Source organism: Lithobates pipiens, unplaced genomic scaffold (genome assembly GCF_037356315.1).
Source record: "Lithobates pipiens isolate NorthernLeopardFrog02 unplaced genomic scaffold, aLitPip1_a1.2 Scaffold_23, whole genome shotgun sequence".
NCBI classification, from domain to species: domain Eukaryota; kingdom Metazoa; phylum Chordata; class Amphibia; order Anura; family Ranidae; genus Lithobates; species Lithobates pipiens.
The window spans coordinates 59,184,618-59,328,796 of NW_027507785.1; the positions used below are offsets into that span (position 1 = coordinate 59,184,618).

Below are 144,179 nucleotides of genomic sequence, written 5' to 3' on the forward strand. Positions count from 1 at the left end.
GAGACGAGCGGGAGGCCCCGCCATACATCGAAAAGTGGGAAAAGGACTTGGGGTCACAATGTAGCACTCAAATTCGTAAGCAGATATTCAAATTAACTCACACCGGGGTAGTAGATAATAAGCTGATAGAGACAAATTACAAATGTTTATCAAGGTGGTACGCTACTCCTGACAAAACGGCCAAATTTGTGGCAGCGCAATCTGCGGATTGCTGGCGTGGGTGTAAAAAAACTGGGACTATGGCCCATATTTGGTGGGACTGTCCCATTATTAAAAAATATTGGAGGAAGATCATAGAGATAATAAAGATTGTAACTAAAAAGGAAATAAGAGAAGATCCTTGGACGATCCTATTTCATGGGACAGATGAACCCATAAAGCTATACAAAACCTCGTTGATCCCCATTCTTCTAGATACCGCCAAGAATTTAATCCCAAAAAAATGGAGAGAGACCGAAAGTCCTAAAATATCGGAATGGATTTTTCATGTAAATGAAATACAAAAAATTGAATACTATAAGGAAGGGGACGAAGATCTAACAGCAGAAGTGGGAGGCCTAGATAAATGGACTCCATGGGAAGAATTTAAAAACTCTTGGAGATATGTAGAGGAAATTACACAATAAATATAAGGGAAAGAAAGGGCGAAGGGGAGAAGGAAAAAGGGGGAGAAGGGGAAGAAAAAGGGGGGAAAAAGAAAAAAAAAGAGAAAAATAGGATGATGGGAAAAACTAATACCCGGCCAGAAATAATAGATACAACTATGGTACCCATAAGTAATCTGCAAGGCAGGGGGGGGGGGGGGGGGCGGGTGAAGGCAGAGGGGTATTTAACGTTTGGATGGTATAGTTATAAGTTATAAAGAAATTAAGAAATGTTTGTATTTAGGTGTAATAAGGTTTTTCTTTTTCTCTTTTTTGTAAAATGTTTTATACACTCTTTGTTGGGAAAATAGTATATATAAAAAATTTGAGATAAATAAAGAATAATAAAAAAGAAAAAGAACATGTTTTAAATTTTTCCACCGGAACTGCGCCGGACCGAGAAATCAGTTCGTGTGTATGCTTGTCCGACGGACAAAAACTAATGCTAGGGCAGCTATTGGCTACTGGCTATGAACTTCCTTATTCTAGTCCAGTCGTACGTCATCACGTTCGAATCCGTCGGACTTTGGTGTGATTGTGTGTGGCCAAGTCCGTTCATTCGGAAAGTCCGTCGGAACTCCGCCAAAACTCCGCCGGAAAGACCGCCGGACCTAGTCCCTCGAAAAGTCCGATCGTGTGTACGCGGCATTAGAAGGAGTTATGCAAATATTTAAAAAAGGGGAGAGGCTCCCCCAAATTGGGGTTTTTAGGCAGCAAAATTTTTAAAAAATGAATAAACGATGTATAGAAAATTCAGTATTTATTAATGTGAAAAAACATAACATGATAATTAAAACATGAGCTCCAGTGGGAAATTAATTATAAGAAAAAACGGATACATATATGCAGACAAAAAATTCATATCAACATTATACAATAAATGTCCAAATTATGAAAAAATAGCCCTGACTTTTTACTTTTGGATTTCTGCTGCAGGTGTTGCCTGTCCATACCCGGACCGCTGGTTGGTTGCGCCCCCTCCCTTTCCTCTGCGGAAAGAGGGGTGGGGTTCTGCAAGTGTGACCTCTCGTAAGCCATACTTTGGTTTTGGCCCGTCCCCGACTGTGGCGGCTGTGGAGCATCCCAGGACCCCGGGTGGGGAGTCAAAAGGTTCTTTTAAAAGGTTTTCCATGTGGGAATAAGCTTCTTCTTTCTTTGGATACATTTTTGGGGGTAATTATACTAATTGCTCACACCTTATACTATTATGAAATGTTTATAATAAATAATCGATTCGTTATATATACTCTTCTGATATATCTCTCCCAGCAGACCGTCCCTCTGAAGAAGATCCCAGCTGTGTGGGTTGAAACACGTCAGAGCTTTTTTTTTTTTTTTTTTTCATAATTTTGACATTTATTGTATAATGTTGATATGCAATTCGGGGGAGCCATTCCCATTTTTCTATATCTCGGGGATGAGCAGCACTCTCTAACCTATGTGTCTTTCCTTTGTTGCAAATATTAAAATGCCTTTCATGGATCGAGGAGTGGGCATTCCTAGGCAGACTGCATTTACATGTGAAACACCCACATCTGATGCTGAGCCTCCATGACTACAATGAATAAAAGGGGTAGACTAGAGACAGGTTGTGGGGGAAAGTGCTAAGATGCTGGATGTCCTCCAGTCAGTTGAGATGGGCTCTATCTGACTTGCTGCAGCTTCTAATGCACACTGTGCGAAGCTCGCAGTATGCAGTGAAATTAGAGTAAGTGATTTCAGCACAGGAGAAGAGCCTGCACAACTGTGCAAGACTGAATAGAATGCTGGAGGTCCGCTTTAATAATTGGGCATACCGGTAGTAGTGGGTAGTAAGTAAGCATTGTTCTCCACTAGATGGTGCTGTATGACCACGTTGTTGCCCACGTTAATCTCAGAAGAGTCACCATCAAGCTTTTTAGTGCTAAGTACAGTGCCTTGCAAAAGTATTCGGCCCCCTTGAACTTTTCAACCTTTTGCCACATTTCAGGCTTCAAACATAAAGATATAAAATTTTTACTTTTTGTGAAGAATCACCAACAAGTGGGACACAATTGTGAAGTGGAACAAAATCTATTGGATATTTTAAACTTTTTTAACTAATAAAAAAATGAAAAGTGGGGCGTGCAAAATTATTCGGCCCCCTTGCGTTAATACTTTGTAGAGCCACCTTTTGCTGTGATTACAGCTGCAAGTCGCTTGGGGTATGTCTCTATCAGTTTTGCACATCGAGAGACTGAAATTCTTGCCCATTCTTCCTTGCAAAACAGCTCGAGCTCAGTGAGGTTGGATGGAGATTGTTTGTGAACAGCAGTTTTCAGCTCTTTCCACAGATTCTCGATTGGATTCAGGTCTGGACTTTGACTTGGCCATTCTAACACCTGGATACGTTTATTTGTGAACCATTCCTTTGTAGATTTTGCTGTATGTTTGGGATCATTGTCTTGTTGGAAGATAAATCTCCGTCCCAGTTTCAGGTCTTTTGCAGACTCCAACAGGTTTTCATCCAGAATGGTCCTGTATTTGGCTGCAATCATCTTCCCCTCAATTTTAACCATCTTCCCTGTCCCTGCTGAAGAAAAGCAGGCCCAAACCATGATGCTGCCACCACCATGTTTGACAGTGGGGATGGTGTGTTGAGGGTGATGAGCTGTGTTGCTTTTACGCCAAACATATCGTTTTGCATTGTTGGCAAAAAGTTTGATTTTGGTTTCATCTGACCAGAGCACCTTCTTCCACATGTTTGGTGTGTCTCCCAGGTGACTTGTGGCAAACTTTAGACAAGACTTTTTATGGATATCTTTGAGAAATGGCTTTCTTCTTGCCACTCTTCCATAAAGGCCAGATTTGTGCAGTGTACGACTGATTGTTGTCCTATGGACAGACTCTCCCACCTCAGCTGTAGTTCTCTGCAGTTCATCCAGAGTGATCATGGGCCTCTTGGCTGCATCTCTGATCAGTCTTCTCCTTGTCTGAGCTGAAAGTTTAGAGGGACGGCCAGGTCTTGGTAGATTTGCAGTGGTCTGATACTCCTTCCATTTCAAAATGATCGCTTGCACAGTGCTCCTTGGGATGTTTAAAGCTTGGGAAATCTTTTTGTATCCAAATCCGGCTTTAAACTTCTCCACAACAGTATTACGGACCTGCCTGGTGTGTTCCTTGGTCTTCATGATGCTCTCTGCGCTTTCAACAGAACCCTGAGACTATCACAGAGCAGGTGCATTTATACAGAGACTTGATTACACACAGGTGGATTCTATTTATCACCATCAGTCATTTAGGACAACATTGGATCATTCAGAGATCCTCGCTGAACTTCTGGAGTGAGTTTGCTGCACTGAAAGTAAAGGGGCCGAATAATTTTGCACGCACCACTTTTCAGTTTTTTATTTGCTAAAAAAGTTTAAAATATCCAATAGATTTCGTTCCACTTTACAATTGTGTCCCACTTGTTGGTGATTCTTCACAAAAAATGTAAATTTTATATCTTTATGTTTGAAGCCTGAAACGTGGCAAAAGGTTGAAAAGTTCAAGGGGGCCGAATACTTTCGCAAGGCACTGTACATTCCTAGCACTGCAAACCAAGCAGTTTGGATTGAGGACACTGAAATCTGAACCAAAAAACTGCTAGACAAGTGAAAAAGTATATTTATATGAAGCCATTTTATTGAAATTCACATGCAATCATGAGCACACACGCTCTTAAAGCAAAAAAATAGTAATATTGACCAAATTAATGTCAAATTGGTATGTATAATTGTTAGTAAACCGCTCTAGCAACCCTAAACCCTCTACTATGGGACTATGTCTCGCCTTCAAGGCAAGAACCAGGTTTTAAATTACGCCGATCAGCCATAACTTTGTTGATCACCTGCCATAACCCAGACATGGACACTAGACCTCTGAAGGTATACTGTGGTATCTGGTGCCATCAGTAGCAGGTCCTCTAAGTTGCGACTTGGGTCCTCCATGTATTGGTTTTTACAGCACATACCACAGATTCTCGATTGGACTGATATTTGGAGGCCAAGTCAATGCCTCGAACTTTTGTTCCTCAAACATTCTTGAATGCAGCAGACCAGGCCACCTCCTTCCAATGGTCCATGGTTTCGTTCTGATGCTCACATGTCCATTTTAGACACTTTTGGCTGTGGATAGGGGTCAGCATGGGCACCCTGACCAGTCTGTGGCTGCACAGCCCCCATACACAGCAAACTGCGATGCTCTGTGTGTTCTGACACCTCTATGAGATCCAGCATTACCCCTTTTCAGCAATCTGAGCTACAGTAGCTTTACTATTGGATCGGACTACACAGGCCAGCCTTTGCTCCCCACGTGAATCAGCAAACCTTGACCACCACTGTATTGTCCCGGAATGAAGGTGGCTGGGACAGAGCTGCCAATTGCGGGACTGTCCCGGGCAATCCGGGACTGTTGGGAGGTATGATCATGACACTGTCACTGGTTTGCCGGTTTTCCATCCTTGGACCACTTATGGTAGATCCTGACCACTGCAGACAGGGAACATCTCACAAGGGCCATATACTGTAGGCTCTAAAGCTGGCCACAGACGGTTTGAATCTCGGCCGGTTCAGCAGGGACTGGCAGAGATTCAAACAATGTATGGGCAGGGTGAATATACCCAACTTGATTGACTGATCAACGGGTACATGCAGCGTGTCGAATTTTACAGTATTATTTATAGCCCCTAACACTGAAGAGAGTACACAATAGCTCCCCCCCCCGTTAACACTGACTGTGTTAATGGGGGAATCAAGGGATTTTCTTTCCTGCAACCCATAGTTGCAGAAAAGAAAATCACGCTATGGCCAGCTTTAGCATGGCAGGGTTCTGGGCCATTTACTCAGCAAGGGGGAGATGCTGGTGAGTGTTACCCTAGGACAGTTCTTTGGCAGTAAGAAGGCCTGGAAAGAAAAAAAAAATGAATGCAGCCACCATATATAAGGGCCAGTAAGCTGCAATATATACATTTTTGTTCTTGGGTTTAGAAACACTTTTAAAGCGTGACTAATCCCGTTATTACACACCTTCCCTCCAGTGATGTGATGTCTGAAAGCTAAACAAAACCAAAGAAATTCCCGGCTCAACTTACCAACCAGCCTGCAACCAACCAAACTATCCTGTCCAACAGTATGCGTTAAAAACAGAGGTTTGGTCTGCACACATTTGCAAATACGTGCGTAAGCTGCATAGCCCTGCCAAGGCACCCCAGCATTTTCTGTAGTCCTAACTCAAAATTTTCAGGCCTCCACAGTGGAAGCACATGCATTATAATGGATAGGCAAAGGGTAGGTGAGCCTGGAGGGAGCTCACCCTTCCTTAAAGGTACAGGGGGCACACAGGACACCCAGCATATAGCAAAATGGCGGCAAAGGTGTCAAGTGTGCTCCCTCAGCAATATTGTAATGGTACAAACAAATGACCTCACCTATAACTGGCCTTTGCAGCAAGGAGCATATGGAAGGACAAGGCATGCAAAACGATGATAATCAGGGCAGCTCCATCAGTGCTGCATATCAGTGCACATCAGAGAAGGAGAAAAATGTTTTATTTGCAAAATTTTATAGCAGAAGCTAAGAAAAAGGTATTTTTTTTTATTTTAACCAGATGCTGACCGCCTCACATACATTTAGGGTGGCCGCTCTTGGCAAAATCATGTACCTGTACGTGAATCTGCACTTTCTGGACCTGGGGCACGCACGCCACCGGCAACCCACTTCCACTGTGATTGGACACAGCGGGAGCCAATCAGCAGGTCCGGCGGACATGGTGTCCGCTGGCACCCGCTGATCGTTCGGGAGACAGGCAGAACGGCGATCTGCCTAAGTAAGCAAGGCAGATCGCCATTCTGTGACAAGGGCAGGCTGTGATCCTGTGTTTCTGCTAAGCAGTACAAGCACCTCCCACACATTTAGCAAACACTCCCTAGGAGCACATTTAACCGTCTGATCGCCCCAAATGTTAACCCCTTCCCAGCCAGTGTCATTAGTACAGTGACGGTGTATATATTTTTTTAGCACTAATCACTGTATTAGTGTCACTGATCCCCAAAAAATGTCAGGTGTCCGATTTGTCCGCCGCAATATCGCATTCGCTGATCGCTGCCATTACTAGTAAAAAAACGAAAATAAACAAAAATTCCAAAAATATATCCCTCAAAAAATTATAAAAAATGTCATATGGATACAGTGTTGCAATTTTTTTTTGCATTGCTCATGGTTGTTAGTATGCACTATATGAGTATAGCACACTTAACCGTTTCTTAGTATTAGTATATTAATATAATATTGCTTCACAATCACCTGTTTTATTTTATTTTTTATCTTCTTTGCATTATAAAATACAGTGTTGTATGACCACACAGTTTGTTATTCAAGGTGTGACAGCGCTGAAAGCTGAAAATTGGCCTGGGTAGGAGGAGGGGTAAAAGTGTCCAGTATTGATGTGGATAAATGGAAGGTTTTTTTTATTTTTTATTTTTTTTTTGCTTGGAGTTCAGCTTTAGTGACTCAGTCGTGTGATGGAAGTTGGAGAATGCGGTTGGGAAGCTCCGCTCTCCATACATTCCTTGCAGGATTTGAACAGCTTGTCCAGGTAGTGAGAAGTCGCATACCTTTCTGTGTACACATGTGACGGCCTCTGTGACAAGTGCACAGCAAACAACCTGTGTCCACCCTCAGTGTTTGTTCAGGTCCCACCAGGGAGAAGCTCAGACAATGGCCACCACAAAGGCGGCTGATAAGGCCCTCCAGGTCACATTCAGGTTTCCCAGAACTCTGCTCCAAGTCAATAGAATCTTTATGGTTTGTATGTTCAGTGCAGAGCGGAATCCTCCGTTCCAGGTTTATGGTTGTGTAATCTGTGGATCTCCTTCCATTGTCTGTAAAGTTGTCCTAAGGCCGGGCTGAGGCTAATAGGTGTCACATGGAAAAAATAGTCACCCGCCTTAAAATCCCCCGCGGGCCCATTATCACATCTATTCATGCATGCTTTGTAATGTGCCCGTGTAACATTAAGACCAACCGTAGCGTAGGTGATGCGATTTTCTTTCCTGCAACCTGTGTAACGCAATGCAGCATGCAAACTCGTATTAACCCACGTCCTTTTACTGCACACACACACTGCAAATGTCCAGTGCCCCCTGGGAATGCCGCTTCTCATGGGGGGCACTTGTGTGTGTCCCCACTGCGCGTCCATTGACACACCTACCTCCCAACTTTTTGAGATGGGAACGAGGGACACCTATTAGCAAAAGTGCATAGGTATAGGACACACCCCTTGTCACGCCCCCTTAAAGGAGAATCATGCAGAAAAAATGATTGGTTAAACCCACAGGTGCTTTTTTTTTTTTTTTACCCCTAATACTCCTTTATATTGGCTTTTGAAATTTTCAAAAGCAGCAATTTAGAAATCAGATGAAAGGTTTAGCACTGGGAAACACTTTTTGAAAGATAAAAAGTGCATTTTATATTCAACTATATATAGATCAGACCAAAATGAGGGACGAATGAGGAGGAATGAGGGACAGAGGGACTTTATTCCTAATCAGGGACAGTCCCTTGAAATCGGGGACAGTTGGGAGCTATGGACACAGCGGGACTCAGCCCTACTCCCCGCTCCCTTGTCATTAACTTTGGTTGACAGCCCTGGGCGCAGGGGCACCGCCCCCTAATACATGCGCTCGGGCCTTAATCTACATGCAGGGCGCCAGACTCATGGATTCCAATGTTTTTTTTTCTTTTTCGGAAGCACATGATTATAGCCTGAGGCTCTAATTGGCTTCAAAAAGGGCAGGCTCAGGGCGGAGAGGACTGCGCCTGGAGCCCATCCAGTTGTGTGACATTAGCGAATTGATATTTGCTGATGTCTTCCTGTTTCTCCAAAGACCCAAGTCCAGGAGTCCTAAGTCCTGATTGGCCGGGAAGAGATGTGACTGCCGGGACTCGGGAGGAGATGCGGGGGGGCAAGCCACAACCTGGATGGGGAAAGTGCGGGGGGCCTGGCGGGCGATAGGTGAGGAATCAAGTGAGTGCTGGGGGGGGGGGGGGGTTGTTTGCCGGCTGGCTGGGGGGGGGGGGGCACAGGATGTTTTTACAGCTGCTTTTAGGGGCATCTGCCATTTTTTTTTTTTTTACTGCCTCTGAACTCTCCTCCATGTTAGCCTATGTGTCCATGCACACATAAACCTTCAGATGAGTTTGGAGCCATAAGTGTTTAGAGGCAGTGTCACCCGGGGTGTCATTTGGAGACCACTGGTCTATGGGATTTGCAGTGTGCATAGAACAGTGCAGAAGTGAAATGGAAAATGTGAGGTTCCGGAGCACACGAGGAGGCAGAAAAACACAGTAAGAAATAATTTCATGAAAAACAGATTACAGGACCATTAAGTAGTGGATGTGTATGGATTATTTTTGAGGATATTGTTTAGTGTCGGGGTAATATATACTGTATATTGTCCCTGTGCTGTGATGGGAAGCTGACAGACGGCTTATCAGAGGCCACACTGGAGATGAAGGCCATCGGCGGCTCTCTGAACATTTGGCAGGAGAACAGGAACAGCAGTTGGTAAAACACACACAAACACGTCTCAGTGCCGCCCCGGCTGGACCTGTCAGCGCCCCGCAGCGCCCCATTCATCCCCCTGCTCTTGTTAATAACCCGCATTGTCAGGAAAGCCATCCCCCCTCCCCTCCCGGTCGCTCTAGAATAGCTTGCTAATTCTCCTGCCCACCGAGAGGCCGTCGCTCGCCACCAAGGTTGAGCCCCCTCGACTCCGGCAGCAAACAATGCAGGGACATGCCGCTGGGAGCATTCGCTTCATAGACGCAGCACGCCGTCTGGCTGGGGATGCGTTTACAAGACATGTCTAAACATCGCTCACCCCCGGCTGGGGTCCCGCTACGATACACTTACATGCAGCTAATTTGTGCCCCCCCCCCCGACACACACACACACACACACACACACACACACACACACACACACACACACACACACACACACACACACACACACACACACCTTTCCTTTCCTAAAATAATATCTAGCAGAGTTGGGAGGGAAGCCAAAAAAAACTTTTTTTTTTTCTTAATTTAGAGATCATTGTTAGAATCAACTTGTCGCCAGCTCATAAATAGATCCTCTATTTAAAAAAAACATCAGCTGGGATTTGTGTAATTGACTGAGAGTGTAATAACAGGTGGAGACGGCTGGAACTAACGTTCCGAGCTCTGCCCTGATCTTTGCTGAGAACCTTCTAGATTGCTGCGGTGTCACACGCTTCATCTGGACATCAACTTATATATATATATATATATATATATATATATATATATACTGTGAGGAAAATAAATATTTGATCCCCTGCAGATTTTGGAAGTTTGCCCACTTACAAAAAAATGATGGGGCCATCATTTTTATCATAGGTGTATTTTAAATGATAGAGACAGAATATCAACCACAAATCCAGAAAAAAAAACACATGATACAAATGTTGTAAATTGAGTTGCAGTTGAGTGAGTAAAATAAGTATTTGATCCCCTACCAACCAACAATAATTCTGGCTCCCACAGACTGGCTACAGTAGGTGCTCATGTGGTACACAGATTAGTCCTGTCAATTTGTGCCAGCAAAATATTTTGGGTTCATGTTGGACTTTTTCAAGCACTTCACCAATCTCCATGTGGCACATAAATACTTCCAGTATATCTGCCCAAGCTGGACTAATGTTACTCTGTAAAACCTGCCATACCTACATTTCCATTTTAAAACATCCAATTGCCATCGGGGACCTTTGGATAATAGTATTCATGTTCTGAGTAGTTAAACATATAATTTTACAATCTCAAGTTTCACCTTTATAACTGCAAGCTAAATTTTCTGAAATTGAGAAGATCCCCAACCGTTGTTCAACCAGCCTGGAATGGAGCATCTCATCAGCAGAAACTGTAGTGTGGCACTGGAAATCAGAGTCAGCCTATCTACCGTATTTGCCGGCGTATAAGGCGGCTGGGCAGATAAGACGACCATCTAATCTTCCATTTTAAATGTTGGATTGTGGTATACTTGCCGTATAAGACGACCCCCTTCCGACCAGTCTGTCAGCCTGCTGGATGTGCGGTAATGCTGTATGTTCAGTAGCGCTAAGCCAATCACAGCGAGCGATGTATTCTATTAAAGAATACAAAGCCTGCTCGGATTGGCAGGGGCTGTAACATCATCAGCCCGCGCCTCTGACTCTCAAAGCCAATCAGAGCAGGCTACCGTATGTAGCCTGCTCGGATTGGCAGAGGTGGTTACTCCAATCCGAGCAGGCTTTGTATTCTCTAATAGAATACATCGCTTGCCAGGATTGGCTCAGCGGTGTATACAGTATTACCGCACATTCAGTAAGCATCCAGAGGGATGCTATGCAGCGGGCGGCTTGCATACAAGACGGCTTTGCTTTATACCCGGCGTATAAGACGACCCCCACTTTTTGGCTGTTTGCTTTTAGTGTAAAAAGTCGTCTTATACGCCGGAAAATACGGTACTCTGTTTCTTAGTCCCTAGTAGCTTCTATTCTGTCATTCAACAAGACCTCTGACTATCATAAGTGGCCATCTGATGCCTACCCTGGCTCTAGCCCATGCTGGTTATGGTGCCTTGAGACAAAACTAGAATCCCAGACCCAGAATGGGAAGAGTTAACTAAAATAACAAGAGCTGAATATTAATTATATCACCACTAAGTTGATCTAGATGGACTTGTTTCTTTTGTTCAACCCGACTATGTACAGTGATCTGCAGCTTCAATGGGATTTCCACAGGTATGGCACATACATGCTTACAGTATATCAGCCCAAGCTGGACCAGTGTAACTATGTAAAAATGGCCATACCTAAATTTCCACTTTAAAACATCCAATTGCCATTGGAGACCTTTGGACGGTATTATTCATGATCTGACTAGTTAAACATATAATTTTACAATCTCAAGTTTCACCTTTATAACTGCAAGCAGAATTTTCTGAAATTGACCCCCAACCATTGTTCAACCAGCCTGGAACGGAGCTTCTCATCAGCAGAAACTTTAGTGTGGCACTGGAAATCAGAGTCAGCCTATTTACTCTGTGTCTTAGCCCCTAGTAGCTTTTAATCTGTCATGCAACAACACCTGAGACTATCTAAAGTGGCCATCTGATGCCTACCCTGGCTCTAGCCTATGCTGATTATGGAGCCCTGAACTAAAACGAGCTAAAAAATCTCAGACCAGAATGGGAAGAGTTAGTCAATAACAGGAACTGCATATAAACTCTATTGCTGACAATTAATCTATATTGGCTTGTGTCCTTTTTCACCCCGACAAACTATGTACAGTGATTTCCAGCTTCCATAGGGATCCCACAGGTATGGCAGATACATACTTACTGCCATACCTAAATTTCATCTTTAAACATCCAACTGCCATTGAAGACCTATTATTCATGTTCTGACTAGTTAAATACATTATTTTACTATTTCAATTTTCACCTTTATGACTGCAAGCTAAATTTTGTAAAATTGGAAAGATCCTCCAACCGTAGTCCAACCAGCCTGGAACGGAGCTTCTCTGGAAATCAGAATCAGCCTATCTACTCTGCATCTTAGTCTCTAGTTGTTTCTAATCTGTCAAGCAACCAGGCTTCTAACTACCATAAGTGGCCATTGGATGACCACCCTGTCTCTAACCTATGCTGGTTATCAAGCCCTGAACTAAAAGCTAGCTAAAGAATCCCAAAGCAGAATGGGAAGGGTCAACTAAATAACAAGAGCTACATATAAGCTCTATTGCAAACAAGTTGATCTAGGCTGACTTGTGTCTTTTCTCAGCCTATGTACAGTAATTTCAAGCTTCCAATGGATCCCACAGGTAAGGCACATGTATACAGTATATTGATTCAAGCTGGACCAATGTAAAAACGGCCATACCTAAAATTCAGCTTTAAAGAGGAAGTAAAGGCAATAAAAAAAACAAAAAAAAACAAACACACCCTGTAAGGCAAAGGCACAATAAGCTAGTATGCATAGCATACTAGCTCATTATGAATAACTTACCTGAGAACGAAGCCCCTGAAGCGGTCCTCCGTCTTCCTCTTCGCCGCTGCCATGTATCCTGGAGCAACTTCCGGGTCTCGCTGCTCCGGCGCTGTGATTCGCCGGAGCCGCAATGATGTTACTCCCGCGCATGCGCACAGGAGCCGACACGAGCGGCATATTGCCGCGATCTGCGGCCTGCCCAGTGCGCCTGTGCGCCGCTGTCTACGCCGCATGTGCCGTAGACATCGGTGCCTGTCTTTTTGTAAATATCTCCTAAACCATATAGGTTTAGGAGATATTTCTTGGACCTACAAGTAAGCCTTAATCTAGGCTTACCTGTAGGTCAAAGTGTTTTTTAAGGGTTTACAACCACTTTAAGCATCCAGCTGCCATTGGAGATCTATGGACAGTATTATTCATGTTCTAACTAGTTAAACATACAGTATCCTTTTACAATCCCAAGTTTCATCTTTATGACTGCATGCTAAATTTCCAGAAATCGTTACCGAGCAAGGGGTAAAGGAGGACACAACCTCGTATTCCTATGAGTGGGGTGGATTTGGCATACGACTTTCCATATCATGCAGAAACACTTTTAATTGGCTGCCATGCCGCCCTGCGGAGTATGTGTTTCATATGTGTCTGTTTATAAACGCCTTTCTTGGCGTCCATATTGCTGTGCTAATCTGGCATCTCCAAATTCCTACGAGCCTAAAATCAAGTCCATAGCTGGAAGTCTAAACTCGCTTGGACTTTGTTCTGCTGATCTTTACAGGGGAGTTCTCCCGGGTGCCAAACAAAACTCCCAGAGATGCCTTTAAAATTGTTTTCTTATTATTGTTTGGGCGTTAATGAGTAAAATCCGCTTTGGTTTCCTCCACATCCCAACTGTGACCGGCCCGGCCAAAGCCTCTAATTGCTCATCTTTCAATTGACTTGTCTGCGTCCGTCCTGAGTCTGAGAAGGCTGTAATTTGTCGTCCAGAGGCCTCCAACGCAATGTGCTAATTATTCTATCCCTCTTCAAAGAGCTCGGTGCCGCAGGGCTGAAATCACAGGCTGGGGTAATTTGGACCCGGCGTAGGGAGCAGTTCAAAGTCCCCCCCCCCCCCCCATCACACCTTTGCTGAAGTTTCAGGTGACACAACAGCATTTTTTTTTTTTTTCCGTGAAAATGATCACAAAAAACGCTCCACAATTTTCTGTCGGTCGGGAACTGGCTTTGAAGTTCATGATTATCTTCCCTCCTATAATTAGATGCAGCCTGTCTGCTGGTTTGGGTGCCTAGATCAGGCTGCTGCTAGTTCACTGCGAATAAATTAACCCTTTCGTGTGTCATTTGTCAACGCAAAAATATACCTAAAGCGTCAATAAATTCTATGACACTTCACAGCCTATACAGCAGTGGCTCATCAACCCTGTCCTCAGGGCCCACTAAGACCCCTTTCACACCAGGGCGTTTTGCAGGCGCTATGGCGTTAGAAATAGCGCCTGCAATCCGCCCTAAAGAAGCTGCACCATTGTCTGTAGTGTGAAAGCCCCGAGGGCTTTCACACCACAGCGGTGCGCTGGCAGGACTTTAGGGAAAAGTCCTGCCAGCAGCTTCTTTGGAGCGGTGAAGGAGCGGTGTGCTTACCGCTCCTCCACCGTTGCTCCCCATTGAAATCAATGGGGCAGCGCTGTAATACCGCCGGCAAAACGCCGCTATTGCGGCGTATTGCCAGTTTTAACCTTTTTGCGTTTTACCGCCGATGCAATGGGCGGTGTGGTGTGAAAGGGGTGTAACAGGCCAGGTTTGCAAGATAACTGAAATACATCACAGGTGATATCAATTGCTGCTCAGTGATTGCCGTATTCTAGTCTGCATCTCCCCCAAGGTAATACTTAAAACCTGGCCTGTTAGTGGGCCCTGTGGACAGGGTTGATGACCACTACTATACAGAACCATTTCTATCCACCCCTGTCCCCGAGGGAGGTAAATGTCTCATGTTCCTACCATTGCCACATAAGTACACGGTCAGTCTAACCTTTAGGTGGGTCAGCATATTTTCAGGGCTCATTCACATTGCAGTTATACTGCCCCCCCCCCCCCCCCCCCCTCTGAAAAATCATCTATGGTGGATTCGTAGGCATCTGACTGCTGATTGACTGCTTGCCTACTGGGCACTTTCACCCCCTTCCTGCCCAGGCCAATTTTTAGCTTTCAGCGCTGTCACACTTTGAGTGACAATTGCCCGGTCATGAAACCCTGTACCCATATGACATTTTTATCATTCTTTTGAGACAGATAGAGCTTTCTTTGTGTGGTATTTAATCACCACTGGGTTTTTATTTTTATTTTTTGCTAAACAAATGAAAAAGGCTGATGAGGCTGCACTGGTGGGCACTGATGAGGCTGCACTGATGGGCACTGATAAGGATGTATTAATAAGGCTGCACTGATGGCCACTGATGAGACGGCACTGATAAGGCTACACTGATGCACTGGTGGGCAATGATGGGCACTGATGAGGCTGCACTGATAATGCTGCACTGATGGATATTGATGAGGCTGCACTTATAGGCACTGATGAGGCTGCACTTATAGGCACTGATGAGGCTGAACTTATAGGCAGTGATGAGGCTGCACTGATGGGCACTGATGAGGCTGCACTGATGGGCACTGATAAGGATGCATTGATGAGGCTGCACTGATGGCCACTGATGAGACGGCACTGATGGACACTGATAAGGCTGCTTTGATGGGCACCGATGAGGCTGCACTGGTGGGCACCGATGAGGCTGCACTGATGGGCACTGATGAGGCTGCACTGATGAGGCAGCACTGATAAGCGGCACAGATGAAGAGGCACTGAAGCAGCATCTGTGCTTGTTTTCGACTTGGTATCCAGTATCAGCCTCTGGCAGGCCCTGTACAGCAGACCTTAGACTGGGGGAGGGAGAAGCACCATAGGGAGCCAATCAGTTGTACTGCAGTGCTCATGTGCTAACAAGGAACAGGCTGATAGGAGGAGAGAGCAGAGAGATAAGCTCATCTGTTTCTCCTTTCCCCATCCAGTTATTGGCTAGGGGAAGGACAAGACCTGTAAGCCCTTGCACACACGGTCGGAGATTCCGACAACCAAATCCGTCGGATTTTGTCCGACTGATTTTGTCTGAAACTGTTGCATACACACGGTCGGACAAAGTTGTCGGAAAATCCGATCATTCAGAACGTGATGACGTTATTTCGTTATGACGGGACTACAATCAGGCTAGTAGCCAATAGCTTTGATGTAGGAATTTGATCTGAGCATGCGTGGCACTTTGTCCGATCGGAATTCTCTACACATGATCGGAGTATGTCCGTTCGGAGCATTTTGTCGGAAAATATTTCCGGCAAGTTGGAAAATTTGGTCCGACGGATATTCCGACGGAAATAGTCAGATGCAGACCACACACAGTCGGAATATCTGACAAAACGCTCCGATCGGACACATTCCGTCGGAATCTCCGACCGTGTGTACAAGGGCTTAGTGTTACTTAACTGCAGCGGAGAAAAATCAGGCAGAGCTGTTCTATATGGTAGAGCTGTGTAAATCTTAGGACTGGATTGACATAAATACAGGAAAACCAGCTCTCATATATGTATTCCATCTGTGCATTTAGCTCTTTGTCCGGAGTTCAGCTTTAAAAGCACATTCTTGACACCTTCATTGACAAAAAGTCCTTTCCGCACCGGTGTCCTCTTTCGGCACACCACAGCGTCCTCGCCACACAGCCCCGCCATTGTGTCTATGCATGCCGCATCCCGCCGCCCCTCCAGCTATGAAACCAAATCTTGCTTTGAATGCTTTTAAGAGTTTAAGTACCATATCTGTAAATTACGTGAATCAACCTGAAGAGATAACAATCCCCCCCGTTTCTTCCTTCGTCTATTTCTGGCGTGAGACCAAACAGGCGAACATCACAGATAGGCATCGAGTTCCGCGAACCAATCTGAGAATCGGCGATTAGAGAAGGATGTTCCATTTTTATCACATTAAAGTCTTGTCTATCCAGCTGCTTTACGGCCTTGATCTCAGGGCGGCCAATCAGGAGGTAATGCCCCTCTTATCACCTAAATATAGCTCGTCGGAGGGCGGGGGGCTGGGGGGGGATGGGGGTCCCTTTATGTGATAATAATCTGCTCTTTGATCTGGATGAATCTAAATTTAAACACTGTATTCCCCGGGTGGCAAATGCCGGATTGCGTTGTGCCCTGAAAGTATGCGATACGAATCGAGCTTTGATTTTCAGGCTGGGATGTTTTCACAGCTGAAATACAGATATGTGAGTCGTCTTGCCTGCCGAAGGAGCTACAATTCTGGTGAGCCGGGCTTGTGATCCAGGCACCTCTGCCAGACAGCATAGCCAGATCTGTGACCTTAGTTTTCCCAGTGCGGCTAAGCAAAACAGTTTGGTCAAGGACACCCCCCCAGATTTTTGATTGGACAATGAGGTCACAGCAGCGCACTACTTAAACTGACACGAAAGAAAATCCTTATTCTCAAAAAATATTACTCAGTGTAATCTATTTTTCATGAAACCATTTCTTATGCCTCTTTTACACTTGCGATGGGGGGCAGTAAAAACATGCAGCTGAGCCTTGTTTTTTGTCACCCCCCCCCATCTCTTACCCTTAAGTGGCAAAAGCAGTGGACAGGGGTGTTTATATGCTGTGGCTGTGATGTCTTGCTCTGGGGGGCAGTAAAATTCATCCCAATTGTTGTGCTTGGCGGGCATTACCTACTGCCGAACGCGGGCCAATAAACTGAATGGGTCATCATAGCTGCACTCATTCTGGCACAATGGTGTAGAATTTTAGGGGTTAAAACGGTTGTTAGGAGCCAACATTGATGTCTCCTCCTCTCCGCTGGAGAGTGAGGGCGATTGGCAGGAGACATAATTAGAACCTTCAGGCTGCCCCACCATACCCTCCAATCCAGGTCCTACTGCCCCCGGGCCCCTGTGTACTCTCCTGTCCCCCCATTGCAGCAATGCTGGATTCGCCCTTCCTTTTTCCTTCCCAGCTGCTGCAGGGGGAATTGGGGGGAGGGGGGCAGGCGAGCACACAGGGGGGCAGAGGAGTACACAGGGGCCCAAGGGCAGCAGAATCTGGATGAGAGAGGCGGCATGTCGAGATTTCGATCCCCTCCATTTTACTCCTGCAGCTGCTGAATACCTGCGGGAGGGAGAAGAGGAGGAGAGGCAGGGAGGAGGAAAAAGGAGGGGATTGGTTTCTCTACATCCCCCTGCTGCCCCTCCTATCCAGATGTACAGGGGGGAGCTGCGCAGGCCCCCTGGAGATTGGGGTCGGATCGCAATTTCGACCCCTGCGACCCCTGTAGGTACGCCCCTGATCCACCGTGAATTGCTCTCCGAGAAATTTGGAGGAGGCTGAGGGCAATAGAAGACCCCATAGACAATAAGGTTCACACTTGTGCATCTGCATTTTCATGCATTTTTCGCTCCCATTGAAGTCTATAGGATTAAAAATGTGAATTATATAGATGGGAACAGGCCCCATGCACAGTAATGTGATTCCTTTTGTGTATTGTCACACAGCAGTTAACGTGAGACAAATTGCACAGGTGTGAATGGGGAATGATTGGATTACTCTTGTTGTGCATTGCTTTGCAACAGCCAAAGTGTCCAAAGCCAAAGTCTGCCAACAGCCACAAAATAATGTTATATATCAGTTGTGGGTCTAATGACCCTTTCAGCTGTCTCAGTTTGGAGCACTAAGTGCACTAAGTGTCAATTCTGTCTGCTGCTTCATTCCTCTTCTGACAAGTTCTACTGACACAAAAAGAAAAATGGTGCAGTGTGTCACTTCAGCTCTCTACCCCCTTTTTTTCTGAACTCTCAGATAAGCTAATACATTTAGCACTTTAAACAGCTGTAGAGAAGAGAAGACTGCAGATAAACAGATACAACTTATGTAGGGGGATTTGTTTAACCTCTGTTTATAACTGAGTATATGGAAGGGTTTACAACTACTTTAAAGCGGTTGTATAGTCAAAATGTTAACTTTTACCTACAGGTAAGCCTATAATAAGGCTTACCTGTAGGTAAAAATAATATCTCCTAAACCTGTATGGTTTAGAAGACATTCCCCTCGCAAGGAGCCGCTGACTTCAGCAGCGCATGCGCACAGGGGATTCACGGCTGAAAGCCCAGCAGACTCCAGACTTTGCCGGAAAGAAGTCTCCCGCGTGCATGCGCGGGATTGACGACATGGCGGCTCCATCCACTCACAGCGCTGGAGCCGCGATACCCGGGAGAAATGCTGAGGCAACATGTCAGCTCCCTCGGCGTGGACCAGGTGAGTTACCGACGCCTCGTTCTAAGGTAAGTATTTCATAATGAGCTCATTATGCCTTTTGTCTTGCATGTGTAGAAAAAAATAAAAAAAATTTGGGGTATTCAACCGCTTTAAAGTATAACTAAAAGTAAACTTTTTTTTTTTTTACATAAACCTATACCCACCCACAGTGCCAGTGAAAGGAGAAGAAGCAGACTGATGAGCTCATCTCTCTGCTCTCTCTTCCTATCTGCTCCTTGCACTGAAACACACCTCATTGGCTCTTTGTGCTGCTTCTTCTCCTCCTGTCAGAGCTCTGCCAGAGATTGCACAGTAAACAGCAAGAAGCTGATACCATATCAAATAAATGTACTTAGGCTCCATTCACATCACTCAGGTGCCATGGAGTGCACTTATTTTCTGCGGGATTCTATGCTTTTCCACACGTTTCGTATAGGGGAGCCCATTAAAGCAGAGGTCCACCCTAAAAAAAAAAAGAATATTGTATTCATGCCGCAGAGTGTTTCTAGTTTGGGGCCTCTTTAAACCTTTGGTTCTCTATACTTAGGTCTATCTAATTGTGCATGTGCACTATGTACAGAATGCAGAGTTTAGGGGTGCACTACACACAGAGTTCAGGGGTACGCTATGTACAGAATGCAGGTTTAGGGGTGTGTTCAAAGTTCAGGGGTGCGCTATATTCAGAATGCAGGTGTCATGATCACTTAGTGCCCCTATTCCTCATTTCAGCACCTGGGTGTTGGCTATTGCTTTTCACCTGTCTGTGTTCACCTGCAAGGTGATTGCACTGATCAGTCACCTGATATAAGCAAACCGAACACTCTATCCCTTGCTTGTGATAGAGACAGTTACCTGCATTTTTCCTGATCAAGCTTCCCATTTGTCTGCCTTGCTTTGCTGCTGGATTTCCCTGTGCATGACCCAGATCAGATATTGTACTATTCCCCAAACTATTGCCTTTCACCTAGACTGTCATTGGATCGGATATTGGACTATTCCCTGAACTCAGCTTGCCTTATTACCTGGACCATCTTAAAATCATGCTATCTGTCTGCTAAACTGCAAATAGTCTTTTGTTTGCTCTGTTTGGGTCTGCCCTGGTGTGGTGGTCAGGCACTATGGGCAACCAAGTATCAGTATGCCTGCTTGTCTTAAGGGAAAAAGCGTCTACTATAGGTGAAACACACAGTAGCTAGCTATAGTGTCTGACAACCTGCATTGAGGTAGACGTGACATTCGTGACAGTAGGTTTAGTGATGCTCTATGTACAAAGTGCAGAGTTCAGGGGCGTGCTGTGTAAAGAGTACAGAGTTCAGGGGTGTGATATGTACAGAATGCAGGGTTTAGGAGTGGGCTACGTACAGAGTGCAGAGTTCAGGGGTGTGCAACCCTAACCCCCCATCCCCAAAGCTTCCTCACATCTCTCTTTCCTACCTGGCCCAGTTCCCTCTCTCTCGCAATGTACAGAATGCAAGTTTAGGAATGTGCTATGTACAGAGTGTGGAGTTCAGGGGTGTGATGTGTACAGAGTTCAGGGGGGCACTATGTACAGAGTGCAGAGTTCAGGGGTGTGCTGTGTACAGAGTGCAGAGTTCAGGGCTGTGCTGTGTACAGAGTGCAGAGTTCAGGGCTGTGCTGTGTACAGAGTGCAGAGTTCAGGGCTGTGCTGTGTACAAAGTGCAGAGTTCAGGGGGGGTGCTAAGTACAGAGTTCTGGGGGGGTGCTGTGTACAGAGTGCAGAGTTCAGGGGTGCTGTGTACAGAGTGCAGAGTTCAGGGGTGTGCTGTGTAGGGATGAGCCGAACATCCCCCGGTTTGGTTCGCACCAGAACCTTCGAACAGACAGAAAATTCGTACGAACTTTAGAACCCCATTAAAGTCTATGGGACTCGAAAGTTCGAAATCAAAAGTGCTAATTTTAAAGGCTAATATGCAAGATATTGTCCTAAAAAGGGTTTGGGGACCCGGCTCCTGGATCAATGAAATTTTTTTTTTTTAAATGGCCGTTTTTTCGGGAGCACTGATTTTAATGACGATTAAAGTGAAAAAAAAGTGAAATATTCCTTTCAATATCGTGCCTGGGGGTGTCTATAGTATGCCTGCGAAGTGGCACGTGTTTCCTGTGCTCAGAACAGTCCCTGCACAAAATTACATTTAACAGAAAAAAAGTCATTTAAAACTGCTTGCGGTTTTAATGTAATGTCTGGTTCCTGCAATATGGATGAAAATCATTGAGAAAAATGGCCTGGGTAGCCCCCCCCCTGCCCATTACCAGCCCCTTTGGGTCTTGTACGGATATTAAGGAGAACCCCGTACCTAAATTTAAAAAAGTAAAGGCGTGGGGCCCCCAGACCCTATATACTCGGAACAGCAGTATACAGGCGGTGCAAACAAGACAGGGACTGTGTAGGTTTGTTGTGTTAAGTAGAATCTGTCTGTAATTTTGAACTGGTACATTTTTAAAGTGTAGCTCCAGTCAAAAAATCTATTTTTAAGCTTTTTGGAAAACATAGGGAAGGATTATCACCCCTGTATAATTTTTTTGTCCGTCCGTCTTTTTTCATCTCACTTCAGAACACCCACTGTAAATGCTGCAGATGCTTGTGTTACAGAAACAGAACAACACCAGCAATTAGGGGTATCTTCTCCTCCTCCTCTCTCCTACCAGGCACCCATGTGGAGTCAGTGACCTCATCATCCCCTCCCTCTTCATCACTGGAGCAAACCTGGCAGTATGCTGCAGCTAGATTGCTGTCCTTCTTGTGCATCCCCTCTCTCTGCGCTCACGCTACTGCCTTCCTCTAGCTGGGTATCATCATCAGAGCCTTCAAAACGCTGGGCATCCTCCTGGAGCATGTACCCAACACTGTGCTCAAACAGTTCGGGGGACTCCTCAGGAGGACATGGTGGGTATAGGGAAGGAGTGACTGATGACATTGAGACGAGGGAAGAGGACGCGTTGGCAGCTGCTTTGCTAGTACCCTGAGCCTGGGTGAGAGAGGATGAGGAGGGCTTGGTCATCCACTCTACCAAGTCTTCGGCATGATGCAGCTCAACACGTCCAGCTGCCAAAAATAAGGACAAGCGTGTCCCATGGCCACGTGCTGATGATGATGCGCCGCGTCCACGACCAGCACTGTTGTCTCTAGACACAGAGCCTGCTTGCCCTCTTTTATTGGCTTGTGACTGTCTGCCTCTCCTTGTTGGCCTTCCAGACATAGTAATGTCCTGCAGGGAGATGGGAAACCAGCAATTGGGGTAGCTTTAGGTGCACACTGAGTAGATGACATAGTACACCGACTGTAATTACTGCAGCTGCCTGCCTGTGTTACAGAAACAGAACAACACCAGCAATAAGGGGTAGCTTCGGGTGTATACTGTGTAGGAGGCACACTACACCCACTGTAAATGCTGCAGATGACTGTGTTACAGAACAAAACAACACCAGCAATAAGGGGTATCTTCAGGTGTATACTGTGCAGGAGGCACACAACACCCACTTTAACTGCTGCAGATGCCTATATTACAGAAACAGAACAACACCAGTAATAAGGCGTAGCTTCAGGTGTATACTGTGCAGGAGGCACACAACACCCACTCTAACTGCTGCAGATGCCTGTGTTACAGAAACAGAACAACACCAGCAATAAGGGATAGCTTCAGGTGTATACTGTGCAGGAGGCACACAACACCCACCGTAAAATGCTGCAGATGCCTGTGTTACAGAAACAGAACAACACCAGCAATAAGGGGTAGCTTCAGGTGTATACTGTGCAGGGGGCACACAACACCCACTGTAACAGTGCTAGGTTCCCCAGCAAAAAGACACTGTCCCTGTCTATCCTGCTCTCTCCCTGCATGCCAACACACTACACAAGGCTGCCGCGCTGGCGGCCTTATATAGTGTGGGGGGTGTACTAAACCCCCCTGAGCTATAATTGGCCACAGGCATCCTGCCTGTGGCCAATTATGGCTCTCCTCGCTGCCGGCACTGTGATTGGCCAAGCATGCGGGGTCACAGTGCATGCTTGGCCAATCATGAGCCAGCAATGCACTACAATGGTGCAGTGCATTGTGGGCCATTTGCGCCACATGAATATGGTGCGAATGGCCCACAAAGTTCTGGATTCGCCGAACAGGCGAACGGCCCGTGTTCGAGTCGAACATGCATTCGAGTCGAACACCAAGCTCATCCCCAGTGCTGTGTACAGAGTGCAGAGTTCAGGGGTGAGCTGCATACGGAGTGCAGAGTTCAGGGGTGTGCTGTGTACAGAGTGCAGAGTTCAGGGGTGTGCTGTGTACAGAGTGCAGAGTTCAGGGGTGTGCTGTGTACGGAGTGCAGAGTTCAGGGGTGTGCTGCGTACGGAGTGCAGAGTTCAGGGATGTGCTGCGTACGGAGTGCAGAGTTCAGGGGTGTGCTGCGTACGGAGTGCAGAGTTCAGGGGTGTGCTGCGTACGGAGTGCAGAGTTCAGGGGTGTGCTGCGTACGGAGTGCAGAGTTCAGGGGTGTGCTGCGTACAGAGTGCAGAGTTCAGGGGTGTGCTGCGTACAGAGTTCAGGGGTGTGCTGCGTACAGAGTTCAGGGGTGTGCTGCGTACAGAGTGCAGAGTTCAGGGGTGTGCTGCGTACAGAGTGCAGAGTTCAGGGGTGTGCTGTGTACAGAGTGCAGAGTTCAGGGGTGTGCTGCGTACAGAGTTCAGGGGTGTGCTGCGTACAGAGTTCAGGGGTGTGCTGTGTACAGAGTGCAGAGTTCAGGGGTGTGCTGCGTACAGAGAGCAGAGTTCAGGGGTGTGCTGCGTACAGAGTGCAGAGTTCAGGGGTGTGCTGCGTACAGAGTGCAGAGTTCAGGGGTGTGTTATGTGCAAAGTTCAGGGGTGTGCTGTGTACAGAGTGCAGAGTTCAGGGGTGTGCTGTGTACAGAGTGCAGAGTTCAGGGGTGTGCTGTGTACAGAGTGCAGAGTTCAGGGGTGTGCTGTGTACAGAGTGCAGAGTTCAGGGTGTGCTGTGTACAGAGTTCAGGGGTGTGCTATGTACAGAGTGCAGAGGTGTGCTGTGTACAGAGTGCAGGGCTGTGCTGTGTACAGAGTGCAGAGTTCAGGGCTGTGCTGTGTACAGAGTGCAGGGCATGCAACCCTAACCCCCCCCATCCCCAAAGCTTCCTCCTATCTCTCTATTCTACCTGGCCCAATTCCCTGCTGTGAGCGCGCGTAGGGCAATCTGTTAGATCCGGGAACCACTGAGCAAAGTTGTCCCCTTGTTAACACAGAAGGCTTCTGTGCTTACAAGTGACAGCAGAAAGTGGAAGTGAAGTGTGAGAACCGGAGGTGGCAGAATGGAGTTCCACTACGTTCCGCCACATGACAAGGCCTAGCGGGCTGGATTCAAATATGTGTGTTAGATGGTGCAAGGTAAATGATCCGAAGACTTAAGGTCCTATTTAGACCTCAATGTTGCAGTAAGGCACGTAACATTGTAATGTTTGGCAATGCACCATAGTACGTTACAAATTTTTTGATATGCCGGATTTTCAGGACATTGCATCATGAGCTGCCTTAGCACAATGCATGTTAACACGTGACATAACGCTTGTTAACACACCACAAAAATGTAAACGGTCCCGTAAGCTAACCTGTAAATGTCCACTTAGGACAAAGCAACAGGTGTGCTTTAATCCCCATCCTCAGGCTTATTTTCTTACCTTCTTCTCTCCCCCCGCCATACTGTTTAGTGCTGGGAGCCAAAAAGTGTTTCCTGCTATTGAGGAGCATGGGACGTACCCATGTGCTAGGGCAATCAGGAATCTGTAGTTCTGTATGAGCTGTGACTTTAGCAATTCATAACTTATACAAGGCTTTGCTTTCACTTCATTTGACTGAATGGAGCATGCTGGGCACCTATTCATTTCAACCCCATTTAGCCCAGCCCGGTGTGTTTTTAAATGGGTCTTTATGGCCTGCCTGATCACGTGACCACTGTGACAATGGGTCACTTGATTGGGGGGGTGGGAGCTCATCCCGCTGGCTCCCGATCATTACTAGATTACATCCATGGATGCATATGTACAACATGTGAGGGTAAAGCCCACTCTGTTTTATTGCTGAACATACAATATGTTTTTATATAGACGGCAAGAGGTTAAAGGGAACAGATAACAGTTGGGATTTATCGTCTTTGTTCATTATTGTCAGGACTAAAAATGTTAAAAACCTTTTGAAATATTGCTTATGAATACTTTGCATTCTCATCTTTTGGGCAGCAGAGTGAGTTTTGCACAGAAATCTCATCCCCTTTGTTGTAAAAAAAATAAAAAAATAAATGCTGTTTACAGAGCTCAATAACAGAAGCTGAAATGTACACATACAAATGAATGGAGTCATATAGTGACTCTGCTCCTCTCTCCATAGGGCTCTTTCTGACACTTGGATATTTCTTCTAACTTCTCCCCAACACTTGGATATTTCTTCTAACTTCAGGTCCCAGCAAGAGCCCTGCGGTACATCTGGGGCTGGGGAAGCCAAAGCCAAACCTAAGAAAACCTAAAAGGGATTGAAGTTCCTTTTTAATGAGAAACAAGAGTGTTTGAATATGTAATGCTTTGTGAAACCTTTGTCATTGGATAATCCTGTATTAAATATTTATTTGTAAAGTGAATATTATATTTATACAGAAAGCATATTTAACACATATAAGCTTACAAACCCCCAAAAGTTTACCCAAAACCTTGTAAAATACCCCCCAAAACTGTTGCTGCAATGAAGTATTAGGAACAAATAATAAAATAGTTTAAAAACCCTAAAATCTTTGCAATGGACTTAAAAATTGCAACAATTCTTCTGTGTTCCATATTAATTTGTCCTTCTCTTCTTGATGTAGTGCCCCCCTAATTAGGCTTCTAGGAACATTTCATTTTTGGCTCCACTGTAGTGAGTGGAGTGGTTGTTGATTGTTTTGGTCTAATCAGGATTCTTGAGCTAAGAATTTGATTGCTTCCCCTGCCCCTGGAAAAGGCTTCCAGAACATATGGAGAGAGATTTAAGTGACCAGCCTGAACATTTATCACGCCCTGGCCAGTCTCTGGAAGGAGGTGTCCAGAAGGTGGCTGGGGAGGTGATAAATGCACAGGAGACCTGAACAGATCTTTGATCTCCAAGGAGGCTTCCACTCTCCTGAGGGGATGCTGCCCCTGGGAGAGAGAGCTACTGAGACAAGATATTGCAGTCTGGACCTCAGCAGAAACTGGGCTATGGGCCTAGAGAAGAGAAGACTGCCTGAGGATAACATTTGCTGCAGGTCACTGCACAGAAGGCCAGGGAGAGTCAAGCTTGGGGGGCTGGGAAGGGCTATATCAGGGGGGTGGTAAGGGGTATGGGGGAGGGGCTATGGGCAAAGTCTGTTCTCAGTTCCCCTTCGCATCATTGCCCCTTTTACATTGCAGTGCCCTTTACAGTGCAGTCCCTTTTACATCACAATGCCCCTTTACATTCATATAAAGGGTACTGCTCTGTAAAGGGGACACTGTAATGTAAAGGGGGGGGTGTGATGTAAAGGGGACACTGTTTTGTAAAGGGGGGTGATGCAAAGGGGACACTGTTATGTAAGGGGGCACTGTAGTGTAAAGGGGGGCTGTGATGTAAAGGAGGCTGCACTCTAAAGGGGGTACTGTGATATAAAGGGGACTGCACTGTACAGGGGCACAGTAATGATTAAAGTGCCCCTGTACAGTGCATCCCATTTATGTTACAGTGCCCCTAGAAATCACAGCCACCCCCCATCACAGTGACCCTGCAGTCTGCCCCCCCCCCCCCCCTGTGGTCTGTGATAGCCCTGTGCGGACAGTGGTGGCCGCTTATCCCCTGCTGTGTGGCCCAGTCATCGACAGGCCGCAGACCGGCACCACTCCATGGCCCAGGGGTTGGGGACCCCTGGGCTAGATGATGCAAGAAGAGTAAGCAATTTCAGGACAGAAAAGGAGTCCGTACAACTGTGCAAGCCTGGCGGGAAGGCTTTAAGAAGATTATGTGACAATTGTATTTTGGATTATTTATTTAAAAATCTGTATAAACCTTTACAGTGTTTTTAAAGTCCTATGTCTTAAAAGTGATGTAAATGTTTTGTGTCGTTGCCTTTTAATTCTTTTAGAGTGTTTTTTGTCCATTAAAAATACATATTATCACTACAATTCCATAAATGAAAGTGAAGTCCTCAAAAAAAAAAAGTCCAGTCTTTTAGGAGTTCAGTATCCTTGTTTTCATTTCCGCTCTCTTGAACGAGTATTTCTGATTCGTCCTCTTATCTGTCAGAATGTACCAAGTCCCCCAGTAGATTCCGCTGGTCACACCAACGTACCGCCCCTTGTGATACTTCCCGTTTAGATTGGCCGCCAGGCAGGTGTCAAACCACCAACCGGCTCCGTAATACATCCCACAGTTTCCAGACGTATAATTATCATTATCGCTGTCGTGCGTTGTGAAATACTTGTGATCGTGGTTGTAGTTTCGGCTGTAGCTAAGAGCGTTTCCGGCATTCCCCTGGTACTCCCTGGCGGTTAGCCGATACTTGTTTTGCTCACTGGCGATTTTGAATTTTCGATAGATGGCGTGCCGTTTCACGCCATACCAATCCTCCAGTTCAATGCGAAGGGTGTGCTGGCCGGACCTGGTTAGGCTGTGCAGGTGTTCGTTGCCGAGCCAATGTTCTCCTTGAAGGCTGCCGAAACCTTGCTTGTACTCCTGCCATGTGCGGTTGAAGTCGACCGTGCCATCCTGCCTTCGCTGAAACACCGTCCAGCCTCCTCCGTCCGTCACCATGTCACAGTAAACCTAAAACCAACCAGAAGCACACATGGTAAGCCAAAAATTTTAACATAGGCATAAAGAAGCATACAGTAACAAGAAGAGGTGTGTGAACGTCTTGGAATTAACTGGTTTTCTGAAGTAAAAGACTTATGAACATGGATGTTTGACAGTTCCAGTGATGTTTTCAAGACTTTTGCTGTTACTCGTTTGTTCTTCTTTACCTCATTGAGGATTCTGCGCTGTGCTTTGGGAGTCATCTTCTAAGAAGAGTAGCCACAGTACTAACTGTCTCCATTTATAGACAATGGTCTAACTGTCAACCGATGCATGCCTAAACAGTTCAAGATTGCTTTGTATCCCTTTTCAGCCATGCTCCTGATCATATGTCTTCAGAGAGCTCAGTTTTGCAAGGCATAGTTCACATCAGCTGATGCTTCTTATGAACAGCAATCTTAAAATGTTTGAACGTCTTTTATCAATCAAAGTAGCTCAAAACTAATTTAATTAATTGGACTCCAGGTGTGCAATCTACTGACTCCAATTAGCTTTCGTTGTAGTAATTAGTCTATGGGTTCACATACTTTTTTCCCCCCAGCACTGTGACTGTTTAATGGGTGTGTTCAATAAAGACACAATAAAGACACAATAAAAGTAGAATTGTTTTTGTGCTATCAGCTTAAGCACCTTGTGTTGTAACTTAAGCCTGCGATAGACAGTTCAAAGTGCAGCCAGTTTAGCAGGGACCGGCCAAGATTCGAACCATGTATGGACAGGCTGATTTTGTACCCAGGTTGATCGATCGATCAACCAGCCTGTCAGATTCTTAATGCAATTTTTGCCAGCGGCTATAGTCACTGTATGTTCTCTATGGCTGCCTTCCCCCTCAACCACCCCCCCCCCCCCCCCAGGAGAACGCAATAGCTCTGCGAGAGGAATTCCCCCATCACCAGTGATTGTATTGATGAGGGAATCAACCCGTGGTTGCAGGAAAGAAAACCACTCCATCTATGGCTGGTTTTAGCTGGGGATCACATCACTCATCATTCTCATTGATATACCAACCCATCCAACATTCAAATGGAAAAACGTCCACCAAGTTCCCCCTGAAAAAAAGCCCTGCTGTTTACACTTTTTATTCCCCATCCTTTAGAAAACACTACTAAAATATAAAAAATTAGACATGGAGGTATTTATTCCTGCACTGCCGTGGCCAATCAGGGACTTTCAAAATAATTTTCAGAATTGGATGGCAGTCAGGCTGCCAATGTTGTGAACCTACAGCCATCCATCAGTCCAATGTGATGCTCTTCACTTTCAGGTACAGCCATTGACTTGGAGTGATGTTGGAGCTCGGGCAGTTATACCCCGTACACACGATCAGAAATTCCGCCAGCAAAAGTCAGATGTGAGCCTTTGGTCAGAAATTCCGACCATGTGTATGCTCAATCAGACTTTTGCTGGCGGAATTTCCGCCAGCAAAAGATTGAGAGCAGGTTCTCTATTTTTTCCAATGGAAAAAGTTCAGATCAGAAACTCCGATCGCCTGTAGCAATTCCAACGCGCAAAATTCCTACACATGCTCGGAAACAATTCGACGCATGCTTAGAAGCATTGAACTTCATTTTCTTGGCTCGTTGTAGTGTTGTACGTCATTGCGTTCTTGACGGTCGAAAGTTTAGAGAACATTTGTGTGACCGTGTCTATGCAAGCCATGCTTAAGCGGAATTCCTTCGGAAAAACCATCCAAGATTTTTCCAACAGAAATTCCGCTCTTGTGTACGGGGCAATAGGCACTATTGGGTTGCTTTTATTTGGCACGGCTTCAGAGGATGAAGACGGTTGCCCTTACACCAATTATTTTATTAGCTGCCACAATGTTATTCCAATGGTCCACCAGTGTAAGAAATACTCTTTATACTAGTGGACAGTGGGAGTAAAAAGCACCATTATGTACAGTAGATGGTTTGTAGAAAGAATGCAGCATACTTCTGACCACCAATGTAAGAGGCTTTATTTCTCTCATTGACCACCAATGAAAAGATACTTTTTTGTCTTGAATTGGTGGTCAGTAGGAGATGTCCATACATTGGTGGTATTAAGAGATGCCCTTTCACTGTTGGTTACTGGGAGGTAGTATGCCTTTACATTGGTGGTCAGCGGGGAGAATGCAAAAGTCTTCTCAATGAAACTAGTGTAAGCCCTTGTACACACGGTCGGATAATCTGTCGGAATGCGTCTTATCGGACCGTGTCGTCAGATAATCCGACTGTGTGTGGTATGCATCGGACTGATTTCGTCCGAATCTCCGTCCGACCCAATTTTCCAACATGTTGAAAAGATTTCCCGACCAACTGGGCCGGACGGACCTAATCCGATCATGTGTAGAGCATTTTCATCGGACCAAGTGCCACGCATGCTCAGATCAAATTCCTACATCAAAGCTATTGGCTACTAGCCTGAATGTAGTCCCATCGTAACAAAATTACGTCATCGCGTTCTGAAAGATCGGATTTTTCGCCAACTTGGCCCGACCGTGTGTATGCAACAGTTTCGGACACAATCCGTCGGACTAAATCCGACGGGCAAAATCCGACGGATTTGGTTGCCAAAATCTCCGACCGTGTGTACAGGGGCCAAGGAGCATTCTTCCCACAGTTCAACAGTGTTAGGGTCATTTCCACTGGCCACAAACGTAAGGGGCATTCTTCCTTCTAGTGAGTACCAGTGTAAAGGGCATGCATCCTCTTACTAATCACTCACCACTGTGCGGTATCTGGGTATCATGATTGTTCCATTGATGGTCAATGGGAGAAAGAATGTCCCATATATTGATGGTCCTTGAGACAAAAAATGTATTTTATATTGGTGGCTAGTGGGAAGACTGACAAACTCTTTTTACTGGCCATCAATGTAAGGGGCCATCTTTCTCCCACTAATCAAAAATATAAAGTGCATTTGTCCCACTGACATCTTTTTTGGCCATTATTATTATTTATTTTTATTATTAATCTTCATTATTACTGAAAATAATTTTGATGTATAGAGGGCTGTTAAATACAATCCAACCCAGTTGTCCAATATGTTGGCTACACCATTGTCAGGGGAGTAAATCTGGGTTTCGATTTCTCTTCTTGGGACTCCAGTAGAAAGAACAACTCTGCACATGGATTCTCGGGTCTGCATAACTGCTTGGGTTTGAATGGCGCAAAAGAAGAGAGACTATGTGGTAGAGGAAATAGAGAGCAAGAGAATTTTGGAAGAAGATTTTACTGTTTTGGTCTTTGAGAAATATACAATAAGAATTATTTGATGTAACTCTTCTGCTCTACTTCAAAATTCAAAAAACAAAACGAGTATGGGACTTTAAATTCCTACGGGATGTAAGTTCTGTGGATTTGACCATTTCTTTTTTATACAAAATGTATTTATTTACAATATTTCTTATTTTTTAGGCTTTTTAATGTAGAATTTCTGTTATTATTTATTATTTACAGACATTGTATATTCGCTCCTGATGAGTCGGTCAACCGACGAAACGCGTCAAGCTTTTGAGGATGCAACCCCTCACATTTCCATCATTTTTTACAATATTTTTATGAATTCTATTGTATATTATTACTGTATTACTTTTTTGGAAATTTCTTCTTTTTCCCTGTTATGATTATCAACGCTCCATATCATGTTTACTTGGATGTTATGCCTGTACATGTATTGAATACTTTTTGGTCATATAGCAACTTTCCTTGATACTTGTGTATAATTGATAATAAAACTTCTACTCTTATATTGGTTTTTGGAGCCTGCCTCATTTAAAGTCCCATACTCGTTTTGTTTTTTGAATTTTGAATAGGGATGGAGACGCACTGCCCCCCCTTTCCTTGTGCGTTTCATTTAAAGTCCCAGTATATGGAGATATACATTCCCCCCCCCCCTTTCTGCATTCTGCTCTACTTCAGGGATGAAAAAATGGCTTCGGAAACTAATGGAAGGAGAATGACTCGGAAACAGTTCTTTTTTTTGAACAGTTTTTAGGGTTTTTCAACACTTGGGATTCAATATAACAGTCAGCCAACAAGTCCCAATTTATAGTGATGAAACCATGAACACCTCCAGATCCTTAATGTTAATAAAGAAGATTTTTCTGTGAAGAAATATTAACCCGCATTCCACCATATCACCAAAGGCAGGCAACACAAGCTCCTTACCAGATTCTTTTGATCCCCATATATTGAGAGGTCAAATAATACTTTTACATAGACAGTCCACAGAAACATAGAAATGAACAGCCTCATAGTGTAGTATTAAAAGGTTGAAAATGTATCATACATAAAGTAGCTCACTCATATGATATACAAACAGATTGCATATCAGGAATCACTAAGACCAAATTCAGAAACCTTGCTGTGATTGCTTGCATGATGACGTCACATCAGCACCACCCTACACGTTTCGTCGTGAGTGAGCTATTTTATGTTTTAATACATTTCCATACTACACTATGAGACTGTTCATTTCTATGTTTACTATGAGCTGAACATTTATTTGAGAACGGTGCCTATGGATTGTCTATGAAAAAGAATTATTTGCCTGCTTGATACATGGTGGTCAGAATAATCTGGTATGGGGCTTTTGTTGCTCTGGGTGAATCTGGGAGAATATTTCTGCACAGAAGGTTCTTCTTTATGCACATCTGGAGGTGTTCATCATTTCATCACTATAAGTTGGGACAAGAGGTAACAAACCTCTGGACTTTTAAGGTGTAAATAGAACGTCACTAATACAACATATAAAATAAAGAAAATATTTTTATTATAAAGATAAAAAACATGAGAACAGTTTTACATTCATAACAAAAATCACTTGTTCTAATGAAGCATATTGAGCAGACGCTACCTCTCTCAACGCTGTTTCGCTCAGCAGAGCTTCCTCATACTATAAGTTGGCAATTTTTGACTGACTTTTATATCTGTTTTCATAATTGCCCCCCGTAATTATGGAAGAGCCCTGGGGCCATCAAAAAAAAAAAAAAATTCTGAGTTTGAAAGCCAGAATTCTAAGTTTGAATCTCAGAATTCTGACTTTCAAACTCAGAATTCTGACTTTGAAAGTCAGAATTCTGACTTTCAAACTCAGAATTCTGACTTTCAAACTCAGAATTCTGTAAAAAAAAAAAAAAAAAATTACATTTACAATTCTGACTTTGAAAGTCAGAATTCTGAGATTAAAAGTCAGAATTCTGAGTTTTAAAGTCAGAATTCTGAGATTCAAAGTCAGAATTCTGACTTTCAAACTCAGAATTTTGAATTATTTTTTTTTTGATGGCCCCAGGGCTCTTCCATACTCTTCCATACGTAATAATGTGATCACAGTTATTTTTTTAGCACTTTATTTTCTGTTGGTTTTCCAATTCATGTTATATTTTTAAGTTGCTTAGCGCTGCACCTCTGTATATCTATACATTTAGTTGTAAGTTACTCACTATACCTCAAATGGCTGTCGCAGTGCAATGGGCTGGATAGTGTAAATTCCATTTTCTCGGATCCCCTGTTTGTAGATATCCGCACAGTCTCTTGGAAACATTCTCTCTAATTTTTCTGAAGATTCAACCACTGGAGGCAACCAGAGACAAACAATAAACTTGAGTTAGTACATTGATTTAGGAGAAAAACCTAAACCTGGTTTATGGATCACATTGGTAATAATCCTTACGGGCTAACAAAATAACATCCGGTATACAGGTTTGTGAACGTGATGTATGGGTAGAGATATAGTGTGATTTCTATATTAAATTAGTTGACACCTGGTCTGATTCTCCGAGGTGGTGATCAGTTGGCGCGCTTGGTTATGGTGTCTTCCTTACACCCAAGCATAACATAGAGAAAGGAGAAGGCCGGCAACTCGACCTTCCGCAAATAATACATTTATTGTAGCAGGTGAAGTACAAAATATAAGGCCTTACTCATTTTGGCTTGTAGCCAGATTCAAAGCCATGGCTACAAATCAGACTACACGCCAAAACGCGTAAAGCCCTTGTATTATTTTGTACTTCACCTGCTACAATACATTTATTAATTGCAGAAGATGGAGTTTCTGACATTTCTCATACTGTTCATAATGTGATATCTTCTAGAGCAGCCTTTCTCAACCTTTTCAACACAGAGGAACCCTTGAAATAGTTCTGCAGTTTCGGGGGAACCCCTGCTAAAAAATAGAGATATACAACTAGTATGATGGTCAGTGGGAAGAGGGTCCTTACACTTGTGGTCATTGGGAAGAATTACCTCCTTACAGATAGCTAAAAAGATCAATAGTGTCAGTGGGAACTTATCTAAGAGGCAGAAATTGCCCAATGCTAAAGGAACCCCTAGCAACCTCTGGAGGAACCCTAGAGTTCCACGGAACCCTGGTTGAGAATCACTGTTCTAGAGCAGTGTTTCTCAACTCCAGTCCTCAAGGCGCCCCAACAGGTCAAGTTTTCAGGATTTCCCTCAGATGAAATGGCTGTGATAATTACTAAGGCAGGGAAACTGATCAAAGCACCTGTGCAAAATAACGGAAAGCCTGAAAACATGGCCTGTTGGGGCGCCTTGAGGACTAGAGTTGAGAAACACTGTTCTAGAGTCTCCTGACCCTGTGAACTGGATGTTTACGAAGCAATGGGAACATATGACTACCCTAGTAGGTCTATAGGTGACTTAAAGAGAAATTCTCACTGCCTTTCTGCTTGGGGGATATCAAAACTGTATTATAAATTTACACTTTTGTACTAGGGGCTTTCATCACTGTACCCGAAACTGACACTTTTCTAGTAGAGGCTAACAGCTCTACACTACTGTCCATTTTATTTCTGCTATGGGCCATCACAACCCTACTAGAGGTCATAACCATTTAACAAAGTACAATCACCATTCTGCTAGGAGCTCTCACAGTTGTCTTAGCCCTTGTACACACGGTCGGACATTCTGACAACCAAATCCATTGGATTTTGCCCGATGGATTTTGTCCGAAACTGTTGCATACACACGGTCGGACAAAGTTGTCGGACAGTCCGATCGTTCAGAACGTGATGACGTTATTTCATTACGATGGGACTACGTTCAGGCTAGTAGCCAATGGCTTTGGTCTAGGAATTTGATCTGAGCATGCGTGGCACTTTGTCCGATCGGAATTCTCTACACACAATCGGACAAAGTCCGATCGGATCATGTTGTCGGAAAATTTTATAGCCCTGCTCTAAAACTTTGTTGGTCGGATATTCCGACGGAAACAGTCCGATGGAGCCCACACACGGTCGGATTATCCGACAACATGGTCCGATCGGACATTTTCCGTCGGAATGTCTGACCGTGTGTACAAGGGCTTAGACAATTATCACCAATGGTAATGGTAATCACCACTCTGTTAGAAATTGCCACATATCTACTAGAACCGTCACTACTGCCATCACAACCATCACTACTAAACTAGGGCACGCCTCCTTTTTACAAGGGAATATAAATACTGTACTAATGCCTATCACCACTCTAATGATGTCAATCTCCATACAATGGATGACCACCTTTCCACTGAAGACCATTACAGCCCCGCTACGGATCCACTAAGCAGCACCAATGTTGGAGTAGGGCTCACCATCTTTGTGCCTAGGTATACTCTCTTTGTACTGAGGCCCATCATAATTGTACTAGGGGCTGTGACATCTATACTACCGGTAGGTCCCACCACTTCTCTACTGACGGTAATTGCCATTAAGGTAGGGAAACACTACAACTCTACCAGCAATCATTACCACTTTCATAAGGTACAGCGATAATACATGAGTAGATTACACCATTCTGTAACAACTTGCCTTTTTGGCTCACCTTGAGATACCACGTTTCCTACGCTCTTCAGAGTCAGTGGCGGTTCTTCTTTTGTTTCAAGGGCCTTCAGTCTTCGACCTTCTACAATAAAGACTAGTTGAGTAAAAGCGAAAAAAGAAGGACACAATATAATTGGGTAAATGAGACACAGAAGAAAAGAAATGGTTATTTCTACATGACGTTGGCGTTGGATCGCACAATGCAGTGGAATAGAAATGGTTGTCCACTATGGTATTCTCCTGCTAAGGTGTTATCCTTCCTCCAAACAGAAAGGAAAGCAACATGGTGACGTGATACTGACTACATGATAAAGTAGGTTGGCAAGGAGCATCTTTATTGGAAGTCTGCTAAAGCTGAGAAAAGGGAACACCCTGCTACCCCCCCCCCCCCCGATATACGGAATAGCCCAAAACCTTCCGGTCAAAAAACACAGAGGCATTTAAAGAGACCGTTCAAGAGAAATTAAAAGGGAGGTGCAATAACTCTCATCAACAAATCGCATTGCATTTGACATTTCTTTTTTGCCCCTTTCTTTTTGTTATTGTTTTTTTGTGTCTTATTAACCAGTAGAGACCCGCGCTATAGCCAAATGAAGGCTACAGCGCGGACCTCCTTTGCCGGGACTACGTCTATTGACATCGTCCCATGCACGAGCGCCCTCTGTGATCGGCGAGTCTACGAGACTCGCCTAAACACGGATCCGAGCAAGGGGTCGATCCCGACCCCTTACCACGTGATCAGCTGTCAGCCAATGACAGCTGATCATGTGATACAACGGAGCCGGTCATCGGTTATTTTTCCTCCTCGCGCTAACAGCGCGAGGAGAAAAAAAAAGAGCCGATCACCGGCGGCCGTGATCGGGACATCAGGCCAGCTTACCAGTGCCCACCTGCCCCCTGCCAGTGCCACCTCTTTAATAAAAAAGTGCCCCCCATCAGTGCCACCCAGCAGTGCCCATAGTGCCACCCAGCAGTGCCCACAGTGCCACACATCAGTGCCACACATCAGTGCCCACAGTGCCACCCATCAGTGCCCAAAATCTGCCTCAACAACGGTGCTGCACCCGAGTGCCACATATCCGTGCCCATCAGTGTCATCTACCAGTGCCCATCAGTGCCGCCCATCAGTGCCCAGCAGTGCCACCTATCAGAGCCACCTATCAGTGCCACTTATCAGTGCCCATCAGTCCCATCTATCAGTGGTACCTATTAGTGCCACCCATCCGTGCCACCCATCCATGCCATCTTATCTGTGCCCATCTTTGCCCATCAGTGCCACCTTATCTGTGCCCATCAGTACTGCCTTATCTGTGCCTATCGGTGCCACTTTATCTGTGCCTATCGGTGCCACTTTATTTGTGCCTATTAGTACCGCCTTAACTATGCCTATCAGTGCCCACCAGTGCAGCCTATCAGTTCCCACCAGTGCAGCCTATCAGTGCCCACCAGTGCCACCTCATCAGTGCACTTCAATGAAGGAGAAAAATGACCTGTTTGCAAAATTTTATAACAAACTATTAAACATGATTTTTTTTTCTTTGTTTAGCAAAAAATAAAACTCCCAGCTGTAATTAAATACCACCAAAAGAAAGCTCTATTTGTGGGAAAAAAATGATAAAAATTTCATTTGGGTACAGTGTTGTATGCCCGCGCAATTGTCATTCAAAGTGCATCAGCGCTGAAAGCTGAAAATTGGTCTAGGCAGGAGGGGGGTTTAAGTGCCCAGTAAGCAAGTGGTTAAATAAGTGTTATGCCCCATACACACGGCCGGACATTCCGACCACAAAATCCGTCTGATTTTTTCCGATGGATTTTGGCCAAAATTTGTCTTGAATACAAACAGTCGAACAAAGTTGTCGGAAAAAACCCTTTCGTTTCGGAACGAGGTTACGTCCAAAACGTACGACGGGACTACTTAGGAGGCCAGTAGCCAATAGCTTTCGTCTCCAAATTTTTTCTGAGCATGCGTGGCACTTTGTGCGTCGGAATTCTCTACACGCGATCGGAAAAAAGTTTTGTTGTCAGAAAATTTTTGATCCAGCTCTCAAACTTTTTCCCGTTGGAAATTCCAAGGGGAAAAAGTCAGATTAGAACCCGCACACGAAGTAGAAAAGATGTAGCTGGATAGCCGCACTCTGAATTATTCAACTTTATTTCAAAAATGTAATTAAAAACATAGCATCTAGGCTGATAAACAGACTAACTGCACAGCCGCTGACATGTTTCACACCGAACACGATGCTTATGTTCGGTGTGAAACATGTCAGCGGCTGTGCAGTTAGTCTGTTTATCAGCCTAGATGCTATGATTTTAATTACATTTTTTAAATACAGTTGAATAATTCAGAGTGCGGCTATCCAGCTACATCTTTTCTACTTCGTGTGCGGGCTCTAATCAGACTTTTTCCCTTTGCAATTTCCAACGGGAAAAAGTTTGAGAGCTAGATCTAAAATTTTCTGACAACAAAACCATAGATGCTATGATTTTAATTACATTTTTGAAATAAAGTTGAATAATTCTGAGTGCGGCTATCCAGCTACATCTTTTCTACTTCGTGTGCGGGCTCTAATCAGACTTTTTCACTTTGGAATTTCCAACGGGAAAAAGTTTGAGAGCTGGATCTAAAATTTTCTGACAACAAAACCATAGATGCTATGATTTTAATTACATTTTTTAAATAAAGTTGAATAATTCTGAGTGCGGCTATCCAGCTACATCTTTTCTACTTCGTGTGCGGGCTCTAATCAGACTTTTTCCCTTTGGAATTTCCAACGGGAAAAAGTTTGAGAGCTAGATCTAAAATTTTCTGACAACAAAACCATAGATGCTATGATTTTAATTACATTTTTGAAATAAAGTTGAATAATTCTGAGTGCGGCTATCCAGCTACATCTTTTCTACTTCGTGTGCGGGCTCTAATCAGACTTTTTCCCTTTGGAATTTCCAACGGGAAAAAGTTTGAGAGCTAGATCTAAAATTTTCTGACAACAAAACCATAGATGCTATGATTTTAATTACATTTTTGAAATAAAGTTGAATAATTCTGAGTGCGGCTATCCAGCTACATCTTTTCTACTTCGTGTGCGGGCTCTAATCAGACTTTTTCCCTTTGGAATTTCCAACGGGAAAAAGTTTGAGAGCTGGATCTAAAATTTTCTGACAACAAAACCATAGATGCTATGATTTTAATTACCGTATATACTCGAGTATAGGCCGACCCGAATATAAGCCGAGGCCCCCAATTTACCCCCAAAAAAACTGGCAAACTTATTGACTCGTGTATAAGCCGAGGGTGAGACATGCCTGTCCATCCCTGTGTGTGTGTCCGTCCATCCCTGTGTGTCCGTCCATCCCTGTGTGTCCGTCCATCCCTGTGTGTCCGTCCATCCATCCCTGTGTGTGTGTGTGTCCATCCATCCATCCATCCCTGTGTGTGTGTGTCTCCATCCATCCATCCATCCATCCCTGTGTGTGTGTGTCTCCATCCATCCATCCATCCATCCCTGTGTGTGTGTGTGTCTCCATCCATCCATCCATCCATCCGTGTGTGTGTGTGTGTGTGTGTGTGTGTGTGTGTGTGTGTGTGTGTGTGTGTGTGTGTGTGTGTGTGTGTGTCCAGCCTACCTTTGTCCCGAGCCTCCGTCCCGTGCCTTGCCTCCTTGCCTCCGTCCCGTGCCGTGACTTGCCTCCTTGCATCCGTCCCGTGTCGTGCCGTGCCTTGCCGCCGCCGTCCCGTCCCGTCCCCTGCCGTGCCTTCCCTTGCCTCCGTCCCGTGCCCTCTTCGTCGGCGGCCATTGTAAAGTTCAAAAGCTGCGCCGCCGCCTTCGCCTGTGATAGGCGGAACACTGAATTTCCCAGCAGCCTGTGTTCCGCCTATCACAGACGTCGTATCATCCTCGTCCGTAGTACGAGGATGATACGATGTCCGTGATAGGCGGAACACAGGCTGCTGGGAAATTCAGTGTTCCGCCTATCACAGGCGAAGGCGGAGCCGGAGGCGCGGCTTTTGAATAGAATGGCCGCTGTCTGTCTGCTCGACACGCTGATCGAGCGGGCAGACAGCGATGACTCGAGTATAAGCCGAGGGGGGCACTTTCAGCCTCAAAAAAGAGGCTGAAAATCTCGGCTTATACTCGAGTATATACGGTACATTTTTGAAATAAAGTTGAATAATTCAGAGTGCGGCTATCCAGCTACATCTTTTCTACTTCAGTTCCTGTTGCAAACAGAGCCAGCATCCTGTGGGATTGTGGAGACAGCTGTTTTGGGAGAAGTCATTACCTTAGAGCGGTAATTCTTTGTATTTTTATTAGAGCCCGCACACAATCGGATTTTCCAAAAAACATAATCCGATCGTACCTTTTCCGTAAGTGAGTATGCATAGAGCTGGGTTATAGCAAAATTACTGCTAAATGTGTGTATTTTAGAGTCATAAAAATCAATCAGCGTGTTCTATATCATTTTGGTATTCATTGTCAGTGGAATAGCACATGGCATTTTATCAGCAATAAATATCTTTAAACTGTATCTAAACAGGGATAAAAATGTAATACTTTTCAGTTTAGCAGTCTTTAGGAGTGATGAATGTATAAATGTTGCTTTTTTTGTGATTTAATTTAATCTGGTAATTCTGCCAGGAATACATTTCCTGTACTAGGGTGACGATGCTTACTCAGCGTACTGATTCTATGGAGTGACAGCGATGTCATCCTAGGACAGGACATGTGTTAAGACTACAACACCCCCCCCCCTCCATAACATAGGGCTGGGGGTGTTTTGTCATCTCAACACAATGCTGGAGATTTCAGTTTGCTGGGTTTACAGGAAGTTGGGAATTTGCTGGATTTCTGTCAGTTCAACAGGTATTTTCCTTTATGTGAAACACTATTGTAAAGAGACTAAACATGGAGAAATGTGTATCTATCTTACCAAAAGTATTGGGACACCTGCCTTTACACACACATGATCTTTAATAGCAATAATTCAATCCTTCAACAATGTCATGTTATCTGTGTTTGAAGAGGTCGACTTTTTCTGACAAAACTGTAGTATCGGAAAAAATGGTCTCAGCCATATAACAAAACGAATAGCCTGCGTAAACACTATATTACCAAAAGTATTGGGACACCTGCTTTTACACGCACATGAACTTTAATGGCATCCCAGTCTCAGTCTGTAGGGTTCAATACTGAGTTGGCCCACCCTTTGCAGCTATAACAGCTTCAACTCTTCTGGGAAGGCTGTCCACAAGGTTTAGGAGTGTGTCTATGGGAATGTTTGACTGTTCTTCCAGAAGCGCATTTGTGAGGTCAGGCACTGATGTTGGATGAGAAGGCCTGGCTTGCAGTCTCCGGTGTAATTCATCCCAAAGGTGTTCTATCGGGTCAAGGTCAGGACTCTGTGCAGGCCAGTCAAGTTCCTCCACCCCGAACTCGCTCATCCATGTCTTTATGGACCTTGTTTTGTGCAGTGGTGCGCAGTCATGTTGGAACAGGAAGGGCCCGTCCCCAAACTGTTCCCACAAAGTTGGGAGCATGAAATTGTCCAAAATGTCTTGGTATGCTGACACCTTAAGACCCCTTTCACACCACACCGCCCATAGCGTGGGCGGTAAAATGCCGCTATTTTAGCTGTGTTTTACCGCCGGATTTGCGGTGCTAGCGGGGTGCTTTTACCCCCCCCGTTAACGGCCGAGAAAGGGTTAAAACTGCCGGCAATACGCCGTAATAGCGGCATTTTGCCGGCGGTATTACAGCGCTGCCCCGTTGATTTCGATGGGGAGCAGCGGTGGAGGAGCGGTAAACACACCGCTCCTTCACCGCTCCAAAGAAGCTGCTGGCAGGACTTTTCCCTGACGTCCTGCCAGCGCACCGCTGTAGTGTGAAAGCCCTCGGGGCTTTCACACTACAGACAATGATGCAGCTTTTTTAGGGCAGATTGCAGGCGCTATTTCTAACGCTATAGCGCCTGCAAAACGCCCTGGTGTGAAAGGGGTCTAAGAGTTCCCTTCACTGGAACTAAGGGGCCAAGCACAACCGCTGAAAAACAACCCCCACACCATAATCTCCCCTCCCCCTACACTATAATTCCCCCCCCTCCACCTAATGATTTGGACAAGTAGACAAAGCAAGTTCCATAAAGACATGGATGAGCGAGTTTGGGATGGAGGAACTTGACCGGCCTGATCTGACCTGCACCTGATAGAACACCTTTGGTATGAATAATGCCCCGTACACACGAGAGGACTTATGTCCGACAGACTTCCAAAGGAGTTCCGTCGGAGTTCTGCTGGAATTCCGACGGAGTTCTGACAGACTTTTCGGCCAAACGGACTTGGCCACACACAATCACACTAAACTCCGACGGATTCGAACGTGATGACGTACGACCCGACTCGAATAAGGAAGTTCATAGCCAGTAGCCAATAGCTGCCCTAGCGTCGGTTTTAGTCCGTCGGAGTAGCATACACACGAGCGGAGTTTTCGAAGGGGACCGGGTCCGGCGGAGTTCCTTCGGGAAAATTTGAAGCATGTTCCATATTCTAAAGTCCGTCAGACTTTGGTGAATCAAAAGTCCGTTGCAGCCCACACACGATCGGATAGTCTGACGGACTCGGTCCTTCGGACTTTGGATGTTGAAAAGTCCGCTCGTGTGTACGCGGCATTAGACTGCGAGCCAGGCCTTCTTGTCCAACATCAGTGCCTGACCTCAAAAATGCATTTCTGGAAGAATGGTCAAACATTCCCATAGACACACTCCTAAACCTTGTGGACGGCCTTCCCAGAAGAGTGGAAGCTGTTATAGCTGCAAAGGGCGGGGCCAACTCAATATTGAACCCTACGGACTATTATTATTATTATACACAATTTATATAGCGCCAACAGTTTACGTAGTGCTTTACAATGTATAGGGGGACATAGACTGGGATATAACTGGGACTAAGGGGACTAAGACTGGGATGCCAACACAATATAGTGTTCATTCAGTTGGCCATGATAAAATATTTTTTTTTCACAACAGCAAGTTGATCTTATACAATTTTTACTTTATAAGTATAAAAAATAAAGTACCACAAATTGTTTTTATTTAGCTCTTCCCCCCCCCCCCCAACGACCCCCCCCCCCCCCATGAACTAATAGCTGCTCTACTAGAAATTCTTTGTATTTTTCTAGTTATTCGTGCGAACGACTAATAGCCTCCTTATGGTCCTTTGTAAAGTCTGCAATTAGCTGAATATTCTTTCTGTATTTCCTTTAAAATGCTAAAGAGCCAGGCCTGTATATGGACGACCATCCCATAATGGCTCTTTAGCTTTCTATACATCTGCCCCTGTTAATAATACAGAACTGGCAAATGGACAACCGCAGGCTCAATACAGACTGGGAATTGTCTGCGGGGAGTAGAGGGAAATTGTCCCGTCTTTGTTCAGGAGAGGCGCTGGGAAAACGTGGCGGTCACATCAGAAAGCCAGTGTCAAAACTCGTCCAACTTTGGAGCACGTCACCGAACACAGGGGCTTGTCAGAGCATCAAAGATGAGAAAACTTTAAACGCGCCGCACAATGCCGGATTCTCCTTTTGTTTCATTTTTTTTTCTACTTTCCACCTCGATGGCTTGCTGAAAATTTTAGCCGTTTTTTTTTTTTCTGCCCTTCTCCTTTTGTAGGTGTCATGATTAAAGAAAGAGAAAGATTGATGTCCTTATTTCCTACATTATTAATTGATGTAGTAATTTTGGAAAGATAAAATAGACTAAATGAAGTAATTAAACATTTTTATTCAAGTAACAGTTTGAACATGTAAAAAAATAATAAAAATAAGATAATTATAATAAGTATTATTATTATTATATACTTTTTTTTATTTAATTAATAGTAAAATAAAATACAAAAAGATAATTCTAATAAGTATTATTAATATACTTTTTTTATTTAATTAATAGTAAAATAAAATAAAAAAAGATAATCATACTAAGTATTATTATTATTATTATTATTATAATATACATTTTTTTATTTAATTAATAGTAAAATTAAATAAAAAAAGATAATTATAATAAGTATTATTATTATTATTATTGATAATAATATAATATAGATTTTTTATTTAATTAATAGTAAAATAAAATAAAAAAGTTAATTAAAATAAGTATTATTATTATTATTATTATTATAATATAAATTTCTTTATTTAATTAATAGTAAAATAAAATAAAAAAAGATAATTATAATAAGTATTATTATATATATATATATAAAAAAGATAATTATAATAAGTATTATTATTATTATATACATTTTTTTTATCTAATTAATAGTAAAATAAAAAAAAAGATAATTATAATAAGTATTATTATTATTATTATTATAATATAATTTTTTTATTTAATTAATAGTAAAATAAAAAAAAAGATAATTATAATAAGTATTATTATTATTATTATTATATAATTTTTTTTATTTAATTAATAGTAAAATAAAAAAAAAGATAATTATAATAAGTATTATTATTATTATTATTATTATATAATTTTTTTTATTTAATTAATAGTAAAACAAAATAAAAAAAGATAATTATAATAAGTATTATTATTATTATTATTATTATAATAATATACATTTTATTATTTAATTAATAGTAAAATAAAAAAGATAATTATGATAATTATTATTATTATAATTATTATTATTATTATTATATACATTTTTTATTCAATTATAATATACATGTTTTATTTAATTAATAGTAAAATAAAATAAAAAAAGATAATTATAATAAGTATTATTATTATTATTATTATTATTATTATATAATTTTTTGGAAATTTAATTAATATTAAAATAAAATAAAAAAAGATAATTATAATAAGTATTATTATTATTATTATTATTATATACTTTTTATATCTAATTAATAGTAAAATAAAATTTAAAAAAAAGATAATTATAATAAGTATTATATTATTATATACATCTTTTTATTTAATTAATAGTAAAATAAAATAAAAAAAAGATAATTATAATAAGTATTGTTATTATTATTATAATAATATACATTTTTTTATTTAATAGTAAAATAAAAAAAGATAATTATAATAAGTATTATTATTATTATTATAATATACATTTTTTTATTTAATTAATAGTAAAAAAAAAAAAAAAAAAAGATTGTATTAAGTATTATTATTATTAATATTATTATTATTATTATTATTATTATTATTATAATAATATACATTTTATTATTTAATTAATAGTAAAATAAAATAAAAAAGATAATTATGATAATTATTATTATTATTATTATTCTCATTATTATTATTATTATATACATTTTTTTATTCAATTATAATATACATTTTTTATTTAATTAATAGTAAAATAAAATAAAAATAAAAAGATAATTATAATAAGTATTATTATATATATATTTTTAAATTTAATTAATAGTAAAATAAAATAAAAAAAAGATAATTATAATAAGTATTATTATTATTATTATTATTATTTTTATTATTATATGCATTTTTATTTAATTAATAATAAATGCACTTATTATGTAAATTATAAATAGCCTAAATGAAGTAATGAAATGTTTTATTCAAATAATAGTTTAAACATGTAACAAAAGTAAAAACTATAAATAAATAAATAAATGATTAACAATTCTACTGCTACTAATAATATGAATAACAATCATACTAATAATTATTAATAATTAAAATGTTATTTAATTAATAATTGATATTTTATTTTTTAAAGTTAAAATAAGGTAATTATACATTTTATTCAAGTAATAGTTTAAACATGTAAAAAAAAAAAAATATATATATATATATAAAAAAAAAAATATATATATATATATATATATATATATATATATATATATATATATATATATATACATTAATAAAAGATTATGAATAATTCTACTACTACTACGATTACTACTACTAATAATAAAAATAATAAATTATATTTTATTTAATTAATAATTGATATATTATGTTGTAAAGTTAAAATAGTTGAGTAGTTAAACATTTTATTCAAGTGATAATTTGAACATGTAAAAAAATACAATATAATAATATTAATAATTATTATTAGTAGTAGTACTAGTAGTAGTAATATGAATAAATATTTTCAACTGTTGTAAAGTATTATACTGTAGCTTGCTAATTTTAGTATAATATCTATGTTGACGGAATACAAAAAAATATATATATTTTTTCTTTAAATAACTATATTTCTGCCTTCAATAAGAGACAAATCTAAGCATAAATCTTTTAATATTATTTTTAGGTAGATTTATTAAAACTTTATCTTTATCTTGATATAGTCTATATTATACATGCTTATTAATCATATGATAACAAGGGGAAAATACCCTTCTCAATGAAAGTTTAATTATGGGAAAAATAAAAAATGACCTCTTATAATGTAGTTTTGTTTTTCGGAGTTCCTCCCCCGTAACATAATTCTATTACTTGTTGATCCTGCAGGAGGATCGGATATTATTCCACTTCCTGTTACAATGTGACAACACCATTCATTCTCAATGAAATCTCACTGCAGTGTTGTCACACTGTGGATGAGTTAGTCTTAGATGGACATATAATTTCAAATAGACTTTAAAAGCAGACCTATACTTACAGTGGATAGAAAAAGTCTACACACCCCTGTTAAGATTTCAGGTTTCTGTGATGTAAAAAAAATGAGACAAAGATAAATAATTTGAGAACTTTTTCCACCTTTAATGTGATCTATAAACTCAATTGAACAACAAACTGAAATCTTTTAGGTGCAGGGTAATAAAAATAAAAATAAAAAATAATATGGCTGCATAAGTGTGCACACCCTTATACTAATACTTTGTTGAAGCACCTTTTGATTTTATTCCAGCCCTCAGTCTTTGTTGGGTATGAGTCTATTAGCATGGCACACCTTGACTTGGCAATATTTGCCCGCTCTTCTTTGCAAAAACACTACAAATCTGTCAGATTGTGAGGGCATCTCCTGTGCACAGCCCTCTTCAGATCACCCCACAGATTTTCAATGGGATTCAGGTCTGGGCTCTGGCTGGGTCATTCCAAAACGTTAATCTTCTGGTGAAGCCATTCCTTTGTTGATTTAGATATATGCTTCGGGTCGTTGTCATTCTGAAAAGATGAAGTTCCTCTTCGTGTTCAGCTTTCTATCAGAAGCCTGGTTTTGTGCCAATATTAACTGGTATTTGGAACTGTTCATAATTCCCTCTACCTTGACTAAGGCCCCTGTTCCAGCTGAAGAAAAAAAGCCCCAAAGCATCATGCAGTCACCGCCATGCTTCACAGTGGGTATGGTGTTCTTTTGGTGATGTGCAGTGTTGTTTTTGCACCAAACCTATCTTTTGGAATTATGGCCAAAAGTCCAACCTTGGTTTCATCAGATCATAACACATTGTCCCACATGCTTTTCGGAGATTTTACAAGTGTTTTTGCAAAATTTAATGGGGTTTGGATTTTTTCTTTGTAAGAAAAGGCTTCCATCTTCCATTCTACCCCATAGCCCAGACATATGAAGAATACGGGAGATTGTTGTCACATGTACCACACAGCCAGTACTTGCCAGATATTCCTGCAGCTCCTTCAATGTTGCTGTAGGCCTCTTGGCAGCTTTCCTGACCAGTTTTCTTCTCGTCTTTTCATAAATTTTGGAGGGACGTCCAGTTCTTGGTAATGTCACTGTTGGGCCATATTTTCTACACTTGATGAGGACTGTCTTCCCCGTGTTCCATGGTATATCTAACGCCTTGGAAATTCTTTTGTACCCTTCTCCTGACTGATACCTTTTAACAATGAGATCCCTCTGATGCTTTGGAAGCTCTCTGCGGACCAGGACATTTGTTGTAGGATGCGACTAAGAAAATGTCAGGAAAGACCTACTAGAACAGCTGAACTTTATTTGGGGTTAATCAGAGGCACTTTAACCACTTTCAGACCGGACCAATTTGCTGGTCAAAGACCAGACCACTTTTTGCGATTCGGCACTGCGTCGCTTTAACTGACAATTGCGCGGTCGTGCGACGTGGCTCCCAAACAAAATTGACGTCCTTTTTTTTCCCACAAATAGAGCTTTCTTTTGGTGGTATTTGATCACCCCTGCGGTTTTTATTTTTTGCGCTATAAACAAAAATAGAGCGACAATTTTGAAAAAAACACATTATTTTTTACTTTTTGTTATAATAAATATCCCCCAAAAATATATAAAAAAACATTTTTTTCCTCAGTTTAGGCCGATACGTATTCTTATACATATTTTTGGTAAAAAAAATCGCAATAAGCGATTATTGGTTTGCGCAAAAGTTATAGCGTTTACAAAATAGGGATAGTTTTATAGCATTTTTATTAATAATTTTTTATTATTTTTTTTTTTTACTAGTAATGGCGGCGATCTGCGATTTTTATTGTGACTGCGACATTGTCGGGGACCCATCGGACATTTTTGACACATTTTTGGGACCATTGTCATTTATACAGTAATCACTGCTATATAAATGCAGTGATTCCTGTGTAAATGACACTGGCAGTGAAAGGGTTAACCAGTGGGTGGCAGTGTAGGGGTTAAGTGTTCCTAGGGGTGTGTTACTAACTGTGGGGGGGTTGGGCTTTCATTTAGTGTACACTGATCTCTGCTCCAATCACATGGAGCAGAGATCAGCGTCACTAGTTGCTAGGCAGAATGGAAAAATGTTGTTTACACAGCATTTCCTCCATTCGGCCGCTCCGTGAGACGATCGTGGGGATGCCCGCGGCGATCGAGTCCGCGGGTCCCGCGACCGGACTCACGGGGGTTTCGACCAGCGCGGGAGCGCGCTGCCGGCGGCGCGCTCCCGATGGCAGGGCGGCATCGAATATTGGATGTACCTGTACGCCAATATGCCTGCCCGTGCCATTCTGTCGACGTACATCGTCGTGCGCTGGTCGGGAAGTGGTTAAATGATGGCGGGTGTGTACTGATTCCTATTTAACACAAGGCTTGGATCTTAGAGGTGGGTAAGGAGTGGAACCAAGGGCTGGGGCTCAGAGGTGGGTAGGGGGTGGAGCCAAGGGCTGGTGCTCAGAGGTGGGTAGGGGGTGGAGCCAAGGGCTGGTGCTCAGAGGTGGGTAAGGAGTGGAACCAAGGGCTGGTGCTCAGAGGTGGGTAGGTAGTGGAACCAAGGGCTGGTGTTCAGAGGTGGGAAGGAGCTGGAACCAAGGGCTCATGCTCAGAGGTGGCTAGGGGGTGGAACCAAGGGCTAGTGCTCAGAGGTGATTAGGGGGTGGAACCAAGGTCTGGTGCTCAGAGGTGAGTAGGGGGTGGAACCAAGGGCTGGTGCTCAGAGGTGGATAGGGGGTGGAACCAAGGGCTAGTGCTCAGAGGTGGATAGGGGGTGGAACCAAGGGCTGGTGCTCAGAGGTGGGTAGGGGATATAACCAAGGGCTGGTGCTCAGAGGTGGGAAGGAGCTGGAACCAAGGGTTCATGCTCAGAGGTGGATAGGGGGTGGAACCAAGGACTGGTGCTCCGAGGTGGGTAGGGGGTGGAACCAAGGGCTGGTGCTCAGAGGTGGATAGGGGGTGGAACCAAGGGCTGGTGCTCAGAGGTGGATAGGGGATGGAACCAAGGGCTGGTGCTCAGAGGTGGGTAGGTAGTGGAACCAAGGGCTGGTGTTCAGAGGTGGGAAGGAGCTGGAACCAAGGGCTCATGCTCAGAGGTGGCTAGGGGGTGGAACCAAGGGCTAGTGCTCAGAGGTGATTAGGGGGTGGAACCAAGGGCTAGTGCTCAGAGTTGAGTAGGGGGTGGAACCAAGGGCTGGTGCTCAGAGGTGGATAGGGGGTGGAACCAAGGGCTGGTGCTCAGAGGTGGATAGGGGGTGGAACCAAGGGCTGGTGCTCAGAGGTGGATAGGGGATGGAACCAAGGGCTGGTGCTCAGAGGTGGGTAGGTAGTGGAACCAAGGGCTGGTGTTCAGAGGTGGGAAGGAGCTGGAACCAAGGGCTCATGCTCAGAGGTGGCTAGGGGGTGGAACCAAGGGCTAGTGCTCAGAGGTGATTAGGGGGTGGAACCAAGGGCTAGTGCTCAGAGTTGAGTAGGGGGTGGAACCAAGGGCTGGTGCTCAGAGGTGGATAGGGGGTGGAACCAAGGGCTAGTGCTCAGAGGTGGATAGGGGGTGGAACCAAGGGCTGGTGCTCAGAGGTGGGTAGGGGATGTAACCAAGGGCTGGTGCTCAGAGGTGGGAAGGAGCTGGAACCAAGGGTTCATGCTCAGAGGTGGATAGGGGGTGGAACCAAGGACTGGTGCTCAGAGGTGGGTAGGGGGTGGAACCAAGGGCTGGTGCTCAGAGGTGGGAAGGAGCTGGAACCAAGGGTTCGTGCTCAGAGGTGGATAGGGGGTGGAACCAAGGACTGGTGCTCAGAGGTGCGTAGGGTGTGGAACCAAGGGCTGGTGCTCAGAGGTGGATAGGGGTGGAGCCAAGGGCTGGTGCTCAGAGGTGAGTAGGGGGTGTAACCAAGGGCTAGTGCTCAGAGGTGGATAGGGGTGGAACCAAGGGCTGGTGCTCAGAGGTGGATAGGGGGTGGAACCAAGGGCTGGTGCTCAGAGGTGAGTAGGGGGTGTAACCAAGGTCTGGTGCTCAGAGGTGGATAGGGGTGGAGCCAAGGGCTGGTGCTCAGAGGTGGGTAGGGGGTGGAACCAAGGGCTCGTGCTCAGAGGTAGGTATGGGGCGGAGACAAAGGGGAAGTATAAGCACCTATTCTATGAGAAAAAATGCCCTGATCATACGTGAACACAATTATAGAAAGAGCTAATTCTGATCCTCATGAAATAAATAGGATTAAAAGATTTTTTTTTAAAATATAGGTTTATATTTAGCTAAATCCAATTATAAAAACTGTAAAAAAAAAAAAAAATAGGAATAATAATGTAAAAAAACATAAACCATTCATCATTTTATCTGGTTTATCATTTTAAAACCATTTGAATGTCTTATTTTCGAGGAGCATGCAGTTTATGACCAAATTTGGGAAGTGATTATGTCTTTCCTTGAATTTCAATATCAACCATTCCTCGAAAAGAAGAACAAACTATATAGAAACAACTGGATTTTGTTAAGTATAAAAGGACCCCATACCAGCAGGATATATATTTTTTTACGACAAGAAAAAAAGCCTAAAATGACATGAAGGTCATATAGATGTATACAAACAAGATAAATCTACATGGCTAAAAAAAATATATGCCTGCCACTGGAATCCGGGCAGTCTGTAATCAATAGTGACAAAGGAAGTCCAGATACCTGCAGAGTTTAATGGAATACTCCAAGTCAAAAAATGTTCTCAACCAGTTAGCTGTAACATTCCGATAATTTTTGTTATCTTCACTATATTACCAAAAGTATTGGGACACCTGCCTTTACACGCACATGAACTTTAATGGCATCCCGATCTTAGTCCATAGGGTTCAATATTGAGTTGGCCCACCCTTTGCAGCTATAACAGCTTCAACTCTTCTGGGAAGGCTGTCCACAAGGTTTAGGAGTGTGTCTATGGGAATGTTTGACCATTCTTCCAGAAGTGCATAGTGCCCACACTATATTTCAATCACGGATCTACCTTATGAAGGAAAAATCACTTTACAATAAGTTAATCAAAATCCAGAGAGTTCCTGGATCCAGTCCTCTTAGAGGAGACCATTGTGCAGGGGCTTTGCCCCTAGGGCTGGAATAGTGGAGGTGGCATCTAAAAGACATTGAGGTTCTAGCTGAAGCTTTAAACCCAAACACATATTAATTACATAGGTTTTGAGGCTAACTGAATGCAGGTAAGGCACTTACTGAGTTTAATTACCACCAGGCACATCTCTCCAGGAATTGGCTAGAATCTCCTTAAATATTCACCTCTTGGGACTCTCCACTGTGAACTCCAGGACTAGACTTTGCAAATAGACCCCCCAGCTAAAGTTTCAGCTAGAACCTCAATGTCTTTTAGATGCCACCTCCACTATTCCTGCCCTAGGGGCAAAGCCCCTGCACAAAGTGGTCTCCTCCAAGAGGACTGGACCCAGGAACTCTCTCTCCTGGCCTCAGCTAATTTATGGGCTCAGCCACCTACTGGGTACACCTCCCCAGGGATTGGCTAGAATCTCCTTAAATATTCACCTCTTGGGACTCTCCACTGTGAACTCCAGACCCACATTCCAAGACTAGACTTTGCAAATAGGCCCCCCCAGCTAAAGCTTCAGCTAGAACCTCAATGTCTTTTAGATGCCACCTTCACTAATTTGCCCTAGGGGCAAAGCCCCTGCACAGTAGTCTCCTCCAGGAGGATAGGACCCAGGGACCCTCTCTTCTTGCCTCAGCCTATTTATGGGCTCAGCCACCTACCGGGCACACCTCCTCAGGGATCGGCTAGAATCTCCATAAATATTCAGGCTGCTCACTCTGTTCTTCCACCACTATAACTCTAGAATCCTCTAGAATACAGAGGAAAGCAATCAGTGCATCAGCCTGTGAGATACTGAGCAGGCCTGAATAATCAACCCCTGCTCCACCAATTACAGAGCAGCCAACTAAATTCTCCTTAAATATTCACCTCTTGGCACTCTCCACTGTGAACTCCAGACCCAAAGTCCAGGACTAGACTTTGCAAATAGAACCCCCATCTAAAGCTTCAGCTAGAACCTCAATGTCTTTTAGTTGCCACCTTCACTAATCAAGCCCTAGGGGCAAAGCCCCTGCACGGTGATCTCCTCCAGGAGGATTGGACCCAGGGACTCTCTCCTTGCCTCAGCCTATTTATGGGCTCAGCCACCTACCAGACACACCTCTCCAGGGATTGGCCAGAATCTCCATAAATATTCAGGCTGCTCCCTCTGTCCTTCCACCACTATAACGCTAGAATGCTCTAGAATACAGGGGAAAGCAATCAGTGCATCAGCTTGTGAGATACTGAGCAGGCCTGAATAATCAACCCCTGCTCCACCAATTACAGAGCAGCCAACTAAATTTACCCAACAACCTACCCTAATCAATGAGGGTGCTACAGGTGGTTTATGTTTCCAACAACTAACAAACACTGAAATGACAAATCCCAACGTATCTACGAGCGCCGCAGAAAATTACATTGAATCGAATACACTGTTTATTCCTATTGGCTATTGGCCTGTTTCTTCCTATTGGTTATTGGCAATCTTGCCTTTTCGATAAAGGCTCCGAGAGTGGTCAGAACATTGAGCGAAAGCTGCTTCCCTTCCCTCCAAAATCTCGAAAACATAACGCTTATCTTTCCATTTACCCCTGCTTCACCTTTATCCAGGACAATGAAGGATGAGGATGGTACAGCTGTGCAGGAAGAAGCATTAGGAGAATGGCCCATGCATTGCGCAGGCTCTTGTAACACCCTGGAGTGCATCCATCTTGTGTGCGTTTATGACATTCCAACACTTGATTTATCTACGATCACCTTTAAGGGGGACCAAAGGCAAAGATCTCCCCCGCGGCATCATACTTCATTGTTGTAGCGGAAAAAAGGCATTATGATCCATCACCGGGCTGGTGTGCAGGAGGATTTGGGTTTGTAAGGAAGAGTCGGGCTTTAGATGAGAGATTAAGAAGAACGCATAAATCAGATTTAAAGGGAATCGTCTGACTTGGAAATGCTCTGTGTAGTTGAAGGCAGGCACTGCGAACAGAATGGAGATGATTACAGGGTGACCCTTTAACCCGCCTCTGTTCACCATAGGGACTGACCCCAGGGTGAGGGATAACGCTGTCATATACATAACGGGAAAAAAAAAATGAAGGTTCTGGAAGAAGGAAGCCAAAGGTCTATTTTGCAGAACAAGGAAAGAAAAGCTAAACGCCACGTAAATACACTCACCGGCCACTTTATTAGGTACACCTGTAAAATTGCTCGGTAACACAAATTGCTAATCAGCCAATCACATGGCAGCAACTCAATGGGGGTTATTTACGAAAGGTAAATCCACTTTGCACTACAAGTGCAAACTACAAGTGTAACGTGCAGTCGCTGTAAATCTGAGGGGTAGATCTGAAATGAGGGGAAGCTCTGCTGATTTTATCATCCAATCATGTGCATGCTAAAAATGCTGTTTTTTATTTTTCTTGCATGTCCCCCTCGGATCTACAGGGACTTTACTTCCATAGTGCACGTTCAGTGCAATTTCAAGTGCACTTGTAGTTTGCACTTGTAGTGCAAAAATGAATTTGCCTTTCGTAAATAACCACAAATGTATTTAGGCATCTAGACGTGGTGAAGGCGACTTTCTGAAGTTCAAACCGAGCATCACAATGGGGAAGAAAGGGGATTTAAGAGACTTCGAACGTGGCATGGTTGTTGGTCTTTCAAAAACTGGGATTTCCACACACAACCATCTCTCGGGTTTACAGAGAAAGGTGCCAAAAAGAGAAAATATCCAGTGAGCGGCAGTTGTGTGAAGGAAAATGACTTTTTGATGTCAGAGGTCAAAGGAGAATAGGTTCCAGATGACAGAAAGGCAACAGTAACTCAAATAGCCACTTGTTACAACCAAGGTATGCAGCATTCCATCTCTCAATGCATAACGCATCGAAACTTGAAGCAGATGGGCTACAGCAGCAGAAGACCACACCGGGTACCACTCCGGTCAGCTAAGAACAGGAAACTGAGGCTACAATTCGGCCAGGCTCCCCAAAATTGGACAATAGAAGACTGGAAAAAGGTTGCCTGATCTCAGGAGTCTCCATTTCAGCTTGGACAGTCAGATGGTGGGGTAAGAATTTGTCATAAACAACATGAAAGCATGGATCCATCCTGCCTTGTATCAATGGTTCAGCCTGGTGGTGGTGTAATGGTGTGGGGGGGATATTTTCTTGGCACACTTTGGGCCCCTTAGTACCAATTTGGGGTGCAACGGATCGTCACCAATCCGTGATCCGAGCGGGTCACCCCATTCGGATCGGTACACGATCTCGGCCTTAGGAAAGGCCACGGCTTCGGCCTAGCTCTGGAGCAATAGCCATCTTGGTGCACCCGTCGGCTTTTACAATGTGATCGCTCCATCAAATGACGGATCGATCACCTGTAAACAAACCGGCATCATGATGACGCTGGTTCCTCTCTCCCCTCTGTGTACAGATCTGTACAGTGAAGGGGGAGAGATCGGATGGCAGCAGCGCTGTGGGCTGGATCTGTAGTGCCCACAGCGCTGCTCTGTGACAAGTGTAGTCAAAGCCAAACCCTCCATACTCTGCAATACCATGCCAATACTCTGCCATACCCTGCCAATACTCTGCAATACTCTGCCAATACTCTGCAATACTCTGCCAATACTCTGCCATACCCAGCCATACTCTGCCATACCCAGCCATACTCTGCCATACTCTGCAATACTCGATAATACCCAGCCATACTCTGCCATACTCTGCAATACTCGATAATACCCAGCCATACTCGGCGATACCCAGCCGTACCCAGCTATGCTCAAGCAATATTACAGTGGGGGAGATGACGTGGATATTGCAGTGGGGGAGATGTATGTTACAGTGGGGACTATATGGTGGTGGAATTTTCACAGGTTTTTACAAATTCAACTATTATTTGCTGATCCGAAAAATGATCCAATCCGTGACTCTGATCCGTGTAACGTTCCGATCCGTGAGTTTTTTGCACCCCTAGTCGGTATATAGGAGCAGAGTAACAATGTAAGGTGGCGCTTCTCTACTGGTCACTAATTCAAGGGTGCGCTACAATGATCATCGATGTAAGGGGGCGCTACAATGATCATCGATGTAAGGGGGCGCTACAATGATCATCAATGTAAGGGGGCGCTACAATGATCATCAATGTAAGGGGGCGCTACAATGATCATCAATGTAAGGGGGCACTACAATGATCATCAATGTAAAGGGGCACTACAATGACAATCAATGTAGGGGGGCACTACAATGATCATCAATTTAAGGGGGCACTACAATGACAATCAATGTAAGAGGCACTTCTCTGCTGACTATCAGTATAAGGGGGTACTACACGGCTGGCCAATAATGTAAGTGGACACTACACCACTGACCACTGATGTAAGGGGCCCCACACTACTGACCACCAATTCAAGGCTGGCCTTCTCCAGTGACCAGACCACCAATGTAGTGGGCACTACAATGATCATCAATGTAAGAGGGCACTACAATGATCATCAATGTAAGAGGGCACTACAATGGTCATCAATGTAAGAGGGCACTACAATGATCATCAATGTAAGGGGGCACTACAATGATCATCAATGTAAGGGGGCACTACAATGATCATCAATGTAAGAGGGCACTACAATGATCATCAATGTAAGGGGGCACCACACCACTGACCACCAATATAAGAGGACAATTCTGCTAGGGAATACTTCTCCACTAACTACCAATGTAAGGGATCACTACAATGACCACCAGTGTAAAGGGGCACTACAATGACAACCAATATAAGGGGGCACTACTAATTTTTAGCCTTGATGAAGGTGGAGTGCTGAGTCCCTGAAATACGTTGGCTGTTAGAAACTAGCGTGGCACTTAGGGGTTTTACACTACCGACCACCAATGCAAGCAAGTCCTACTTTGAGTACCAACGTAAGGGAGCACTACAATGATCACTAATGCATGGAGGAACCCGACTGACCTCCATTATAAGAAGGCGGTGCACCATTATTCACCAATATAAGGGGAACTTCTCCACTCTACATCAATTTTAGGGGTCACTTCTTTTCTGACCACCAATGTAAGGAGGTCCTTCTCTACTGACCCGGTGATAGAGAGATCAACTCATCACTGCTTCTGCTTTTACAGTCCAAAGATGGAGGGGGCGGGTCTAGGACAGTCTGGTCTCAAAGGTAATTGGTTGAATAAAGCTGGCCACAGAGACTGAGGGCATCTTGTGGTGGAAAAGAAGTACTACACTGGGGAGAGAACTGGACTGAAAGCAAATATAGCAACAAAAGCTGCTGTTTTTATTTTATCTTTTAACTGGCTATTTATTTTTATCTTGTTATTTTTGTATTTTCCCTTCGGGAAAGGGGGGCCGTCCCCTGAATGGCAGTTTGGAAATGTGGTCACCCTAGGCTGTGCAATGTAAGAATGTATGTATGCAATGTAAGAAGCACTTCTCTACTGACCCCCAATGTAAGAGGCACTTCTCTACTGACCACCAATCCAAGAGACACTTCTCTACTGACCACCAATGCAAGAGGCACTTCTCTACTGACCACCAATGTAAGAGACACTTCTCTACTGACCACCAATGTAAGAGACACTTCTCTACTGACCACCAATGTAAGAGGCACTTCTCTACTGACCATCAATCAAGAGACACTTCTCTGCTGACCACCAATGCAAGAGGCTTCTCTACTGACCACCAATGTAAGAGACACTTCTCTACTGACCACCAATGTAAGAGACACTTCGCTACTGACCACCAATCCAAGAGACACTTCTCTACTGACCACCAATGTAAGAGGCACTTCTCTACAGACCACCAATGTAAGAGACACTTCTCTACTGACCACCAATGTATGAGACACTTCTCTACTAACCACCAATTTAAGAGATAGTTCTCTACTGACCACCAATCTAAGAGACACTTCTCTTCTGACCACCAATGTAAGAGGCACTTCTCTACTGACCACCAATGTAAGAGACACTTCTCTACTCACCACCAATGTTAAGGCCCGTACACACGGTCGGACTTTTTGACAACAAACATGCAAATTAGCTGTTTTGGAGCAACATCCGACTGTGTGTACGCTCCATCGGACAAACTTTTTCTGTTTTCATCGGACTTTTGTTGGCTCTGCGAACGGACAAACTTTTTGACAACAGAAGTCCGATGGAGCAAAGTCCGACCGTGTGTATGCAAAAGCATCGGACTTTTGTACAAGGTACAAACACGCATGCTCAGAACCATTGCAAACGATCAGACTACAATACAGAAGTTGACCAAAGGTGGCGCTGGAGTCATTGAACGTCCTCTTTTGAAGTGGCGTCCGTACGTTGTGACGTCACCACGTTCGTGTTTGTTGTCAAAAAGTCCGACCGTGTGTATGCAATACAAACTTGTGGACAACACACTTTGTACAAAAGTCCACGGAAAAGTTTGTACAAGTCCGACCGTGTGTATGGGGCTTAAGAGGCACTTCTCTACTGACCACCAATGTAAGAGACACTTCTCTACTGACCACCAATGTAAGAGGCACTTCTCTACTGACCACCAATGTATGAGACACTTCTCTACTAACCAATTTAAGAGATAGTTCTCTACTGACCACCAATCTAAGAGACACTTCTCTTCTGACCACCAATGTAAGAGACACTTTTCTACTGACCACCAATGTAAGAGGCACTTCTCTACTGACTACCAATGTAAGAGACACTTCTCTACTGACCACCAATGTAAGAGGCACTTCTCTACTGACCCCCAATGTAAGAGGCACTTCTCTACTGACCACCAATGTAAGAGACACTTCTCTACTGACCACCAATGTAAAGGACACTTCTCTACTGACCACCAATGTAAGAGACACTTCTCTACTGACCACCAATGTATGAGACACTTCTCTACTAACCACCAATTTAAGAGATAGTTCTCTACTGACCACCAATCTAAGAGACACTTCTCTTCTGACCACCAATGTAAGAGACACTTTTCTACTGACCACCAATGTAAGAGGCACTTCTCTACTGACTACCAATGTAAGCGACACTTCTCTACTGACCACCAATGTAAGAGGCACTTCTCTACTGACCACCAATGTAAGAGACACTTCTCTACTGACCACCAATGTAAGAGGCACTTCTCTACTGACCACCAATGTAAGAGACACTTCTCTACTGATCACCAATGTAAAGGACACTTCTCTGCTGACCACCAATGTAAGAGACACTTTTCTACTGACCACCAATGTAAGAGGCACTTCTCTACTGACCACCAATGTAAGAGACACTCCTCCACTGACCACTAATATAAGTGGACCCTACACTACTGACCACTGATGTAAGAGGGCTCTACACTACCGACAACCGATGCAAGGAGGCTCTTCTTCGATGCCCACCATTATAAGAGGGCACTACACTGAACACCAAGGTAAGCGGGCACCACTCTACTGACCACCAATATAAGGAAGCCATACACCATTAACCACCAAAATAAATGCGGAGCTTCTCTTTATATATATATATATATTTGTTTAATTACGTGACTTTTACTGAAAATAATTTAGTTGTCTGGTGGGGGGGTGTTACAAAAATGATGATTCCTGGGTATTATAGCCGTGGTGAAACACTGAACTGTTCTACACCAGACACAAAAAAGGAAAATAATATCCGTGGCTTATTAATATCTGTGAGGTCTCAGTAGAATGGTCGTCTTGTACATCTGACTTCCTCTTTGGGCCCTTTGCAGTCCCAGACCTCTCAACACAAAATCCCGCCATTCAGAGGGCTACAAAACCCAAAGTTCACAGTGGATGATGTCACCGACACTCCGAGGGGAATCTAGGTAACCGCCGCCACTGGTATCCCCAACAATAAGGCAATTCACTTCACCAGATGCACATAATGAGGACCCAGACAGCCCAAACTATACGGTTAGCTGACCAATCAGAGCCATGGCTCTTCACTGTCACTCTATTTCCTATCACAAAAAAAAAAAAAAAATTGCAAAAGTGTAAAAATATACATTTTGATATTTTGTTGTAACCCCAATTCGTGTTCATAATGTAATTTCTGTAACGTAGACAATATTCTAATTGGGAATTTTAATACATGTTTATTCAAGACGGTCCCTATGAAGAAGAAGAGCATATACCATATAGGATTGTGTATATGGAGGTTCTCTATTTGTATGTGGGGTTTGTTTTTTGTTGGTTGAACTGGATAGGATTGTGTCTTTTTTTTAACCAGATTAACTGTGTAACTATACAACCGGGCATTCTCAGCATGCTCTGGGAATAAATTGTGACCACAATTTGAGTCTGAATGTGTTTGACCACTTTCTTACTGGGCACTTAAACCCCCCTCCTACCCAGACCAATTTTCAGCTTTCAGCGCTGATGCACTTTGAATGACAATTGCGCAGTCATACAACACTCTACACAAATTCATTTTTATCATTTTTTTTTTAACAAATGGAACTTTCTTTTGGTGGTACTTAATCACCACTGGGGTTTTTATTTTTTGCTAAACAAAAAAAAAAAATGGAAATAAAAATAAATAAAAATAAATCATGTTTTATAGTTTGTTATAAAATTTTGCAAACAGGTAATTTTTCTCCTTCATTGATATGCGCTGATGAGACGGCACTGGTGGGCACAGATAAGGCGGCACTAATAGGCACAGATAAGGCGGCACTGGTGGCCAATGATAAGATGGCACTGTTAGGCCCTGATTGGTGGCACTGATAGGCACTGATATGTGTTACTGATAGTTACCACTGATGGGCACTGATAGGTGGCACTGATGGGCACTGGTAGGTGGCATTGATGGGTAGCACTGTTTATGAGGAACTGACTGGTGACACTGATGTGTGGCACTATGGGCACTGATGGGTGGGACTGTGGGCACTGGTAGGTGGGGCTGGTGGGCACTGGTAGGCGGCACTGGTGTGCACTGGTAAGTGGCACTGGCAGGTGGCACAGGTGGACACAGATGAGTTGGCGGGGGCTCTCCTTGATCGGGACATATGACCCTCTGAGAGCCACCGGTGATCAGCTTTTTTTTCCTCCTCACGCTGTCAGCGCGAGGAGAAAAAGTAGCCGATTGCCGACACTGTTTACATCACATGATCAGCTGTCATTGGCTGACAGCTGATCACGTGGTAGGGGGTCAGGATTGACCCCTTACTCCTATCTGTGATCAGCCAAGTCTCATAGACTCGCTGATTACAGAGCCCGCTGCGTGCACCCTGCAGGGGGCACAGGAGGACATCTATTGACGTCCTCCCGGCAAAGTAGGTCCATGCTGTAGCCATCATTTGACTATAGCACGGATCTGAAGCAATTAAAATTTTACTAATGTCTCATTTTTGTTTTTTGTTATACTTACCTGCTCTGTGTAGTGGTTTTGCACAGAGCACCCCCGATCCTCCTCTTTTCTGGTGCCTCTTCTGTGCTCCTGGCCCCTCCCTCCTGGTGAGTGCCCCCACAAGAAGTAGCTGGCTATGGGGGCACCCGAGCCATGCCACTGCTCTGTGTGTCCATTCAGACATGGAGCCCCGAACCAGCCCGCCCCTTCTCTCTTCTCATTGGCTCATTGACTTTGATTGACAGCAGCGGGAGCTAACTGCACATCACTGCTGTCTCAGCTAATGAAGAATGAGAGTCCCGAGCAGCCTAGTCTCTTGTGCAACATCACTGGATTGAGATGGGGCTCAGGTAAGTATTAGGGGGGCTGCTTCTTTTAGTCATCTTGTCAAAAAAGTGGAAAATTCATGAATCTACTGGCAGACACAACAGGTAATAAACTGGGGGGGGGGGGGGGGGAACAAAAAAAATGCTGTGTTAAAAATCAAATGTATATTATATTGCAGCTTACCAGTTCTTAGATGTGATGGCTGCATTTGTTTTCTTTTTTTTTACCTTTCTTTCTTTTATTTTCACCTGATGATCCTGCCAGTAAGTCTGTTCCTTTTTTGTAACCAGAACAAGCTGTCCTGCAGATGTAGCAGTTTAAGGGTTGAGACAAACCATTTACCGTTGACAGGGGTGCTTACAATGATCAGCTTCTATTCATTTATGTGAGAACTTTATCCCAAAAGAAAAAAAAACAATGTAACTGCTTTAAAACTGTTATCTGGAGTTCAGCTTTAGTTGTTAGTTTATCTAAATGTGCTAGTACATCTAACACTCCCCTCCCCGGACTGACAATGCTGCTGTCCAAAGGTGTCTCTGTTATCACTTCATCCAGAGTGTAGGCACTCTAAAGCTGGATACACACTGTACAATTTTCTGTAGATTTTTTCCTTCAGATTTACCAAAACCATATAATATGAGGTCAAACCTTAATGTCGCGTACACACGATCGGAAATTCCGGCCAGCAAAAGACCGATGAGAGCTTTTCGTCGGAAAATGCGACCGTGTGTATGCTCTATTGGAATTTTGCTGGCAATTCCGACGCGCGAAAACTCACGCATGCTCAGATTCAACTACGAGACGGAAGCTATTGGCCACTGGCTATTGAACTTCCCTTTTCTAGTCCCATTGTACGTGTTGTACGTCACCGCGTTCTTGGCGGTCGGAACTTGGTGTGACCATGTGTATGCAAGAAAGCTTGAGCGGAATCCTGTCGGAATTTCGTCGGGAAAACCATCAGAGCTTTTTCTGAACAAAATTCCGATCGTGTGTAGGAGTTTAAATTTGTATGCAATCAGGCAGGCCCTTGCACTACATGGTTTTGGTAAATCTATAGGAAATCAGACAACAAAAGTTGTATAGTGTGTATGGGGTCTAATACAAGAGGTGTGTTACTGACCAGATCACCAGGTGAAAACAGAGGGAAAAAAGACAAAAAAAACGAAAAAAAGAAAACGAATGCAGCCACCACATCTAATTATTGGCAAACTGCAATTTATTAAATTTTTGCTTGTGGGTTTAATACCCCTTAAATGCTATTGACAGACTGCATCATATATGAATGTTTTTAATTTTGTCCTTAGTTCTAATATAAGGTCCTACATTGGGCGGCACCTCCATGTACATTTTTCTGCAGCTCCCTTTGCTTGAGTATCTGTAATAAGCTGGCCAAACCCTGCTAGAATTTTGGCCAATTTAGAGGAATCAGACAACAGTTTAACAGTGAATGGCTCTGTTGACTCGATAAAAGTCAACTACTCAACCAACTTTTGTCGATCGAGCTGGGCTGAAAATGTTCGGCTGAGCAGTGCCTGCTGCCGGTCAGCAAGCCCCGGTTGTCAGAATACAATAGCCCAGAAGGGGGAATTTGTCCATCCAACCTGTTTGTGGGGATAGAGAAATCTGTTATGCCCCGTACACACGATCCGAAATTGGGCCAGCAAAAGTCCGATGTGAGCTTTTGGTTGGAAGATCCGATCGTGTGTATACTCCATCGGACTTTTGCTGGCAGAATTCCATCCAGCAAAAAATTGAGAGCAGGTTCTCTATTTTTCGGTCGGAAAAAGTTCAGATCGGAAATTCCGATCGTCTGTACGAATTCCGACGTGCAAAATTCCTACGCATGCTCAGAAACAATTCGACGCATGCTCGGAAGCATTGAACTTCCTTTTCTTGGCTCGTCGTAGTGTTGTACGTCACCGCGTTCTTGACGGTCGAAAGTTCCGAGAACTTTTGTGTGACCGTGTGTATGCAAGCCAAGCTTGAGCTGAATTCCGTCGGAAAAACCATCCAAGATTTTTCTGTCGGAAAATTTGCTTGTGTATACGGGGCATGCATTTCTTAAGCTGGCCATAGATTTTTTTTGTATGCTCTGACAGGGGAGGGGGGGGGAGACTCCCCTGAGGTCAAAATACAATGATCTGTGCCACTGGGAAAAACACGACAGGCTGGTTGTACAGAAGTCATGCTGAACCGGTCAAATTTTGATCCATGTATGACCGCCTTTACATTCTATCTGCAGGCTGAACTAAGGAAATCTATTAGCCCTTGTACACACGGTCGGACATTCCGACGGAAAATGTCCGATCGGACTGTATTGTCGGATAATCCGACTGTGTGTGGGCTCCATCGGACGGTTTCCGTCTGAATATCCGACAGACAAAGTTTTAGAGCTGGGCTATAAAATTTTCCAACAACATGATCCGATCGGACTTTGTCCGATTGTGTGTAGAGAATTCCGATTGGACAAAGTGCCACGCATGCTCAGATCAAATTCCTACATCAAAGCTATTGGCTACTAGCCTGAACGTAGTCCCGTCGTAACGGAATAACGTCATCACGTTACGTACGATCTGATTTTCCGACAACTTTGTCCGACCGTGTGTATGCAACACAAGCTTCGGACAAAATCCGACGTATTTTGTTGTCGGAATGTCCGACCGTGTGTACAAGGGCTTAGTGTATGGCCAGCTGTAGAGTACTAAGACGGTAAGGCAAGACGTAAATTCTTCAATTTTCTTTCCTGCAACTACGGGTTGCAGGAAAGGAAATTTGCTCGATACCCCTGTCCAACACAGTCAGTGTTGATGGGGGAATCCCTTCCACAGTACTATTGTGATCTCCCGGCGGGAGGAGGCACGGGGAGCTGTCCCTGCCAGGAGAACACAGTGATTATGGCTAGCCACTGGCAATAATTGCATGTAAATTTGGACATGCTGGTTGTACCCAAGTCGGTTGATGGATTGACTTGGGTACAATCAGCCTGCCCATAGATGGATCTGGCCTCTGCTGAACCGACCGAGATTTGAACCGGCTTTAGACTACTAAGAAGCTAACAGCCCAGGTAAAAAAAGACTGGAAGACAGTAAAACAAAGATAAATCATAACTGCCCTCATCAGTACTCTGCTTAGTGGAGTTACACTTTAAAGTGGTGTTGCCACCAAAAATATAACCTAACTCGTATGTGCATCAAATGGTCTTCTTAAAATTAATTGGATAATAAAAAATTTTTTACTTACCTATTTCTTGCGGTTGCTAGGTGGTCCCACGAAATCTGCCTCTTCCATTGCCCGGGCTAAGAACGTCACTTCCCTCGGCAGCCCGGCTCGCTGAGGCTCCTGGGAGAAGTATGACACCATTTCCCAGGATGCCTTGGGCATCACCGAGGGCTACAATCGCGTTATTTCGAGACCGGAAGTGACGCGATTGCATGTGTAATTTGGCGCGGGACTTCCGTCGACAACAACCGTTGTCATGGCAACCAGAGCAGAAGACGGCGCTCGATATAGCGCTTACTGCGCATGCGCGAGATTTAATCGAACGGGCGGTGCATGCTGGTCTTTTATCAGCGCACTCTCCCGGAAGAGGATGCCTGTGGGCTTCACATGCCTACAGGCAAAATGACAACCGTCAGGAGACGGTTTTATAAAATCGTTTTGAATAACAAAACAACATGCTGCTGGATGTACAAAAGGAAAAAGTAAGTGTTAGATTTCATTTTAATAAGGATTGCCGGTATGCCAAAAAAAAAAAAAGGATCAAGACAGTGGAATCCCACTTTAAGTGCTTGCAATGCTCTCCAGTATCCAGGGGCGGACTGACAACTAATGGGGCCCCCGGGCAATAGGATATTATGGGGCCCCCAGGCAATAGGAGAAGATTATGAGGCCCCTGGGCAATAGGAGATTATGGGAGACCCCAGGCAATAGGATATTATGGGGGGGCCTGGGCAATAGATTATGGGGCCACACAGTATACACACATAGAGTATACACACACAGACACACAGTATACACACACAGAATACACAAAGGTGCAGCTATAATCTTGGGATTTTTAAAAATACACAGATTTTTACATACTGTCCCTGGTTTTATTGAGGCTGGCACCCCTTAGTGGCAAGCTGGGGCTCCTTAGTGGCATGGGGCCCTCGGGCAGTGCCCGAGTACCCACATGGTCAGTCCGCCCCTGCCAATATCTCAGCTATCGTCATTCCATTGGGTGTTACTGTCACCTGAGGACTCACCTAACGCGGACAGCTTCTGGACGGATTCGTTGCAGGGAAGTTCGCACCCAGACAATATCCCCAAGAGAAGAACCACCAGTGAGTTCAGCCTGTCCTCTATCTTGCTCAGGTTGACTTTGCTCTCCTCCTGCAGCTTCTGGAACATTGAAGTCACCGACTGGAGGTTTGACTCCAGCAGGTTCAGCCTCTCCCCAACGCTCTTGGACTTTGGGTTCTGGGGCTTGCTGCTCCCTTCAGTCCCAGACTGCTTTAGGGTCTGCTTGAACTCCTGGTTGGGTTCTTGGTGGACTTCCTTCAGTTGCTCAGGTGTGGGCTGCTCATCAGGTAGAAGAAAGTGGAGCTTGCAACCCTGAGGTCCATCACAGTTGGTGTCTACCTGGGGCATGGCCACGAGATGCTCTAAGCAAGCCGGGTCCTCCCTTCTATGGACGCAGTCAGAGCTGTCACCCATGGACACCTCAACTTCTTGCAGAAGCAACAGCAGGGCAATCCACTGCATCTCTTCTCCAAGCTGGTAACCCCCGGAGTCGCAAGACTACAACCTATTGCCCGCGCCGCAGCATCCAGCATGAGCTAAATGAAGCAAACAACCTGTGCAAACTCTTCTTGACTTTTACAGGTTTCTCTGTATACAATTCATCACAGGCTGGGAAATCCTGAGAGAGCTTCAAAGCAAATGAAGACAGTGGATGTGTGTGAGGCATGCACCAGACAGGAGGGGGCTGGGGAGAGGGGGGGGGGGGGGGTGCAAGAGGGAAGAGGAGGGCCTGAAAAAAAAAAAAAGTTTCCTATAAAGAACACTTGAAACTCAGATTAGCATCTCGCATCCCTTGAAGAACAGCCTTGGTTATGTCTAGGTGAACGGCCGCCGTGTCATCGTTATTGCGCCAAGCTTGCAAAGACTTGAATGGAAGGGCTGGGCGCTGGGATATAAAATGAATTAACAAGGGGATAGCCCGCATCTATATATTTTTTATGGTACACAAGTGAGAGGAAGGGATGTAAAGTGTCTTGTAAAATAAAGCCTTGGATCTGTAGAGGTGTCATTCCTGGAAAACAGAACTTGCGTTTACAGTGCTGATTATGTCACTTTTGCTAAATGGAATTTAAAGTTTAACTCTGGGGTGGGGGGGGGGGGGGATTTTTTTTTTTTGTATAGTTTTGGATAGAGTGGGTATAAGTATAACCTTATGTTCTCCAAAACAAGCAAAAAAATGTTTGGCTTCAAAGAGCCCCTGTTGTCAGACCATTTATTTCAACAACAATCTTCCCATATGATTACATGTAAATTTCACATATTTTTTGCATATTAATTACATAGTTAGTAAGGTTGAATAAAGACATCAGTCCAGGCTGAGTGAGTGTCTACAACTGTCCCTATCCCTGTACATTGCACAATCACATCAGTCCCTACCCTCAAGGAGCCCATAATACCAAAGTCCCCATTCATATACTAGGGCCAATTTTGGACAGAAGCCAATTAACCTACCTGCATGTCTTTGGAGTGTGTGAGGAAACTGGAGTACCCGGAGGAAACCCACGCAGGTACAGGGAGAACATGCAAACTCCAGGCAGGTAGTGTCATGGTTGGGATTAAAACCAGTGACCCTTTTTACTGCTAGGTGAGAGTGCTAACCACTATACCACTGTGCCGCCCTAATTACTTGTATAGAATCCCTTGTGTAGCGCTCAACCCCCAAAAGGACCTGCTGATCTTGTCCCGGGTTCCTTTTCCTTGGGACAAGCCAAGGGCACAGCAACATTCACACTTCTGGCTCAAGAAACAGTCTAGGGCAAGGATATTCAATTAGCGGACCTCCAGCTGTTGCAGAACTACAAGTCCCATGAGGCATAGCAAGACTCTGACAGCCACAAGCATGACACTCAGAGGCAGAGGCATGATGGGAGTTGTAGTTTTGCACCAGCGGGAGGTCCGCTAATTGCATATCCCTGGTCTAGGGGCAGGGGTGTCAAACTCAATTTCCTTGCCACATCAGCATTATGGTTGCCCTCAAAGGGCCTTTTGTAACTGTAATGCCCCATACAAACGGTCGGAAATTCCGATGGAAAAAGTCAGAACAGATTATGTTGTCAGAAAATCCGATCGTATGTGGGCTCTATCGGACTTTTTCTGTCGGAATTTCCATCGCGGAAAAAGTGTGAGAGCAGGATCTAAAATTTTCCCACAGCAAAATCCGATCAGACTTTTTCCGATCGTGTGTAGAGAATTCCGATGCACAAAGTGCCACAAAGCTATTGGCTACTGGCTTCTACATAGTCCCGTTGTACGTTTTGTATGTCACCTCGTTCCGAATGATCGGATTTTCCGACAACTTTGTCCGACCGTGTGTATGCAAGACAAGTTTCGGCCAAAATCTGTTGGAAAAAATATGACGGGTTTTGTGGTCGGAATGTCCGACCGTGTGTATGGGGCATAAGACTAGATGTCCAGAGTACCCTGTCCACCCCTAGGGTTGCCACCTGTTTGGGATTCACCCAGACAGTTTGGATTTGGAATCATGCGTCCGGGTTTCAGACTGCCTGAAACCTGGACACATTATTCAGACTGGACTATGGCTTCCCAGCAGGGTTGCTGGCTGCAGTTGTCTAAGCTAAAGCCCCATACACACGATCAGAAATTCCGCAAGCAAAAGTCGGATCTTTTGGTCAGAAATTCCCACCATGTGTAGGCTCCATCAGACTTTTGCTGGCAGAATTCCAGCCAGCAAAAGATTGAGAGCAGGTTCTCTATTTTTCGGTCGGAAAAAGTCCAGACAAATTCCGACTCGCAAAATTCCTACACATGCCCGGAAACAATTCGACGCATGCTCGGAAACACTGAATTAAATTTTCTCGGCTCATCGTAGTGTTCTATGTCACCGCATTCCTGATGGTCGAAAGCTCAGACAACTTTTGTGTGACCGTGTGTATGCAAGCCAAGCTTGAGCGGAATTCTGTCAGAAAAACCATCCAAGTTTTTTCCAATGGAAAATCCACTTGTGTGTACGGGGCATTAGAGTATCTGTTTACACTCTCTTTCATGCTGCCCAAAGTCAGCACTAACAATTTCCCCCAAAACACACACACAGACAGGAGAGGAGAGAGGGATCGATCTGCACCTCTTCCCCCCACCCCTACCCTTCTGTGTCTGCCCACACTCCTTAGAAAAGGAAAGTGCGGGCTGGAAATTTTAAGTCCAGTAGCCTCAGATACATCTGGATGAGAGGTGCTGACTGCCAAAGGGTGAGTGAGCTCACCATCCATCCCTATCTGTGACTGAAGTCCCCCCCCCTTCTCTCTCCTGCCTCTGAGTGAGTATGCTAAGGTAAAATAGGGTTCTCAGAGCACCCCTTACATCAGAGTTCCCCTTTACACCAGAGGCCACAGTGTTCCCCCCTCAATCAGAGTCCTCTCCGTACATCAGAGTTCTCAGTGTTCCCCCTTATATCAGGGTTCCCAGAGCATCCCTTATGTAAGAGTCCACAGAATTCTCCTTTACATCAGAGTCTGCAGAGTCACCTCTTAGCCCTTGTACACACGGTCGGACATTCCGACAACAAAATCCATCGGATTTTGTCCGAAACTGGTGTTGCATACACACGACGGGACTACTTTCAGGCTAGTAGCCAATAGCTTTGGTCTCATAATTTAATCTGAGCATGCGTGGCACTTTGTCCGATCGGAATTCTCTACACACGATCGGACAAAGTCCGATCGGATTATATTGTCGGAGAATTTTATAGCCCAGCTCTAAAACTTTGTCGGTCGGAAATTCCGACGGAAACAGTCCGATGGAGCCCACACACGGTCGGATTATCTGACAACGCGGTCCGATCTGACATTTTCCGTCGGAATGTCCGACCGTGTGTACAAGGGCTTACAGTGAAAGGGAACTCTGTGAGTACAGATGTAAAAGGGGAACTCTGTGGACTCTGATGTAAAGGGGGACTCTTATTATTAACTTAATTTGATTAGAAATGTTATTTAATAGCAAAATATATGTATAGTTTATACTAGAAAAAAAATAGCTGTGTGCCGCTAAAGTGTTTGGGTTTAACTTTAAGAAAAGGTGGCACCCTAGTCACCCCCCCCCCGCCCCCCCTTACATCAGAAGTCAAAGGATATACTAGCAGAGGAGTTCTGTGCTCCTCTCAGCTGCCGACTTCTGTGACAAGGTAGATGCGGATCCGAGGGGGGTGTGGTGCCGCAGCTGCAGGAGAGGCGCAAGGGCCACATTAAATGGCCTGGTGGTCCGGATTTGGCCTGCTGGCCTTGTATCCAATGCATGTAGTGTAGGGATTGCCTTTTTTTAACATTTATTGCTGGACAAACTTAGATAGGGCGTGGGGCAGCTGTAAGATACTCCAGCGAATGCTGAGCAGTAATAAAAGGGCACTCTTTACTCTGCGGCTACGTCTAAGGCCGCGTACACACGGGCGGATTGTCTGCCCAACTTAGTCCGCTGAACCGTGTTTCAGCGGACAATCCGCTCGTGTGTGGGCTTCAGCGGACTTTTTCAGCGGACAGTCTGACGGACTAAGTCTTTCGGAATTTCCGTAATTTTGTCCGTCCAAACTTGGTTTTGTCCGTCCAAACTTGGTTTCAGCGGACAGTCCGCTCGTGTGTAGGCAAGTTGGACGGACTAAGTATGGCGCATGCTCAGAAAGGATTTACATGGCCGAAGGTTGCATTGCAGTGTATTGGACGTCGTTTTTCTAGTCCCGTCGTACGTGCTGTACACGTCATCGTGCAAGCTTTCAGCGGACTGTCTGTTCATCGTGTGTGGTCAAGTCCGTTCATTCAAATGTTGGACGGACTGTCTGTCGGATTGTCTGACGAACTTAGTTGGGCAGATAATCCGCCCGTGTGTACGCGGCCTTAGAGTAGTCCATTCAATATTAGCCCAGCAAGATGACTGTTAAGCTCTGAGGAAGAAGGGATGTCCCTTCGAAACACGTCAGCTGGCAGTGACCTTTTGTGAGTTCCTCTGGAGAACTTCATCGGTGACTAGATGCTGCTATTTTGATGACTATTCATTTCGCAAGATTTTGCTGTTCGGTTTGTGGGTAGTTTTCTTTTGTACCCTTTTTAATAAGTATCATCCAAAGGATAATGCACAAGGCTGGTGCGCCCTCTCTCTTTTTTATTTCAGCAAGAGGAAATCCCTGGGACCTAATTTTAGTGGACCAGGGGCCAACAGCAGCAACAGTTACCCAGATCTCAGGTTTGTACTCACAAGTCCTTAGATGACTCCCTGCAGTGTCAGGCAGACATTTATTTAATAGACTCTTCGGACCGCATCCTAGGTGAGATGGCCCTGGTTTAGCTTCAGAGGTTCTGAGCAAGTAGGTCCCACAGCATTAGCATAGTCCCCAACTGTCCCTGATTTTGAGGGACTGTCTGTCCCTGGGATTGTTTTGATTGGTCAAAGGACAAGCCAGACTATCTCAAAGTCGGAGAAAAATCTTATCTTGTTCATTCAAGTCAGGTGGAAGTGGGACCGATGTAGGACCCATGTTGCAGGGCAGACAGAAATCTGTGTCACTCCATCACCAGATTCAGCAGCGAGAAGTTGCCCCCTTGCTGGCTTGCTTTCAAAATCTCTTCAAAATGTAAGTTGCCAAAGAAAGAGTGACATCTTGCTCATTCAGTTGGCTGCCTGCAGTTGTCCTCCAAACTTATTGTGCCATTGTCGAATTCCTGAAACAGGATCCCTAATCTATCGCAAGTGTGACAATAGCCTCATGGGTAGAAAACTGGGGCAAATGTATATCTACTGGCTAATGTCCACCAAGCTCCTTTCTGCACTTTCCCCGGAAGCGAACGATGAGAGCTGATTGGTCTCTATGGCCAACGGCTCCACTTTTGCTCCAGTTTTCAACCATTTAAAATTAAAAAAAAAGTCTCCTCGGGAGCACAGGTGGTGTTCTCTCCCTTGTGAGGTCTCTTCAATCAGCAGCTTTGGAGAAGAAGAGTTTGATCTGTCGCTGGTACCTTTAATCACTTCACTTCCTCTACACATGAGAGACAAACACAGCCTAGTGTCTTCACCGTGTCTTCCCATTGTGGCCTCCGCTTTCATCTCCACTGACATCTGTCCAGGCTGATATCAAGGCGGAGCAGTACAGAACACTGAGCGTTTAACTCTTCCTTTACCTACCTAGCTGAGGATTAAAGTATATCTATAGACAAAACTTTGTTTTTCAGCTTTCGAAAGGGAAGAGGTTGTTAGGATAGACCCCAATCTCAGGTAATGCAGCATCCCCGAGAGTCTGAGCGTCAGCTTGTTCTTCACCAGAGCACCCTACCCTCATGACCACCGTGCTAATTTGCTGTGAGCTTGCACCAGGTTGTAGCCCTCAGGATCGCCCTACTAAGGGGTGGCAGGAACAGGGTGACCACAATGTGAAGATCCAAGATGAAATATCAGAAGGTCTGGGAAAGAGCAAAAATTGGGGACGACAGCAGGCAAGAGCATAGACAGTGTCCAGGCAAAGGCCAAGGCAGGTAGCAACCAAATGAGTAGGCAATATTCAAGCTGAGGTTAAGGCAGGGAGCAGATAAGAGAGTGGTCAGTATTCAAGCTGAGGTTAGGACAAGCTGCAGGTAAGAGAGTGGTCAGTATTTAGGCTGAGTCTAGGTCAGGCAGCAGATAAGAGAGTGGGCGGTATTTAGGCTGAGTCTAGGGCAAGCAACAGATAAGAGTGTGGTCAGTATTCAGGCTGAGTCCAGGTCAAGCAGCAGATAAGAGAGTAGTCAGTATTCAGGCTGAGTCTAGGTCAGGCAACAGAAAAGAGAGTGGTCAGTATTCAGTTTGAGTCTAGGTCAGGCAGCAGATAAGAGAGTGGACGATATTCAGGCTGAGTCTAGGTCAGGCAGCTTATAAGAGAGTGGGCGATATTCAGGCTGAGTCTAGGTCAGGCCGCAGATAAGAGAGTGGTCAGTATTCAGGCTGGGTCTAGGTCAGGCAGTACATGAGAGAGTGGGCGGTATTCAGGCTGAGTCTAGGTCAGGCCGCAGATATGAGAGTGGTCAGTATTCAGGCTGGGTCTAGGTCAGGCAGTAGATGAGAGAGTGGGCGGTATTCAGGCTGGGTCTAGGTCAGGCAGCAGATAAGAGAGTGGGCAGTATTCAGGCTGAATCTAGGTCTGGCAGTAGATAAGAGAGTGGTCAGTATTCAGGCTGAGTCTAGGTCTGGCAGTAGATAAGAGAGTGGTCAGTATTCAGGCTGAGTCTAGGTCAGGCAGCTGATAAGAGAGTGGTCAGTATTCAGACTGAGTCCAGGTCAGGCAGTAGATAAGAGAGTGGTGAGTATTCAGGCTGAGTCTAGGTCAGGCAGCAGATGAGAGAGTGGTCAGTATTCAGGCTGAGTCTAGGTCAGGCAGCAGATGAGAGAGTGGGTGATATTCAGGCTGAGTCTAGGTCAGGCAGCTGATAAGAGAGTGGTCAGTATTCAGGCTGAGTCTAGGTCAGGAAGCAGATGAGAGAGTGGTCAGTATTCAGGCTGAGTCTAGGTCAGGAAGCAGATGAGAGAGTGGTCAGTATTCAGGCTGAGTCTAGGTCAGGCAGCAAATAAGAGAGTGGTCAGTATTCAGGCTGAGTCTATGTCAGGCAGCAGATAAGAGAGTGGTCAGTATTCAGGCTGAGTCTAGGGCAAGCAGCAGATAAGAGAGTGGTTGGTAATCAAGCTGAAGTTTAAGCCATGTACACACTATTCATTTTCTTTCATTCACCCCCACTGGTTGAATGAAAAAATAACTGTCAGCTCCGGTCGGAGCGATGTACTAACCATGCAAGGTTAGTTCAGCGTTCTCCCCCACTAAACTGTTGTGTTCCGCAAGAATACTCCAACCAGCGCTCTCTGCCATTGGCTGACAGCGCTGATTGGGAGTTGGTTGGCTGCTGGTTTTCCATCCGACATAAACATGGGTAGAACGTTGCCCATTTTTTTATTTTTTTTTTGAATCGGCAAATGTCTCCCAACAATCTGTACAGGGCTTAAGGCAGGCAGCAGATAAGAGAAGGTCCATATTCAGGCTGAGGTTAAAGTGATTGTAAAGGATCCCTTTTTTTTTTAACCACTTCAGCCCAGGAAGATTTGGTTGCTCTATGACCAGGACATTTTTTGCGATTCTGCACTGCGTAGTTTTAACTGACAATTGCACGGTCGTGTGGCGCTGCACCCTAACAAAGGTGACGTCCCTTCTTTCCCACAAATACAGCTTTCTTCTGGTGGTATTTGATCATCTCTGTGGTTTTTATTTTTTGAGCTATAAACAAAAAAAGAGCGTCAATTTTTTAAAAAACACAATATTTTGTACTTTTTGCTATAATAAATATCCTAAATTTTTTTTTTAAAAGCTATTTTTTCTCAATTTAGGCCGATACGTATTCTTCTACTTATTTTTGGTAATAAAAATCGCAATAAGCATATATTGATTGGTTTGTGCAAATGTTATAGCGTCTACAAAATAGGGGATAGTTTTACAGCATTTTTATTATTATCTTTTTTTTAATAGTAATGGCGGCGATCTGCGATTTTTATCGGGACTGCGTCATTATGGTGCACACATCGGACACATTTTTAGTACCATAGGTATTTATACAGCGATCAGTGCTATAAAAATGCACTGTTTACTGTAAAAATTTCACTGTCAGGGAATGGGTTAACACTAGTAGGCGATCAAGGGGTTAATTGTGTTCCCTAGGTGTGCGCTAACTGTGGGGGACGGGGCCTGATCTAGAGGAAATTAAAGATCGTGGTTCCTAGCTTTTAGGAACTCACAATCTGTCTCTCCTTACAGAACAGGAATTTGTGTGTTCACACACACCTACGTCCCTGTTCTGCCTCTCGTGCCCGCGATCGATTGTGGCCGGCGGTCATCACGACTGTTGGCCACGAGCATCTGCACCCCCACAGAGCAGCGGGCGCGTGCACGCGTCTGCTATCCCGCTTAAAGGAGCCGATGTACAGCTACGACGGCTCGCGGTATCAAGCCGACCTGCCGCAGTATAATGATGGCAGCTGGTCAGCAAGCGGTTAATAACAAACATGTCATACTTACCTGTTCTGTGCAATGGTTTTGCCTTCCAAGTGCCCTCCTAGCAAGCTGTTTACTAGGGGTGCACTCGTGCAGGCTCGATCCAGAGCCGCACAGTGCGCGTCTATTGACATACACAGTGTGGCTCAGGCCCGCCCCCTCATCTCTGGATTTCCTGTTTCAAAAGGAGTTGAATAATCGACTTCTCTTGAAGAGGACTGCAGCTAAATTTTCATTCGGTCAGTGCCTGCAGCCTATTGGCTGCAGTGCTGAACACTGAATGAAGACAGCGGAGGATTCCTCCATCCACCTGGCTTGTGTGGAGGATAGGGGTGGATAGGGGAATCCATTCAGTCTTTTTGATTAGCTGCTGGCTGATCGATTAAAACGGAAGCATCGATAGCCAGCTTAGGCTGGGTTCACACGACACGACAGGACATATCACTATCATCCTACTTTACTCTTTGGATCAGTCCTACATTGGTCCCACATCCATCCAAATTCAATGAACAGGGAACCGAATTTGATCCCCGACAGTACCAGGCACTGCCTGGTATGAATCTTTAGGGGGAACTCCACGCAAAATGTAAAAAAAAAAAAAAAAAAACAACAACATGGTTTCCCCCTCCAAGAGCATACCAGGCCCTTCGGTCTACTATGGATTTCAAGGGGAACCAAAATGGCGTGGGAGTCCCCCCACAAATCCGGACCGTACCAAACCCTTATCCGAGCACACAGCCCGGCAAGGTCAGGAAAGGGGGTGGGGCAAGCGAGCACAACCCATGGCCGCAGGAAATAAATTTGCATTGTCAATGGCCGGCCTTAGACCTGCTTTGCAAAGTGGAAGCTAATTAGTGATACAGCAAGCAGCGAGAGAAGGTTGCACAACACATGTTTTAGGAAAAAGACCACCCAGTACAAATGTGGGGGCTCATTCACATGCATATAAACACTGATAGAATGCACAGTTTTTACTTTGTTGCAGGATTGAAGAGATATTCTGGCTGCCGCATGCCATTCCCAGTCATAGAATTAACAAGTTAAAGCAGTCTCAGCTAGCTCCATCCAAGCCACATTTCCAATGCATTTCGCCTTGCCCCGGGGCTTAATCATTTCTCTGCATTGAACTGCTTTTTTTGTAGGGTTTTTTTGCACAATTTCCTCCCACATCACTTCCAAATGCACTGACGCATGTAGCATCTGCTGTGTTATTGCTTTGAGACAACAACATACTAGAAGTGAAAGAGCCCAAAGGAGCTCGCTGCTGTAAAGCTCACTGGAATTGTCCTGTACAGAACATCTTATTTTGGTTCTAGATCCACCAGTAGAAGATCACATCCTTTTAACAACGTCAAATATACTGTAGAAAATTTCAAGCAGTTGGTTGACTTCTTACATTCCATATGATCTAATCTACTCATAGACATAACAAGGAATTTCAGTCCCTGTAATGCTGGCCCTGCCCACCCTCACCAGTGCCACCAAGTTTTCCTGTATGCAGATGTCCTTGCAGGGACATGGGGCACATCCGTGCTCACGATTCATTTTCCCTCGCTTGCACAGACAACCAGCTGTTGGGGATGATTGGCGCCTTTGCGCATGCGTGTTGGAAACTTGTGCATGCACAGATTTGGCAAAAGTTTACGAGGATCCTGAAGGTCAACGTCATTGTTGCCTAGGTAAGAAACTGGGAAGTGCTGAACTGGAACAATAAAAAGCAGTTAATAATAAAATAAAAAAGTTATTTAAGGGAGAGGACAGGAGCCAGGTGCAAATAATTTGATTCTTGGGGTGAAAAAAATCCCCTATAAGCCAGAAGCTCTAACAAGCGTGTGACTTTAAGTAAATCACTTGTACCGTGTCTCTGCACTTGCGTTACAGTCAGTGCCTCTTTTTGCTTCCCCTATAGAAAACCTGTTCATATAGAAATTTAGGCTGCCATTGCTTTCCTTTCCATGGAGTTTTACTATGGAACAAAAATGGAGAAGTTCACACTTTATTGTCTGCATGCATTTTCTGGGTCCATGACTCCAATATCCAGCCAGGTGAATGCCCAACCTGGGCCCATGACTCCAATGTCCAGCCAGGTGAATGTCCAGCCTGAATGTCCAGCCTGGGTCTATGACCCCAATGTCCAGCCAGGTGAATGCCCAGCCTGAATGTCCAGTCTGGGTCCATGACTCCAATGCCCAGCCAGGTGAATCTCCTGCCTGGGCCTATGAATCCAATGTCCATCCAGGTGAATGTCCAGCCTGAATGTCTAACCTGGGTCCATGACCCCAATGTCCAGCCAGGTGAATGTCCAGCCAAGGTCTATGACTCCAATGTCCAGCCAGGTGAATGTCCAGCCAGGTGAATGTCCAGCCTGAATGTCTAGCCTGGGTCAATGACTCCAATGTCCAGCCAGGTGAATCTCCAGCCTGGGCCTATGACTCCAATGTACAGCCAGAATGTCCAGCCTGGGTCTATGACTTCAATGTCCAGCCAGGTGAATGCCCAGCCTGAATGTCTAACCAGGGTCCATGATCCCAATGTCCAGCCAGGTGAATGTCCAGCCAGGGTCAATGACTTCAATGTCTAGCCAGGTGAATGCCCAGCCTGAATGTCCAGTCTGGGTCCATGACTCCAATGTCCAGCCTGGTGAATCTCCATCCTGAATGTCCAGCCTAGGTCTATGACTCCAATGTCCAGCCAGGTGAATCTCCAGCCTGGGTCCATGATCCCAATGTCCAGCCAGGGGAATGTCCAGCCTGGGCAATGACTCCAGTGTCCAGGTAGGTGAATGTCCAGCCTGGGTCCATGACTCCAATGTCCAGGCAGGTGAATGTCCATCCTGGGTCCATGACTCCAATGTCAAGCCAGGTGAATGTCCAGCCTGAATGTCCAGCCTGGGTCTATGACCCCAATGTCCAGCCAGGTGAATGCAGAGCCTGAATGTCCAGTCTGGGTCCATGACTCCAATGTCCAGCCAGGTGAATCTCCAGCCTGGGCCTATGAATCCAATGTCCATCCAGGTGAATGTCCAGCCTGAATGTCTAACCTGGGTCCATGACCCCAATGTCCAGCCAGGTGAATGTCCAGCCAAGGTCTATGACTCCAATGTCCAGCCAGGTGAATGTCCAGCCTGAATGTCTAGCCTGGGTCAATGACTCCAATGTCCAGCCAGGTGAATCTCCAGCCTGGGCCTATGACTCCAATGTACAGCCAGAATGTCCAGCCTGGGTCTATGACTTCAATGTCCAGCCAGGTGAATGCCCAGCCTGAAAGTCTAACCAGGGTCCATGACCCCAATGTCCAGCCAGGTGAATGTCCAGCCAGGGTCAATGACTTCAATGTCCAGCCAGGTGAATGCCCAGCCTGAATGTCCAGTCTGGGTCCATGACTCCAATGTCCAGCCAGGTGAATCTCCAGCCTGGGTCCATGATCCCAATGTCCAGCCAGGGGAATGTCCAGCCTGGGCAATGACTCCAGTGTCCAGGTAGGTGAATGTCCAGCCTGGGTCCATGACTCCAATGTCCAGGCAGGTGAATGTCCATCCTGGGTCCATGACTCCAATGTCCAGCCAGGTGGCTATGCTCATTCTGGTCCTATGGAATGAGCCATGGATAGTCACCCAGCCTGGGCTCCAAAATATGCCTGCTGTTGCTCATCTCTATTACATGGTGGCTGTAAAACAGGTATTTTCTGTACTTGTTAAAAATGTTTTTAGCTTGGCAATACATTACATTTTTGTTCTTGGGTTCATCCTTTAATGTTACCCTTCCCCATTCCCAGCAGCATATGATCACCTTTACTTGCTCCCCCACCAAAAACATGCTTCATACTGACATGTTGGAGCTTACACAGGGCCAATACCCGAGCTGGCCCAATAACAATGCACCAGTTGCTGGCACATGGGAGAGGGGGAATGGGTCACATTTACTGGCACATTCATACCCATGCTCAATAGTACTGGGTATATTGTTTTCTAGCAAGAAAAGGTGGCTAACGTCCCTCTTCCCCCCTCCCCATTCCTCGCAAATGTAGGCTATAATGCTTGTTTTATCTAGGGCAGTTGGTTGTCCACAAATTGTGGCCTGCGGGCCAGATGCGTCCCTTTACTTGCCTTTATCTAGTCCCTGGGAAATAATTCCTAACACTGACACCAACAATGAGGCACCATTCCTTCCACTGACGATGGGGAATATTTCCTCCAACTGATACAAATGCTAAAACACTATTCCTGGCACTGACACCACTGATGGGGCACTATTCCTTCCACTGACACCAGTCACTGATATAAAAAATGGGTGTTTTACCTCCCCCCTACTGACCACAGGCACTATGATTTTTTTTTTATCCCCGCCGACCACAAAGTCTGGGTCCCTGTTTACTTCCACTGACACTGGGGCACTTTCTACTGCCACTGGCCAAAATCCGGTTCCCGTAAATTCTGAAGGACAGTGTACTGGCCCTGTGTTTAGAAAGTTTGGAGAGAGCCCTAGTTTAGGGCATTGTTTTTCAACCTTTTACCCCTAAGGCCGCGTACACACGGGCGGACTGTTCGCCCAACTTAGTTCGTCAAACAGTACGACAAACAGTCCGCTCAAAATTTGCATGAGCGGACTTGACCACACACGATGAACGAACAGTCCGCTGAAAGCGTGCGCGATGACGTGAACGGCACGTACGACGGGACTAGAAAAACGACGTCCTATACACTGCAATGCAACCTTCGCCGTGTAAATTCTTTCTGAGCATGCGCGAGACTTAGTTTGTCGAACAAGCCTACACACGAGCGGACTGTCCGCTCAAACCAAGTTTCAGCGGACTGTCTTACGGGAATTCCGAAAAACTTTGTTCGTCAGACTGTCCGCTGAACTGTCCGCTGAAGCCCACACACGAGCGGACTGTCCGCTGAAACACTGTTCAGCGGACAAAGTTGGGCGAACAGTCCGCCCGTGTGTACGCGGCCTTAGGAACACTTGAAATTATTTTCAGGTCCTTGGGGAAGCTTTGGTAAAATGAATACATTGATGTTCAGTGGTAAGAATGCCCCTTACAGATAACTAAAAACATCATTGATGTCATGCCACTGACTGCCAAGTAATGTTGGCTTTGGAAGTATGCAGGCACTATCAAAATTGGAGGTCACTCAACCACAGCTCAAGGGACCCCTAGCAACCTCTAGTGGAACCCTCTGTTGAGAATTGCTGGTCTAGGGGTATGAACTATAAAGGAAAGTTCAAATCATTGCACTCAGGTCTTTTATTCTCCCACCCCAGGATGTGGACAGGTTCTCAGTGACATCATTTACAATATTGGAACAGCAGTGGCCACGTTTTAGTTCCACTTAAAGTGTCCTGCATCAGGAAAGAAGAGGGTAACTCTTGTATTCTAAATTCCCAAAGACAAAACTCGAATGCTGGAACAGTCCTTGGAAATCAAGTTCAGTTGGCAACTGTGATTTTTTTAACGCCTCGTCTTCAAAACCAAAGACCTGCATGATGTGATCTCCAGCCATGGAGGCCCGACCTGTCAGCGGACCCTCGTCTGCCTTGTACATGTGGAATGCCTGCAGAATAAATCAAACAGAAGCTGAGAGGATATGTTAGAGGAGCCAGCTCGAAAGATTTGTTGGTTCTGAGGAAATTGCCGCCAGATGAAAAGCAAAGACTTCAACAAGGCGACTTGAGTGACAGCCCAGAGGAGAGGCACGTGTGCTTCAAAGGCCTGCACTGATTGTCCAGGAGATCCAGAAACCTGCACTGGGGGACCTGGATATCAGCTGCACTTTGAACTGTTCAAGGGTGGGTGGGATTCAACTTCTCTGTCAGCATACCCTCTAGATGTCACTTTGGGTATGATGATTATTTCAATGATGGTCCATCCCAGGAGACATCCGAAGGTTTAGCTACAAGCAAGGCTTTTACTACATGCAATACTTATCTACATTTTTCCTGCTACAGAAGAGCTCAGATCTTGGGCCAACTGCCTCTTGTAAGCACATATATCAATGACTTGTCGCTCTTATGATTTAACCAATGTTGGTCAACTTAGCTGGCATAAGGGACCTCCAGGGCAGCCCCTGGCATCACCAAATGGTCACTCATAATATTCAATAAATGAAATGTTAGCGAAAGCTGTCAGAGACTATATACAGGCCACATCTCCAGTAGGAAATGGTCTGAGACTATGGGAATGGTACAGGAGATGGTCAGAGACTTCCAGTAGGCTACAAGAGATGTACAGAGATTACTGGTATACTATAGGAGATGATCAGAAACTGCAGGCATACTACAGGAGATGGTCAAAGCCTATGGGCATACTACAGGAGATGGTCAAAGCCTATGGGCATGCTACAGGAGATGGTCAGAGCCTATGGGAATGCTACAGGAGATGGTCAGAGCCTATGGGAATGCTACAGGAGATGGTCAGAGCCTATGGGAATGCTACAGGAGATGGTCAGAGCCTATAGGCATGCTACAGGAGCTAAAGCATGCTACAGAAGATGATCATAGACTGCAGGCATGCTACAGGAGATGGTCAGAGGCTATGGGCATGCTATGGGAGCTACATGCATGCTACAGGAAATGGTCAGAGACTGCAGGCTGCTACTGGAGATGGTCAGAACCTATGTGCATGCTACATGATATTGTCAGAGCCTATGGGCATGCTACAGAAGATGGTCAGAAACTGCAGGCATACTACAGGAGATGGTCAGAGCTTATGGGCATTCTACAGGAGATGGTCAGAGCCTACAGGCATGCTACAGGAGATGGTCAGAGCCTATGGGCATGCTACAGGAGATGGTTAGAGCCCGTGGCAATGCTACAGGAGATGGTCAGAGCCTATAGGTATGCTAAAGGAGCTAAAGTGTGCTACAGAAGATGATCATAGACTGCAGGCATGCTACAGGAGATGGTCAGAGGCTATGGGCATGCTATGGGAGCTACATGCATGCTACAGGAAATGGTCAGAGACTGCAGGCTGCTACTGGAGATGGTCAAAGACTGCAGGCATGCTACTGGACATAGTCAGGGGCTATGGGCATGCTCAAAGAGCTACAGGAGATGGTCAAAAACTGCAGGCATGCTAAAGGAGATGATCAGAGCCTATGGACATGCTACAGGAGATGGTCAGAGGCTACAGGCATGCTATAGGAGATGGTCAAAGACTGCAGGCATGCTAAAGGAGATGGTCAGAACTTATGGGCATTCTACAGGAGATGGTCAGAGCCTATGGACATGCTACAGGAGATGGTCAGAGGCTACAGGCATGCTATAGATGATCATAGACTGTGGACATGCTACAGGAGATGGCCAGAGACTGCGGACATGTTACAGGAGATAGTCAGAGGTTATGGGCATACTACAGGAGATGGGCAGAGACTGCAGACCTGATACAAGAGATGGTCAGAGACTTCGGACATTATACAGGAGATGGTTAGAGACTCCGGACATGCTACAGGAGATGGTTAGAGACTCCGGACATGCTACAGGAGATGGTTAGAGACTCCGGACATGCTACAGGAGATGGTCAGAGACTGTGGACATGCTACAGGAGATGGTCATAGGTTACAGGAATGCTACAGGAGATAGTCAGAGACTGTGGACCTGCAAAAGTAATTGTTGGAGACTGGGGAAATTCTTCGGAGTGATGGATAGCACAGAAAAGAGTAACACAGTGGGAAACGAATTATCCAAACCAGAAAGTCTAAAGAATACATTTCCTCCACTGGCTTAACACTTGTTCATTTTAGACAGAGTAGGGTTATAACAACTAACAGTTTATATTTTGTTGCCATTTGTATCCCATTGGGGAGGATTTACAGTAATTTCCTGTCCCATAGAGGAAGTGAGAAGAAATCACTCCAAAGTGAGGGAATCCCTGGTTGTTGCCAGAAGTAGTGTTGCCATTGGAAGATTTCCCTTCTATTCCTGCTCTGGTGAAAACCCAAAATGTGATTGTCTCTGTGATAACAGTAAGCAGGAAAAAAAGGGTGAATCTCCCTAACCTAGGAACAGACAGCAATAAAAACCAGACAGGGGTTCTAATCCCTCTCCACCCCATCCAAAACTTTAGTTCTGCTTTTAAAGTGTTATTAAACTAAACAGTAAAATCAGTCTGTATATGCAGTAAAGCATGCTTGTTATACTCACTGTGGAACCTAAGGGGTTAATCCTCTGCATTGTGTAAAAAGCCTGTTTGATCCTGTCTTCTCTGATCCTCCACTTCTTTTCCTATCCCATATCCATCTGCTGATAGTACAGAGCCTTGGGGGCACTCTTCACATGCTCACTTGGGTGTGTATTGCTAGAGAGTTTTTTCTTTTCTTGGGAGGGTGCATGTGATCAGCACAGGGCCAATCAGCACTGTCAAGACAGAGGGTCAGGAGTCCTGCAGCCTCACAGGACAGTCAGATGAGAATGAAAACTTCTCCTAGCAGCTTTAACAAGACACTGATAGAAGTCACAAGACTGCTATAGACTGCTGATGAGAAAAGGTATTTAGCAGTTTATATTTACTAAAATAATTACATTTCCATGTTCTGTGTACTGTGGGAGACCAGGTATAGTGAAGGGTCCTCCCGGGTTTAGTAACACTTTCATTTAGCGCAGGTTACAATCTACAGGGGGGGCTGGGGGTCGAAGTGCAACATGTCCCCAAGCAAAGGTTGGGCATCACCAATTTAAAGTCTATTGACATCCAAAGCTTTTTCAAATAGTTTTGGATAGCTAGGGGAAAGGTTAGGACCTCTGTCAGTTTTTCATCACTGTCTGTGTCTCCGTTGGGAAAAATGCACCTTATTTGTCTTGGTGGCCTTTGTCATTGGGGACACAAAGTGATAGGAAATCCAATATACAAAGAGCAAATATAGAGGAGGACATCTTCCACCAGGTCACCAGGACAGACGGGGAGAGATAGGGGTTCTAACCCTTCCCTATCCTATGCTTTCCAAAAAAAAAGGGGGGGTTATATTCACTTTGGGGTGTATTTACTTAACGCAAACAGAATGTGGACATTGCAGGTGCAGTTGCACTAATCTTCCCAAGAGCTTAGTAAATATGATGAAGTTCTGCTGATTTCCCTCATCCAGTCATCTGCAAGCAAAAATGCTTTTTTTTTTCCCTTGCACCTGATTGGGTATTCTTTACAGAGTGAAGCTTTACCCCAATTACATTTACTATGGAAAATTAGTGCAACTGCACTTGCATAGTGCACAGTCTATTTGCATTTAATAAATCCACCCCACTGAGTTCCTCTACCTATACAAGATGATTGCTAAAGAAGTAACTGGACTCTTTAAATGTATTCTCATTCTTTTACTGCCATCTAGTGGATATGTACAGAATGTAAAGTGGCTTTAAACTCTAGGTTGATTTATTAAAAGTGGAGAGAGCAAAATCTGGTGCAGCTCGACTGCATATAGATCCGCTTCCAGGTTTTATTGTCAAAGCTTAATTGAAAAACTTAAAGTTAGAAGCTGATTGGCTATCATGCAGAGCTGCACCAGCTTTTACACTCTCCAGTTTTAGTAAATCAACCCCATAGCTCCCAACTGTCCCAGATTCCGAGGGACTGTCCCTGATTTGGAACAATGTCCCTCTGTTCCTCTTTCACCCTCATTTGTCCCTCATTTTGGTCTGATCCATATAGGTGTATATAAAATGCACTTTTTATCTTTCAAAAAGTGTTCCCCAGCGCTAAACCTTTCATCTGATTTCTAAATTGTGCCATTTTTACATTTTAAAAGCCAATACAAAGGAATAGTAGTGGTAAAAAAAAAGCCCTTTTGGATTTAATTAACCATTTTTTGGTTAAATCTCCTTTAAGGGGGTGTGGCAGGGGGGCGTATCCTATGCCTACATACATTTGCTAGTAGGTGTCCCTCATTCCCATGTCAAAATGTTGGGAGGTGTGCAACCCGCTTGTTTTAAACATAAGACATCCCGTGTAAGTATGTCTTTTTAACTCAAAAAATTCCTTTCTATTGCTCTTGGCCTCCACCAAATCTCCAAATTCCTCTGCTCTGATTTCCCATTACAACCCTTTGACACTGGGGGCGCTTTGCAGGCGATAATACCTGAAATAGCCGCTGCTGTCTCTCCAATGTAAAAGCACCAAGGGCTTTCACCCTGGAGCGGTGCGCTGGCAGGACGCTTAAAAAAAGTCCTGCTAGCAGCATCTTTGGAGCGGTGAAGGAGTGGTGTATACACCGCTCCATCACCGCTCCTGCCCATTGAAACCATTGGGGCAGCGCGGCTATACCGCCGGCGTAGCGCTGCTGCGGCAGCCCTTTGTGGTGGTTTTAACCCTTTCGTGGCTGTTTTTTTTAACCCTTTCCCGCTAGCAGCCGAATAGCATCGCAAAATTGACGGTAAAGCGCCGCTAAAAATAGTGGCGCTTTACCGCCGAAGCACCCACCGCCCCAGTGTGAATGGGGCCTTAGAGAGTGGCTATGTTTGTTCTCCATGGTCCCACTGTGTGTAGGAATCAGGCCACCCTCTCTTGTTCACTCCCGAGATGGACTATGGGATTTGTGGTTTGCATAGTGCAGTGCACATCACCAAAACTAAGGTGCACTCCTCGTTCCAAACAAATGGAAGTGAGGGGAAAAAGGAGAGGTATGGGAGGTCATGGAGGACATTGCAATGAAGCAGAAAAACACAGTAAGAAATATTTCATGAAAAATAGATTACACGTAGGCGTGCGCACAGGGTGTGCTGGATGTGCCTGGGCTCAAAACACTCCAAATCTGTCAGATTGGGAGGGTATCACCTGTGCACAGCCCTCTTCAGATCACCCCACAGATTTTCGATGGGATTCAGGTCTGGGCTCTGGCTGGGCCATTCCAAAACTTTAGTCTTCTTCTGGTGAAGCCATTCCTTTGTTGATTTGGATGTGTGCTTTGGTTCGTTGTCATGCTGAAAGATAAAGTTCCTCTTCATGTTCAGCTTTCTAGCAGAAGCCTGAAGGTTTTGTGCCAATATTAACTGGTATTTGGAACTGTTCATAATTCCCTCTACCTTGACTAAGGCCCCTGTGCCAGCTGAAGAAAAACAGCCTCAAAGCATCATGCTGCCACCGCCATGCATCACAGTGGGTATGGTGTTCTTTTGGTGATGTGCAGTGTTGTTTTTGCACCAAACCTATCTTTTGGAATTATGGCCAAAAAGTTCAACCTTGGTTTCATCAGACCATAACACATTAAGCCAGAGACAGGGCCGGCCGGCCTATCTTAGTCTCTTTAACGGTAATGCGGCTTGTGTCTAGGTTCCATTACCGAATTGAATGATGTGATGACGTCACTTGATTGACGCGTTTCGTCCTCCAATCAGAGGACTTCTTCAGAATAGAAGATACACTATCCATCCATACAGTCCTCACCTCCCCCATACACCATACACATGTATGGTGGCAAGAAGAAAGCCATTTCTCAAAGATATCCATAAAAAGTCTCGTCTAAAGTTTGCCACAAGCCACCTGGGAGACACACCAAACATGTGGAAGAAGGTGCTCTGGTCAGATGAAACCAAAATCGAACTTTTTGCCCACAATGCAAAACGATATGTTTGACGTAAAAGCAACACAGCTCATCACCCTCAACACACCATCCCCACTGTCAAACATGGTGGTGGCAGCATCATGGTTTGGGCCTGCTTTTCTTCAGCAGGGACAGGGAAGATGGTTAAAATTGAGGGGAAGATGGATGCAGCCAAATACAGGACCATTCTGGATGAAAACCTGTTGGAGTCTGCAAAAGACCTGAAACTGGGACGGAAATTTATCTTCCAACAAGACAATGTTCCCAAACATACAGCAAAATCTACAATGGAATGGTTCACAAATAAACGTATCCAGGTGTTAGAATGGCCAAGTCAAAGTCCAGACCTGAATCCAATCGAGAATCTGTGGAAAGAGCTGAAAACTGCTGTTCACAAACGCTCTCCATCCAACCTCACTGAGCTCGAGCTGTTTTGCAAGGAAGAATGGGCAAGAATTTCAGTCTCTCGATGTGCAAAACTGATAGAGACATACCCCAAGCGACTTGCAGCTGTAATCGCAGCAAAAGGTGGCTCTACAAAGTATTAACGCAAGGGGGCCGAATAATTTTGCACGCCCCACTTTTCATTTTTTTATTAGTTAAAAAAGTTTCAAAAATCCAATAGATTTTGTTCCACTTCACAATTGTGTCCCACTTGTTAGTGATTCTTCACAAAAATAAAAATTTTATATCTTTATGTTTGAAGCCTGAAATGTGGCAAAAGGTTGAAAAGTTCAAGGGGGCCAAATACTTTCGCAAGGCACTGTATATAGATATACACTCACTGGCCACTTTATGCTCTATATCTATTAGATTGAGATGTGGTGAGTGTGGAAGCCATTGGAGGACAGGGACCTCATTGTCCAGCGGTGAAATGATTGGAGCTTTGTGACATGGTGCATTATCCTGCTGAAAGGAGCCATCAGAAGATGGGGACACTGTAGTCATAAAGGGGTGGACATGGTCAGTAACAATACTCAGATAGGCCGTGGTGTTTAAATGATGCTCAATTGGTACTAAGGGGCCCAAAGCGTGGCAAGAAAATATCCCCCCCCCCCCCCCACCCCACACCATTACACCACCACCAGCCTGAACCGGTGATACAAGACAGGATGGATCCATGCTTTCATGTTGTTTATGCCTAATTCTGACCCGACCATCTGAATGTCGCAGCTGAAATGGAAGCTTATCAGACCAACCAAAGTTGTTCCAATCTTCTGTTGAAGTGTGTTTCATACTATTAATGACAAAAATTATTTTTTATAAAGTAAATGCTGTAAACGACTTTAGTAGTGAGAAATTAACATCCTGCACTCTCACGCCTCAGATCACTGTCCCTCCTGCTCATCTGCCCCACCACCATTGGTGTGCCTAACCTATTGCATTAGGGTCACCTCTGTACCGCCCTGCTCTTTTGCCCCACTGCTCTACCCCCCTACTTTTCTGTCCCACTACTGAACCCCCTTCTCACCTGGGCCAACACTAAACCTCCCTGCTCATCTGGCCCAACATTGAACCCCCCTGCTCATCCTTTTTACATAATTACATTGGTCCATCTTGGAGCAATGTATCTATGTATATACCATCCCTGTGGGATGCCTGTAGGATGCCTCTAGAAGCTGGAAATTACTGTATATATACCGCTACTCCAGTGATCTCCACTAGCTGCATGGGCAAGTGCCCAGCAGGTGCCCTGCTGTAGTGTGAACATAGGAGGTTGGCCACTGGGCACGGGTGCATTTTCTGAATGGCTCCTGTGACCAATGGCAGACCTCCTGTGTTCAGACCGCGGCATTGGCAGCTGCTTAGCACAGGACTGGGAATTTAATGGTGCCTATACAGTGATTTACAGGTTCTAGAGCAGGGGTCTCCAAACTTTCCAAACAAAGGGCCAGATTACAGTCCTTCAGACTTCAGGGGGGTCAGACTGTGGAGAGTGGAAGCAGAAAAAAATACCCATCATTGGTGTAAGCGGGAGGAATAGTGTCCCATCATTGGTGAAATTGGGAGGAATAGTGTCCCATCATTGGTGTAAGCGGGAGGAATAGTGTCCCATCATTGGTGAAAGTGGGAGGAATAGTGTCCCATCATTAGTGAAAGTGGGAGGAATAGTGTCCCATCATTGGTGAAAGTGGGAGGAATAGTGTCCCATCATTAGTGAAAGTGGGAGGAATAGTGTCCCATCATTAGTGAAAGTGGGAGGAATAGTGTCCCATCATTGGTGAAAGTGGGAGGAATAGTGTCCAATCATTGGTGTAAGCGGGAGGAATAGTGTCCCATCATCGGTGAAAGTGGGAGGAATAGTGTCCCATCATTAGTGAAAGTGGGAGGAATAGTGTCCCATCATTAGTGAAAGTGGGAGGAATAGTGTCCCATCATTGGTGTAAGCGGGAGGAATAGTGTCCCATCATTGGTGAAAGTGGGAGGAATAGTGTCCCATCATTGGTGTAAGCGGGAGGAATAGTGTCCCATAATCGGTGAAAGTGGGAGGAATAGTGTCCCATCATTAGTGAAAGTGGGAGGAATAGTGTCCCATCATTAGTGAAAGTGGGAGGAATAGTGTCCCATCATTAGTGAAAGTGGGAGGAATAGTGTCCCATCATTGGTGAAAGTGGGAGGAATAGTGTCCCATCATTAGTGAAAGTAGGAGGAATAGTGTCCCATCATTAGTGAAAGTGGGAGGAATAGTGTCCCATCATTGGTGAAAGTGGGAGGAATAGTGTCCCATCATTAGTGAAAGTGGGAGGAATAGTGTCCCATCATTGGTGAAAGTGGGAGGAATAGTGTCCCATCATTGGTGTAAGCGGGAGGAATAGTGCCCCATCATTGGTGTAAGCGGGAGGAATAGTGTCCCATCATTGGTTAAAGTGGGAGGAATAGTGCCCCATCATTAGTGAAAGCGGGAGGAATAGTGTCCCATCATTGGTGAAAGTGGGAGGAATAGTGTCCCATCATTAGTGAAAGTGGGAGGAATAGTGTCCCATCATTAGTGAAAGTGGGAGGAATAGTGTCCCATCATTAGTGAAAGTGGGAGGAATAGTGTCCCATCATTGGTGTAAGTGGGAGGAATAGTGTCCCATCATTGGTGTCAGTGGAAGGAACAGTGCCCTGTTGATAGTGTCAGTGGGAGGAATGGTGCCCCATCATTGTGACAGTGGGAGGAATAGTGCCCCATCATTGTGTCAGTGGGAGGAATAGTGTCCCATCATTAGTGAAAGTGGGAGGAATAGTGTCCCATTATTAGTGAAAGTGGGAGGAATAGTGTCCCATCATCGGTGAAAGTGGGAGGAATAGTGTCCCATCATTAGTGAAAGTGGGAGGAATAGTGTCCCATCATTAGTGAAAGTGGGAGGAATAGTGTCCCATCATTAGTGAAAGTGGGAGGAATAGTGTCCCATCATTGGTGTAAGTGGGAGGAATAGTGTCCCATCATTGGTGTCAGTGGAAGGAACAGTGCCCTGTTGATAGTGTCAGTGGGAGGAATGGTGCCCCATCATTGTGACAGTGGGAGGAATAGTGCCCCATCATTGTGTCAGTGGGAGGAATAGTGTCCCATCATTAGTGAAAGTGGGAGGAATAGTGTCCCATCATTGGTGAAAGTGGGAGGAATAGTGTCCCATCATTGGTGAAAGTGGGAGGAATAGTGTCCCATCATTAGTGAAAGTGGGAGGAATAGTGTCCCATCATCGGTGAAAGTGGGAGGAATAGTGTCCCATCATTGGTGAAAGTGGAAGGAACAGTGTCCCATCATTAGTGAAAGTGGGAGAAATAGTGTCCCATCATTAGTGAAAGTGGGAGGAATAGTGTCCCATCATTGGTGAAAGTGGAGGAATAGTGTCCCATCATTAGTGAAAGTGGGAGGAATAGTGTCCCATCATTAGTGAAAGTGGGAGGAATAGTGCCCCATCATTGTGTCAGTGGGAGGAATAGTGTCCCATCATTAGTGAAAGTGGGAGGAATAGTGTCCCATCATTGGTGAAAGTGGGAGGAATAGTGTCCCATCATTAGTGAAAGTGGGAAGAATAGTGTCCCATCATTAGTGAAAGTGGGAGGAATAGTGTCCCATCATTAGTGAAAGTGGGAGGAATAGTGCCCCATCATTGTGTCAGTGGGAGGAATAGTGCCCCATCATTGTGTCAGTGGGAGGAATAGTGTCCCATCATTAGTGAAAGTGGGAGGAATAGTGTCCCATCATTGGTGAAAGTGGGAGGAATAGTGTCCCATCATTAGTGAAAGTGGGAGGAATAGTGTCCCATCATTAGTGAAAGTAGGAGGAATAGTGTCCCATCATTGGTGAAAGTGGGAGGAAAAGTGTCCCATCATTGGTCTCAGTGGAAGGAACAGTGCCCTGTTGATAGTGTCAGTGGGAGGAATGGTGCCCCATCATTGTGTCAGTGGGAGGAATAGTGCCCCATCATTGTGTCAGTGGGAGGAATAGTGTCCCATCATTAGTGAAAGTGGGAGGAATAGTGTCCCATCATTGGTGAAAGTGGGAGGAATAGTGTCCCATCATTGGTGAAAGTGGGAGGAATAGTGTCCCATCATTGGTGAAAGTCTGAGGAATAGTGTCCCATCATTAGTGAAAGTGGGAGGAATAGTGTCCCATCATTAGTGAAAGTGGGAGGAATAGTGCCCCATCATTGTGTCAGTGGGAGGAATAGTGTCCCATCATTAGTGAAAGTGGGAGGAATAGTGTCCCATCATTGTGTCAGTGGGAGGAATAGTGTCCCATCATTGGTGAAAGTGGGAGGAATAGTGTCCCATCATTAGTGAAAGTGGGGGGAATAGTGTCCCATCATTGGTGAAAGTGGGAGTAATAGTGTCCCATCATCAGTGAAAGTGGGAGGAATAGTGTCCCATCATTAGTGAAAGTGGGAGGAATAGTGTCCCATTATTGGTGAAAGTGGGAGGAATAGTGCCCCATCATTGTGTCAGTGGAAGGAACAGTGCCCTGTTGATAGTGTCAGTGGGAGGAATAGTGCCCCATTATTGTTGTAAGTGTAAGAAATTGTTCCCCATCAATGGTGTCAGTGAAAGGAATAGGGCCCTACTATTGTGTCAGAGGGAGGAATGGTGCCCCATCATTGTGTCAGTGGGAGGAATAGTGCCCCATCGTTGGTGTCAGTGGAAGAAATAGTGTCCCATTGTTGGTATAAGTGGGAGGAATAGTGCCCCATCAATGGTGTCTGTCAGTGTTGATTTTGGTATCAAATTTCGATTTAGTTTCAGTTATAGTTTTTGACTAAAATGCCATTTTAGTTTTACTCTCACTGTATTCATTTGCAATTGTTTTAGTTTTAAAATATCCAGTACATTTTAGTTGAATAAAATCATTTTAGTCAACTAAAATTGAATGTGTTTAGTTAAATTGTAATGCATTATTTAAGGTTCTCCATAGAATTTCTAAACTAATTATATACTCCTGGAGTAAAAAAAAACTATTATCATGTTATTATTTATGATGTTAAGGTTTGAACAAATTCACAGATACAGATTTAGCAACTCTGGACAGTCTGAGGAGGCCTGTAATGCTGCACAGTTCTCTGGACAGTGGTCTAAGGAGGCCTGTAATGCTGCACAGTGCTCTGGACAGTGGTCTAAGGAGGCCTGTAATGCTGCACAGTGCTCTGGACAGTGGTCTAAGGAGGCCTGTAATGCTGCACAGTGCTCTGGATGGTGTTCTGAGGAGGCCTGTAATGCTGCACAGTGCTCTGGACAGTGGTCTAAGGAGGCCTGTAATGCTGCACAGTGCTCTGGATGGTGTTCTGAGGAGGCCTGTAATTAGGGTTGCCACCTTTTCTTCAAGCCAAACCCGAACACTTTAGCGGCGCACTGAATTTTTTTTAAGGGAGATCACTGTGGACTGTTTCTGCTCACCAATCCCCCTACTTACATTAGAGTTTCCAGCATCCCCCCTTAAATTAGGGTTCCCAGAGCCCCCTTACATCAGAATGCACAGGGCACCCCTTACATCTGAGTCTCTCTTACCTTAGTGTACTCACTCGCTCAGAGGCAGGGGAGGGAAGGGGGAGACTTCAGTCACAGACATTGGATGGTGAGCTCGCTCACCAGAGGATGGAGGCTCAGGTATCACCACCTTTCATCCACAATGTATCTGCCAGTTGCTGAGCTTCACATTTCCAGCCCACATCCCTTTTCTGAGGCTCAGAATGCCAAGGATTGGAGTGTGAGTGGGCAGACAGAGGGGTAGGGGTGGGAGGAGGAATAGCCGGTCAAGCACTCTCTCCTCTCCTGTCGGTGTATGGGGGTGGGGCTCGTGCGCACTCCTATGCACTTATGGTACTCGGTTTCTTGGGAAGCCACAGTCCATTATAAATATTGTGTCTGGGTTTCAGGCATTCTGAAACCAAGACACACGATTCAAAGCCTGGACTGTCCTGGTGAATCCTGGACAGGTGGCAACCCTATCTGTAAATGTTGCAGAGTGCTCTGGACGGTGGTCTGAGGAGGACTGTAATGCTGCAGAGTGTTCTGAATGGTGGTCTCAGGCAGGTCTGAGGGATGGGATGGCCTGTAATGCACAGTGCCCTGGATGCCGGTGGTCAGATGAGGCCTGTTGTAATGCCTTAAAGTGCAGGATGGTGGTCTGAAGATGGCCTGTAATGCACAGTGCTCTGGATGCCACTACCAGTGGTCAGAGGAGGCCTGCAATGCACACACAGTGCTCTGGACATGCAGTGGTCTGAGGGGAGGGCACAGGCCTGCTGTAATTGTAATGTACTACACACTCACAGTCTGCTCTGCTCTCTGCTATGGACGTGGGTACCTGGCGGTCATCTCGTAAGTCAGGACTCAGGCGTGGGACAGTCTCATTGGGACTCGGGAGTGGGACAGTCTCATTGGGACTCGGGAGTGGGACAGTCTCGTCGGGACTCGGGAGTGGGACAGTCTCGTCGGGACTCGGGAGTGGGACAGTCTCGTTAGGACTCGGGAGTGGGATAGTCTCCTCGGGACTCGGGAGTGGGACAGTCTCATCGGAACTTGGGAGTGGGACAGTCTCGGGACTCGGGAGTGGGACAGTCTCAGGACTCGGGAGTGGGACAGTCTCGGGACTCGGGAGTGGGACAGTCTCGGGACTCGGGAGTGGGACAGTTTTCTCGGGACTCGGGATGGTACAGTCTCGTTGGGATTCGGGAGTGGGACTGACTTGTCGGAACTCGGGAGTGGGACAGTCTCGCCAGGACTCGGGAGTAGGACAGTCTCCTCGGGACTCAGGAGTGGGACAGTCTCGTTGGGACTCGGGAGTGGGACAGTCTCGTTGGGACTCGGGAGTGGGACAGTCTCGTTGGGACTCGGGAGTGGGACAGTCTCATCGGAACTCGGGAGTGGGATAGTCTCCTCGGGACTCGGGAGTGGGACAGTCTCATCGGAACTTGGGAGTGGCACAGTCTCGGGACTCGGGAGTGGGACAGTCTCGGGACTCGGGAGTGGGACAGTCTCGGGACTCAGGAGTGGGACAGTCTCGGGACTCGGGAGTGGGACAGTTTTCTCGGGACTCGGGATGGTACAGTCTCGTTGGGATTCGGGAGTGGGACTGACTTGTCGGAACTCGGGAGTGGGACAGTCTCGCCAGGACTCGGGAGTAGGACAGTCTCCTCGGGACTCAGGAGTGGGACAGTCTCGTTGGGACTCGGGAGTGGGACAGTCTCGTTGGGACTCGGGAGTGGGACAGTCTCGTTGGGACTCGGGAGTGGGACAGTCTCGTTGGGACTTGGGAGTGGGACAGTCTCATCGGAACTCGGGAGTGGGATAGTCTCCTCGGGACTCGGGAGTGGGACAGTCTCATCGGAACTTGGGAGTGGGACAGTCTCGGGACTCAGGAGTGGGACAGTCTCGGGACTCGGGAGTGGGACAATTTTCTCGGGACTCAGGATGGTACAGTCTCGTTGGGATTCGGGAGTGGGACTGACTTGTCGGAACTCGGGAGTGGGACAGTCTCGCCAGGACTCGGGAGTAGGACAGTCTCCTCGGGACTCAGGAGTGGGACAGTCTCGTCGGGAGTGGGACAGTCTCGTTGGGACTCGGGAGTGGGACAGTCTCCTCCGGACTCAGGAGTGGGATAGTCTTGTCAGGACTCGGGAGGCCTGACTGTAATGCACAGTGCTGCTCCGGTCTCTGGCAATCCTCGCGGTGCACACAGTCGCTGCCTTCAATTCGCTTGCTTGCTGGGAGCGGGAGCAGGCAGAGCTCCGTGAAAAGCAGAAGTTAGTTTACGACAGTAAACGTCCCTGCCTCACATTTTCCTCCCGTTTTCGTTTGTTAACAAAAAACTGATTCGATTTTCGTCATAGTTTTCGTTAGTGGATGAAAATGTGCTGTACTTTTCCTTTCGTTTTTGTCACTGTAAAAATGCCGCTGATGAAAACATTTCTGTTAACAAAATGGACACTGGTGTCAGTGAAAGCAATAGTGCCCCATCATTGTGTCAGTGTGAGAAATAGTGCCCCATCGTTGGTGTCAGTGGAAGAAATAGTGTCCTATCTATCATTGGTATAAATGGGAGGAATAGTGCCCCATAAATGATGTCAGTGAAAGGAATAGTGCCTCATTACTGTATCAGTAGGAAGTATAGTGCCCCATCATTGTATCAGTGAAAGGAATAGTGCCCCATCCATGGTGTCGTGGAAGGAATAGTGCCTCAAGGGCCAGATAAAGGCAAGAAAAGGGCTGCCTCTGCCCCCCCCCCCCCCCCCCGGCAGTGTTAATTTCGTCGACTAAAAGAATATTATTTTAGTCGACTAAAATACCACTAAGACAACTGATATGACTAAAATACAACTAAAGCTAAAATTGTATTTTAGTCAAAAGACTAAAATGGGACTAAAACTAAAATGTCATTTTAGTCAAAGACTAAGACTAAAACTAAATTGAAATTTCATTTCAAAATGAACACTGGTCTGTAGTGCATGTTCCTACCTCAATACCATAAATAATACCATATTAGATTTTTCACTCCAGCAGTATATAATGAGTTTGGAAATGTTAACTAATGCATTACAATTGAATTACGCCCATTAGATTTTAGACGACTAAAATGAGTTCTAGTCGACTAAAATGTCCTGGAGATTTAGTCGACTAAATACAACTAAAACTAAAACAATTGCAGAAGACTAAAATGTGACTAAAACTAAAATGCCATTTTAGTCCTAAGACTAAAAAGAAATCAAAATTTGCTGCCAAAATGAACACTGGCCCCCGGGCCACACTTTGGAGACTGCTGTTCTAGAGGGCCTTGTAGAGACTCAAACTGCAGATAGCAAATCATAAAGAAGAGAGAAGGATACAAAAATGTTGAAGTTTTCTGAACAAGAAAGGTAATGAGAACATACTGAGAGCTAAATAAGAGGCAACAGCATCATCAGTTATTAGTTTCCAGTTGCCTCCACTACGCCCCCTACAGTTCAGCTCAAGGGAACAGAAATAAACATCCCTCCTTGAATAAGTTATTTCTTAAAGAGGAACTGCAGTCTGCTCACATCATTTGTAATAAAAAATTTTTTGCCATTCTGAAGCTTCTCTCCAACCACTTCCCATATTATTTTATATATATACTGTGATTCTTTACTTGCCAAATATGCTGCAGAAATCTCCCTCCACTGAGTCTGGATGCAGCCATTTTTACTGTGGGCAGCTGAAGCTGCTGCCTGTTCACTTCCTGGATTTACACAGACACACACCTCCAGCTCTGTAGCTCTCATTGGCCTCTTATAAATCACCCCCTCCCCCTCTCTTCCTGGCAAACTCTCAGGAGAGTGAGAGAGAGAGCTGTGCATGATGTCATAAGCCTAGGCTTTTTACCAGACATGAAACAGGAAGTGGGCTGATTTACTGGCAGAAAAAAATGTTTTACTATCCAAAGTTAAAACAACAACAACAAGGGCAGAAGATTTAAAGTGTTTTTTTTTTTTTGGTTTGTTTTAAGTCAGCAGCTACAAACACTGTAGCTGCTGAATTTTAATGACACTTAATGACACTTACCTGTCCTGTGAGCCCGCGATGTTGGCCCTCCATCTTAACGAAGGGAAACAGGCAGTGGAGGCTTGCGGCTTCACTGCCCGTTTCCTACTGCGCATGCGTGAGTAGCGCGGCGCTTTGTGAATGGCCCTGTTGATTTCTGGGAAACACACATGTCCCAGAAGACAACGGGGCAGCTCGCCGAAGAGGAGGAAGTGAAGGAACAGCGCCGCGCAATGGGAAGAGGCAGATTAGGAAGACTGCCTAGCAACAAGGGTTTCTGGTAAGTAAAAAAAAAATAGTTTTTTTCTAAAAATTTTTAATATCTTTTTTTGAGAATATTAATGTAATTTTACATTTTAGGGTGGACCTCCGCTTTAATAGATGGAAAGTTACAAAAAAAAAAAGAGACTGAAGTTCCGCTTTAAATAAAGCCAGGTGACCAAAGAAAGACAATACAAAAAACTTTAACACAAGGATAGGTAACTTCATTTTTGCCACCTGCCTGTCATTTTTAAATCTCAAGTAACCTTGCCTGGATTATTTCCTAAGTGTACGTAATATAACTGGGTACTGACTTTTATAGGTAAAGTTGATCCGGGGAAAATCCGATTGCCTCTTGGGGGATCAGGAAGGAATTTTTTTCCCCTGCTTCAGCAAATTGGAGCATGCTCTGCTGTTTTTTTTTTTTTTTTGCCTTCCTCTGGATCAACTGTGGGTATAGAATTGGGTACATGGGATTGTATGATATTATTATTATTTATTTTTATTTTTTTGTGGTTGAACTAGATGGACTTGTGTCTTTTTTCAACCTGACTAACTATGTAACTACCCCCCAAAATAAGACCTAGCGTGATTGTCAGTGATGGCTGCAATATAAGCCCTACCCCCCAAATAAGCCCTAGTTAACCCCTTCCCGCCGAGCGTACACAGATGTGCATACTCAGCTTCCGGGGGGTATACCGGGATGATGCCCGCACCTGCAGGCATCATCCCGGTACCGTTTTTTTCAGAAGGCGATTGGCTATCCAGGCATAACAACCGATGCGGCTAAAAGCCGCTCGGCTGTTATGCCGGAGGAGCGGGAGGGGACGTCCCCCCCTCCCGCCGCCTCCCGCCGCTGTTACCGGTGCTCCCGCTCGATCGGGAGCACTGATTCAAGTTCCGCTGCCTCCGGCTGCTGGGGAGGAACTGGAACGAAGCCGTAATCGGCTTCGTTCCAGTCTCCTCACAGTAAACACGGAAGTGACGTCATGACGTCACTTCCCGTTTACTCGGCTGCCAATGGCGCCAGTTTTAAAAAGATATACGGTATTCAGAATTCGCCATTTTCGGCGATCTGAATACATTGAAGTGTAAAGGAGGGGTGGGTGGTCTTTTAGACCCCCGATCCCTCCATAAAGAGTACCTGTCACCACCTATTACTGTCACAAGGGATGTTTACATTCCTTGTGACAGCAATAAAAGTGATCAATTTTTTTTTTTTTAAAACAATTTAGTCATTTTAAAATAAATAAAATAAAGAAAAAAATGTAAAAAAAATTTTTAAAGCGCCCGCCGTCCCTGCGAGCTCGCGAAGCAAAGAAAACGCATGGGGAAGTCGCGCCCGCATATGTAAACTGTGTTAAAATCACACATGTGAGGTATCGTCGCGATCATCAGAGCGAGAGCAATAATTCTAGCACTAGACCTCCTCTGTAACGCTAACCTGGTAGCCGTAAAATTTTTTTAAAGCATCGCCTATTGAGATTTTTAGGTACTGTACTTTGTCGTCAATCCACAAGTGTGTGCAATTATAAAATGTGACATGTTTGGTATCTATTTACTCGGCGTAACATTATCCTTCACATTATGCAAAAAAAAAATTGGGCTAATTTTACTGTTTTGTTTTTTTTTAATTCATGAAAGTGTCCCTTTTCCCAAAAAGTTGCGTTTAAAACACCGCTGCACAAATACCGTGTGACATAAAATATTGCAACAATCGCCGTTTTATTCTCTAGGGTTTCTGCTAAAAAAATATATATAATGTTTGGGGGTTCCAAGTAATTTTCTAGCAAAAAATATGGATTTTAACTTGTAAACACCAAATGCCAAAAATAGGCTTAGTCATGAAAGGGTTAACGTCCTTTTAGCTCGTTTTTTCAGGGTAGGGCTTAGTTTTGGGGAAACAGGGTAGGGCTTATTTGGGGGGGGTAGGGCTTATATTGCAGCCATCACCGACAATCACGCTAGGTCTTATTTTTGGGGAAACAGGGTATGTAACCTTTGCTAAAAAAATAACTGTCACTTTTTTAAAAAAATAACTGGGCCTTTTCCTAGTGTGTTAACGTTGTGTATTAGCCTATAGAAAAAGCTGCAGAAGGGCAAGCACGAGCCAACAAAATAGTCTTTCAATAAAGAAGCCCTTTTGATAAATATACATTTTCAGCAAAAAAAATTAAAAATTAAACCTGGACTCGAGGTGGATATTAAAGATGCAAATGAATGCAGCTCTGTATTCATTCATTTATCATTAAATTTATACATTTTTTTTTACATTTAAGCACTACAAAAATCTGAATTTGACTTGATATCAACCTTTTGCAGTTCCTGTACGGATGAGACAAGGGGAAGGACTAGCAGCAGACGGAGCCCTTCACCTATGTGCCAATGAAAAGGAATGCTGATAGGATGAGTAAGCAGAGTGCCAGAGAGATAAGCAGATCAGTCTGCTACTTCTCCTTTCACTGTCTAATCACAGGCTGAGAGACAAGACCATATGGGGCTGGGGGCAATGTGTAGCTACAAAAAAATAGGCCCCCTCCATAGTGCTGTGCTATGTGACAGAGCTGAGAAAATCTTACAACTGGATGGACAGAAATAAAAATCTGTTGGCGGGTAAAAAAAAAGCTCCATTATATGTATGTTACCTGTGCATCTCTTTATCTGGTATTCAGCTTTAAAGGAAGCCTGTCATGAGAGAATGGAGGTGGGGGGGGGGGGGGGTGCAATCATTGCTTTACAAGGCCTTCTGAAATGGCTGATTGCCTGGCTATTGTGTGGATCTTCTAACCAATGGTTTCCGAGTCAATGAAAAGTGCAAATCAGGGGATCTGACCTCACTTGCTGCATATTTCTTCAATGTCAGTGGCATCTGGCATGGAAAATATCGAAGCCACAGACAGCCAGGCACTTTGAGTTTCTAGAAGTAGGTCAACAGCAACAGCCAAAATATTTCTTCCCTAACAGGTGTACTTTTTTTTTTTCTCTGCTCTATAACACATTGTGCTTCAAGAAAGCTTTTTAAATGAGTGATATGTGATAAAAATTGTGATATTCCCAAGGAAAGTCAACAAACTGTAGTATCTCCAACCTTCCTGCAGAGGGTGACATAGTCCAGTTGACCAGAATTAGGTAGCCACTCTAAATATGGAGGTGAAGGCGCAAGTTGTTTCCCGTGAAAATCCAAGAGCCCTCATTTCTTTGTACAACGCAATAACTTCTTCCCTCCTACGCGAAATAAATAATAAAAAAATGACACCGTCTGTTTTTTCCAGTGCCATTTATCTTCGAGGTTGACACCAAAGAAAACCCCAAATTATCGTCCACACGTGCACAGTTTCACCACAGTATCCTGACAAGGCATCTGCTATCGTGCTGATAATGAACACCGAGCCTTGCCTGGAGGCCTCTGGCCACTTTTTCTCCGGAAACGTGCGACTGGCTGCGGTCGCACAGCTCACAAGCCCAATCTGTTTTAGTGACAGCCCTGGACAGGAAATGTCAGGAGGCCTGGAGAAGTTATAGTCACTTTCATCACTTACTAAAGAGAGAACGAAGATACTGTGAGCAAGCGGAAGGACCATTTCCACTGTAAAGAAAAAAAAAACGTGCAAAGTTCTGAGAACATCACCATGGCTTGGTAAGCACAATGTGAGCTGTTTTAAATGGGATCATTGGAGGTCCTACCAAACACATGGGTGTAATTTTTCCAATGGGCTTAAAAAAAAAGAAAAGAATGGACGCCATTTTGAATTCCTAACTCAAGTCAAGGGCAACATGCTCAAGGAGCTTTCCACAAGGTGCCTAGAATGGTGTATCGATGTAATACAAACCATAAAAAGACTATTTAGATAGCTACCGAGATGGCTGCAACCATCTTGAGATGATGGGGCCAGTTATGGGTGACTATTTCGGTGTTGGATAGATGCTGGTGGGATGACCTCTTGAAGAGTTCCAGTCTCAGTGACTGAATGACAACATTGGACTGGTGTACCAAAAGTTTGGTTATTGGTCAATATCTTTGTGGAGGATATTGTAGGCGTTCCTTCTTGGGGACTATTACCCAATGGAGGCGCAGTGGCAGTAGACCCAGTTAAGGTCTGAACTGCTACCTTTCTGATACAAGAGCTGTAAAGAAAAAAGAAATGTGCAAAGTTCTGAGAACATCTTGATGGCCTGGTCAGTAAGGTGTGAGAAGCTTTAAATGGGATAACTAGAGATCCTACTAACTCGTAATTCAGACTCATGGGCCTAATTGTTCCAATGAAGCCATAGGAAGCCATTTTGAATTCCTAATTTAAATTAAGGGCAACATGCTCAAGGAACTTTCCACAATGTGCCTATAATGGTGTACCAATGTAACACAAACCATAAAGATATCATTTAGATATCTACCAAGAGATATTAATGTGGTTGCAACCATCTTCAAATGATGGGGCCAGTTATGGGTGATGGTTTTGGTGTTGATTGGAGACACTTGGAAAGATGAATGGGTAAAACGTAATGCCTGGACTCCCCTTATACCCAGTGCTCCTTAAACCTATCCAAGAATCCAGCACCCCTTATACCCATCCAAGAATCCAGTTCCCCTTATACCCATCCAGGAATCAGGTACCCCTTGTACCCATGTAACAATCCAGCACCCCTTCTACCCATCCAAGGTATCTAACGCCCCTTATACCCATCCAGAATTCCAGCTCTCCTTATACCCATCCAAGAATCCAGCGCCCTTTATACCCATCCAAGAATCCAGCACCCCTTATACCCATCCAGAAGTTATGGTTACATAGCTAGGCATCGGATCACATGATTTCTGTTGAAGGGATCAGAGTGGAAGATCCTCTCTTTCAGTAGAGAGCCTAGGCTTTTGATCACATGACCTGAAAGTGAGGCAGCCATAGGCATCAACGTTTTCATAAATGGTATTTCGGCTCTTCTATTATTCTTTATCCAAGACCATTAACATCTGTTTTTATTAGGAACGTCCACTTTAATCCCCAACAATGGCAGTCTATGTATCTGAGCTCTGGGTTCTTACTTTAGACATTTTAATAAGTTAAATTAAAAGCAGTGAAGTTTGTTTTGCTTGTGTTCTGTACTGAAAGTTTTATCAGCTTAGGCAGACCGGTTAAAGCTGAAATCCAGGATAAAAATAAATAAATCTCTAAATCCATTCATCATGTGTATTCTTCCTTGAATCTTGGTGTGCTTTGTGTATTTCTTCCAAATCTGTTCAGTAATCCAGTGTGAGACTTCCTGTAATAAAGACCACTCCCTGCTGCTCTCTCTCCTTGTGCAGAGTGACTGGTCCTGTCTCCGCCCCCTCCTATAGTTAGCAGTAGTGGGTGGAGCCTGCTAGGTCCCCTCCCATAGCTCTGCTCTCTGCACGGGCTATGTACAGCACAGTAGTGACATCCCTGCTATTTTAGCAAGGATATATATGGGTTTGTGAAAGCCTTTGGCAAACCACACAGTGGAATTATATCCTTTGTGGCTACCAGGGAATATATTTAAACAAAACAATTGGTAGTCAAAATTGTACTTTTAAGCTGAATTACGTCAATATGGTGTGAAAAGGACTACTTATTACTGCCCATGAGACTGGACTGAATTATATCATCTTCATCTCACCTCCCTTTAAGTTTTGCTCCTGACTTAGGCCATGCAGTCTACGGTGGATGTTGTGTACCTGAACATACATAGAATAACTTCTGTCACAAGCAAGGCTATAATTGGCTACTATCTAATGTGAATTGTTAGCTTTTCTGCCAAGCAGCACATCCAGAAGCAGACACAGATAAATGGTTGTTTTTTTATAACCTGTCCAGATATGACTATAGAAGGCCACGTGCACCGCCGAGGGAGTGTCTGTGTCTTCTGCAGCCCAATTGACATCAATGGGACTACCTGCAAGGGAATGCACGGAACACTTGTGCATACCAGTGTGGATAAACTCAGCCCCCCCCATAGCTGTATGCTTTAGTACAGCCCTTGTGAACAAGGCCTTATCCTTGCTTGGCTGCCAACTTGGTCTGGGTTAGCGACATTTTTACAATTTCAAATGCATTATGTTATTTGTCCACTAGATGTCTCCTGATCCCTGGAAAATCTAGCACTAAGGTTTCCCTCTGCCATTTATCAGTTATGAAGACACAAAATGCATTAAATCTTCGCCGAAAGGTTACATACGTGTACGCCGTGATCTCTCATTGTCATTTTGAACACCTCGAACGAAAATGCACATTAAAATGTCACCTTATTGTAATTACTGTTTGAGCTCGGAGACACTGAAAAGCTCAGCTCATATATACTCTATAGATTTTTATCTTCCTTCCTTTCACTTTCATTTTTTTTCTTCCTATAACCTAATCATGCCCTGGGTGTAAATTAGCCAAGCTCATCTGGAAAGCTACAAGCTTCAGGAAGCAGGTTTTTGAAATTGAGAAGCTGCGATGATCACTAGACAAAAAGTTCTCACGGATGGCATCATCTCCTGGCATCATAGGAGCTGCACACCATGTACAGGAAACCAGCTCTGCTCTTCGCTCTATGGCTCGTACAAAGTTCCAAAGCAGGGATTTTTTTTGTTTTGATCTGCAAGCTGTACCAATAAAAACAATGAAACTGTGAAAGAAATAAAAAGCAACCATATTGAGACATGGGCCCGTCATTTCTTCCCAAACCCTCCAATCCCCAACAGTAAAAAAATTTAAAATACACAATAAAAGTATAGCAATTGCAATGCTGGGAGGCTCTGGAAGGGGTTGGACATCACTGTAGGGAGGATAGAGGTTCTAGAGAGGATTAGGGGCTCTGCAGCAGACTTGGTAGAGGCTTCTAGAGGGAGCCGGGGGTCCCTCCAGGAGTCTGGGGGCTGCGTCAGGTTGGTGGGGTACTGTGGGAGGTTGAGTGGCAACGTGGGGAGGTTGGTGGGGCACTATGTGAGTTTGGTGGGGCACTGTGGGAGGTTGGGTAGCAAAGTGGGAGGTTAGGTGGCACTGTGTGAGGTTGGTGGGGCACTGTAGAAAGTTGGGTGGCACTGTGGGAGATTGGGTGGCACACTGTGGGTGCTGAGGGCTCTCAATGTGGGGTTAATTGGTATTGTAGGCAATTATCGGAGGTTGGTGGGACACTTTGGGGGGTTAGGTGGCACTGTGTGAGGTTGGTGAGGCACTGTTGGAGGTTGAGTGGCACATCGCGGGGACTGAGGGCTCTCAGAGTGAGGTTGATTGGTATTGTAGGCAATTATGAGAGGTTGGTGGGGCACTTTGGGAGGTTAGGTGGCAATGTGTGAGGTTGGTGAGGCACTGTTGGAGGTTGAGTGGCATCGTGGGGGCTGAGGGCTCTAAGGATGGAGTTGATTGGTAATGTAGGAAATTATGTGAGGTTGGTGGGGCACTTTGGGAGGTTAGGTGGCAATGTGTAAGGTTGGTGAGGCACTGTTGGAGGTTCAGTGGCACTGTGGTGGCTGAGGGCTCTCAGGATGGGGTTGATCAGTATTTTAGGCAATTACGGGAGGCTGGTGGGGCACTTTGGGAGGTTAGGTGGCACTGTGTGAGATTGGTGGGGCACTGTGGGAGGTTGGATGACACTGTGGGGGCTGAGGGCTCTCGAGGTGGGGTTGATGAGTATTGTGGGCAATTATGGGAGGTTGGGGGCACTGTGGTAGCTTAGGGGATCTACAGCTGACTGGAGGCCGGAGTAGGAAGGCCATGGCCCAGTGGTTGAGAACCACTGGTATGAAAAATTAATATATAATAAGTCTTGTGGGGCAGATAGTAAATGTGTCGATTGAACGATACACACTTGTTGCAATGTTTTCAAGAGGTTGGTGAATTCTAAAGTATATGACTAGTACCAGGAGGCCTGAGTTTAAGGCTTTTGAGCACAGCTGTTGGTTTGCTGTCATAATGTGACAATTTTGGATCCTTTTTTTTTTTTTTTTTTTTTTTTTAAGAATCTGCTGTGATATATTTGGTCTTTACTCATTCACTCCTACAGGCCTTCTTCCTGACAGTTGAACATTAAACTTTTTTTTATACATGTGCAAGGCAAGATGCCTTTTATCACAGTTCCGTTAATGGTAAGCCATACCTTCCGGTGGCTGGGTGTGGAGAAGAATCCCCCTTCCCCCTGTGTCACATGGACCTGGCAGAGTCCTGTATGTCATTTTGATGATCATTTAGACACGCGGCCCTCCCTGCACATGATATGGGCTCCTTACCACATCAGGATACAGAACCTGCATGAATTCCGGTCTACAAGCGTATGTTTGTGAACATTGGTCACCGCAAATAGGAAAAGACATACATCACTGCAAAAAGAAGTCAGGAGCCAAGAGCCTGGCACATAACGGATTCACTAATATAATAACCCTTTAAGTGCCATGAAACGTCCAGAGCTTTGCCATGCACATGAAATTAGATTGTAAGCTCTGTGGTGCAGTGCAAGAAATCCTATTGGAATAGGAGAATAAAATCTGATGAATATTTAAGGAAGATCGCGACTAAATTGCTACAATGTTGTAAAAGTTTTTATACGTTCATGTCTTTTCAAAAGTTTTCAATTGGTTTAACCCCTTTGCTGCCAGAGCCATTTTTGGGGATTACGTGATATTAGTGCAACGGCTTATCGAGCACAAGATTTCAGTAAAAAAAAAAAAAAAAAATGACACAAAAAAAATTTAAATTATAAACTAATATTAGTTTTAGGACACACAAATATATATTTTTTTGGTAAAATATAAAAGATGAGGTTGCACAAGTAAATAGATACCCAACATGTCAAGTATAATTGCCTGCTCTCATGAATTGGCGACAAACTTTTCCATTAGTGATGTTTTAAAATCGCCTGCAGGTCATCAGTTTAGAGTTAACCATAAATAACGGGCCTAGAAATATTGATCTCACTCTGGCATGCAAGTTGATATGTAACATGTATACAACGATTGACATTTTCATGGGTAAATGCACCCAGCGTGTGCACTAATGTTCATATGGGGGCAGGGTGGGCTCAAAAATGTTCAGGGGAGTTTAAGTGTTTGGGTGTAACTGTATTCTTTTTATACGTTTTTTTTTCACTAAACTTTATTTTTTTTTATCCTATAGGGGACTAAATTCCCCTATGTGATAAGATTGCATTGTTACAGGTTCTCTTTGATGTGATATCAGGGGTCTTTTTGATGTATAACCAGTTCAAGGCACCCGCATTGCATTGTGGGATCTTGAAGCAACCCTTCAAGAGGTATCAATGGAGACTTCTTTTTTTTAACTTCAGGATATGGGAGATACCAACTGCTTGGCTCTAATTCCGACCCTCTTTGTTCAATATGTGGAGTCAAAGGAAAAAGTGTGCAGGATTTCTGATTTCACTTTCCTGACCAGTATACTTGTTCCAAAAAGTCAAAACTAGAAGGTTCCACTATTTTTTGGCCCAGTCCAGGCCTGACCACAATATTGATTTGCGGCAAAGTCCCTGGGGAACACCAACATTTTCTCATGGATCATCAGTGGTCCACAGACCACTGGTGGACGACTGCTGGATTAGGGGTGGGGTTGCACCAATACCACTTTTTGAAGACAGAGTCAAGTACTGATACTTTTTTTTCAAGTACTTGCCGATACTGATTACCGATACATTTTTTTAAATGTGATGTCACTAATAAGCAGCACTGATGGGCACTGATACGTGGCACTGATGGGCACTGATGAGGTGGCACTGATTAGGCGGCACTGACGAGGTGGCACTGATGAGGCGGCACTGATGAGGAGCCACTAATATGCAGCACTGATGGGCACTAATAGGCGTCAGTATTTTTTTTTTTTTTACAATTCTCTCTTTTTTTTGTTTTTTTTCTTTACAGTGTTTTCTGTTGGGGGGAGGGGGAGTGGAGGGTGTGAGTGTTTTATTTAATTTTTTATTATTTTTACAATTTAACATTTAAATATTTATTTATTTATTACAATTCTTTATTTTTTTTTATTTTTTTATTAGCCCTGTTGGGGGGTGGCTTGGGGGAGATATCAGGGGTCTAAACAGGCCCCTGACATTTCCCTTTTAAGACAGGGAAAGGGACTGAGGACAGAGCTTCCCCAGTCTCTTTCTCTGCAGCCTCAGCTGCACTGAAGATGAATGGAGAAGAGTCAGAGGCTCCTCTCCATTCATAAACAGAAGCATCATAAACAAAGATTCCGATGCTCAGTTATGAATGAACAGTCCATAATCACTGACTCTGTTCATTCAGAAAAGGAAGGAGCCGGTAAATTACAGATTTACCGGCTCCTTCCTCTGCTCTCCATCCTGACAGATCTGTGACCAGGGGGGGGGGACACGGGATGCCGGAGGAGCACACAGAGGACCCGGGGAGCCTGAAGAGGGCACAGGGGACAGTTGGGGGTGATCGGTGTGGCGGTAGGGTGATTTACAAGCACCGTTTTCAATAAAGCAGCTGACAGGCGCGGAAGGGAGAGAAGGAGAAGCAGCTGTCAGCTGCTTTATTGAAAGCTATACAGGGAGATCGGTGCTTGTAAATCACCCCACCGCCACACCAATCATCTGTGAGGGTGCCCGGCACCCCTGCTAAGCTGAGGACGCGGGCCTGGTACAGGTATTGGATCAAGCATCAGAGCATTTGCAGGAGTACAAGTACTCCTGCACATTATCGGTATCGGCACCGATACCAGTATCGGTATCAGTGCAACCCTAATTAGGGGTAATAGCATTGATCTGTACTAGCCTCATGTAAAATGTTCCTAGTTACCTATTGTCTCCTGCAGCATATCCCCACCAACAATGTATCCTGTCCACACTCTCCAACCCTCATTTCCTTTATTAGATCTGCAGTTTCTAACAGTCCTCTCAAGCATTACATACCATATCTCACAAAAGTGAGTACACCCCTCACATTTTTGTAAATATTTTATTATATCTTTTCATGTGACAACACTGAAGAAATGACACTTGTCTACAATGTAAAGTAGTGAGTGTACAGCTTGTATAACAGTGTACATTTGCCGTCCCCTCAAAATAACTCAACACACAGCCATTAATGTCTAAACTGCTGGCAACAAAAGCGAGTACACCCCTAAGTGAAAATGTCGACATTACAAAAAATTATGACATTACAGAGCTGGTGGATGTTGGAGACCTTGCGCTCTTCCACCTTCTGTTTGAGGATGCCCCACAGATGCTCAATAGGGTTTAGGTCTGGAGACATGCTTGGCCAGTCTATCACCTTTACTCTCAGCTTCTTTAGCAAGGCAGTGTTTGTCTTGGAGGTGTTCTTGGGGTCGTTATCATGTTGGAATACTGCCCTGCGGCCCAGACTCTGAAGGGAGGGGATCATGCTCTGCTTCAGTATGTCACAGTACATGTTGGCATTCATGGTTCCCTCAACGATTTGTAGCTCCCCAGTGCTGACAGCACTCATGCAGCCCCAGACCATGACACTCCCACCACCATGCTTGACTGTAGGCAAGACACACTTGTCTTTGTACTCCTCACCTGGTTGCCCCCACACACACTTCACACCATCTGAACCAAATAAGTTTATCTTGGTCTCATCAGACCACAGGACATGGTTCCAGTAATCCATGTCCTTAGTCTGCTTGTCTTCAGAAAACAGTTTGAGGGCTTTCTTGTGCATCATCTTTAGAAGAGGCTTCCTTCTGGGATGACAGCCATGCAGACCAATTTGATGCAGTGTGCGGCGTATGGTCAGAGCACTGACAGGTGGACCCCACACCCCTTCTACCTCTGCAGCAATGCTGGCAGCACTCATACAACTATTTCCCAAAGACAACCTCTGGATATGACGCTGAGCACGTGCACTCAACTTCTTTGGTCGACCATGGCGAGGCCTGTTCTGAGAGGAACCTGTCCTGTTAAACCGCAGTATGGTCTTGGCCACCATGCTGCAGCTCTGTTTCAGGGTTTTGGCAATCTTCTTATAGCCTAGGGTCATCTTTATGTAGAACAACAATTCTTTTTTTCAGATCCTCAGAGAGTTCTTTGCCATGGGGTGCCATGTTGAACTTCCAGTGACCAGTATGAGAGAGCGAGAGCGATAACACCAAATTTAACAAACCTGCTCCCCATTCACACCTGAGACCTTGTAACACTAACGAGTCACATGACCCTGGGGAGGGAAAAGGGCCCAATTTGGACATTTTCACTTAGGGGTGTACTCACTTTTGTTGCCAGCGGTTTGGACATTAATGGCTGTGTGTTGAGTTATTTTGAGGGGACAGCAAATGTACACTGTTATACAAGCTGTACACTCACTACTTTACATTGTAGCAAAGTGTCATTTCTTCAGTGTTGTCACATGAAAAAGATAGAATAAAATATTTACACAAATGTGAGGGGTGTACTCAGTACATTGCACTATGGCAGCAAAGGTGTCAGTGCATTGCCTGACCAATATGTCAACAATACAATATGTACTATGTATTTGCAAATGAGTGCAGCTAAACCCCTGTTTTTTAACGCATACTATTAGACAGGTCAGTTTGGTTGGTCGCAGGCTGGTTGGTCAGTTGAGCTTGGAAATTCCTTGGTTTTATTGCTGTGAAGACCAGTTATAGGTGGGGGCAGTGACCTTTTTTTTTTTGCATTCATTGTTGACATATTGGTTTGCAATGAGTATACTTACACCCTTAAAGCGCTGCTCCACCCAAAAGTGGACGCTCCTCTTGTTTGCTTCCTTCGCTGCCACATTTGGCACCCTTTCCGGGGGAGAGGGGGTACCTGTTTTTGACAGGTACCTGTCCCCACGTCCAGGAGGCCCCCCCGGAAGTTCAGAATCCCCTCCTCCTTCCTCCACCACCAGGGTATTCACTAAGAGCAGCGCACTTCACATATGCGCAGTAGGAAACTGGCTGTGAAGCCGAAAAGCTTTATTGCCGGTCACCTTTACAAGGAATGGCGGCGGCAGCCCCCCGAGAGCCAACTGAAAAATCGGATAGGGTGCCGACATCGGGGGATCCCTGGATAGGTAAGTGTCCTAATATTAAAAGTCAGCAGCTACGGTATTTGTAGCTGCTTGATGTTTACATTTTAGTTGGGGGGGGGGCTGAAGCTCTACTTTAAAGTGGGGTACCCCCTAAAAAAAAAAATTAAAAGTCAGCAGCTACAAATACTGCAGCCGCTGGCTTTTAATAATCGGACACTTACCTGTCCCGGGTTCCAGCGATGTGGGGGAACGAAGCCCCCCCCTCGCTCCCCGCTCCGCTCGCGGCGCCGTCATGCATACTGTGGGCACCCGGCTGTGGCTTCACAGCCGGGCACCCACTGCGCATGCGCGAGCGGCGCAGGGCGCCGTGATACGCCGTACAGTCACCTGGGACACGTGACAGGTCCCAGGTGAATGTGCGGCGCGAGGGGAAGTGATGTCACCAGCCCGGACAATGAAGAAGGCAGACTACGAGGGACCCCCTAGCAACCGGTATTTAGAGGTGAGTAAAAAATTTTTTTTTTGCCAATTATTTTTTTTTGATTTTTTTTAAGAATTTTAAGTAGTTTTATTTTTTGGGGGGCAACTCCACTTTAAGAACTATTACATTTAGCCCAAATGATAACGAAAAAAAATAAAAAATCAAAGCCAAGGTAATCTGGAAAATGCTATTAATATAGTGTCCACCAGGGGTCACTAATACTCCATGTGATTTAGAACATTCAATAACTTGATCCACCAGAAGTGGTTGTAATAGTTTTGACTTTTAGATTTTTGGTTGACTTATGTTTTTGCCTGGTGATCCCCATGTGCCCTTTAGATCTGAAGTGAGGGGAGCAGCTTCCCAGAGCAAAAAGGTTGCTGGTTAGTGAGTATAGGGAACAGTCCAAGATTTGCCCCAGTTTTTTTATTGTTACATTTTTCCTAACATTTCCTTCCTATGAAGAATGCAAGAAGCAAAGTTCTAGATGGAGGAACCCAAAGCAGCCAATCGGAATGAATTTTACTGATGTCAGACCAGCACAAGAAGGATTCTGATTGGCTAGTTTGGGTATTGCACTTTGATTTGTTCCTTGAAATTGTTTTATTAAACAGATTTTAAAATGTTTTTGTTCTGGTCTAGTGATAGTATGTTCTGGTCTAGTGATAGTATGTTCTGGTCTAGTGATAGTATGTTCTGGTCTAGTGATAGTATGTTCTGGTCTAGTTATAGTATGTTCTGGTCTAGTGATAGTATGTTCTGGTCTAGTGATAGTATGTTCTGGTGTAGTGATAGTTTGGTCTGGTGTAGTGATAGTATGTTCTGGTCTAGTGATAGTATGTTCTGGTCTAGTGATGTGATAGTATGCTCTGGTCTAGTGATAGTATGTTCTGGTCTAGTGATAGTATGTTCTGGTCTAGTGATGTGATAGTATGCTCTGGTCTAGTGATAGTATGTTCTGGTCTAGTGATAGTATGGTCTGGTCTAGTGATAGTATGGTCTGATCTAGTGATAGTATGGTCTGGTCTAGTGATAGTATGGTCTGGTCTAGTGATAGTATGGTCTGGTTTAGTAATAGTTTGGTCTGGTCTAGTGATAGTTTGGTCTGGTCTAGTGATAGTATGCTCTGGTCTAGTGATAGTATGTTCTGGTCTAGTGATAGTATGGTCTGGTCTAGTGATAGTATGGTCTGATCTAGTGATAGTATGGTCTGGTCTAGTGATAGTATGGTCTGGTCTAGTGATAGTATGGTCTGGTTTAGTAATAGTTTGGTCTGGTCTAGTGATAGTTTGGTCTGGTCTAGTGATAGTATGGTCTGGTCTAGTGATAGTATGGTCTGGTCTAGTGATAGTATGGTCTGGTCTAGTGATAGTATGGTCTGGTTTAGTAATAGTTTGGTCTGGTCTAGTGATAGTTTGGTCTGGTCTAGTGATAGTATGGTCTGGTCTAGTGATAGTATGGTCTGGTCTAGTGATAGTATGGTCTGATCTAGTGATAGTTTGGTCTGGTCTAGTGATAGTATGTTCTGGTCTAGTGATAGTATGGTCTGATCTAGTGATAGTTTGGTCTGGTCTAGTGATAGTATGTTATTTCTGATCCCTAACTGTCAGGATGTCATTGATGTGGTCCCCAAGTGTAGGTACATTATTTTGCTGGTCCTCTAGTGTCAGGATGCCATTTTTCTTGGACTCAGAGGGGTCTATTTTTTAAAACACTCCTTGGATGAGCATCAGAAGCATTTGTGCAGCCTGAATAAAATCCCCCCTCCCCGTAATTTGTATAATAGATTCATACTGTTATCATTAGCTCCATCTAGTGGTCAAAATGTGGTATATTTTTTCATTGAAGCATGTCAGAAAAAATATATCACTTTTTGGCCACTAGATGGAGCTGACGATACACTAATTCATCCAGTACAGAACATACAAGGGCATTTCCAGCTTGCACAAATGCTTCTGACATTCGTCCAACAACTGTTATCAACCAAATAAAAAATGTGTCATATTGTGATTGTTTTGGATCCCCAGCTAGATGAACTGCAGTATGCTCACATAATTTGTACTAAAAACATCTTTGCCATTCTGAAGCTTTTCTCCAACCACTTTGCAAATTATTTTATATATACTGTGATTCTGTACTTGCTAAATATGCTGCAGAAATCTCCCTCCACTGGTTGGCTGCAGCCATTTTAACTGTGGGCGGCTGAAGTTGCTGCCTGTTCACTTCCTGGATTCACACCAACACACACAGAGGCACACTTGCAGCTCTGCAGCTCTCATTGGCCCTCTTATGACTCATCCCCCATCTCTTCCTGGCAAACTCTCACTAGAGTGAGTGAAAGAGAGAACTGTGCATGTGCCTAGGCTTTTTATCAGACAAGAAACAGGAAGTGGGCTGTATAAGGTACTTACTGGCTGAAAAAAAAAATGTTTTACTATCCAAAGTCAAAACAACGACAAGGGCAGAAGATCTAATAGATGGAAAAAATGACTGAAAGTCCGCTTTAAGCACTTGGCCTCCGGAAAATTATCCTCCTTCATGACCAGGCCATTTTTTGTTTTTTGGCACTGCTTTATTTTAACCACTTAAGGACCGAGCCACTTTCTGAGATTTGTTGTTTACAGGTTAAAAACTGTTTTGTTTTTTTTCTAGAAAATTACTTAGAACCCCCAAACATTCTACTTTTTTTTTTTTCAAACACCCTCGAGAATAAAATGGCGGTCGTTGCAATACTTTCTGTCACATCGTATTTGCGCAGCGGTCTTACAAGCGCACTTTTTTTTAAAAAAAAATACACATTTTTAAATTAAAAAATAAGACATCAGTAAAGAGAATAATTTTTTATTTTTTTTTATATTGTGAAAGATAATGTTACGTCAATTGATACCCAACGGGTCACGCTTCAAAATTGCGCCCGCTCGTGAAAGGGTGACAAACTTTTACCCTTAAAAATCTCCATAGGCGACGTTTAAAAAATTCTACAGGTTGCATGTTTTGAGTTACAGAGGAGGTCTAGGGCTAGAATTATTGCTCTCCCTCTACCGATCGCGGCGATACCTCACGTGTGTTGTTTGAACACCGTTTTTATATGCGGGTGCTACTCACGTATGCGTTCGCTTCTGCATGCGAGCTTGTTTAAAAAAAAAAAGAAATTCTTATTTATTTTACCTTTTATTAATTTATTTAATTGTGTCACTTTTATTCCTATTACAAGGAATGTAAACATCCCTTGTAATAGAAAAAAAACCTGACAGGTCCTCTTAAATATGAGATCTGGGGTCAAAAAGACCTCATATGTCATATTTACACTAAAATGCAATTTTTTTTTTTAAATGGTCCTTTAAGAGCTATGGGCGGAAGTGACGTTTTGACGTCGCTTCCGCCCTGCAATGATATGGAGATGGGTGGGGACCATCTTCCCCTCACTGGTCTCCATGTCAGGCCACAGGAAGGATCCAACTGCCTAAGCCTCTGCCGACGGCTCCGGTAAGAGGTGGAGGGCACCGGAGCGCATCACAGGGGGGCCCTCTCCCGCCGCCGATAAAAGTGATCTCACGGCGAATCCGCCACAGAGACCACTTTTATCTTAAAGCGGACCGCTCACTGAAGAAGAGGATACCGGGGTTTTGGCAGCTAGTTTCTGCCATGACAACGATATTCCTCTTCAAACAGCCGACGTATAACGACAGTGGGCGGCCCGGAAATGGTTAACTGACAATTGCGCTGTCATGTAACATTGTACATGAATATCCTATTTTTCCCCCCTACAAATAGAGCTTTCTTTTGGTGGTAATTGATCACCACTGAGTTTTTTATATTTTGCATTACAAACAAAAAAAAAGGCCGACAATTTTGAAAAAAAAAACAAAAACAATATTTTTTACTTTGTGGTATTAAAAAAACATTCAATAAAAAATAACTAAAATTTCTTCACAAATTTAGGCCAATATATATTCTACTACATACTTTTAGTTTTCGCAAAAGTTATATCGTGTACAAACTATGGAATATATATACTGGAATTTTTATTTATTTATTTTATACTGGTAATGGCGGTGATCAGTGACTTATAGCAGGACTGCGATATTGCGGAGAACAATCTGACACTAACTGACACTTTGCGGGAACCTGTGACGCGTTTATGTGCATCAAGCGCTTGGGTGTTAATTAATTTCATTGGCCAGAATACAAATTTATTCTGGCCAGTGAAATTAATTAATGCTCAAGGGCTAAACCCGTCTAGCGATTAGGTTCATTTAGATGTGTTTACGTGCTTTTTTTTTTTGTTTTTTGCCAAAACGCTGTTGCTTCTGGATGCACTGGCATTGATTTTTTTTTTTTTTTCTGCCTCTAAACTCCTCTAAACATATATGTGTCCATGGACACATAGGCTAACATGCATGGGGTAGTTAAAGGCAGGGGAAAAAAAAAACGTCAGGCGCCGCTAGGGGCAGCTGAAAAAACGTCCAATGTGCATGAGGCCTTATAACAATATTACTATTACACAGGATTTATATAGCATCAGCGGTTAGCATAAAGAGAGACCGTACAGTTAAAATATAATTCAATGCTTAATTTATATTAATAATGCTTTGCCCAAGTAGGAATATTCCTTCAATATACAACCGCACAAAGTAAAAAAAATAAATAATAAATATATATAAATAAATATAAATATAACTATTAATATATATTATTTATATTAATATATGTTTTATATATATTTTGTACTTTGTGTGGTTGTATATTGGGGGAATATTTCTAGCTGGGCAAAGCATTATTTTATTTTTTGTATATATCCATATTGTTAGAATTTTGTTGCCCCATAGACGACATTATTATTTATTACTATTGATATATATTATATATATTATTTCTATTAATATAACTATTAATATATATTATTTATATTAATATATGTTTTATATATATATATATATATATATATATATATATATATATATATTTGTACTTTGTGTGGTTGTATATTGGGGGAATATTTCTAGCTGGGCAATGCATTATTTTATTTTTTGTATATATCCATATTGTTAGAATCTTGTTGCCCCATAGACGACATTATTATTTATTACTATTGATATATATTATATATATTATTTCTATTAATATATGTTTTATATATATATATATATATATATATATATATATATATATATATTTGGACTTTGTGTAGTTGTATATTGGGGGAATATTTCTAGCTGGGCAAAGCATTCTTTTATTTTTGTATATTTCTATATTGTTAGAATTTTGTTGCCCCATAGACGACATTATTATTTATTTTTATTGATATATATTATATATATTATTTATATTAATATAACTATTAATATATATTATTTATATTAATATATGTTTTATATATATATATATATATATATATATATATATATATATATATATATATATATATATAAAGCATTATTTTTTTTTGTATATATCTATATTGTGAGAGTTTTGTTGCCCCATAGACGACATTATTATTGATTATTATTGATTATCATTATAAATATTTTATACAGCTATATAGACCCAATGTCAAATTTATAAAATCATTTTGAATCTTCTACATGGACCTGATTCAGAAGACCATAGCGAATATAGCTTGTCGTACCCATAGCGGGTCTCACCGCTCTCCTTGCATTTCTCACGTACTCATCAGACAGACGTCTCTGGGGTTTTCCTTTCACTCCTCTCCTCCGACACTTTCTCCTCGCTCCTTCCATCTCTCCATGCAGCTTTTTAGGAAATCTTTCAAGTCGTCATTCCAGTAGCAGCAGGAAGCATTATGGAACAGTGGGGTTACTGTGGAATATTAATAACAGGAGCTGTAAATGACTCGGCCACTAATATAATCCATCAATGAGGCTTTATCCCCAGACTAATGTGAATTACTGTGCGGCCCTCACTTTGGGGATCTCCGAGTGGTCCTACTAATGTAGTAATGTATACACAGCCATAGATCCTGAGTCAGGCCCTAACATCTCAGTGGCACTTCCAGGGTCCCTTGCCTTCCCGCTGGGCTGTTTGGTTGGGCTGCCGGCCAGGTTGGGCTGGCTGGAGGGGTTATAAATTATAGTACCAGCCCCTGACTTAGTCCTGAGTTCCCAGGACAAACGTCTGAGTGTTCCAAGCAGGCGTATTCCAGGACCGATAGCGATCTTATTTACTAAATAGGAATCCGGCAAGTAATGGATCATTATTAAATGAAAACAAAAACAGAACCGGAGGAGCTTTCCTCTGTGTGGGGTACAAATCCCTCCCCCCCCCCCTTTCCTTTACGGTTAAGGAACTCCAAAATGCAAAAAGCACAAGTTCCTAAAAAAAGAAAAAAAGGGAATAGCTATATTAGGTTTATTGTATATATACCTATACAATTTTTGTTTCACATAAAACACTTAAAATAGGATTCTCAAAGCACAATGGGATAGCTTAAAGTGATATTAAAATCTTGTTTTTTTTTGTTTGTTTAAAAATAACAAACATGTCATACTTACCCAAATACTACTGCACAGAGCAGCCCAGATCCTTCTCTTCTGGGGTCCCTGGTCGACACTCCTGGCCCCTCCCTCCTGCCAAGTGCCCTCACAGTGATCAGCTTGCTATAGGGGCACCTGAGCCGACCCGCTACTCAGTATGTCCATTCAGACATGGATCCATGGCTCGGCCCTGCCCCCTCTCTCTCCTCTTTGGCTCACTGATTTTGAATGACAATGGCGAGAGTCAAGGGCGCACAGCTGCTATTTCTGCCAGTGAGGAGGGAGAGCCAAGCCTCTCGTTCAACAATTCTTCAGTTTACCTTTCAGGAAGATTTTCAGAAAATCCTTTATGCAATTCTATACAAGGCATGAAGTACATAAAAAAGGATATATATTATATAAATATAGCTATATTCTATTCCCCTGAGTCTGCTCTTCTCTGAGATGTTGTTTGAGAATCAGCCTTATTCAGTCCTTGTTGGCATGAGGAGTATATAATGTTTTTGGGTCCATTTTATTTTATATATATATATATATATATATGCATACAATCTTTGTTTTATGAATAAACATTTAATATAGGAGTCTCAAAGCACAATGGGTTAGCTTACAATGTAAGTTCACTTTTCAGGAAGATTTTCTACATGTATTGAACAGTACATAAGATAGCCCTCTCAGAAACCATGAATCAGGCAGAGATAGAAGTACAGTTAAACCACACTCATTTAATAATAATAATAAAAAGTAAACAAAGTCAAAAAACATAGCTAGAGTTCAGGAACCGGAACGGATAGTCAGACAAGCCAAAACATCAGGGAGACAGAGATGAGCGTAGTTGAACAGCAAACAGGATCTGGAGCCAGAAGGAATGTCGGCCAAGCACTGCTTTAACAGGAACACAGGAGAGCGTCTCTGGAGATGTGACCAAGGCGAGGGCAGCGATCATCTGAGCTGGATGGCTTAAGTAGGCAGGACTGACGAGCAGGATATCATCAACAGGTGAGTCACTGTGGAGAGATAGGAGCTGGCAATTAGCCGACAGCTAAGCGGTCAGCTCAGAGAAGGAAAGGCTGGGCCCAGCCCTGACATTATCCCCTCCTCAACAACCCCTCCCTCTCGGAGGACCACCAGGCTTGAGAGGAAAACGTCTATGGAAATCACGGAGGAGGACAGGGGCATGTTTGTCTGAGGATGGGACCCAAGAGCGTTCCTCTGGACCATACCCTTTCCAATGCAACTGGTACTGTATGCACCCACGGAACCTACAGGAGTCAACAATGGACTGTACTTCATACTCTTCATGGTTCTCAACCCGAACAGGGTGAGGACGTAACACAGAGGTGGTAAAGAGGTTGCAGACCAAAGGTTTTAATAAGGAGACATGAAATAAATTTGAGATACGCATATTAGAAGGAAGGTCTAATGCGTAAGCCACTGGGTTAATCCTGCGAAGAATACGGAAAGGCCCAATAAACTGAGGTGCAAACTTCAGAGAGGGAACACGAAGTCGGAGGTTGCGAGATGACAGCCAGACCCTGTCACCAACCTGGTAGGAAGGCGCAGGCAGGTGTCTGCGGTCTGCATGGAATATGTACCTATCCCTATCATTAGCATGTCGCAAAGCCTCCTGGACTTGTGCCCAAGTGGAATGAAGAGCACGGAGATGCTAATCTAACACAGGAATACTCTGCGGAACAAACGAGTCAGGCAACATGGAAGGTTGTAAACCATAGTTTGGAATAAACGGGGACAATCGAGAAGCAGAATTCAAGGCACTATTGTGAGCAAACTCTGCCTGTGGAAAGAAGTCTGACCAGTTATTATGATGGTCAGAAATATAGCAATGTAGGAATTGCTCCAAGGACTGATTGGCTTGTTCTGCAGCCCCATTAGACTGTGGTTGATATGCAGAGGAGAAATCAAGCTGAATTCCCAACTGTGCACAAAAAGCTCGCCAGAACCAGGACACAAACTGACTACCCCTGTCCGAGACAATCACCTTGGGTAGCCCATGTAAGAGAAAGATCTCCCGAGCAAAAATGGAAGCCAGTTCCTTAGCAGTGGGCAACTTCTTAAGTGGAATACAATGAGACATTTTTAAAAACCAGTCAACCACCATAAGAATAACTGTGTTTGCCTGGTAGTCGGGTAACTCCACAATGAAATCTATAGACAGGTGGGTCCAGGGCCTCTCTCCATTGGGTATGGGTCGTAGGAGATCCACTGGAAGGTGTCACAGAGTCTTACTCTGAGCACACATGGAACAGGCAGCTACAAAGGCGGTTACTTCAGCATGTAGACTAGGCCACCAGAAAGAGTTGATTCTTCCCAGGGTAGCCAGGAGCCTTGGGAGAATGGTAAGTCTTGAGCACGGCAGTACGGAGACTCTCTGGGACAAAGCTGCGGTCACAACGTTTCACAGGAGAAGCATGGACCTGAGCAGAAAGAATTTTGTCACCCAAAGGAGAAGGGGGACTGGTGCTAACCGTAGCCAGAATACGATCAGGAGGAAGCACAGGAACCGGAACTAACTCCATCTTGGAAGTGGAGGAAAATTGTTGTGACAAAGCGTCAGCCCTTACATTCTTAGTACCGGGTAAGAATGAGACAATGCAATTGAAACTAGACAAGAAAAGAGCCCATTGCGCCCATCTGGGAGAGAGGTGTTTAGCTTTAGACAAGAATGTGAGACGCTTATGGTCAGTAAGAATGAGAACCGGCACAGTGATACCTTCGAGGAGATGTCTCCATTCTTTCAGGGCAAAAATGATCACTAACAGCTCTCTGTCACCAATCTCGTAATTGCACTCTGCAGGTTATTATTTCTTGGAAAAGTAGCCACAAGGATGCATATCGCTCTCAGAGGTAGGACATTGAGACAGAAGGGCACCAACCTCAGTCTTAGAAGCATCAACCTCAACGATAAATGGTAACGTAGGATTAGGATGTGCCAACACAGGAGCAGAAACAAAGGCAGTCATGAGACTCTCAAAGGCTTTAATAGACTCCAGAGACCAACTCTGTGGGTTACCGTCCTTTCTGGTCAAATCAGTCAGGGGCTTGACCAGAGACGAGAAGTGATGAATAAACTTCCAATAATAGTTGGCGAAGCCAAGAAAATGCTGCAGAGGACATAAACCCACGGGTTGGGGCCACTGTAGGACTGCTGAAAGTTTTTCTGGATCCATCAAAAAACCAGAAGTGTAAATGACATAACCCAGGAATTTAATCTGTTCACAATGGAATTCACACTTCTCCAATTTACAGTAGAGATTGTTCTCTCTTAGTTTCTGAAGCACATGACATACATATGGGTGGTGGCTCTCCAGGGACTTAGAAAATATGAGGATATCTTTGAGATAAACCACCACACATAACTGCAACAAATCTCGGAGGACATTGTTAACAAATTCCTGAAAAACTGCCGGGGCGTTACAAAGGCCAAAAGGCATTACGTGGTACTCAAAATGGCCTGTTCTGGTATTAAATGCAGTTTTCCACTCATCGTCCTCCTTAATCCTCACGAGATTGTATGCCCCTCTCAAATAAAACTTTGTGAAAACCATTGTTCTCTTGAGGCGGTCAAATAACTCTGTAATCAACAGAATCAGATAGGCATTCTTAAACATGAAACAATTGAGACCTCTATAATCAATACAAGGTCTCAGTTAACTACTCTTCTTCTTCACCAAGAAGAAACCAGCACCAGTAGGAGATGAGGATTTGTGCATAAAACCTTGAGAAAGTGCGTCTGCAACATACTCCTCCATGGCCTTATCCTCCAAGACCGACAAAGGGTAAACCCGGCCACCAGGGGGTATGGCACCAGGTTGAAGGTCAATTGTGCAATCATACGACCAGTATGGAAGCAAACTACCAGCTTGACCTTTGTCAAAGACATCGCTAAATTTGCGGTACTCCTCCGGAAGAGAGGAGAGTGAAGAGGTGCACAGGACCTTGGCTACCTTCTGGAAGCATGTCTTACTGCATTGTGGCGACCAGGAGAGAACCTCAGGACAGAGCCAATCAAAAGAGGGATTGTGCCTCTGTTACCAAGGATCACCAATCACCAACGGAAACTTAGGTGAGGAAATAACTTGGAATTGGATTATCTCATGGTGAAGAGCCCCTACAGCCATGGACAACAGAACAGCCTCATGAGTCACATGGGCAGGCTGTAGAGGTTTCCCTTTAAGAGCCTCAATGGCAAGTGGAGTGTCATGCAGCGGAATCGAGTGCTTTGATACAAAGGCAGTATCAATAAACAGGCCTGCATCCCCAGAGTCGATTAGAGCCTGTATCTCGACGGACGACTCAAGAAAGAGTAACCGAAAACCAAGGGCATAGCTTTCTGCATAACTGGGGACGAAACAACGCAACCTAAGGTCAGTCCTTGACAGGACCTCAAGGTTCAGGTGTTCCCTGGCTGAGTAGGACAAGACTTCAAAAAGTGACCTGCTTGGCACAATCTCTCCCTCCTCCTAAAGGCTCTCATCCGCAGGAAGATGTGTGAATCCCAAGTGCATGGGTGTACCTTCACTGACCGACTCGGTACTAGGAGGCATGCAAATCTCAGAGACAAATTTACAGGAGGCTTCCACAAGCGTTCCTTAAAAGAGAGTATTTCTATGAGTCTGAAGTCAATGAGGATGGCAAACGTGATCAACTTCTCCAGCTGAGTGGGTATATCTTGGGCTGCTATCTCATCCTTGATGGTATCTGAGAGACCATAACATGAGAAAAAGCAGCCATGAGGGCTTCATTGTTCCAAGAAACCTCTGCTGCCAGAGTATGGAATTCAATGGCGTAATCGGCAACAGTTCTCATACCCTGTTTGAAGGACATGAGGCACTTGGCAGTAGAAGCGGAGCGTGCAGGAACATCAAATACCCTTTTAAAAGAAGCCACAAACTCAGGATAACTCAAGACAACAGGTTTTTGTGTCTCCCATAGAGGGTTTGCCCAGGCCAAGGCTCTCTCAGAAAGCAAAGATATCACAAAACCTATTTTGCTTCTGTCTGTGGGAAGTGCCTGGGGCAGCATCTCAAAGTATATCTCAACCTGGTTGAGAAACCCTCTGCATTGGACTGGATCACCTCCAAATCGCTGAGGAAGTGGAGCGGTAGCAGACATACCTCTTACAGAGGTAATACTCAAGACGGGTGCATGCACAGTGGAGCAGCAGCAGGGACGGCCTGCAACACAAGTTGTACCGGAGCAGCCACAGTGGGAGATTCCAGGTAAGCCGGACTCAGGAGCGTTTGTAACGTCATGGCAAACTGATCAGTGCGGTGATCCTGCTCATCCAATCTGGAAAACATATTACCAACAAGTGGATTGACTGCATCTTCTGAATTCATGGCCTTCGCCTACTGTCAGAAACCATGAATCAGACTGAGACAAAAATACAGTTAAATCACACTTGTTTAATAATAATAATAAAAGGTAAACAGAATAAACATAGTCAAAACTTAGCCGGAGTTCAGGAACCGGAACGGATAGTCAGACAAGCCAAAATGTCAGGGAGCCAGAGATGAGTGTAGTAGAACAGCAAGTAGGATCTGGAACCAGAAAGAATGTTAGCCAAGTAAGTCTTTACCAGGAACACAGGAGAGCGTCTCTAGAGATGTGACCAAGGCGAAGGCAGAGATCATCTGGGTTGGACAACTTACGTAGGCAGGATTGACAAGCAGGATATCAGCCCATCTCTGACAAGCCCCATCCTGTTGAAAATGGTGAAGGTAATCCCATTCCCAATGCCGTTGTTTGGGGTCCTATCTAGAAAAGCACTAGTTCCCCCATAGCGTACCATTTGCAAGCTGGGCTGAAGTTCACTATGTTTCACATGCTAGCTCTTGCTCCAGGCTCTTCAAACTGTGTACTTGTGTAGTGTGTCCTCTTCTGGCTCTGACTAACCTTAGAGAAGGAAACTGAGCACATACAGTATGGAGTTTGAACGGTCTGGGGTTGCTGTTACTAGCGTTAGCTAGAGCCAGGACAGGATGCATGTGCACAGTTCAAACAGCCCACTAGGGAGCACAATATAGTGAAATTCAGCCATCCTGCAAATGGCAGGCTAGAGAGGTATTGGGGGAAGAGGATCCAAAACAGCTGCATCTGTCTGGAACTACCATTCAGGGGAGCCCAACCTAGTACTTAGGTGGACCTTGTCTTGGCAGATCCCCCCAGAGAATGGGATCTGCCTGGTTTTGGCTGGTGGACCACAAGTACCCCGATCCCTATAAGGAGACTAGTTGCACCCCAAGGTATCAGGCTCCTTTCTCTTCAGAGGAGGACCAAATGTACACCCTGTGCAATTTTCTGTCTGCTTCACATTTGTTTGCTCGCTTTTTCTTGCACCTGGTGTTAGTTTGGTCTGTGCGCACTGCACCGTGGAGAAAAAAAATTTGAACATCATCCAAAAACAGATGTTTTGGGTAAAGCTTCGATTTTAAAGGTCAACTTAACAGTTTAAATCAGCTAAATACAGTCCGGGTGCTTCAGACCAAAATGACTTTACCGAAACTAACCATAGAGTGGAAAAGTCTGTCGCCCGCCAGCCTGCTACAGAGCAGGACCCTTGCACTCTGTGTGAAAGCAGTGGGTTCTCTATAGAGGTCCAACACACCCCCTGCAGGGTCAGAGCTAGAGCTTTCCAATCAGCAGGGAGCATGAGTTTTTCCAATTGGTCTGTAGGGATTCATTCTGCACAAATGAAGAAAACGAGGGGTTGAGGAAAAAAAATCCAATTTTTCTGTGTTGCCCAATCCTTTCCAAAATCTGTCTGTGAGAAGTCTGGTAGGTACATAGATGACTAACCAATGGTCAATCCTGGGGTCTTCCACCGGCAGGTTCCCAATCTGCTCTCACCACGCTTAGTCTGCAGCCGTTATATACTCACCACAAAACGGAAGTCATTCGGTCAGACATGCTGTGATTTTTAGTAAAGGAGCAGACCACAGTATCCGTCTATTCTGACATATACACTACCACACTGTGATGTATAGGCATCTATAGGCCTACTTAACATCATAATCTTCCCTGTATGACCCACTCCCATTGCTGGCTGCTGCTCCACTTGGCTTAGAGGGACATTATTATCCCAAACAAATTATCAATTTTTAACCCCTTTTTAACCCCTCTACACTGCCTCCTAGGGGGCCCTTTAAATGTGATTTAATGCCAGGAGGTGGAGCATCTTCTTGATCACATGACTGATTGGCTCTCACAACATAATCAGGAGCCTGTCCTATTGGCTTCCGAGTCCCAATCAGAAGCCGTGACCAAGAGTTGTCAGACACAGATTGATCTGTGAGCTGGAAGCACGCTCTTAGCACACCACCTCAGATTGCGGCTGAGAAAAATCCACTTTTCCCTCCACTGCAACATAGGAAAAAATCTCTCCAGTATTGTAGAGTTTATATCTCTGATGGATAAAGTACAGACACACACACACAGGGGGTCTTAAAGTGGTTGTAAACCCTTTACAACCATTTTTTAGTACAGGCAAGCCTATAATTAGGCTTACCTGTAGCTACACTGGATGTAGCTACACTAGGAGATATCCCCTGTATTTGCATGTGCCAACATCATCAGCACATGCGCACTTAAGCAAACTAAAGCAATGGCACGTACGTGCCATTGCTTCAGTTAGATTGTGTTGTTACCGAAAGGCTCTCGTGCGCATGCGCGGGAGTGACGTCATTGTGGCTCCGGCCAATCACAGCGGTGAACGAGGACGGCTGCCGAGGGTTCGATCTCAGGTAAGTAATTCATAATGAGCTAGTATGCTATGCTAACCATCTCATTATGCCTTTGTCTTGCAGGTTTGTTTGTATAATACCGCGTACACACGACCGGACTTTTTGACAGCAAAGGTCCGACGGAACGAGTCCGTCAGACAATTATTATTATTATTATTATTCAGGATTTATATAGCGCCAACAGTTTGCGCAGCGCTTTACAATATGAGGGCAGACAGTACACTTACAATACAAATCAATACAGGAGGGATCAGAGGGCCCTGCTCGTTAGAGCTTACAATCTAGAAGGGAGGGTCAAGTTGAAACAAAAAAGGTAATAACTGTGGGGGGGATGAGCTGATGGAGAACATGAAAATACAGTTAGGTGTGGGTGGGGTAGGCTTCTCTGAAGAGAAGCATTTTCAGGGATCGTCTAAAAGCTAATTCGATTGTGTGTGGGCTCCATCGGACCTTTGCTTGCCAAAAATCCGGCGGACTTTAGAAATAGAACATGTTTTAAATTTTCCCACCGGAACTCCGCCGGACCAAGAAATCTGCTCGTCTGTATGCTAGTCCGACGAACAAAAACCGACGCTAGGGCAGCTATTGGCTACTGGCTATGAACTTCCTTATTCTGTTCTGTTGTACGTCATCACGTTCAAATCTGTCGGACTTTGGTGTGATTGGGTGTGGCCAAGTCCGTTCATTTGGAAAGTCCGTCGGAACTCCGCCGAAAGTCCGTCGGAGAGACCGTCAGACCTAGTCCCTCAAAAAGTCCGGTCGTGTGTACGTGGCATAACAGTGTAAATTTGCTGTCCCCTCAAAATAACTCAACACACAGCCATTAATGTCTAAACCACTGCCAACAAAAGTGAGTACACCCCTAAGTGAAAATGTCCAAGTTAGGCCCAAAGTGTCAATATTATGTGTGGCCACCATTATTTTACAGCACTGCCTTAAAGTGATTGTAAAGCTTTGATTTTTTTTTTTAAATAACAAACATATCATACTTACCTTCACTGTGCAGTTAGTTTTGGCCCTGATCCTAGACTTCTGGGGTCCCTTGGCGGCGCTTCCTCTCATCATATAACCCCCTAGGAGAAGCGCTCTCCAATCAAGAGCCGAGAACCCAGGGCAGAGGAAGAGCGCCTCTCCACCGTGGGAAATTCCAGGGCTCAGGTAAGTAAAAACGGAGGGGGGGGGGGGGGGGGCTGGGGGGCTGATCACTGCCAGGTGTTTTTTCACCTTAATGCATAGGATGCATTAAGATGAATAAGACACGAGGGTTTACAACCCCTTTAACCATCTTGGGCATGGAGTTCACCAGAGATTCACAGGTTGCCACTGGAGTCCTCTTCCACTCCTCTGTGACGACGAGCTGGTGGATGTTGGAGACCTTGCGCTCCTCCACCTTCCGTTTGAGGATGCCCCACAGATGCTCAATAGGGTTCAGGTCTGGCCAGTCCATCACCTTTACTCTCAGCTTCTTTAGCAAGGTAGTGGTGGTCTTGGAGGTGTGTTTGGGGTCGTTATCATGTTGGAATACTGCCCTGCGGCCCAGTCTCTGAAGGGAGGGGATCATGCTCTGCTTCAGTATGTCACAGTACATGTTGGCATTCATGGTTCCCTCAATGAACTGTAGCTCCCCGGTGTCGGCAGGACTCATGCAGCCCCAGACCATGACACTCCCACCACCATGCTTGACTGTAGACAAGACACACTTGTCTTTTGTACTCCTCACCTGGTTGCCGCCACACACGCTTCACACCATCTGGACCAAACAAGTTTATCAGGTCTCATCAGACCACAGGACATGGTTTTGGTAATTCATGTCCTTAGTCTGCTTGTCTACAGCAAACTGTTTGTGGGCTTCCTTGTGCATCATCTTTAGAAGAGGCTTCCTTCTGGGACAACAGCCATGCAGACCAATTTGATGCAGTGTGCAGCGTATGGTCTGAGCACTGACAGGCTGACCCCCCCCCCCCCCCACCCCTTCAACCTCTGCAGCAATGCTGGCAGCACTCATAAATCTAATTTCCAAAGACAACCTCTGGATATTTAGCGCTGAGCACGTGCACTCAACTTTTTTGGTCGACCATGGCGAGGCCTGTTCTGAGTGGAACCTGTCCTATTAAACCCCTGTATGGTCTTGGCCACCGTGCTGCAGCTCAGTTTCAGGATCTTGGCAATCTTCTTATAGACTAGGCCATCTTTATGTAGAGCAATAATTCTTTTTTTCAGTTCCTCAGGGAGTTCTTTGCAATGAGGGGCCATGTTGAACTTCCAGTGACCAGTATGAGAAAGTGAGAGCGATAACACAAAATTTAACACACCTGAGACCTTGTAACACTAATGAGTCACATGACACCGGGGAGGGAAGATGACTAATTAGGCCCAATTTGGACATTTTCACTTAGGGGTGTACTCACTTTTTTCGCCAGCGGTTTAGACATTAATGGCTGTGTATTGAGTTATTTTGAGGGGACAGCAAATTTACACTGTTATACAAGCTGTACACTCACTACTTTACATTGTAACAAAGGATAATTTCCTCAGTGTTGTCACATGAAAAGATATAACAAAACATTTACAAAAATGTGAGATACCGTATATATATATATATATGTGTGTGTGTGTGTGTGTGTGTCCCGAGTTGGAAGCTCAGATATTTTAGAGCTAGATACTGATTTTTTTTTCAGAGGTGGTTTGATGTGGCAGTGTTGCTTACATGGGAATGTGGCGGTAGTTCTGCTCTATGCCGTGTACTGATCCTGCCAATTGGGGACCATGGAGTTAGTTCTGCTCTGTGCTGCGTCATGTGATACTGCTTATATGGGAAAATGGAGGTAGTTCTGCTCCGTGCCGTGTCATGATCCTGCCGATATGGGGACCATGGAGGTAGTTCTGCTCTGTGCTGAGTCTTGTGATCCTACTTACTGTATTTATTGGCGTATAACACTCACTTTTTCACCATGGAAATTGGGTGCAAATAGCGTGTGCGTGTTATGCGCCAATACTACAATTTTAGCTACCTCGGAGGGGACAGGGAGGGGGCGGGACGAGCGCCTTCATTTTACATACAATGAGAATCTCCTGTTTACTTGGCGGCCTCTGTAATAGGAAGTCCCGTCTCCTGGGAAGCCATTGGACCACTGTTCTGTCTATCATAGGAGATTCTCATTGTATGTAATCTGTCGGTGCTCGTCCCACCCCCCTCTTCCTGCATTGATGGCAATGGTGAGGCTGCTACATTGATGACAATGGTGAGGCTGCTACATTGATGACAATGGTGAGGCTGCATTGATGCCACTTGTGAGGCTGCAGATGGGCACTGACCTTTATTTTGCTTCAAAGTTCCTTATTTAAAATTTAATTTTCTTTCCTGAAACTTCCCTCTTAAAATGAATGTGCGTGTTATACGCCTGTGCGTGTTATGCACCGATAAATATGGTATATGGGAACATGAACGTTGTTCTGCTCCGTGCTTGGTCATGTGATTCTACTTATATGGGACCATGGAGGTAGTTCTGCTCCATGCTGAGTCATGTGATCCTGCTTATATGGGGACCATGGAGGTAGTTCTGCTCCGTGCTGAGTCATGTGATCCTGCTTATATGGGGGCCATGGAGGTAGTTCTGCTCTGTGCCCTGTCATGTGATCCTACTTATACAGGAACATGGTAGTTCTGTGCCATGTAGTGGGATCCTGGGATAGGGCCAGGACAAGGGGTGGGCAAGAGGAGAAGCTGCCCTGGGCACAGTGGTTTACTGTTGCCGATAGGAGGAGTGACTGCAGCAGTGATTTTGACAAGCGAGTGACTGCTGGGCGTAGGATCACCTGAACTTGAACATCATGATCAGGGAAGTGGTGGGGGCCTGCAGGTTGGCATCTTTGCCCTGGGCGCTGGATGTCCTTGTCCCAGCACTGCCTGGCGATATGGGAACATGGAGGTACAGTAGCTCGGCTCTGTGCTGTCATGTGGTCCTGCCAATAGGGGAACATGGAGGTAGTTCTGCTCTTTGATGTGTCTCGTGATCCTGCCTAGAGGGGACCATGGAGGTAGTTCTGCTTTATGTTCCCAGCTAGTCAGGATTCCCAGCTCATAACCGGTCAGCTTGATGTGTAATATTAGAAGGGATGACAGTCCCCTGTTGTCAGCCCATCCAGACACGTGTGAGGATGCCTCTGCTTCAATTAACCTATTGTCAGATGAAACGCAAAGGAATGCTCGGAAACCTGCCCAAAGCAGCCGCTAGTTCACACTACAAAGCGCCTGATCAAGGAGCTTCAAGAATGTCTTCACTCTGCGCATCCCGGGTGAAGATGGATTGCCAATATAAAAGCTGTATTCTGCCCCCAAAATCTGCAGCAACGCATCTGTCACTAAAGCCGCTTCTTCATATGCAGCCTTTGCTTTAATAGATCAAGGCCCCGGCTAATCCGCCCAGGCATCCTCTTTTATATGGGAACCAGAAAATAACAACACAGGCCTCTAATCGCCTAATCCTGCCGCTATCACACAGGATCTTCTTTGATACAGTTTCTGTCTCTGATGCTTGGGGGGGGTCATGACAAGCTCCCCTGCCAGTCGTTGCCCATTGCCAGCCAATGCTGTGCCATGGGTAAGCCTAGCGCATAGGATAAAACGAACCCTTTCACCACCTCTCACTGTTCCACTGTTAGAATTTAATCTACACCAAATCTACGCAAAAACACGTGTTACATGGAAGAAGTTCCAAAAATCAGCAGAGTTACATCAGTATAAAAAAAAAGGTACAAAACTAATAATCAAACTCAACACAAAAAAATTTCAAAAGATTCCATTATCCAGAAGAAGGTAAAAAATAAATAAAAATTTCATCATTTAACAGCCGAGCAAAACGCTCAAGTTGGGTCATGAGCGAGGAAAGGGTTATATCTGGTTGAGATAGGAAAAAAAACACCTACTACTTTGTGGTGGTAAACAAAAAAAAACAAAAAAAACCTAGTAAAGGGGGGATCGGCAGAATTATTTTTTACAAATATTAGCAGCTGTTTATATCGTGTGCCCTTGGAAACATATATATTAGTGCACCAATAAAAAAAGGACATTCCTGTCCCTTTGCTATGCAGTTTATTATTAGGGATGAGTTCAAATAAGATTTTTTTCCCCACAAAATTTTGGCAGAATCAGAAGACTTCCGTAAAAAAATTTCCTACCCTAAAATACCTTCTGGATAATAGTGAAAGCAAATCCAATATTTTTTTCGGGTGGTTTTCAAGAGTGCAATGGGCTTAAAAAAAGGCTTCTTTTTAGCTCGGACTTCTTCTTGGCTTTTCATTATATTATTTTACAGAAAGAAAACAAAAAATAACCAGCAATAAAAATAACAATACTAAAAAAAAAAAAAAAAATTTAAATAGAAAAGTGAATTTTTTTAAAGTAGTAATATAAAAATTTACATGTAAAAATAGTAATAAAAAAAACTCCCCTAAATGCACTCCTAAAAAAACCTCTTATAAATTAAAACATAATAATTAAAAAGATAGATTATTTAATTTTTTTGACAGCCTAAGCAGCTCAATAACTGAAATCGAGTGTTTGGAGAAGTTGCGCCAATGGTAGAATCCATAATTTCAAGGAAAAAATAATTCCGCCAATTTCACATTTACTCTGTGTCAGATGTCCTCCTCATCTCCATAACCCCTCCTCCTCATCTTCTCCCTCCCGCTCATCTCCATAACCCCTCCTTCTCATCTCCATAACCCTTCCTTCTCATCTACATAACCCCTCATCCTCATCTTCTTCCTCCCCCTCATCTCCATAACCCCTCCTTCTCATCTTCTCCTCATCGCCATAACCCCTCCTCCTCATCTCTATAACCCCTCCTTCTCATCTTCTCATCGCCATAACCCCTCCTCCTCATCTCCATAACCCCACCTTCTCATCTTCTCCTCATCGCCATAACCCCTCCTCCTCATCTCCATAACCCCTCCTTCTCATCTTCTCCTCATCGCCATAACCCCTCCTCCTCACCTCCATAACCCCTCCTTCTCATCGCCATAACCCCTCCTCCTCATCTCCATAACCCCACCTTCTCATCTTCTCATCGCCATAACCCCTCCTCCTCATCTCCATAACCCCTCCTTCTCATCCCCATAACCCCTCCTCCTCATCTCCATAACCCCACCTTCGCATCTTCTCCTCCTCGCCATAACCCCTCCTCCTCATCTCCATAACCCCTCCTTCTCATCTTCTCCCTCCTCCTCACCTCCATAACCCCTCCTTCTCAGCTTATCCTGTCCACAAGGTTTAGGAGGGTGTCTATGGGAATGTTTCATCATTCTTCCAGAAGCGCATTTGTGTGGTCAGGCACTGATGTTGGAGGAGAAGGCCTGGCTCCCAGGATCCGCTCTAATTCATCCCAAATGTGTTCTACCAGGTTGAGGTCAGGACTCTGGCAGTCAAGTTCCTCCACCCCAAACTTGCTCATCCATGTCTTTATGGACCTTGCTTTGTACATTGGTGCGCAGTCATGTTGGAACAGGAAGGGGCTATCCCGAAAATGTTTCCACAAAGTTAGGATAACATAATTGTCTAAAATGTCTTGGTATGCTGACGCCTTAAGTGTTCCCCTCACTGTAACTAAGGGGCCAAGCCCAACCCCTGAAAGACAAACCCCACACCATAATCCACCAAATGATTTGGACCAGTGCACAAAGCAAGGTCCATAAAGACATGAATAAGTGAGTTTAGGGTGAAGGAATTTGACTGGCCTGCATAAAGTCCTGACCTCAACACCGTTGGGATGAATTAGAATGTGAGCCAGGCCTTCTTGTCCACATCAGTGCCTGACCTCACAAATGCTCTTCTGGAAGAATGGTCAAACATTCCCATATGCCTTTCTAGAAGAGGTGAAGCTGTTATAGCTGCAAAGGGTGGGCCAACTCAATATTGAACCCTACGGACTAAGGAAATTCTGATGGAAAATGTCAGCTCGGACCATGTCGTCAGATAATCCGACCGTGTGTGGGCTCCATTGGACTTTTTCCGTTGGAATGTCCGACCAACAACGTTTAAGAGCTGGATATAAAATTTTCCGACAACATGATCCGATCGGACTTTGTCCGATCGTTTGTAGAGAATTCCGATCGGACAAAGTGCCACGCATGCTCAGATCAAATTACAAGACCAAAGCTATTGGCTACTAGCCGCAACGTAGTCCAGTCGTAACGAACGATTGTTATCACGTTCCCGGACGATCGGATTTTCCGACAACTTTGTTCGACCGTGTGTATGCAACACCAGTTTCGGACAAAATCTGTCAGAAAAAAATCCGATGGATTTTGTTGTCGGAATGTCCGACCGTGTGTACAAGGGCTAAGACTGGGATGCCATTAAAGTTCATGTGCGTGTAAAAGGCAGGTGTCCCAATACTTTTGGTAATATAATGTAGCTATGAAGTATCTTATGACTATCACACCAACAGGAGGTGAGAGAAAATTTGTTTAATGGCAAACCTGGAGTCAACTGTCTACTTGTTGTGTCTCCAGGACAGGAAGTAAAGGGACATTTCCCCAACAGGATCAAAACAGCTAAAAAAATAAAATAAAAAAATAAGCAAAATCATAGCTTGAGAGGGGTTTTTAAAGCGTTGGGAAAAAATGATAAAAATGTCATTTGGGTGCAGTGTTGTATGACCGCGCAATTGTCATTTGTCAAATTTCAGTGTTGTATGACCGCGCAATTGTCATTTGTCAGATTTCAGTGTTGTATGATCTCGCAATTGTCATTTGTCCGATTTCAGTGTCGTATGACTGCGCAATTTTCATTTGTCAGATTTCAGTGTCGTATGACTGCGCAATTTTCATTTGTCAGATTTCAGTGTCGTATGACCACGCAATTGTCATTTGTCAGATTTCAGTGTTGTATGACCGTGCAATTGTCATTTGTCAGATTTCAGTGTCGTATGACCTCGCAATTGTCATTTGTCAGATTTAAGTGTCGTATGATCTCGCAATTGTCATTTGTCCGATTTCAGTGTCGTATGACTGCGCAATTTTCATTTGTCAGATTTCAGTGTTGTATGACCACGCAATTGTCATTTGTCAGGTTTCAGTGTTGTATGACCGCGCATTTGTCATTTGTCAGATTTCAATGTTGTATGACCGCGCAATTGTCATTTGTCAGATTTCAGTGTTGTATGACCGCGCAATTGTCATTTCTCAGATTTCAGTGTCGTATGACCGCGCAATTGTCATTTGTCAGATTTCAGTGTCGTATGACCGCGCAATTGTCATTTGTCAGATTTCAGTGTCGTATGACCGCGCAATTGTCATTCAAAGTGCATCAGCGCCGAAAGTGTAAAACTGGTCTGGACAGGAGGGGGGGGGGGGGGTTTTAAGTGGCCAGTAAGCAAGTGGTTAATCAAACGTCAAGCGTCGCGGGTCTTTTCCGAGAATCTTTTTGGCGTGAATAGTTCACCTCGGCGCCCTTTCCATTTCCAGTGCATTCTACTTGTGACTCCTTTGCCAGAAAACTGTTTATGTAAGATAAGACTTTACAATTGCCTTATATAACTGAAAAAAATCTGATACCCCCTACGTAGCGGGATCATTTCAATGACTATACGTAGGAGATCAGTAACAGGGAAGATCATTGGTATTAATTTGGGGTAACAAAAGTACGCAAATCACAAAGCTGATTTACAAGAGACATTGGATAAGCCACTGCAAATCTGCTTTACACAGTCTATTAAGGCCCCACAATGGGCCCCTGTTTAAGTCTAGAGGTTCATTAGCTGCCACCCTATGACAAGTCCAGCAGAGTACCAGGTGCTATAGTAAATAGACTCCAGATATAATAGCTAAGCGCTGGATTACAGACAGATCATAGGAGCTCAGCAACAGAAGGGCGAGCTCAGAGATTCATCATTTCAGCCCCGATATGTAACTAAATTATTACAACAATACAAGCAAAGGGCGTGCAAGACCCGGCAAAGAAATGCCGCCATTCCCTTCACTGCCAGTGCATTTCTATTGTCTTTCTGCGTGAATGTTTATTATAAATCATTAAAGGGGTTGCAAACCTTCTTTGTTTTTGTTTTTTTACCTTAACTACTTAAGCCCCGGACCATTTTGCAGCTAAAGGACCAGGCCCCTTTTTGCGATTCGGCACTGCGTCGCTTTAACTGACAATTGCGCGGTCATGTGACATGGCTTCCAAACAAAATTGACGTCCTTTTTTCCCCACAAATAGAGCTTTCTTTTGGCGGCATTTGATCACCCCTGCGGTTTTTATTTTTTGCGCTATAAACAAAAATAGAGCGACAATTTTGAAAAATGCAATTAAAAATGCATTGATTACTGCGATATTATGGCGGACACGTCGGACAATTTTGACATATTTTTGGGACCATTGGCATTAATACAGCGATCAGTGCAATTAAAAATGCATTGATTACTGTATAAAATGTCAAAAATAGAGCAACAATTTTGAAAAAAGTGTGATACTTTTTACTTTTTGCTATAATAAATATCCCTAAAGAATATATTTAAAAAAAACATTTTTTTTCCTCGGTTTAGGACGATACGTATTCTTCTACATATTTTTGGTAAAAAAATAAAATAAATCGCAATAAGCGTGTATTGATTGGTTTGCGCAAAAGTTATAGCGTCTACAAAATAGGGGATAGTTTTATGGCGTTTTTAATGGCGTCGATCAGCGATATTATGGCGGACACGTCAGACAATTTTGACACATTTTTGGGACCATTGGCATTAATACAGCGATCAGTGCAATTAAAAATGCATTGATTACTGTAAAAATGTCAAAAATAGAGCGACAATTTTGAAAAAAATTCTATATTTTTTACTTTTCGCTATAATAAATATCCCCAAAAATATATTAAAAAAAACATTTTTTTTTCCTCAGTTTATGCCGATACGTACTCTTCTACATATTTTTGGTAAAAAAAAAACACGCAATAAGCGTTTATTAATTGGTTTGCGCAAAAGTTATAGCGTCTACAGAATAGGGGATAGTTTTATGGCATTTTTATTAATATATATATATTTTTTTACTATTAATGTCGGCGATCAGCGATTTTTATCATGACTGCGATATTATGGTGGACACGTCGGACAATTTTGACACATTTTTGGGACCATTGGCATTAATACAAAAAAATAAAAAATTGGGCTAACTTTATTGTTATCTTATTTTTTTATTCAAAAAAGTTAATTTTTTTCCAAAAAAAAGTGCGCTTGTAAGACAGCTGCGCAAATACGGTGTGACAAAAAGTATTGCAAAGACCGCCTTTTTATTCTCTAGGGTGTTAAAAAAAAAAGTATAATGTTTGGGGGTTCTAATTTCCAACAAAAAAAAAGTGTTTTTAACTTGTAAACACCGTAAAAGAGGCCTGGTCAGCGCTTATTATCTGCATGCATGTTAAAAATAAATCATTAAATGCATGCCAAAAAAAAAAAAAAAACTTCAGATGAACGAATAGCCTTCAAACCTGACCAGATTTGTTGGGGAATTTCTGTGTTGCCATTTTCTGTTTCAACCACTAGAGGGCTCTGCTGCTCAACTTCTAAAAGTGCTCCACCTTCTAATAAAATAATAATTAGACATGATAACCACTATATAAATAAAAATAATAACCACTTCAGCTCTGAAAGTTTTACCCCCTCCCCCTTCCTGACCAGGCCATTTTTTTTTGCGATACGGCACTGCGTTGCTTTAACTGACAATTGCACGGTCGTGCAGCACTATACACAAATAGAATTGATGTCCTTTTTTTTTTCCTCCCACAAAAAAAAGCTTTCTTTTGGTGGTTATAGAAAGAATATGGAAGGGACATTTGGAAAGGCACCACTATGACAAATATATATATAAAAAAAATACAAATATAGTTTTCTTAAATACAATCTTAAGCCAATAATAAAATACATGCAACAGTGAATGCAAATTTTGCACAGTACGATAGGACTTTCTTCGAAACAAGAAATGATTCTAGATCTCAAAAAGAATCGTGGGTACCCCTTTTCTTTTGGTGGTATTTGATCACCTGCAGTTTGAATTTTTTGCGCTATAAACAAAAAAAGATTGTCAATTTTTTACTTTCTGCTATATAAAACGTCCAATAATGTTTTTTTTTTTTTTTTAAATCGAATTTCTTCATCAATTTAGGCCAATATGTATTCTGCTACATATTTTTCATTAAAAAAATTCCCAATATTGTATAGTATAGTATATATACTATATATTATATACTATATAGTATATTGATTGTTTTGCACAAAAGTCTACAAACTATGGGATAGATTTACGGACTTTGAATTTTTTAAATTTTTTTTACTAGTAATGGCGGCGATCAGCAATTTTTAGCGGGACTGCGACATTGCGGTGGACAAGTCTGACCCCAAGTGACACTTTACCAGTGACACTAATACAGTGATCAGTGCTAAAAAAAAAAAGAAAATGCACTGTCACTGCACTAAGGAGGCTGGCAGGGAAGGGGTTAACATCAGGGGCGATCAAAGGGTTAACTGTGTTCCCTGGGAGTGTTTTCTTACTGGGGTGGGGGGATGGTTTAACTGAAGGAAGACAGAGATTTGTGTTCCTGCTTAGCAGAAACCCAAGATCTCTGTCTTTCTTACTAGCAGAACGGCAATCTACCTTGTTTACATAGGCAGACCGCCGCTCTGTCTCTCAGGGCCCGCTGACTGGCCTCCCGCTGTGTCCAATCACAGAGGGAGCTGGTTCAGAACCGAAGAAAAAAAAAAATCACGTACAGGGACGTGATTTTGCGTTTAAGGGCCGCCCTGCCACAGTATATGTACCTGGTGCAGTCCTTAAAGCGGGAGTCCGCTGGGAGTTCCGCCGTTTTTTTTTTTTTTTTTTTAAAAGCCAGCAGCTACAAATACTGCAGCTGCTGACTTTTAAAATAAGGACACTTACCCGCCCAGCGCGCCCGCGATGTCGGCACCCGAAGCCGATCTCTCGATCGTCTCTCGGGTTCTGCCGCCGCCATCTTGGGTATGGGAATCAGGAAGTGGAGCCTTTCGGCTTCATTTCCCGGTTCCCTACTGCGCATGCGCGAGTCGCCCTGCGCAATAAGGATGGTCCCGCTGCCTCTGGGATCCGTGTGTTTCCCAGCAGGCAGCGGGGGACTTTCGGAAAGGGGGCGTAATCTACGCCCCTTTCCGCAGAGAGCTATCCCAGAAGTGGGTGCAGATACCTGTACTGTACAGGTACCTGCACCCCCCTCCCCCCTGAAAGGTGCCAATTGTGGCGCCGGAAGGGGGGGAGGATTCCAATGAGCGGAAGTTCCACTTTAGGGTGGACCTCCGCTTTAAGTGGTTTATAATAAAATATAATAATAATAATAATAATTAGAAAGTTGTAACAAATTAAAAACTTCTTGTCTTGCCTACATATATATATATATATATATTAATTTATTAATTTATTTATTTATTTTTTCCTTTTGAAGGCTATTTTTCCAATCTTTTAGGTTCACCTTTCAGAAAGATTTTTTTTTTTTTTTTAATAGAAAATCCCCCTATGCAATTCTACATTTGATAAATAGTAAATACTCTTGTTGGAAATGATGAAGGTCCTCCCATTCCAGATGAAGATGTTTTGGGTTTTCTCCAGAAAAAGCACTGCCCTCCCATACCCTGGGTTGAATTTCACTATATTGCGTTCCCTAGTGGCTGCTCTGGGAAACCCCACGCATGCGCATCTTGCTTCCACAAATGCCTGGCTGTCATGTTGTCATGTGATCCTCTGGCTTCAGTACTTAGAGGATCTAGCCTAAAACATGTATCCTGATAAGGATTTCTGACTTTAGTCTGACTTTCCGGATCGGAATGCATGCTCCTGGTTAAAGCGCATGTAAAACCATTTATTTTATTATTTTTATTTTTTTTATTTTTTATTTTTTTATAAACTAGGGACAGCCCCATACCTTTTTTGCCATCTGTGTCCCATTGTGGATATATATATATATATATATATATATATATATATATATATATATATATACATATATATATATATATATATTTCTTTTTTACTTTCTGTTCTTCAGACAGAACAGGAAGTGAGAGGTCCTCTCCACAAAGTGCAGGAAATCCCCTCTTAGACAGTTGTCACCGCAACAATTGTCTCTGTTGGAAGATTTCTTTGCTATTCCTGATGTGGTGACAACTCCTAATTTAGCAGAAAAAAAAAAAACAGAACCAAGATTCATGGGGTGAATTCAGTAAATTCCTAAATTTAAAATACATTCAATGAATGAATAAATTAAAAATAATAATGTGAATACATTCAATACATTTTTTTCATTTAAGATCCACAGTTTAGCAAAAAAATTAAAAATAACAGAACCAAGATTCGTGGGGTGAATTTATTAAATTCCTAAATCTAAAATAAATTCAATAAATAAATACATTAAAAACAATAATGTAAATACATTAATACAGTTTTCATTTAAGATCCATAGTTTAGCAGAAAAAAAAAAAATAACAGAACCAAGATTCGTGGGGGGAATTTAGTAAATTCCTAAATTTAAAATAACTTCAATAAATAAATAAATTAAAAATAATAATGTAAATACATTCAATACATTTTTCATTCGTAATCCATAGTTTACTTAACATATATATATATATATATATATATATATATATATATATATATATATATATATATATATATATATATAAAATAAAAGAATAATAATAATAACCATAATATATATATATATATACAGTGCCTTACGAAAGTATTCGGCCCCCTTGAACTTTTCAACCTTTTGCCACATTTCTGGCTTCAAACATAAAGATATAACATTTTTATTTTTTGTGAAGAATCACCAACAAGTGGGACACAATTGTGAAGTGGAATGAAATCTATTGGGTTTTTGAAACTTTTTTAACTAATAAAAAAATGAAAAGTGGGGCGTGCAAAATTATTCGGCCCCCTTGCGTTAATACTTTGTAGAGCCACCTTTTGCTGCGATTACAGCTGCAAGTTGCTTGGGGTATGTCTCTATCAGTTTTGCACATCGAGAGACTGAAATTCTTGCCCATTCTTCCTTGCAAAACAGCTCCACCACCATGTTTGACAGTGGGGATGGTGTGTTGAGGGTGATGAGCTGTGTTGCTTTTACGCCAAACATATCGTTTTGCATTGTGGGCAAAAAGTTGGATTTTGGTTTCATCTGACCAGAGCACCTTCTTCCACATGTTTGGTGTGTCTCCCAGGTGGCTCGTGGCAAACTTTAGACGAGACTTTTTATGGATATCTTTGAGAAATGTCTTTCTTCTTGCCACTCTTCCATAAAGGCCAGATTTGTGCAGTGTATGACTGATTGTTGTCCTATGGACAGACTCTCCCACCTCAGCTGTAGTTCTCTGCAGTTCATCCAGAGTGATCATGGGCCTCTTGGCTGCATCTCTGATCAGTCTTCTCCTTGTCTGAGCTGAAAGTTTAGAGGGACGGCCAGGTCTTGTTAGTTTTGCAGTGGTCTGATACTCCTTCCATTTCAAAATGATCGCTTGCACAGTGCTCCTTGGGATGTTTAAAGCTTGGGAAATCTTTTTGTATCCAAATCCGGCATTAAACTTCTCCACAACAGTATTATGGACCTGGCGCTATACCTATATGGAAGTATGTCTCCAGGGACTTAATGGTGTAATAATTAGAAGTGTTACTTTAACCTAATATGTAAGTGACAATGTGCAATGTGCTGTTCTAGTATGAAATATATATAAGTAAAAATTGGAAATTATTTAAATAAGAATATTTGCCACAATAGATATTTGCCAGCGTGCTGGCTATAAAATAGAAATATGTGCAATGTAAGACATAAATTAGTGATCACTTCTTAATGTCTGAAAGCATATAAGTACCCAAACTTGGCTCCAGATGACGTCCCAGTGACGAAACGCGTAGGGCGTGGCTTATCGAACACACACTTTCAACACAGACGGCGTGGAAGCCGAACGGAACGCTCGCAGCAGCTTCCTCACTTCTTATACAGCAACTTTTTATGCCATTACCTATATCTACAATTGTGAGTAGTTTTAAGTATTTGTTTAATAAATTGATTTATACGGTATCACACTATGGATGGTCCTCTCTTTTAACATATACACACTGTGGCACACTCCACCTGGAAATAACGAGGGATCTCCAGCAGTCCATCAGAAGCAAGCCAGAGAGCGACACAGTAGCTCATACTGTGAAAGCTGATCCTCCCCGGATGGGGTTATTTTTCTGGTGAGAGTACAACCTAGAAGTGTCCACAATGCATGAAGATTAGATTTGGATCCATCACATCCCCTCCTCTTATCCACGGAAAAACCCCATTAATTGCACTGCACCAAAGACTTCTTGCTCTTTTTTATATTTTTATCTCTTTTACTTTTTAAAATATTTTTGGATAAATATTGAATATTTTTATTCTTACCCTTTTATCACCCCCAATTTTTGGCACGTTCCACTAGATGTACTGACATCTATCACATATTTACTGTGTATTTTATTACTGCATGCATATATTTTACCGTCACATTTGTGCACTTGAAATTTTAAAGTTTGGTTAATTTTATGTTTACATTTCATATTTGTCACTAAAATACTAAGTAGAACTAGCACTAGCACCGTACATGTTTTGGGTACTTATATGCTTTCAGACATTAAGAAGTGATCACTAATTTATGTCTTACATTGCACATATTTCTATTTTATAGCCAGCACGCTGGCAAATATCTATTGTGGCAAATATTCTTATTTAAATAATTTCCAATTTTTACTTATATATATTTCATACTAGAACAGCACATTGCACATTGTCACTTACATATTAGGTTAAAGTAACACTTCTAATTATTACACCATTAAGTCCCTGGAGACATACTTCCATATAGGTATAGCGCCAGATCTATTCATAGCAACCCCCAATTTAATATTCCCCACCCTACCAGGTGGATACTAATAGAGGCAGCTCCTACCTATTTTATCTCATTTTATTTTATATTTACATATAAGCTCCATAGCGCAACCTACCACCCTTATTCCTATTATGGACCTGCCTGGTGTGTTCCTTGGTCTTCATGATGCTCTCTGCGCTTTCAACAGAACCCTGAGACTATCACAGAACAGGTGCATTTATACAGAGACTTGATTACACACAGGTGGATTCTATTTATCACCATCAGTCATTTAGGACAACATTGGATCATTCAGAGATCCTCGCTGAACTTCTGGAGTGAGTTTGCTGCACTGAAAGTAAAGGGGCCGAATAATTTTGCACGCACCACTTTTCAGTTTTTTATTTGCTAAAAAAGTTTAAAATATCCAATAGATTTCGTTCCACTTCACAATTGTGTCCCACTTGTTGGTGATTCTTCACAAAAAATTCAAATTTTATATCTTTATGTTTGAAGCCTGAAATGTGGCAAAAGGTTGAAAAGTTCAAGGGGGCCGAATACTTCCGCAAGGCACTGTATATATATATATATATATATATATATATATATATATATATATATATATATTATTTTTATTTTTTATTTTTATTTTTTTATTTTTTTTTTTTTGTACTTTGTGTGGTTGTATATTGGGGGAATATTTCTAGCTTCACAAAAAATTAAAATTTTATATCTTTATGTTTGAAGCCTGAAATGTGGCAAAAGGTTGAAAAGTTCAAGGGGGCCAAATACTTTCGCAAGGCACTGTATGTGTATATATATATATATATATATATATATATACATATATTTATATACAGTATGTATATATATATATATATATATATATATATATATATATATGTATATATATATATACATATATATATACACAGTGGTGTGAAAAAGTGTTTGCCCCTTCCTCATTTCCTGTTCCTTTGCATGTTTGTCACACTTAAGTGTTTCGGAACATCAAACCAATTTAAACAATAGTCAAGGACAACACAAGTAAACACAAAATGCATTTTGTAAATTAAGGTGTTTATTATTAAAGGTGAAAAAAAATCCAAACCATCATGGCCCTGTGTGAAAAAGTGATTGCCCCCCTTGTTAAAACATACTATAACTGTGGTTGTCCACACCTGAGTTCAATTTCTCTAGCCACACCCAGGCCTGATTATTGCCACACCTCTTCACAATCAAGGCATCACTTAAATAGGAGCTGCTTGACACAGTAAGGTCCACCAGAAGATCCTTAAAAGCTACACATCATGCCGAGACCCAAAGAAATTCAGGAACAATTGAGAAAGAAAGTAATTGAGATCTATCAGTCTGGAAAGGGTTATAAAGCCATTTCCAAAGCTTTGGGAATCCAGCGAACCACAGTGAGAGCCATTATCCACAAATGGCGAAGACATGGAACAGTGGTGAACCTTCCCAGGAGTGGCCGGCCGCCCAAAATTACCCCAAGAGCGCAGCGACGACTCATCCAAGAGGTCACAAAAGACCCCACAACAACGTCCAAGGAACTGCAGGCCTCACTTGCCTCAGTTAAGGTCAGCGTTCATGCCTCCACCATCAGGAAAAGACTGGGCAAAAATGGCCTGCATGGCAGAGTTCCAAGGAGAAAACCACTGCTGAGCAAAAAGAACATCAAAGCTCGTCTCAATTTCTCCACAACACATCTTGATGATCCCCAAGACTTTTGGGACAACATTCTGTGGACCGATGAGACAAAAGTGGAACTCTTTGGAAGGTGTGTGTCCAAGTATATCTGGCGTAGAAGGAACACTGCATTTCATAAAAAGAACATTATACCAACAGTAAAATGTGGTGGTAGTGTGATGGTCTGGGGCTGTTTTGCTGCTTCAGGACCTGGAAGACTTGCCGTGATAAAAGGAACTATGAATTCTGCTGTCTACCAAGAGATCCTGAAGGAGAATGTCCGACCATCTGTTCGTGTACTCAAGCTGAAACGAACTTGGGTTCTGCAGCAGGACAATGATCCTAAACACACCAGCAAGTCCACCACCGAATGGCTGAAGAGAAACAAAATGAAGACTTTGGAGTGGCCTAGCCAAAGTCCTGACCTGAATCCTATTGAGATGTTGTGGTATGACCTTAAAAAGGCCGTTCATGCTCGAAAACCCTCTAATGTAACTGAATTAGGACAATTCTGCAAAGATGAGTGGGCCAAAATTCCTCCAGGACGCTGTAAAAGCCTCATTGCACGTTATCGCAAACGCTTGGTTGCAGTTGTTGCTGCTAAGGGTGGCCCAACCAGTTATTAGGTTTAGGGGGCAATCACTTTTTCACACAGGGCCATGATGGTTTGGATTTTTTTTCACCTTTAATAATAAACACCTTCATTTACAAATTGCATTTTGTGTTTACTTGTGTTGTCCTTGACTATTGTTTAAATTGGTTTGATGTTCCGAAACACTTAAGTGTGACAAACATGCAAAGGAACAGGAAATGAGGAAGGGGGCAAACACTTTTTCACACCACTGTGTATATATATATATATATATATATATATATATAGATATAGATATAGATATAGATATAGATATATATAAATATATTTATGGTGTAGAGCCCTCTGACCGATACGGATAAGGATGAAAGACAAGGATAACATAAACTCGCTTACTTGAAATGGACCTGAAAGTGTGCCCTGGTCTAACGTACGGTATACCAAAATAAGGGGGCATACCTTAAAATGAAATAAATATGAAATGGGTGAAATGAGTACTCATATGAGGAGTGTGCTAGAGTAAAGGCCTGATAAAAGGGGCGGGTGGGCGGGTATCGCGCACTGGAACCGACGAGGAAGGATGGGCGAACGGCTGCTTATATACCACCGGGCTCCACCCATAATTTCAGGCCACCATACTGGCCTTTCTATTTATGGTGTAGAGCCCTCTGACCGATACGGATAAGGATGAAAGACAAGGATAACATAAACTCGCTTACTTGAAATGGACCTGAAAGTGTGCCCTGGTCTAACGTACGGTATACCAAAATAAGGGGGCAAAACACTCAGGTAGGGGAAGCATTTTATTGAACACAGACTGTTACTGGGTAAGCTTGACAAAGGCCTGGGCCATCTCAATCTGCGGATTGGGTACGTAACGTGCAAAACAGGAGGACTTCCATCTACCCAACTTTTTGATAACATGGACCGGGACCCCTTGGCGGGAGGCCGTTGAAGCTGCCCCGATGCGAAACGAATGTCCTGAGTAGTGCGCAGGATTGAGGTGAAGGATGCCCAGGAGTATCCTGACATGCTCCATGAACTGGGCTGCGTTGAGAGGTTTTGAGTGAAAGGGTAGAAGTGGGCCAGTCCCTGGTTGATCGGCCAAAAGGGTCAACAAGCGGGAGAGGACAGTAACCGGACACCAGCGGTTGTAGGTCTTATAGAAATGTATGTCCGTCCCTGGGCCAAGCTGCTGTGTCTTGGAAACCGCTAAGTGCAAGATGAAGTGGTCCTCGAACCTGACTAGATGGTGCTTGCACAGCATACGTGCCGAGGGGCTACTGCAGGTAAACTCGCCTGGCCGCAGGAAGCCGTAGAAGGCCAGATGTATGGCTGCTTGCAGGACGACACTGACATGGAGACCGAAAGGTGAAGAGGCCAAAATGTCTGACATGTCCCTGAACACTTCGCCTGTGATAGGCAGCCGTTTGACGCTGGAAACTGGCCGACGTTTCTGAATGCCGCGCATGAGAGCCCGGAAGGCGTGAAAGGTAAATAAGGAGGGCTTGGTAGGGTCCTGGAGGGACGTGAAGTGTTGTACCCCGGCCAAGTACAACCGGATTGTGTTGAAGGATAATGCCAAGTCCGAATGGCAGTAGGAAAGGAAGGCAAGGACTTGTTTGACCCGGGAGGACTCTGTATTGTGAGATGATGTGAAGCGACTAAAGGCCCTCCAGGCCGACTGATAGGCCTTGCGGGTATTGTCTGAGAGGGAGTGATCGATGAGTTGAGTTGCTGCTGACAAGTGTGGGGCTAATCCAAGATCAGTTGAGACCAGTCCGGGATAGCTGCTGATGTTGGTTCGGCTCCGGGTACCTGATCAAAAAATGAAACAAAGTTAAAGCGGGAGAGAGCATCCGCCGCCTGATTAAATTTGCCGGGAACAAAGGAACAATGAAGGTTGAACTGAAACAATAATGAGAGCTGGGTCAGTCGCCGCAGGAAGGACATAATCTGTAGAGACCTGGACCTGCCTTTATTAACAATCTCCGCAGTGGCCAGGTTATCTGTAGAAACGACCACCGTCTGGCCCGACCAGCTGCGGCCCCAGGTGTGTGCAGCGGCTACAATGGGATATAGCTCAAACAGGGAGGACGTCTCAGTGAAGCCAGGAATAGCCAGTATCTGTGGAGGCCAG

General features: G+C 43.9%; 1 protein-coding gene across 3 annotated transcripts; it reads right to left on the reverse strand.

Moving 5' to 3' along the window:
- Positions 1-27,068: 27,068 nt before the first annotated feature.
- LOC143927575 (fibrinogen-like protein 1) lies at positions 27,069-66,041 on the reverse strand. 3 transcript variants are annotated; one of them, XM_077451714.1, is made up of 4 exons: positions 65,344-66,041; positions 35,698-35,775; positions 33,323-33,447; positions 27,069-27,862 (listed from the first exon to the last, which is right to left on the reverse strand). In XM_077451714.1, exons 1-4 carry the CDS (start codon positions 65,840-65,842, stop codon positions 27,269-27,271), a joined length of 1,296 nt encoding a protein of 431 aa, XP_077307840.1. In that variant the 5' UTR covers positions 65,843-66,041; the 3' UTR covers positions 27,069-27,268. The 3 variants fall into 3 exon arrangements, with proteins under 3 accessions (XP_077307840.1, XP_077307839.1, XP_077307837.1); XM_077451713.1 differs by having other exon boundaries at positions 35,698-35,778; XM_077451711.1 differs by having other exon boundaries at positions 35,698-35,790.
- Between the last annotated feature and the right edge of the window lie 78,138 nt (positions 66,042-144,179).

What these genes read in the sequence shown, in the direction of transcription:
- LOC143927575 (XM_077451711.1), bottom strand. Translation starts at nt 65,842, where the DNA reads ATGCAGTGGATTGCCCTGCTGTTGCTTCTGCAAGAAGTTGAGGTGTCC. An exon ending in AGGAAACGTGGTATCTCAAG is followed by an intron (nt 33,448 to 35,697) that starts GTGAGCCAAAAA and finishes GGTTGCCTCCAG; the next exon opens with TGGTTGAATCTTCAGAAAAA. An exon ending in CACTGCGACAGCCATTTGAG is followed by an intron (nt 27,863 to 33,322) that starts GTATAGTGAGTA and finishes GGTTGGTTTTAG; the next exon opens with GTTTACTGTGACATGGTGAC.